We start from the raw sequence: 129,715 nt of genomic DNA, 5'->3' as shown, positions 1-129,715 counted from the left end.
ACTCTTTGCTCCGGGTGTGAAATCTCAAAAATAAATCTCAACCGAATCAAGCAGCTCTTTTTTGTAGGATGTGACGCGGGATGAACGATGGGGGACCAAAGACGCACGACGACGAAGACGGATCCAACGCATGACGACCCAATGCACTGGTTGCACACGAAGACAGGTTTCCCTCTCTGGTTTCTCACGACCTATCTGGTTTCTATCTACAACATCCAACTCAAAGCAGCTTTTTGGATTCGATTTCACTCCAACTCACTACAGGACTGCAAATGCATCCAATGCACGACGACCCAACCCACGGCGGGACCTCTTTTAGTTTCTCCCTCTCTCTAGTTTCGAACTAACAGCAAGCTTTCATTTTTCGGATTCTGCCTCTCTGCTTTCTATTTTTGGTTTTCCCTCCTTTCTTCTGCATTTTTTTTTAATATTATATGATGACATGGCAGACTACCACGTCAGCCGGTTCTATGGTAGGTGCTCAACCCGGTTATATCTAGAATTATTGTTTCAGCATACAGCAAATGGGTTTTGAGATTTCATTTCCCGAATTTTTTGTTTTTCGTTTCTTTTGTTTTGTATATCATTATGCCACGTCAATTGATTCCCGCCGTGTTCCCATCCCGTGTACCTGTAGAAGAACTGTTAAATGAAAACTTGCATGCACTTGGGAAGGACTGAAAACAGAAACCATAAGAGGACGAAGTAAGCTTACGGGAAAAGAAAAAAACCGTGGACCTGAGGAGAACGCCAAAACTCATCAAGCGAGAGGAAGGCGTACGGAGGAGCCAGGGGCTAGGCGGCGGTCGTGGGTGGTCAAGTGATGTGGAAGGTGAGCAGCTGAGTACTGATGATGGAGAGAGACAAGGTGAAAGAGAGAAGGAGCCGTGAGGGGAAATGAGGTTGTGGGTTTATCGAGAAGGTTAATGAACGACGGACCCGGGGTGGCAACGACAGGCGTTTTCTGGGCAGGTAATGACGACGCTGAGAGAGTTGGCACCATGGGTGGCTAGGTTATGGCTCGACATGGAGGGAGCAGGGGCTCTGTTTTGGTTGCTAAAAACAAGGGATGTTGGGTCGGTGGTGCACGGCTAGGTGGTCTTAGGAGATGGCTGATTAGAGGGAGGAGACGAATGGTGGCTCTAGTGGTTGGCGGTAGTGGCAGTCTTCACAGAGGAAGACCTATTCTTGGGCGTGCGCTGGTGCCTTCTGTCGTGCAGAGGGAAAACTCACTTGGGGTGGTTTCCGTTCGGCTGAACACACACGGGCTTGGTTTTTTTTTTTTTTATGGAGAGGACACGCAATTAGCTGGCTGGCGAGGTCTAAAGCTGTGGGTGTGGAGGCATGGGGTTGGGCAGTGGGAGTTGTCCCACGATGGTGCATGGCTGCGACGAAGGCTGGTAGGTTAAGGAGGAGGTGCTTCATTGAAGACTCAGGCTGTAGCATAGCTTACCTATATCTACTCTATTATAATAAGAGGCTATCTAATTGTGAATAGTAACTTTTATTTTTTTTTCATTTACTTTTCTTGTTTTTCCGTTAAGTCATGTTTTACCAAAAGGCCTTTAAAATCTTTAACTATTTAACGTGTAGCTCCCTTGTAAAATTTAATGAAGGATCTTGTTTTACCAAAAGGTCCTTAACCAAAAGGTCCTTAAGACCCTTGATCATTTGACGTGTAGCTCCTTTGTAAAATTTAATGAAGGATCATGTTTTACCAAAAGGCTCTTAATATTAAATTAATAATATTTTATTAATATATAAAGTGTAAATAGATAATCCAATATAGATGCAAAATAATGCTCATACTTTGCTGAAGTTTAATTTTTTTTTTAATCTTGATTTTTTATCTTTCTTTAACCTTGTATTTTCTTTTCCTAAACAAATAAGCTACTGACTTTTTTACTTTTTTTTTTTTATTTAAATCATTATGTCAGGTGTACCCTGAGACTAACGCACACGAGACCATTTCCTGGTATATAATATATATATATATATATATATATATATATATATAGTGATGGAAAAACCCTAGGGAGGGGAGACAGGCATGTGCATGGGAGTGGATAAATACATTAGAGATGTGCATGCTATGACTAACGGAAAAAGACATCTATAGGTGGGGAGTTTTTAAAATAAAAAATTGTCGTTGGGTCTCCTTGTTTAATAAAAAGGGGCATGGGCCTTGGGGTGATTGGGTAGAACCCATTTAAAAAATTTGGATCCAAAACTGGTAGTGAATAATAAAAATAAATAAATGGGTTATTCTCTAAGTTTTGGGTCTCGAACCAAACTCTTCAATATTTTAACTTGTTTCTTGAAAAAAATTTACCGGCCCATAAAAATATTCGACAAATCAACTGGCTTTCTATTCATATAAATCCAATAATTTTAGAAAACGACTTGATGCTGGTCCCGGGTGTTACAGCTTAAGTTAAGTTTAGTTTGAGAAGACATTGTAAATGGTGGAAAGATATTGATGCAAAAATATATATGGTAGAATCAAATTAATACAGATTTCAATTGAAGTTTTAGAAACAGTTTTGAAAGCTCCAAGTACTGTTAAAGTCAACGATTCTGCTTCAAGATTGAAAATAAATGTGATTTTGCTGATCTCTTTTGAACCTTAATCTCAGGTTATGTTATGGATTTCGTGAGAAAGTGTAGTATCAAGTGCTTCAGGCCAAGCATGCATGCATTCAGCTTTATTAAATGGAGTTATGCAGAGGAGGCTACAAGATCTTAAGGAGAACTGGACAAGTCCTTTGAAATTTTCATGCCATACAAGCATGTTAGCCTACCATGGACAGAAGTTACATTGACACAAAAGATTTGTGAAACGTACAAAATCACGCATCCAAAACCTGCTTGGAAAACTTGATTAAAATTGGAGAAAAACAAAACAAAAGGTTCACTTGTGTTCGACTACTAAACCTTTAGCTAAAATTTGCAAGCTTTATAATTCTTGGAAATAATGTGAAGTTGATCGCATTATTTGAAGAATTATTTGTTATTTTTTGATATAACAATAGTCCAAAAGTTGAGATAGTTTCCAAAAACCTACAAATGTCACATGATTTATGCTTTTTTACTTCACTCAAAACAGGCCAAGATGTTGGGCACTTTGCATTGCATGAGATTGGTATAGAAAGCATTAAACGATGTCGTTTTCTATCCAAACTTGTAACTTACTGAATATTGTTGTTTCCTCAAGTATGATCTCATTAATTCCCCTAATTTTATCTTATTTATCATTTAGGTCCTAAAAAGGTTGCTTAAGTTGATCACCATACATTTAATTGTTCTATTTTTTATTCTGTTTAATATGATTGTGGGTTGTTTGAACATAATATTGTTTTAATTAATAATTATAACAAATTAAATATTGAGGAAAGAAAATGAGGTGTTGCATATCAGGAAGAAGAGAAACTGTATACTAATTAATATTTATTGCTATTACATTTCAAAATATATATATATACCATATGGTTAAGGCAAAATAGTGATCAGTGTGTAAGGCTTATTATGATTTTTTCAAAGTCATTGACTCAATGGAAACAAGATTCAACGAACTTGATAAAGATGCAGTTCCTTTCCTTTTTAAACTTTTAATACCAATACATGCAACAGATCAATTTGATATGTCATTTCATCGTAATTAAAAATTTTCTGAATGTTTCTGAATGCCAATTTAATTCATGCAATTTACAAATCACTAAGCAAAAAATTATTGTATAAAATCATGCAAAGGAAGTGAGGAGGCAGAGAAATAATAGGCCAACAAATAACAAACATTGTCTATCTTCTACTTTTCATCATCATCTGCTGACATTTAGTTGTTCTAATTCCATATTATGCTTAAATGCACTCTTCATATGGGGTATAGAACAATAAGAAAAGGAGCAAAAAATAAATAAAAATTAAGTTATATCCCCCAAGGCAAGGCCCCTTCTACGATGACACTATGCAGTGGAAGCCCTCATGGATGTTGCGTAAGAAGTCACTTGTGGAATCAACCAGACACGCTGTGGGCACAGGCCAAGGCGCCATGCTACACACAAGAGTATCTCCTGCAGTTAGCTGTTTCCTATCCTTAGCATAGAATGATGCCCATGCATGGCTTCTTCTGTTGAAAGGAACTTGCACCTGTAGCGTCACATGCTCAGGTAATATCAGAGGCTGGAAGGACAAGGAATGTGGATAGATTGGTGTGAATAGGATACTAGGGACTTGCAATTGTTGAGATGCTTCAAGTGTCAAGAATCAAGAATAGTATGATCATTTTCTTTGTTTGATTGTATCTATATGGTATGCATATGTTGCTTCCCCTCATAAGAGGAAAGCAAAAATATTTCCTGTGTGAAAGTTGTGCAAATAGTATTGTTCATCAGCAGGTACAGCTAAAACAAAGCTACACAAGTTGCAATAATCATCTATAATATTACAATTTCGGCCGTTTAATTTGTGTTTGGTAGTCTATAAAATCATAGTGAAGGTTATGGTATTTTGATTGGCACCTCTTCCTCGTCAGTTTATTTCTCCCAAACAATCCGCATTCATTTGGGGTAGAGGTATTTTTGATAATGTGGCTCTTGCACAGGAGCTAGTTCAAGGTATAAATCAGAAGGTAAGTGGAAGAAATGTTATGCTGAAAATCGATATAGCCAAGGCTTATGATCAGATAAATTGGAAATTTTTAATAAAGGTGTTGAAAAGATTGGGTTTTTTCGGAAAAATGGAGGAATTTGATTTTTAATTATATTTCTTCTCCATTTTATTCAATGATGTTGAATGGTTGTACTAGGGGATTTTTTAAGTCTTCGCACTACAAAAAGAAATTAAGCATTGCCATAGTTCGATAAGCGCCAGCAACTATCCAAAAAAAGGCCTCTACTTAATTAGTGGCAGTTTTTTGCTAGCGTGATCGTCCAATAGTAGTGGGTGGTTGCTATTTTCCCATATCGGCGTTTTTTCAAACGTCGGCATTTGAAAATCTCATTAGCGGTGTTTGTATACAATTTACGGACATTTCTTTAAATGCCACCAGCTTTCCTAAATTAACGGTGTTAATCGAAATGCCACCATTAGTTCGTTACCATCCCATTGCATAAAATAGCGGCGTTACAATAAACGCTGGTGTGAGTATGTTGCTGGCACATCATATAAATTGGCGACATTTATTTAAACGCCACTAATAGTACGTTGGTGACACATTGTTTAACTTAACGGCATTTCTCTAAACGCTGCTACTAATACAAATAGTGGCGTTACAATAAATGTCACTGCTAGTATGTAGCCCATGCATCATATAAATTGATGGCATTTATTTAAACGCCACTAATAGTACGTTAGCGACACATTGAATACATTAACGGCATTTAGCTAAATGCTGCTGCTAGTACGTTGTCGGCTCATCATATAAATTGGTGGCATTTATTTAAACACCACCAATAATATGTTGGCGACACATTGAACATATTAATGACATTTATCTAACGCCGCCACTAATTAAAATAGCAGTGTTACCATAAACGTTGTTGCTATTACATTGCCAGCGCATCATATAAATTTGACAGCATTTATTTAAATGCCAATAATAGTACGTTGGCGACACATTGAATAAATTAACGGCATTTATCTAAATGCCGCCACGAGTACATTGCCACCACAATCCATAAATTAATGGTGTAATGTAAACGCCACCACTAGTTCGTTGCCAGCACATTTTTTAAATTAACGGCAATAATATAAACGTCTCCACGAATATGTTGTTGGCACATTGCATTAATTAATGGCATTTAGAATGCACCAATAATATGATATACCACAATAAAAAAATATATATAATATATAAATTAATAATAAATCTGATATAATGGGTCATTATTCATATAATAAAAAAAAATTACAAGTCAAATCACATGAAAGTGATTTAATAACAACTATATATAAAATCATTACATGTGAAGAAACCTTGAACATTTCAACTCGATCAGAAAACCATTTTGAAACTTTGTTACATATGAGATTAGCCAAATAGAGTTAGTACGGCTTTCCACAATTCATTCCCCAAATGCCTCTCGTAAAATTAAGTCTACTTCATCTCTTCCTTTCAAAAATAATGTAGAAGTGCTTCTAGTACCATAACGTCCCTATGCATGAGCGAGAGACATCATAAATTTTGTCAAATAATAGATGGAGTGATAAATTCTGAGCTTAGGATTACAGAATTGTGACCCATCAAGATCAGTAACATACGTTAAAGGAAATGAAGTGGCAATTGGATCAATAAAAATCTATCCTGAGAGTTTCGTACTTGTGATTTATCAATTGCTATTATATAGACGGAATGTAACATACCTTCTTACCTTTTGCCATGGAGAGTCTAACATTGCAAAGTGGGAAAAAAAGAACTAAACTTGAAATCAGGATTTTTTATCCTCCAATGCATGATCCCCAAATAGTTACCTATTGGACACGTTAAAGGAAGATGTATGGGGTGGCAAGTTATATAAAATATATAAGAAGTAATAAAGCAAGAGAAATAATGCAGAAAACGTGTTTGATAAAATGCTTAACCGAAAGATTTTTTTTTCTAAGTGCCTTTTCACAGCACTTCCTTACATTTTACAGTGAATGACAGTCAATATATAAAGCGTAAACCATAACAGATTCCTTCTCTAGTGTCACATCACCTTTTCTGTTACAATTGGAATTCTCTTGAATATTCTCTAAGTTTCTAGAACTTTTTTTTGATTTTGGGCAGATGATACAGCTGTCTTAAAAAGAAGAAATAAGCATTATTGAAGCAGTACTACATAGCTTGAAACAGAGCAACACATCAATGTTGTGCCAGAAAGTTAGACCCAGATGAATGGCAGTTGAAGACTGTTAAATATCAACCCAATGTGTGAATATGAATGTGAAATTGTCTTGTAAAGCTGCCCCATAAATTAAGCTTGTCCTCAAACATTTATGGTGTCTCCAAAATATCAAAAATATCTCCCAACAAGTGTCTCAAATTGTCAATAGTGGTGGCTGTAGATTAGTTTGTCCCCTGAGCTTTCTCCTATAAAAGGAGATCAGTTGTAAACGAAATGAGTGTGTGGAAATCCAAAGAATGCAGTGTAGAGATAGTTTTTGTTAGAGTTTGTATATTTTGAAGAAATTTTGAAATATATTGTTTCCGTTACAGTGGACATAGGCAAGTTGCCGAACCATTTACATATTGTCTCTATCTTGTGTTTGAGTGTGTTTCTAGATGGTTTTTTGTACAACAATTGGTATCAGAGCTTCGGTTTTGTGCTATCCAGAAAATTTAAGTTGATCCAAATCAACTTTTGATCACACCAGGAGGTTCGTCTTGAGAAGACGAACACGCTGCCGCAAACGGAATCAAAAACGGAGGCCGGAGAAGCTTACACGTGCTCCTAGAAGGTCGGAATGTGCGATTCACGCGCCAACGGTCGTCCAGAGGTTGAAGACGAGTGCATCACACGCGCCCACGCGCCCCCACTCGCGCCAGAGGTTGAAGACGAGTGAATCACACGCGCCCACGCGCCTCCACTCGCGCCAGAGGTTGAAGACGCGTGAGTTACACTCTCTCACGCGCCCCCACACGCTCCAGAGGAAGACGACGCGTGAGTTACACGCTCCCCACGCGCCCCCACTCTCGCCACGCGCTCCACCTGCTGTTCCGGTTCGATCTGGACCGTTCAAAAATTCAGATCTGTTTTTGGCTTGTTTTAAGCCATTCGGAGTCCGATTTCAACGATCCAATAGTGGTTTCCAACTATTTGGATCATTCCGGACTCATCTGTACGGTTGAAATTTTGAAATTCATTTTACAGAAGTAAGTAATTTTTCAGATGGAATCAGAAGGAGAAATTACAGGTGATAGGAACTCTGGAAATGCTAGTAGCTCTGGACGTAGATCCATGGTGTCAAATGCCAAATTTGAAGTTGAGAAGTTCGATGGAACTAATAACTTTGGTATGTGGCAATGTGAAGTCATGGACGTTTTGATCCAACAAGAGTTGGATATTACGCTAGAGGATAAATCGGAGGACATGACGGAAAGGGATTGGGACAAGCTTAACCGACAAGCTTGTGGTACAATCCGTTTGTGCCTTGCCAAAGATCAAAAGTATTTTGTCATGAGAGAGACAAAAGCAAGTGAACTTTGGCGGAAATTGGAAGAAAAATACTTGACAAAAAGTATTGAGAGTCGCTTATACTTGAAGAAGAAGCTCTTCAGGTTCCAATTTCGAGAAGGTATGTCTATGTCAGATCATTTCAATAGTTTCAATCATATACTTGCTGATTTGCAAAACTTGGATGTAGAAATCCAAGATGAAGACAAGGCTTTACTTTTATTAAATTCCTTGCCTGATACATATGAGCATTTGATTACAACACTTTTGTATGGGAAGGAAAAGATTAGTTTTAACGATGTATCTAGTGTTTTGATAAATAATGAGTACCGTAGAAAAGATAAGGAGGTACAGCTAAATACATCAAATGAAGCCTTTATAGCAAGAGGGAGACCAAAGTCGAAGTATCCAGGAAAGAAGAAGGATTCTCAATCGAGAACACGGGCCACATCACGTGATTCATCAGTCGGAAAAGGACTCGCCAAAGATGAATGTGCCTTCTGTCACAAAAAGGGGCATTGGAAGAAGGATTGTCCCAAGCTAAAGGGGCAACAGAAGATCCAACCCTCCACAGCCAATGTCGCCAACAGAGATGAAGATGCAGATCTTGCCTTGACAGGTCTATCATTCATTTGTCATTCTGATGAATGGATAATGGATTCTGGGTGTACCTATCACATGTGTCCCAATCGGGACTGGTTTACTGACTTCACAAAGAGTGATGGAGCAGTACTTATGGGCAACAATAATGCTTGTAAGACTCAGGGAATAGGTAGCATCCGCCTGAAGCTGCATGATGGAACTGTCAGGACATTAACAGAAGTTCGATACGTTCCAGACTTGCGGAAGAATCTTATCTCACTTGGAACTCTGGATTCAAAGGGATTCAGAATCACCATAGAAGATGGAATTCTCAAGGTGGTAATGGGAATTCAGGTGACTATGAAGGGCTTAAAGCGAGGAAATCTGTATTTCTTGCAAGGAAGTACTGTTAGTGGAAGAGCTTCCACAGTCTGTGAGAAGCTAGATGAGACTGATGATGACACCACCAGACTTTGGCACATACGTATGGGACACGCCGGAGAAAAAGCTTTGCAAACACTTGTAAAGCAAGGTTTACTCAAAGGTGCCAAGACTGGAAAATTGTCTTTCTGTGAAAACTGTGTATTAGGGAAGCAGACGCGGATCAAGTTCGGAACCGCAATTCATAGTACACAGGGGATACTTGACTATGTGCACTCCGATGTTTGGGGACCTACCAAAAATGCATCTTTGGGAGGTAAACATTGGTTTGTAACATTTGTTGATGATTATTCTCGTCGTGTATGGGTGTACACGATGAAGCATAAAGATGAAGTGTTGAAGATCTTCCTTGATTGGAAGAAAATGATCGAGACTCAAACCGGGAGGAAGATCAAAAGGCTTAGATCTGATAATGGAGGTGAATACACTCTAGACCCCTTCATGGAAGTATGCCGAAAAGAGGGAATTGTAAGACACTTCACTGTACGAGGAACACCGCAACAAAACGGTGTGGCAGAACGAATGAATCGTACTTTACTAGAGAAAGTACGGTGCATGTTACTGGATGCTGGATTCAGTAAACAATTTTGGGCTGAAGCTGTGACGTATGCATGCCACCTCATCAACCGATTACCCGCAGCTGCCAATGGCGGGAAGACACCCATTGAAATGTGGAAAGGTACACATGCTACTGATTATGACTCTTTACATATTTTTGGATGCCCAGCTTACTATCATGCTAAAGAAAGTAAGCTTGATCCTAGAGCTAAGAAAGCAAAATTCTTAGACTTTAGTATTGGTGTAAAAGGGTATAGACTCTGGTGCATAAAGTCAAAGAAGGTAATAATCAGTAGAGATGTTACATTCAACGAGTCTGAGATGCTCAAGTCACATGAGCATAAAGACTCCCATGAAGGCAGCCATGATAGCGAAGTATCTTGTGAGTCGCAGAAGGTGAAGTTTATTACGCCAAAAGAATCAGGAGTCGCTAATGGAGAGCATGGACAACTTGAAGTTGATAGCCCAGTCACTATATCTCCAAGCCAACCTGAATCGATTGCAACAAACAGGCCGAGAAGAGAGACACGTTTACCAGCACGTTTTGCAGACTTTGTGACGTATGCACTGCCAGCTGAAGGAGATCAAATCCCAACCACTTACAAAGAATCCATACAGTCTAGTGAACAGGCTGAATGGAAAAGTGCAATGAGCGAGGAGATGCAGTCTCTTCATAAGAACCAGACATGGGAGCTTGTGCCGCTTCCAAATGGAAAGAAGTCAATTGGTTGCAAGTGGGTTTTTAATCAGAAAGATGATCAAGCTGCTAAAAGTGGTGTGCGATTCAAAGCTAGATTGGTAGCCAAGGGCTACGCTCAGATAGAGGGAATTGACTATAGTGAAGTATTCTCTCCTGTTGTAAAACACTCATCCATTCGGATATTGCTAGCTTTGGTTGCACAACATGATCTTGAGTTAGCCCAGCTTGACGTAAAGACAGCTTTCTTACATGGTGATCTGGAAGAGGAGATTTATATGTCCCAACCAGAAGGTTTTAAAGAAGCTGGTAAAGAAAAATGGGTTTGCAAACTGAAGAAATCTCTCTATGGGTTGAAGCAGTCACCTCGGCAGTGGTACAAACGCTTCGACCACTTCATGATTGACTTGAAATACACTCGTTGCCAATACGATCACTGTGTGTATTTCAAACAACTTGCAAATGGATCTTTCATATATTTGCTTTTATATGTAGATGACATGTTGATTGCATGTAAAAGCAATGTGGAGATAGATCGATTGAAAACTCAATTGAGTCAAGAATTTGAAATGAAAGATCTAGGAGAAGCACGAAGAATATTGGAGATGGAGATTAATAGAGATAGGGTGAAAAGCACAGTTCACCTCACTCAGAAGCAGTATCTTGAGAGAGTACTACAACGTTTCAACATGAACTTGAAGACGAAACCTGTAAGTACTCCAATGGCCCCATATTTCAAACTTAGTGCATTGCAGTCTCCTAAAAGTGATGAAGAGCGGGACTATATGAAGAATGTCCCGTATGCAAGTGTTGTAGGAAGCTTAATGTATGCCATGGTGTGTACACGACCTGATATCTCTCAGGCCGTCAGTTTAGTTAGCCGATATATGCATAATCCTGGAAAGACACATTGGCATGCGGCTAAATGGATTCTACGGTACATTCTAGGGACCGTAGATCTTGGTTTAAAGTTTGAGAAGAATGAAGATAGTCTAGTAACTGGATATGTTGACTCAGACTATGCTGGTGATCTTGACAAACGACGATCGACAACTGGATATGTGTTCACTATGGCTGGAGGACCAGTTAGTTGGCGATCTATCTTGCAGTCTACAATTGCACTATCCTCAACAGAGGCTGAATACATGGCTGTAACAGAAGCCGTGAAAGAAGCCATTTGGTTACAAGGACTGGTAACAGATTTGGGCTTTAAACAGCAAGAGGTTACCGTTTACTGTGACAGTCAGAGTGCAATTCATCTGGCCAAGAACCAAGTGTATCATTCTCGAACAAAGCATATAGATGTCCGCTTTCACTTCATACGTGAGATATTAGATGAAGGGGACATTCTACTTCAGAAGATTGGCACTGAAGACAATCCAGCAGATATGTTGACGAAAGTCGTCACAGGGATCAAATTCCAACACTGTTTGGAATTAATCAATATCTCACACTGCTGAGCACCTTCAGGTGCATTGGTGCCTTAGGGCGCATTTGATAGCGGAAATCTCTCATGGCAGATATAATGAGTATTTTAACGAGGGGGTGAAATCATTTGAAGGAAGCATCAGTTTGCAGCAGCTTTAAATATGACACACATGGGTGGAGGGGGTGATTGTTAAATATCAACCCAATGTGTGAATATGAATGTGAAATTGTCTTGTAAAGCTGCCCCATAAATTAAGCTTGTCCTCAAGCATTTATGGTGTCTCCAAAATATCAGAAATATCTCCCAACAAGTGTCTCAAATTGTCAATAGTGGTGGCTGTAGATTAGTTTGTCCCCTGAGCTTTCTCCTATAAAAGGAGATCAGTTGTAAACGAAATGAGTGTGTGGAAATCCAAAGAATGCAGTGTAGAGATAGTTTTTGTTAGAGTTTGTATATTTTGAAGAAATTTTGAAATATATTGTTTCCGTTACAGTGGACGTAGGCAAGTTGCCGAACCACTTACATATTGTCTCTATCTTGTGTTTGAGTGTGTTTCTGGATGGTTTTTTGTACAACAAAGACTCACCGGTCAAACATGCTCATAACAAGATTTCCCACCCAGCCAGAAGAAAAGAACCATTCTAAGCAAAAACCCAGGTCTGTCTTGTTTCTCGGACAAAATTTTCAGGCACTTTATCTTTCAAGACTCTCTGCACAACTGAAGTTGCTCATCATGACTAGGCACCCTAACAAAAACCACGCAACCACCGCAGTTGACATTGCCAAAGCTCGATCTCTGATTCCACTGATCACCACAAATTTTATCATTTCTATGAATAATGAGATGTTTTTAAGTGAATAAAGCATAATATTCCACAAATCAATCTGCCTTGTTTAAAACACTCTGCTCCATTCTCAAAATTGTTCCTTTCCAAAATTTTATGTGATTGTTTTCAGTGTAAGGAAATGGGTGACATGTATTTAAGAAATGAAAATGTCTTATACACTTCAAATGAAACAAATCTTCTAGTTTTCTGACAACTACTCTTGCTGTATGTTTTTCCTTAGCCTAAAATGGTCTCTCTTCTTATTTTTTCTGCGAGAGAGCATACAGTCACTCTATTGGGATTAATCTATGCAATAAGGAAAGAGAAGAACATAGAAGAAACACACATGAGAAGAAGAGAAGTAGGAAACTCGCATGAGAAGAACATAGAAGAAACTCACGACCTTCAAAGGGATGTGCCTGTTTGACTATCCAGGCCCTTCGAATCCATCAGGCTTGCCGGATTTGAGCAACTAGAAAGTAAGATTCATTGATTGGAGGAATCATGATTAGGCCCTTCGAATCCATCAGCCTTCCGAGTGTAGGAATCATGATTAGTCACTTGTTGTATGCGGATGATCTCTTGATTTTTGTTAATGGTGGCAAGGCATCTTTTCGAAAGTTGATGGAAGTGCTGCACAAATATGAACATATGTTTGGTCAGCTGGTGAGTCCTAAAACATCTTCCTTGTTTTTCTCTAAACATGTCTTGGTGGATAGAAAACAGGTTTTAAAACTTTTGTCTGGCTTTGAGGAAGGTGTTTGGTCGTGTACGTATTTGGGATTCCTTTGCATGTGGGGGCGAATGAGAGTACGGATGTTTGATCTGTTACTGTAAGAAATTCAGGAAAAATTAGCAGGTTGGAACAGCAAATTGCTTTCTTTAGGAGGTAAATTTTTCTGATCTAACATGTTCTGAACAGTATACCCTCCATATGCTTTCAATGTTGAATTTGTCAAAAGGGGTTATGTCACAGATTAAAAAAAATTTCTCCAATTTTTTATGGGGTTCTTCAATGGAAAATAAAAAGAGGAAGTGGATTTCTTGGAGGAATATTTGTTTACCGATGGAGGAATGTGGACTTGGAATAAGGAATCTTGTGGAGGTTCAAAATTCTTTGCTTATGAAGTTCGCCTGGAAATTAATTAAGGGAGGTTCGCTGTGGTTGGATTTTTTTTTCAGCCAAATATGTGCGTAATTCACACATTTCTTCAGTTATGTCCTTGGGGAAAGGAACTCGATTTTGGAAAGGGGTCATGCGATTAATGCCAACTGTGTTATGTAATTCGAGATGGAAGATTCAGAATGGGGAGGTAAATTTTTGGTATGACAACTGGTTGGGAGATGGGCCATTGGCAGAGGAGCATTCGGTGGTTGGGGATGGGAGTTTGAAGCTGCGTGAGGTGATGGATGACAATGGGTGGAAGTTGGTGTTATTAAGATCTCTTGTTGAAGAATCTGTGGTGGGTACAATTTTACAGGCGGGGGTGGGTTTAAGGGAGGGGGACGATGTGTGTGTTTGGGAGCATTCCGTGGATGGGAAATTCACAATGAAATCGACTTGGAATTTAATTCGGGATTGTTTGCCCATGTTGGAAGTGGCTATGGCAGGAGTATGTGCCTGCAAAAATGTCTTTCATGTGTTGGAGGGCTAGAAGGAAAGCCTTGCATGTGGATGTTGTGATTCAATAGCTTGGAATTCCAATTGCTTCAAAATGTTGCTGTTGCGTTGAGGCTAAAGTGGAAACATTAAATCATGTGCTTTGGGAAGGGGAGGCAGCGACTAGAACCTGGCGGTATTTTGTGGAAATTTGTGGGGTGCAAGTGCCAAGAGTTCAGAACTGGGAAGGAGTAATGAATTTCTGGTGGGGTCATGCGAATAGTTCCTCTCAGGTAGGCTAGATTTGAGGGATCATACCAATTATTATTTCGTGGGCTCTTTGGAGATTTCAATGTACAGCTCGGATGGAAAATATACACTATAATTGGAGGAGTATTATTTGGGCTATGAAAGTGGCGTTGATAAAGGCTACTAGCAGGTTGCGGCATTTCAGAAAAATGGGAACTAAGGATGTACGAGTGATGCATGAATTAAATTGCCCCATTGTTCCACTCCGTGTAATAGTGCCGAGAATGATAAAATGGCAGGCACTGTGTAACATCCCGCCCATTCCTTCTTACGTACGTTTATTCCTTCTTAAATATGCTTCTCTCTTTCTGACGTACGTCCCGTCTTCCTGACGTAAGCAAACTTCGAGGGCAAAAATTATGTGAGTTGTCTGCCCCTTCTATCTAGTGACTGCGAGACTCGTCATGCGTGCCGAACCACAATGGCATGTTTGAAAAGATATCATGTGACTTATAGGGCACGCCCAATGTTTTAAATGTGCTGGAAATATTTATAAGGAGTATTTCCAGTGTTATTGAATTAAGTTTGATTTTAAATACGACAATTATAATATTCTTGAAGAACTCCAAAAATATTATAATCGTCGGAAATCATTTTAAAATCATTAATAAAATGATTTCAACTATTTTATGATATTATGAGATTTAAATTCTGTTGAAAGCTTTAATTAATTAAATGATTTCATTCTCTTAAATATATTAAATAAGACTTCATCATTTTATTAATGATGAAGGAATATTATTTTATAAACTAAAGTTAGTTTAAAATAATATTCTACCTTAATTCCTCTAAGTGCTTTTAATTAAATTAATGTTTTATGCATTTTAAATCAGGGTTTTAATCCCTTACCGTTAGATAGTTTTGTAGATCCCAAGACGAAGGGACTGGATTAAAACCCAGTGCCCCCCTCTTTCCCCTCACTTTTCCCCAATCCTCTCTCTCTCTCCTCCCTCTCCCTTAAGCGTACGTCGTACACAGTTCTCTTGCCGAATCCTCCACTCCTCAGCCCGGCGTCACCGTGCGTCAGCAGACCTCACCACCACCACCACCAGCTCCTCCTCCCTCCAGCGAGCCTCCCCACACCGGTCACCCTCACTCACGCTCTCTCTTCCTCCCCCTCGGTAGTGCACAACCCGAATGGGCTTCACGTTGCTGCGCCGCCTTGCACCGTCCAATGGCGCCACCACCTCCATGGCAGCTTCTCCTCCCACCGGCCATCACCCTCCAGCGAGCTTGGCCCCTCCATGCAGCCACCTTCTCCACTTGCAAGTACACAACCTCCATCATGCACGTGTTCACTATGCACGCTCCTAGCGCCACCATGTGCGGCCACCTTGGCCACCGGACACCACCACGGGCACCTCCTAGCCTCCCCCTTCCTCCTTCAAGTGACCTGAGGCCCATAGCCCCCCGCCACCGCACGGGCTTCTCCCCTCTCCAACGCACAGGTTTCTCACCCTCCACCATCGTACGCCGTCACCCACAACGTGTGACCACCATCTCCAGCCTCCTCATGCCACCACCGAACCATCCTGACCACCCTTGGCCCCGATCTGCCACCCATGCATGCACACTCTCTCTCACGGGCTTCTCTCCATCACACACACGACCATCCCTCCCTCCACCATCGTGGACCGTCGTACCACCACCACCAAGCCTTCATGGCTCCACCAGCATCCCCTTAGTCCAACCCTAAGCCGGAACCACCATTTTATGTGGTGGGTAGCCACTACACTTGATGGACAGCCACTATGCGTGGCTGACCACCACTATACACGGCCAAATCCGCTGTGTTACGCTCCTTGCCACCATCACGAGGCCACTACGAGCCCTTCCAAGACTACACCTAGCTATCCAAACAATCACCATAAGCGGTATAGCCACCCCGTACCTTCCTTCCAACGTCTTCGACGGTGACGGTTAACGAGCAATGCACGGGTTATCCCGTCGATAGTATAACCCTCTATCCCTTGTTATTTATGTTCTTTGTTGATTAGGTTGTGGACTGTGCTATTAGTATTATGGGGTTCGTTGTGTTGTATGGAGATGTGTTGTCCTGTGTAGCGAAGTGTTGGCCTTATCTGTGTAGTGCGCTGTGAAGTGTTGGGCATATCTGTGTAATGTGCTGTGAAGTGTTGGGCGGGCATATCTGTGTAGTGTGCTGTGAAGTGTTGTGGACTGTGTTGTGTAATGTGGTTGTGAGTATGTGTTGTATTGGTGATGTGGAGTGTGTGGAATGGGGAGAGTACATGCTGAGTGTACTATGTGTGGCGTAGCATGTGTGAAAGGAGTACACTTGGAGTGTACTCCATATGGTGGAGTGATGCACCATATGGCGGGTTACCATAATGGTGATGTGGCGTGGTGTGTATGAGGGGAGTACATGCGAAATGAACTCTAGGTGGTGGATTGATGCACCATATGGCGTGTACGCCATAGTGGTGATGGGTCGTAGCATGTGTGAAGGAAGTAGAGTGTACTCCATGAGATGCAGCTATACACCGTGTGGTGTGTTGCAGAGATAAGGATGGTTGAGTGGTTGATGGGCGTAGGGCATGGTGAGTAGTGTCAGGAACTGTGAAACAGTGTCCCAAAGTAGTTATGGTGGGCCTGTAGTCTAAGGTGACGAGTGTCACCATACTTGACTTATGGTTGGGAGTATGGGTGAAGTAGCAGAACAAGTATCAGAGTAGTGCAGCAAAAGCATGACTGGGCAACGTCACGAAGTGACATGGTTACCAGCAGTCATGCTTATGATGGGTGAGGAGTTAGCGTATGAATGGCGTAACGGGAACGTGACGAGATGTCACGATGGTTGGGAGTATGTGAGGAACCGTACTCACGATGAGTTAGGAGTTGATGTGGCAGGATGTTGGGTGACACGACAAGGTCACGGTATAGCTTGGGAGTAGTCTCGAGCTATATGATGTGACATAAGGCGTAGTTGTGAATGGAGTCATGTCATGTCAAGTCAAGTGTTGGGATGAGCTATAAAAGGGATGGGTAGCATGAAGAGTCATGCTAGCCGAGTTAAGAGAAGGTTGGTATCGGAGTATGACCCTTGTCCCTACAAGCAGGTGATCAACATGTTATATGTTGATCTTAGGTGATAAGGGGTAAGGTACATGTGTAACATGGTGAGACACATGTGTCAGACAGATTCACCATATGTAATGGGTAATCTGTTCTGAGCATAGTTGCACGATGCTTAAGCCTCAGAGTTGGCTTGGAGCCGCATGGCTTGTATGGATGAGAATGAGGATTAGTATGGGCTAAGGTGCATGAAGATAGTGACGGGTGTACTGTCTAAGGATGGGATGCGTGACTTAATCGGTCTGAGTCATGCGTCGGAATGTGGTCAGTAAGAAGAGTAAGACAAAGGTCCTAGTGTCTTAACCCTAAGGTGAATCATGGGTTCACTTTAGTGGATGAGCACTCGAGACAAGATCTTGAGTTGGCAGATGTGGTGACCGTAATGCGTCCCCGAAGGTCTTGTCATAGTAAGGGACATGGAAGAGCACGGGATAGAAAGAGAGTGTTCCAACTGAAGAATGGTTCTATTTTTAAGTTTAAGTTGCTTATGCATTATATATGCAAGTAGCATGAAGTCCAAGTAAGTATTACATTCATACTCTTATAGAGTTTTCTAAAATAAAAGAAAACGAAGACGAAAAGTCTTTCCTTTAAGACGCTTTACGAAAAGAAACGAAAGATGCTTTATGAAAGAAAATGCTAAGTGTTGAAATGTGTAAGTATGTACAGCCCCTCCTTGGCAACCCCGGTTTACGCACCCAAAGTATTAATTATACGCATGTGAATGGATGACTATACGGTGTACCTATTGTCCGTATTTTCTAAGAAAATCAACGAACTGATATTTTATGATCCCAAAACTATGCTTTTCTCACGAAACATGAAAGAATGAATGAAAAACAAAGAAAGACATGAAAATTGATGATTTCATATATCATACGAACAGACGCTTTTATGGATGCTATGAGGTGATGCTCATGGATACCATGAAAGACAACGTTTAAGGTAATGCTTATGGATGCCATGAAAGACGAAGTTTAAGCCCATGTTCTAAACGATGTTTTTCAAGAAAATGAATGTTTTCTCATGAAAGGGCATGTTAAATGAAAGATAAGAAAATAGTGAAAGCTCCAGCTCTTTCGAGTTGGCATGAATGAAATGAAAGCATGAAATGTTTGAAAATACATAACGGCCATATGAATGAATGAAAAGGGGTACCCAATGAATGAATGGGCATATTGCAATGCCGGGCAGTAGTACTGGTTGTGCACCTAGTACTGCACCCTAACGGAATGGGATTTCAACCTGCAGCCACGGGCGAATCCATTGGCCATATGGCCGCTAACCCTAACACGCGGGGCGTAACAGTGTGTACTGGCCTATGAAAGTGATAAGAAAGAATGTATGTATGCATGAGTGCACTAATGAAAGCACAAACTCTTGAAGAAATGAAGGCACTAACGAGAGACACGTTTTACGAAAAGAAAGACTATTAAAGAAAAATCCCATCTAGTGACGTTTTCAAACGAATGCATATATGCATGCACGTAATAGTATGTATGAATGATAAATGCAAGAATGAAAACCTATGTTGTTATATTTTAACTGTATGAAGTAATGCTTACGAGTCTTCGACTCATTTTAGTTTTTATGTATGCCCCCCCAGGAACTGAACGGTCAGGATGGGCAACGGCCCATGGGGAAGAGCACGGAAGTCTAGGTATGAGTTTTAAATGTACGAGAGGTCTTTTATTGTAAAAATTAATGTTTTCCGCTGTAATCCTAAGCACTTTTTATTTTATAAACATAGAGTCTTGCACCCTGGATATGCAAGTAAAAAGTTTTAAATAAAATGGTAATTCTCGTTGTCCTTTCTAAAATATTTTATAAAAAGTCTCACCACAAGGACGGGTGTTACACACCGGATGTGGGAAGGTTAACGCTGAACGTGGATGGTGGGTCTTGTGGCAATCCGGGGATGTCAGGTGGTGGAGGTGTTATTCGGGATGCACAAGGAGAAGTATTGTTAGGATTTGCTCACTTTTATGGCCAAGCGACAAACATGATTGTCGAGTGTCGTGCATTACTTGATGGGTTATAGCTATGTCGTATGCTTGGTTTGAGGGATTTTTTGGTGGAGTCCGATTCTTCGGTAGTGGTTGGATGACTTAATTCGGGTATCCATAAATATTGGTATTTATGAGATTTCTGGGAGGAAGTAAAAATGCTTGTTCATTTGCTTAAGGTTCGATTTCGGCATATTTTTAGAGAAGCTAATATGATTGCGGATTTTCTAGCTAAAAAAGGAACAAAAGGAAGGACTATAGATTTCATGGGTGAAGATCATGTCAAAGGAAAATTTCGGGGTATAGTGCGCTTAGATAAATTGGGGATTCCATATATTCAAACTTGATGTAAAGTTTATTTTCATCCATGTTGTGTTCATGGTTGTTCCTCTGCCTTAGTGAGGGTTTTTCTAATAAGAGGCAGAGAACTCGTCTTTTGGTTTTTTTTTTTAAAAAAAACTATAAATTACAATGGAAAAAGCATTATGTGTGCACTACTAGCAGTCAAAATTTAAACTATTTTGCTAGGCAAGAGGCTTTTTTCAATTAGTAAACAACTAAGCGAGAGACATTTCACATCCAATCAGTATAGGCTTTCCACTTGCATGATCACACGTTCTAATTCATTCAATAGTCAATACAGCTAAAAACATAGTCAAGGCATTCTCTGTAATTTTCAGAGTCTGAAGAAAGTTAAGGACCAACTTCCAGAGCCAACAATTATGTGAAAGACATCATAAAAAGGTGTGGGTGGCTGAGGCCATTGTATTATGAAGTGGTGTCATTAAATTATCAACTTCTTAGAGAAACAAATGCCTTTAAACAAGGAGGAGGATATTGTATAATTATCAAAACAGATTTAGACATTTTTATCCATAAAAAAAAATAAGAAAGTCATATATATAGGGTAAGATTGTGGGTGGACAGGAACCCCTTGTTATCCCCAAGCAGAAATAAGGCAGCAATAGGCATGGTTCAACTTCACAGGGATGGGATCTTTAGACCTGGCCATGCCAAGCGCTATTCCCACTTCTATGAAGACATCAATGAACTATTCTAACAGTCACTCAAAGAGTGCTAGCAGAGTTGAGAAAAGAGGTGTAAAGGTGAGCAAATAGATACACCAGTGGCAAAAGCCTGCGAGCAAATAGATGGATCAGTGGCAAATGCCACTGCTTTGACATGTTAAATTAGTGGCAGAACCACAGCTTTTGGGGCCATCTAATGCAGCATTAAAAGGGTCATTGGGCGAAAGTCAAGAGTCCCCTCCTTTAGGCAAGCAAAGGGAAGACAGGCCTTGAGGATGAAATTAAGGTTCTTTTCAATTGTAAAACCCTACCAAAAGGTTTACATCATCCTATTAACAGCCGATGCAGTCTTTATAATCAGATAGTCAGCCATAAAAACTGTTTTGATGAATACTATTCTTCCAACTTGCCGTTTGAACACTCTTCTTTTGGCCTCTGGAATGACACTTTGGAGTCAAATGTGTCTTCCCAGGTAAATCGATATTCAGATATGAACACAAAGGCAATCTGAAATCATCCCTTAAAAAAAAAAAAAGACAATGATTTAGAGTGGTTCAAGACTGATTTTTAGCACCAAAGGACGTGGGATTTGGGGGGTGCTCAGTAGCTAATTTTTATCTTGATCCCCTTTCATGTTTAAGGAAATAATTAAGGATGTCCCATAAACTGATTGGCAAAACCGATACGCTTTAGGACTTTGGAGTAAGAAAAATCATCCCACTTTTACATCTCCAGACTTTCCCTTCCTTCCACCCACCCCACATTGCATGGAAACCTTTATGAGCAAGGGCCTTTCTTTTACTTGGTACATTTATTTTATTAAAATAGTTCTTTATTAAAGTAATTATTTGAGATTTAGGATGTGATGAGATTTGATCACATTATTTGAAGAATTATTGGTTATTTTCCGATATAAAAATAGTCCAAAATTAGTTGAGCCAGTTTTGAAAAACCTGCAAATGTCACATGATTTATAAATTTATGTCTCATTAAGTATTAATTTATGTCTCCATTCAACTGCATGAAGCAAGTACTCTGCGTATTGGAACTTCTTGCTGTAAGCGTCTCTGACTCTCGTTCTCCTAATTACTCGGCTCATCACATGTCCTCTGCCTGCATCAATGCCAACAAAACACAGGCCCCAAACTTAAATATCATTCATCACCACAGCCACACAAAAAACTGGAGCATCTCCATTCAACTGCATGCAGCAAGTACTCTGCCTATTGGAACCTCTTGCATTAAGCCTCTCTCTCTCTCTCCTAATTATCAATTTCGACATTTACACCTAAACAAATATAGCAACTAGTTACTTCTATACCACTTTTAACTCATCATTTTACATAAAGTTGCAAAGTTATATGACTTTTAGTTACAGTAGCAACTATCCCATGGTCATATTTGGATCTTCACTGGACAAAGGCTAAAGTAATAATTTAATCAATAAACATATGTTTTCTATATTTGGCTCTTCAATTATATTTATTTGTTAATTAATTATATTTGGGTCTTCACTGTACAAAGCCCAAAGCAATAGTTTGTCTTTATCAATCATATGTTAATTATAATTTGATTATAATTAACATATGATTGATAGAATTGCAAAATATGGAAAAAAATTAATTAAAAACAAAATATTATGATTAAATTAGTAATATTTTATTATTATTTTGACTAATAAATGAATAATCCAATGTGAATTTCGTTTGAATGGAATATGCAAAAGACAAAATATGACATATTATCCAAATTATGACTTTGCTTTTATTTTCATCCACGTTGTATTCATGGTTGTTCCTTTGCCCTAATGAGGGTTTTTATAATAAGAGGCAGAGACCTCGTCTTTTACAATGAAAAAACCATTATGTGTGCACTACTAGCAGTCAAACTTTAAACTATTTTGCTAGGCAAGAGGCTTTTTTCAATCGGTAAACAACTAAGCAAGAGACATTTCACATCCAATCAGTATAGGCTTTCCACTTGCATGATCACAAGTTCTAATTCATCCATTACAGCTAAAAACAGAGTCAAGGCATTCTCTGTAATTTTCAGAGTCTCGAAAAATATTAAGGACCAACTTCTAGAGCCAACAATAAAAATTTGCAAGCTTTAGGCCCCTCTCTCCTGATTACTCTACTCACATGTCCTCTGCATCAAATCCAACAAAATACTTAAATGTCATTCATCACCACAACCACACCAAAAATTGGAGCTTCTCCATTCAACTGCATGAAGCAAGTACTCTGCCTATTGGAGCTTCTTGCTGTAAGCCTCTCTCTCCAAATTACTCTGCTCACATGTCCTCTGCATCAATGATTCAATGCCAACAAACACAGGCCCCACACTTAAATATCATTCATCACCACAGCCACACAAAAAACTGGAGCATCTCCATTCTACCGCATGCAGCAAAGTACTCTCGGTATTGGAACTTCTTGCTGTAAGCCTCTCTCTCTCTCTCTCCTAATTACTCTGCTCACATGTCCTCTGCATCCATGCCAACAAAACACAGGCCCCACACTTAAATATCATTCATCACCACAGCCACTCAAAAAACTGGAGCATCTCCATTCAACTGCATGCAGCAAGTACTCTGGGTGTTGGAACTTCTTGCATTACCTCTCTCTCTCTCTCTCTCTCTCTCTCCTAATTACTCTGCTCACATGTCCTCGATCTGCATCAATGCCAACAAAACATGGATGAAAATAAATCGGGCTAAATGGTTTTTTTCCACCGAAGGGTGCCAAAAAAATCTTTATCAACAATGAAAGGGCACTGGATAACTTGTGTTAGACGTGTGGATGGAATTGTCCTTGGAAAGTAGATGACAAGTCATAGTTTCAGAAGCAGTACTGTGCAGGTCCGTTACTTTCCTGCATGGTTAGAATCTTCTTTTTACACACTCTCTCTCTCTCTCTCTAGTAGGCACTTTCCTTGCAGGTCCATCACATGTAAGGCTTTTATTCAATGTCGGTCCCGTCTTGTCCTCTGTATTCAAACTCAAAGCAAACATATCTTCCTTCTATCCCTTTAGTAGTGAGATGATCTCAATATATAAAATATCTACATGATCTCAATAAAATAGCGAGGAAAATAACGTATATGAATTGCTAAAACACGCACTTCCTTTTCAGAGTTGATTAACATTGATCACTCTTTCTCTCTACTTAATTTTCTTGCTAAGGGTTTTTATCATCATTCTTCTTAAGAAAAAGTTACGCAAAATGAAAGAGAGGGTGCTGGCAGTACTGTAGGTCCATCAATAATTTCTTTAACGCGTCAAGAAAGCTTACAACATGCAGAGCATCAAGACTACGACACTTCAAAGAAATTGCTGGTTGAATTGGTCTCTGGCGCCAACACGGCCTCCATCATACTTTGTATTAAACTAATTTCTTTAACGCGTTCTTCAACAGTAGTGTAGGTCCATCACAATTTCTTTAACGCGTCAGTACTCTCCAATTGGAACTTTCCCATGCAAGGCCTTATAAAATGTTGCTCCCGCCTTGTCCTCTGTACACATTCAAAGCAAACATATCTTCCTTCTATCCCTTAGTGATTCCTCAAGAGCCGTTTTTACCATTCCTTCACCAACCATCAACAAATGGCTGAAGGCAGTCTCTTCGACATTGCTGCACGAATCATTGAGAGCTTGGGATCCCTGGCTCTCAAAGAGATCGGACTGCTTTGGGGTGTAACAGATGAGCTCAAGAAGCTCAAGAACACCGTTTCGACAATCCAAGCCGTGCTTCTTGATGCTGAGGAGCAACGGGCAGTGAACAACCATCAAGTTATTGAATGGCTTGAAAGGCTTAAGGATGTCGTTTATGATGCAGACGACTTGCTGGATGGTTTCTCCACTGAATGTCTGTTGCGAGAGATGATGACTCGGGATAAGATGGCAAAAAAGGTACGAATCTTCTTCTCCAAATCAAACCCGCTTGTCTATGATCTGAAAATGGGCCATAGGATTAAAACGATTAGACAGAAGTTAGATGCCATCGCAAATGATAGGAAATTCCACTTGGAGGAACGCCCTGTGGAGATAGGAGTCAGGGCTAGGAAGAGGGATGATACTCATTCCTATGTACCCGAGGCAGAAGTTATTGGTAGAGAAGATGACAAGAAGGAGATCATAAAAAGACTTCTTTCTGATTCCAATGTTAAAGAGAATGTAGGAATCCTTCCGATTACTGGCATCGGAGGATTAGGAAAGACCACACTAGCTCAATTCATCTTCAATGACCAGACGATCCAAAAATATTTTCAGTTAAAAATGTGGGTTTGTGTATCTGATATCTTTGATGTTCAAAAACTTGTAGAAAAAATCTTAGAATCTGTAACAAACCAGAAACAAGAAGTTGCTTCAATGGAGGCATTGGCCTCTCGTATTCGGAAAGAAATTGAAGGAAAGAAGTACTTACTAGTGTTGGATGATGTGTGGAACGAGGAAAGTGAGAAATGGGATAAATTGAAAAATTTGTTGATGGTTGGTGGAAGAGGCAGTAGAATATTAGTAACCACACGCAATGATAGGGTGGCAAATCTTACACGCACAGACACAGTGGAACCATATCACTTAAGAGGTTTAAATGAAGATGACTCATGGTTCTTATTTAAGCAAGTGGCATTTAGGAATGGAGAAGAGCCGAGGAATTCAAGAATCTTGGCAATTGGAAATGAGATTGTAGAAAAGTGTTGTGGTGTCCCGCTTGCCATAAGAACAATTGGAAGGACGTTGCTGTGCTTGGAAAATTCTGAAGCAGGTGGGTGTCTTTTGAAAACAATAAACTGCCAAAAATAAAAGAAAATGAAATCATACCAACTCTTAAGCTGAGTTATGATCAACTTCCATCACATTTGAAACAATGTTTTGCTTATTGTAGTATATTTCCCAAGGATTACGTGATGGAAAAATCAAAATTGATAAATCTCTGGATAGCACAGGGGTTTATCATGCTATCCAATCAAAATGGTCAATGTCTTGAAGATGTTGGTCATGAGTATTTCATGGATTTACTTTGGAGATCGTTCTTTCAAGAAGCAAAAATGGATGATCTGGGCAACGTGATCTCGTGTAAAATGCACGACCTCATGCATGATCTCGCAATGTCAAGGGCAGGACCATTGATCACCAGATTAGAATCTAAGGAGAAGATCATTATTGATCAGAAAACTCGGCACGTAGCAGTCGTCGACAATATAGATATTTCCTTTGTAAATCCAACTTCCTCGTCTAAAGTCAGTAGGATTCGAACACTTCTTTCGGTTGGTGAATGGAAGGATTTGCAAGAGTCAAGCACTTCATGTGAAGCAATCTTTTCAAGTTTGAAGTTCTTGCGAGTGCTGGATTTACATGAAAGACCGCTTGATGTAGTACCGAGTTTCATATGTAAGTTGAAGCATTTAAGAGATCTTGATCTTTCTGGGAATGATAAAATCGAGAAGCTGCCCGATTCCATAATTAGGTTGCAAAATTTGCATACACTAGGAATCTCTGGTTGCAAAGGGATTAAAGAATTGCCTAGAGGAATTACGAAATTAGTCAACCTCAGACATCTTTACAATGATGGATGTGAGAATTTGACTTGTATGCCACGTGGATTGGGGGAATTGAAAAATCTCCAGACATTATCTAAGTTTGTTGTCCACTCTGATTCGACTCCAAATGATAGTGGCCAGTTAAGCGAGCTAAATAGACTAACTAGCTTAAGAGGAGCATTAGAGATTTCGGGTTTGAGAAGTCGGGAGGAAGACGTCGCAAATCTAAAGGAAAGAGGACATCTTCAGGTTTTGACTTTACATTGGGAAAGAGAAAATGTTATTAATGCATTGGAACGCTTTGAACCTCACCCAAATCTTAAAAAGCTAAACATATATGAATATGGGGGTGTGAGGTTTCCAATGTGGCTTTTGTCACTCACAAATCTTGTTCACTTGAGTTTACGTGGTTGTAATAATTTGAAATATTTGCCACCATTGAGTGGACTACCCTTTCTTAAGAGAATTTCTCTGTTTTTCCTTTTTGAAATAGAGTACGTATCAGATTGTAGTGACAACAATGAGTTATCTTTATCTTCTTTTTCTTTATCAGAATTCTTTCCATCTCTTGAGAGTATTTTCCTCGGTCACTGTCCTAATCTGAAGGGTTGGTGGAGGAGTGATTCTTATAATGTGGATGTCAATACTACTACTGATCATCAAAATTCCTTTGAAACTCCATCATCAATGACGAGGAGAAATGCTTTACTATTTCCTCGTCTTTCAAATTTACACATCTTTTGTTGCCCTCTGTTGACTTCATTGCCAATGTTTCCACATCTTGAAGAAGGGTTATACCTAATGAAAGCTAGGTGGAAGGCAGTGCAACAAACAATAAGTACGAATGCCTCCTCCTCCGCTTCCTCTACACCCATTGCCTTTTCATCTCCTCCTCTCTCCAAATTGAAGAATATATCCTTAGATCAACTTGAGGATTTAGAAACACTTCCAGTGGATGGGTTGCAAAACCTCATATCTCTCCAGCGTTTGAGGATAGCTGAATGCCCTAAATTAAAGTCTCTCTCCCAAGGTATACAATATCTCACTGCAATTCAAATCCTGAAGCTTATTGATTGTCCCATGCTTGATCTAGGCAACGATGAGCACGGTATGCAATGGAAAGGGCTTAAAAGCCTCATCTCTTTGGAGTTTGACAGTATTCCAAAATTGGTGTCTCTCCCATTGGGGCTTCAACATGTTACCACTCTACAACATCTCCGAATCTCAAATTGTTCAAGCTTGATGACTATACCAGAGTGGATCTGCAATTGGGCATCACTTGAGCAGTTCACAATTTCTACATGTCCTGGTTTAACGTCACTGCCTGAAGCAATGAGTAGGCTAACCTCTTTGAAAGTGTTGACAATTGATGATTGCCCCATCTTATTACAAAGATGCAAACAAGACGGAGGTGAGGATTGGCCCAAGATTGCTCACATCCCAAAGCTGGAGTACTTTGATCCTCAACTGCAATACGACTAATTTAGGTATTTTTCCACCAATTTTATCTTTATTGCCGTATCCACCTTCTTCACCTTCAACTTATAAAATTCTATTTGCAGAAAGGTCTTTGAGTAAAGAAGAAACAGGGGAGAGGGATTGAGAGTTTGTAAAACAAATCTAATGCACTGCGTCTTCTACAAGTAAATAAGTTAGTTATGATTACCTCGCTTTCTTTATTGCTTTTTTCTTCCCTATTCAAATAAGAAATATCACCATATTCATGATTCTTCACATCCAGGAGAATAGTAAGGAGGAGGAACAAGAGCAAAGGGAAGAAATATAGGAGGCCGCAAGGTTGAGGCTGTGTAATTTCACGACAACAATTTGAGCAGGGCCTGCATGTTTCTTAGCATCGAAAGTGATGGTAATTTGATTTTTGCTGAACTTGGGATGATACTGATCATTCTTTCGTACCTGAGGCAGAAGTTATTGGTAGGAAGGATGACAAGAAGAAGATCATAGATATACTTCTTTCTGATTCCAATGTTAAAGAGAATGTAGGAATCCTTCCGATTATATACCACACTAGCTCAATTCATTTTCAATGACCAGACGATCCAAACATATCTTTGATGTTCAAAAAATTGTAGAAAAAATCTTAGAATCTGTAACAAACCAGAAACAAGAAGTTGCTAAACTCCTTTCCAAGCACAGCAACGTCCATCCAATTGTTCTACAGACTTTTCTAGAATCTCCTTTCCAATTGCATTTTTCATGCCATACATACATGATACATGTTAACTTGGCCAGCAGTTACATTGACACCAAATATTTGTGAAGCGTACAAAATCACACATCCAAAACCTGCTTGGAAAAGTTTATTTCAATTGGAGAAATACAAAACAAAAGGGCAAGCCCGTGAAACTCTAAATGCATGGTTCACTTGTGTTCGACTGCTAAACCTTTAGCTAAAATTTGCAAGCTTTATGGGAGGTTTGGATAAGAAGTTGAGATGAGATAAAATTTGAAAGTTGAATAAAATATTGTTAGAATATTATTTTTGTTTTAAAATTTAAAAAAAAAAATTGAATTATTTATTATATTTTGTATAGAAGTTTGGAAAAGTCGTAATGATTAGATGAGTTGGAATGAGATTTGATCACATTATTTGAAGAATTATTGGTTATTTTCGATATAAAAATAGTCCAAAATTAGTTGAGCCGGTTTCAAATAACCTGCAAATGTCATATGATTTATGCTTTTTACTTCACACAAAACAGGCCAAGATGGAGGAGCTGTACTGTGAACTTGATGGAGAGATTGTATAATTCCAATCCCAGATTGAGCAAATTTATTGAAAGATAATCCTTGACATATGCAAATTTTGCTGATCTTCCCAATTCATAGTTTTTATGTTGTTTTGTGTGGAAATCTTTAGATATAAACATCCACATGCAAAGCCACTACCACTATTATAAATAAGAGTGGTTTAAGGTCAAGTTGCCTTCTACTGCATCTGCATCATGTATGAAATAGTATAAAAGAGGGCTTACATGTGATAGTTTCCATACAGGGCATTTTTTCAGTGCCATCAGTGATATCCTTCCCCTATGTTTCCTTTCCTAATAATTCTGAGTAATAAGGATTTTATACTCCATTAATTTTGCTGCAAATTGTAAGCCAAATTCATGCGTACTGGGGTGGCGCGCTATGCTTGGTAAGAGACTTATATGTATACATAATTAAATTTGTCTTGATCTCAAATTTTGAGTTCAACAGGCCTAGAATTACTTATCAAATGAGACATTGGGGACTTAATGTGAATGGCCGAACTCACTGGAAAATACAATGGAGTTTAAAGATTTTTTCCGAACATCACATCTCAAAACCAAGACAGTGTTTCCAAAGAAAAGACTATGAAATGTGCATGCACTATAAATTCAGAGAGAGAGAGTAGACCTATTAATTAATTCTAGGCTCGATATCAGAAAACTTAAGGAGTATGGGAGCCATAAGAGCATTGCTATCTTTTGGTTTGAGTAAAACAACCATGGGAAAAGCAAATGAGAAACCCAGGAAACCAGCTCTATTGCTCAGCACAGATATCTCTACATTACCATCTGCGCCCATATGTTGTAGGCTACATGACAACAGAAGTGGCAGAAAAATAGATGCAATCAAAAGTTTATTCCTCATTGTATAGACTGAAGCCAGATAAGACAGGACAGGAAATAACTGAACTACACACTCGATCAGCCTTCAAACAGAAGAAAACTGCACATTTCCGTTTATTAATTGGAAAGTTTATGAGACAACCAACATTAATATAGGAAACAATTTAAGAAATTCTCTGTATTGTCTTCAATTTCTGTCTCATTTTTCAGTAAAATCGTCGAGTAGTCCTAGCATAGGGAGCCATGCTTTTAACCTGCCTTACTTAATTAGTGGCAAACGGAGCTTGAGTGAATCATCCAAAACTTGAGTTAGCTAAGTGGGGTTGACAATTCAATACGCTGTTGCTGCACTTAGTGTTACTGCTTATGTCCATCATCTATATTCTAGGCTTTCATTTTGTTTTCTTTCTTTTCTGATCCCAGATATTGTTGTTTCACATTCTAAATAGAAAAATATTATTCATCGAGCGTTCTTTCAATTACTTTGCTCTCCAAGCACACCACCCCCTTCCATACCCTCTCTGGGGGGCCCTGCACTGTTAAGTATGGTCATGATTCATGTCTGTATTGCTGGATTCAATACATGAAATGAGCTGAATAATGCCTGGTGGCAATTGCATGTACATGATGTACCTACTAGCCCAAGACAAAAATGCCATGATGTAGAGCATCTCTCTCTCTCTCTCTTTGGAAATATAGATCTCCATTGTAAATTTTGGTACAATGATTTGCTGGCCATTTTTGTGAATTCTCTCTCTCTCTCTCTCTCTCACGCGTGCGCACGCACGCACACAACCTCCCTTCTTCTATCTCCATTCTCCAGCCTGGGAATCAGAATATATATGCATGTTTTCTAGAGACATTTGTTTCATATGGGCAAAGAAAGTGCCAAAACTGAAGAGGTAGTAGACCTTGCTAGGCCATGTACTTACTGAGCCTTTGGAATTAGAAATTCGTGGACTTAGAAACGTAATCCAATTAAATACATAATAGAATCCAATAATCCAAATCATCGATTCATGGAAACAAAGTTGAGAACTTCTAGTGAGAAAGATAGAATTAAGTCAATGAAGGCTAGAGTGTAATATTTTTTGTCACAAAACCAAATATGTAATGCAATATAGCTTTGGATTGCCACGGACCATGCCATGAATTATCAGAGACCCCAACTTTTTCCTTTTGCTTTCTATGGGGATTTACCATAGCCCTTTGATCATTTTAGACTGAACCCACTTACTGGAATTGGGACATCATCTGAACATTGTTTCAGATGCCACTTTTCCCATTTCAATTTTCATGATTCACTGAAAATTATAAGAGTATGTGGGTGTTGGTCGCATTCACAGGAAATGGGTTGAATCAAAACAGAAATTTAATATCTTTGAGCATTTAAAAAATACATAAATTTAATAATATTCACTTATTTAACTATTAAGAAAAGAAATTTAAAAAAAAATGGGTTCAAAAAGCATTTCCCTTGGGGAATATACTACTAGATCCACAAGAAGAGTTACAAAAAAACCTACCTTACAAACTATCGCTTGATGAAATACTATATTGTAAAATTCATCAAACTCTAAAGCAAATTTGACGTTATCATATCAAACTTGTCCATTGGTAAAAATAGTTCTTTTTAATTGTGTGTATAAATCTAACACTAATCGGATGCATTTACCCATCTAATTAGGTCATTCACTTTTTAGCACACTTCAATCCCCTAGAGTCGGTAGCTTTGGTCGTAGCTGCCTCAAATGATTGTAATCCCATAAGAAAAAGTTTTCTTGGAAGCAAATTTGCATACCAAACCATGCACCGATGCTGATATGTAAGGCATTCATTTAATGAAACGGTTCAAATTGAAAGTGAACTGATTTTCGTGAGACAAGAGACCTTCTTCTTTTAAAATTTTTCTTCTTTTGTTTTTATTTTCAATAAAAAAAGCTATGCCAGCGTCGGTACGCGGTTTGGTGTACCTAACCGCTTGTACCTAACAAGGCTCAATTCATAATGTTCCATTTTGTGAGGGGATGGCCCACACAGCTTTTGGGGCCATCTAATGCAGCATTAAAAGGGTCATTGGGCGAAAGTCAAGAGTCCCCTCCTTTAGGCAAGCAAAGGGAAGACAGGCCTTGAGGATGAAATTAAGGTTCTTTTCAATTGTAAAACCCTACCAAAAGGTTTACATCATCCTATTAACAGCCGATGCAGTCTTTATAATCAGATAGTCAGCCATAAAAACTGTTTTGATGAATACTATTCTTCCAACTTGCCGTTTGAACACTCTTCTTTTGGCCTCTGGAATGACACTTTGGAGTCAAATGTGTCTTCCCAGGTAAATCGATATTCAGATATGAACACAAAGGCAATCTGAAATCATCCCTTAAAAAAAAAAAAAGACAATGATTTAGAGTGGTTCAAGACTGATTTTTAGCACCAAAGGACGTGGGATTTGGGGGGTGCTCAGTAGCTAATTTTTATCTTGATCCCCTTTCATGTTTAAGGAAATAATTAAGGATGTCCCATAAACTGATTGGCAAAACCGATACGCTTTAGGACTTTGGAGTAAGAAAAATCATCCCACTTTTACATCTCCAGACTTTCCCTTCCTTCCACCCACCCCACATTGCATGGAAACCTTTATGAGCAAGGGCCTTTCTTTTACTTGGTACATTTATTTTATTAAAATAGTTCTTTATTAAAGTAATTATTTGAGATTTAGGATGTGATGAGATTTGATCACATTATTTGAAGAATTATTGGTTATTTTCCGATATAAAAATAGTCCAAAATTAGTTGAGCCAGTTTTGAAAAACCTGCAAATGTCACATGATTTATAAATTTATGTCTCATTAAGTATTAATTTATGTCTCCATTCAACTGCATGAAGCAAGTACTCTGCGTATTGGAACTTCTTGCTGTAAGCGTCTCTGACTCTCGTTCTCCTAATTACTCGGCTCATCACATGTCCTCTGCCTGCATCAATGCCAACAAAACACAGGCCCCAAACTTAAATATCATTCATCACCACAGCCACACAAAAAACTGGAGCATCTCCATTCAACTGCATGCAGCAAGTACTCTGCCTATTGGAACCTCTTGCATTAAGCCTCTCTCTCTCTCTCTCCTAATTATCAATTTCGACATTTACACCTAAACAAATATAGCAACTAGTTACTTCTATACCACTTTTAACTCATCATTTTACATAAAGTTGCAAAGTTATATGACTTTTAGTTACAGTAGCAACTATCCCATGGTCATATTTGGATCTTCACTGGACAAAGGCTAAAGTAATAATTTAATCAATAAACATATGTTTTCTATATTTGGCTCTTCAATTATATTTATTTGTTAATTAATTATATTTGGGTCTTCACTGTACAAAGCCCAAAGCAATAGTTTGTCTTTATCAATCATATGTTAATTATAATTTGATTATAATTAACATATGATTGATAGAATTGCAAAATATGGAAAAAAATTAATTAAAAACAAAATATTATGATTAAATTAGTAATATTTTATTATTATTTTGACTAATAAATGAATAATCCAATGTGAATTTCGTTTGAATGGAATATGCAAAAGACAAAATATGACATATTATCCAAATTATGACTTTGCTTTTATTTTCATCCACGTTGTATTCATGGTTGTTCCTTTGCCCTAATGAGGGTTTTTATAATAAGAGGCAGAGACCTCGTCTTTTACAATGAAAAAACCATTATGTGTGCACTACTAGCAGTCAAACTTTAAACTATTTTGCTAGGCAAGAGGCTTTTTTCAATCGGTAAACAACTAAGCAAGAGACATTTCACATCCAATCAGTATAGGCTTTCCACTTGCATGATCACAAGTTCTAATTCATCCATTACAGCTAAAAACAGAGTCAAGGCATTCTCTGTAATTTTCAGAGTCTCGAAAAATATTAAGGACCAACTTCTAGAGCCAACAATAAAAATTTGCAAGCTTTAGGCCCCTCTCTCCTGATTACTCTACTCACATGTCCTCTGCATCAAATCCAACAAAATACTTAAATGTCATTCATCACCACAACCACACCAAAAATTGGAGCTTCTCCATTCAACTGCATGAAGCAAGTACTCTGCCTATTGGAGCTTCTTGCTGTAAGCCTCTCTCTCCAAATTACTCTGCTCACATGTCCTCTGCATCAATGATTCAATGCCAACAAACACAGGCCCCACACTTAAATATCATTCATCACCACAGCCACACAAAAAACTGGAGCATCTCCATTCTACCGCATGCAGCAAAGTACTCTCGGTATTGGAACTTCTTGCTGTAAGCCTCTCTCTCTCTCTCTCCTAATTACTCTGCTCACATGTCCTCTGCATCCATGCCAACAAAACACAGGCCCCACACTTAAATATCATTCATCACCACAGCCACTCAAAAAACTGGAGCATCTCCATTCAACTGCATGCAGCAAGTACTCTGGGTGTTGGAACTTCTTGCATTACCTCTCTCTCTCTCTCTCTCTCTCTCTCCTAATTACTCTGCTCACATGTCCTCGATCTGCATCAATGCCAACAAAACATGGATGAAAATAAATCGGGCTAAATGGTTTTTTTCCACCGAAGGGTGCCAAAAAAATCTTTATCAACAATGAAAGGGCACTGGATAACTTGTGTTAGACGTGTGGATGGAATTGTCCTTGGAAAGTAGATGACAAGTCATAGTTTCAGAAGCAGTACTGTGCAGGTCCGTTACTTTCCTGCATGGTTAGAATCTTCTTTTTACACACTCTCTCTCTCTCTCTCTAGTAGGCACTTTCCTTGCAGGTCCATCACATGTAAGGCTTTTATTCAATGTCGGTCCCGTCTTGTCCTCTGTATTCAAACTCAAAGCAAACATATCTTCCTTCTATCCCTTTAGTAGTGAGATGATCTCAATATATAAAATATCTACATGATCTCAATAAAATAGCGAGGAAAATAACGTATATGAATTGCTAAAACACGCACTTCCTTTTCAGAGTTGATTAACATTGATCACTCTTTCTCTCTACTTAATTTTCTTGCTAAGGGTTTTTATCATCATTCTTCTTAAGAAAATGTTACGCAAAATGAAAGAGAGGGTGCTGGCAGTACTGTAGGTCCATCAATAATTTCTTTAACGCGTCAAGAAAGCTTACAACATGCAGAGCATCAAGACTACGACACTTCAAAGAAATTGCTGGTTGAATTGGTCTCTGGCGCCAACACGGCCTCCATCATACTTTGTATTAAACTAATTTCTTTAACGCGTTCTTCAACAGTAGTGTAGGTCCATCACAATTTCTTTAACGCGTCAGTACTCTCCAATTGGAACTTTCCCATGCAAGGCCTTATAAAATGTTGCTCCCGCCTTGTCCTCTGTACACATTCAAAGCAAACATATCTTCCTTCTATCCCTTAGTGATTCCTCAAGAGCCGTTTTTACCATTCCTTCACCAACCATCAACAAATGGCTGAAGGCAGTCTCTTCGACATTGCTGCACGAATCATTGAGAGCTTGGGATCCCTGGCTCTCAAAGAGATCGGACTGCTTTGGGGTGTAACAGATGAGCTCAAGAAGCTCAAGAACACCGTTTCGACAATCCAAGCCGTGCTTCTTGATGCTGAGGAGCAACGGGCAGTGAACAACCATCAAGTTATTGAATGGCTTGAAAGGCTTAAGGATGTCGTTTATGATGCAGACGACTTGCTGGATGGTTTCTCCACTGAATGTCTGTTGCGAGAGATGATGACTCGGGATAAGATGGCAAAAAAGGTACGAATCTTCTTCTCCAAATCAAACCCGCTTGTCTATGATCTGAAAATGGGCCATAGGATTAAAACGATTAGACAGAAGTTAGATGCCATCGCAAATGATAGGAAATTCCACTTGGAGGAACGCCCTGTGGAGATAGGAGTCAGGGCTAGGAAGAGGGATGATACTCATTCCTATGTACCCGAGGCAGAAGTTATTGGTAGAGAAGATGACAAGAAGGAGATCATAAAAAGACTTCTTTCTGATTCCAATGTTAAAGAGAATGTAGGAATCCTTCCGATTACTGGCATCGGAGGATTAGGAAAGACCACACTAGCTCAATTCATCTTCAATGACCAGACGATCCAAAAATATTTTCAGTTAAAAATGTGGGTTTGTGTATCTGATATCTTTGATGTTCAAAAACTTGTAGAAAAAATCTTAGAATCTGTAACAAACCAGAAACAAGAAGTTGCTTCAATGGAGGCATTGGCCTCTCGTATTCGGAAAGAAATTGAAGGAAAGAAGTACTTACTAGTGTTGGATGATGTGTGGAACGAGGAAAGTGAGAAATGGGATAAATTGAAAAATTTGTTGATGGTTGGTGGAAGAGGCAGTAGAATATTAGTAACCACACGCAATGATAGGGTGGCAAATCTTACACGCACAGACACAGTGGAACCATATCACTTAAGAGGTTTAAATGAAGATGACTCATGGTTCTTATTTAAGCAAGTGGCATTTAGGAATGGAGAAGAGCCGAGGAATTCAAGAATCTTGGCAATTGGAAATGAGATTGTAGAAAAGTGTTGTGGTGTCCCGCTTGCCATAAGAACAATTGGAAGGACGTTGCTGTGCTTGGAAAATTCTGAAGCAGGGTGGGTGTCTTTTGAAAACAATAAACTGCCAAAAATAAAAGAAAATGAAATCATACCAACTCTTAAGCTGAGTTATGATCAACTTCCATCACATTTGAAACAATGTTTTGCTTATTGTAGTATATTTCCCAAGGATTACGTGATGGAAAAATCAAAATTGATAAATCTCTGGATAGCACAGGGGTTTATCATGCTATCCAATCAAAATGGTCAATGTCTTGAAGATGTTGGTCATGAGTATTTCATGGATTTACTTTGGAGATCGTTCTTTCAAGAAGCAAAAATGGATGATCTGGGCAACGTGATCTCGTGTAAAATGCACGACCTCATGCATGATCTCGCAATGTCAAGGGCAGGACCATTGATCACCAGATTAGAATCTAAGGAGAAGATCATTATTGATCAGAAAACTCGGCACGTAGCAGTCGTCGACAATATAGATATTTCCTTTGTAAATCCAACTTCCTCGTCTAAAGTCAGTAGGATTCGAACACTTCTTTCGGTTGGTGAATGGAAGGATTTGCAAGAGTCAAGCACTTCATGTGAAGCAATCTTTTCAAGTTTGAAGTTCTTGCGAGTGCTGGATTTACATGAAAGACCGCTTGATGTAGTACCGAGTTTCATATGTAAGTTGAAGCATTTAAGAGATCTTGATCTTTCTGGGAATGATAAAATCGAGAAGCTGCCCGATTCCATAATTAGGTTGCAAAATTTGCATACACTAGGAATCTCTGGTTGCAAAGGGATTAAAGAATTGCCTAGAGGAATTACGAAATTAGTCAACCTCAGACATCTTTACAATGATGGATGTGAGAATTTGACTTGTATGCCACGTGGATTGGGGGAATTGAAAAATCTCCAGACATTATCTAAGTTTGTTGTCCACTCTGATTCGACTCCAAATGATAGTGGCCAGTTAAGCGAGCTAAATAGACTAACTAGCTTAAGAGGAGCATTAGAGATTTCGGGTTTGAGAAGTCGGGAGGAAGACGTCGCAAATCTAAAGGAAAGAGGACATCTTCAGGTTTTGACTTTACATTGGGAAAGAGAAAATGTTATTAATGCATTGGAACGCTTTGAACCTCACCCAAATCTTAAAAAGCTAAACATATATGAATATGGGGGTGTGAGGTTTCCAATGTGGCTTTTGTCACTCACAAATCTTGTTCACTTGAGTTTACGTGGTTGTAATAATTTGAAATATTTGCCACCATTGAGTGGACTACCCTTTCTTAAGAGAATTTCTCTGTTTTTCCTTTTTGAAATAGAGTACGTATCAGATTGTAGTGACAACAATGAGTTATCTTTATCTTCTTTTTCTTTATCAGAATTCTTTCCATCTCTTGAGAGTATTTTCCTCGGTCACTGTCCTAATCTGAAGGGTTGGTGGAGGAGTGATTCTTATAATGTGGATGTCAATACTACTACTGATCATCAAAATTCCTTTGAAACTCCATCATCAATGACGAGGAGAAATGCTTTACTATTTCCTCGTCTTTCAAATTTACACATCTTTTGTTGCCCTCTGTTGACTTCATTGCCAATGTTTCCACATCTTGAAGAAGGGTTATACCTAATGAAAGCTAGGTGGAAGGCAGTGCAACAAACAATAAGTACGAATGCCTCCTCCTCCGCTTCCTCTACACCCATTGCCTTTTCATCTCCTCCTCTCTCCAAATTGAAGAATATATCCTTAGATCAACTTGAGGATTTAGAAACACTTCCAGTGGATGGGTTGCAAAACCTCATATCTCTCCAGCGTTTGAGGATAGCAGAATGCCCTAAATTAAAGTCTCTCTCCCAAGGTGTACAATATCTCACTGCAATTCAAATCCTGAAGCTTATTGATTGTCCCATGCTTAATCTAGGCAACGATGTGCACGGTATGCAATGGAAAGGGCTTAAAAGCCTCATCTCTTTGGAGTTTGACAGTATTCCAAAATTGGTATCTCTCCCATTGGGGCTTCAACATGTTACCACTCTACAACATCTCCGAATCTCAAATTGTTCAAGCTTGATGACTATACCAGAGTGGATCTGCAATTGGGCATCACTTGAGCAGTTCACAATTTCTACATGCCCTGGTTTAACGTCACTGCCTGAAGCAATGAGTAGGCTAACCTCTTTGAAAATGTTGAAAATTCATGATTGCCCCATCTTATTCCAAAGATGCGAACAAGACACAGGTGAGGATTGGCCCAAGATTGCTCACATCCCAGAGCGAGATTTATCCTGATCCTCAACTGGAATACGTTCATCCTTGATAAAATACGTTCATCCAGGTATTTTTCTACCAATTTTATCTTTATCGCCGCATTCACCGTCTTCACCTTCAACTTATAAAATTCTATTTGCATAAACGACTTTGAGGAAAGAAGAAATAGGATAGAGGAATTGAGAGTTTGTTAACAAATCTAATGCACTGCGACTTCTGCAGAATGATTACCCATGAATGAACAAGCCGGCAAACCACGCAATGATGTTCTTATATAGGTTGTAACAATCTGGTTCTGTTGAGTATAATATTCAATAGAATCACAAAAAAAAACATGAGGAGCTTCACAGGGATTGTTGGAGGTCCATCGGGTGTTGAACATGTACAATGGTGGCCTAGCATTTCTCATCCATGGCCTCAATGTCTCGAGTGGTCTCCATAAAATGCCTCAAGGGAGTATGTTTTCATATATGTAATCCGAGTAAACCCATGAAATTGAGAAAGACCAATTGCTTGGCCTGTGGTAGCAAATGGTTTGTTGAAGAAGAAGTGATTGGTCCACTTTTGCAGCCTTCATGTGGTGGTTTATTGATTCAGAACGGTTCATGAAGGGGAAGATTGGGTTTATGGTGTCAATGTGGTGGAGGGAGAGGAAAGGAGACTGTAGATGAGCTGATAGAAGACCTAATATGTCATTGTGTAGATCAATCTGCCGTCACAAATATCCACAAGGCTTAGTTTGCAATGGAAAACCATATTTAGGAGTATTTGTTTCATTGCCATATTTGGAATGGCTTTTGTATGTCATATAACTGTATAGAATGGTCTAATTCTACCATGGTATCGAAAAGATAAATGTCGTATTTTATCTTAAATATACCATCCCCAATTACAATGACTTTTTGGCATATCGTAAGTGGTTGTCATTTAAGTAATTAATACACAAAACCAATCAAAATGTGTCACATCAACAAGTGTGACTGATAAAAGATTTAAATGCACGTGACTTTTGGTCTGAAAGAATAGCAAGTACTGATGCAAAATCACATATAGTAGCAAACTGAAGTAGAGAAGCTTGCAAAATCACATATAGTAGCAAACTGAAGAAGAGAAGCTTTATGCAATTACCTGATGAAACCCTTTTCTCTCGAGTTGAAGAAACTCCTAAATCAGCCAAACAAGAGTGTAACATAAATCACTGACATACATCTGAGGATATCTCACAACACAATCGTCTAACTTGGTTGCCAATGCTTGCACTAAAGGGTAACTCAAAGCATACCCGGCACCACCAAATGCCATTTCAAACGAGAAATAAAGTTAGACACACTCTGAATTTGACCCAATATAGTAGTATTTAGAATGGTTGTACTTGGCTAGAACCTTAACTAAGTTATCCACAAACAGGACAGTATCATCTTCTGCCATTACATACCGTCTCACATCTTCATCTCCCGGTCTAAATGTCTCCAGTATTGTGCGTACTATTCGAACTTGAACCGGCCTCACAATTTTCGGGTATACTTTCAGTTTATTGATGTTTTCATTGATACAAAAAGGAGGAGAAGTTGAAGGCCTTGGTTGGAACTCCAGTGTGGGTGCTCTGTCTTGGAAAAGATATCTCCGGGTGATTTTGTCGCCACCAAGCTTCAATGTATGGTTTCCTGTACTTACATGTGTTCATGGAACCAACTATACCAAACACAATGTGGCTGGCGTTGGTAGGAGAATTGGTGATAATGGGAGTTGAGGAAGGACATTTCTGCTTTATGGTTGATAAGAGATCGGAAGGTTGGTAATTCAGAGGGCTAAACAAGAAAGTATAGAGAGAGAAAAAAAAAACACTAGACCTGAAATAGCCAGACTTGCATAGGGTTCCAAGAGATAAAGGGCTGAGAGTTTGTTGAATGGTGCTCAAGTTAAGAGAAGTTTGAGAAGACATTCTAAATGGTGGAAAGATATGGATGCGAAAATATGGTAGAATCAAATTAATAAAAGATAGGTTTCAATTGAAGGTTTAGAAACAGTTTTGAAAGCTTCAAGTACTTTTAAAAGTCAATGATTCTGTTTCAAGATTGAAAATAAATGTGATTTTGCTTACTTTTGAACCTTATTCTCAGGTTATGTTATGGATTTCGGGAGAAAGTGTAGTATCAAGTGCTTCAGGGCAAGCATGCATGCATTCAGCTTTTTTAAATGGAGTTATGCATAGGAGGCTGCAGGATCTTAAGGAGAACTGGACAAGTCCTTGAAATTTTCATGCCATAGCCATACATACATGTCAGCTGCTTGGAAAAGTTTATTTCAATTGGAGAAATACAAAACAACAGGTTCACTTTTGTTCGACTGTTGAACCTTTGGCCAAGATTTGCAAGCTTTATCATTCTTGGAAATAAAGGGAAGTTGAGCCAGTTTCCAAAAACCTGCAAATGTCACATGATTTATGCTTTTTACTTCATACAAAACAGGTCAAGATGTTGAGCACTTTGCGTTGCATGAGATTGGTATAGAAAACATTAATCGATGTCATTTTCTATCCCAACTTGTAACGTACGGAGTATTTTCTTTAGTTTCCTCAAGTATCTCATTAATCCCTTAATTTTATCCTATTTATCATTTAGATCCTCAAAAGGTTGCTCAAGTATTTTATCCTTTTTATCATTTAGATCCTGAAAAGGTTGCTCAAGTTGATAAATTTCTGCCTCATTAAGTATGAACAATCATTGAATGGGAGTTGATCACCTTACAAATTGTTCTATTTTTTATTCTGTTTAATCTGATTGTGGGTTGTATAAAAATTACCAATTTAATTCCTACAATTTACAAATTACTAAGCAAAAAATTATTGTATAAAAATCACGCAAATGAAGTGAGAAGGCAGAGAAATAATAGGCCAGAGATATTCATTTAGTAAACAGGTAACCCTACAAATTTGTCTGTCTTTGACAATTAAAACGTTGATCTTATAACAAACATTGTCAATCTTCTATTTTTCATCATCATCTGCTGACATTCAGCTGTTCTAATTCCATATTATGCAAAAATGCACTCTTCATATGGGGAATAGAACAATAAGAAAAGGAGCAAAAAAAATTAAGTTATATCCCACAAGGCCCCTTCTACGATGACACTAGGCAGTGTGTCTCAGAAAATAAGTAAATACCATCTACAATTTCTTTCTTTCATCTGTAATAAACTAATGGTGAGAAAGGAAATTATGAATCTCGAGGACCATCAAAAGACCGAGTCTTTCTTAGATTCCAGTGGAGGTCCTTATGGATGCTGTGTAAGAAGTCACTTGTGGAATCAACCAGACGCTGTGGGCACAGGCCAAGGTGCCATGCTGCACACAAGGCATCTCCTGCGGTTAGCTGTTTCCTATCCTTACCACCGAATGATGCCCATGCATGGCTTCTGCTATTGAAAGGAACTTGCACCCGCTGCGTCACATGCTCGAGTAATATCAGAGGCCGGAAGGACAAGGAATGTGGACATATTGGTGTGAATAGGATAGAGGCCGGAAGGACAAGGAATGTGGACATATTGGTGTGAATAGGATACCAGGGACCTGCAATTGTTGAGATGCTTCAAGAATCAAGAATCAAGAATCAAGAATCAAGAATCATGAATCATGAATAGGATGTTAAAACTTAACTTTATGATCTCATGGAATGACTTCCAATCCTAGCTAATGAAAGACAGGATCGTCTTACAGAATTTCTCTGCAAAACACAAACCTGGGCAAATCTAAATGAGTAACTTTCAACTTAAGAATGCACCCAACAAAATAACTCCGCCAAAACATGAGAACCATTTAATGTTTGGGGCAGGCATGACTCTAGGAAAACCCTAATTTTTCACTCCCCTTAGCCTCCGTACCTAACATTTATAAACTTATATCTTAAGCTCACACAGTAACCCTATCCTGTAATCAAGCCAAAACTAGAAAATTGTGGTCAACCGGGTAATGGTGAATCACGTTATCGCTTTTTTATTATTTTATTATTTATATATTTATTCTTTGCACTTCTACATGTCAAACACACACTTCCAACTTAATATTCTTATGGGCTTTCTAAATCAGTAAAAGGGACAAGCTAGGAGATTATACCGTATTACATGTTGGTTTTAGATTACTAGCAGCCAGGTACATGCAATGCACGCACATCAGAATGTCAATGCCAACAGAGAATTTCTGCAACTCAATGTTCAAAAGTTATGTGCAGAGGGAAGGTGTTCATCTGCTGTACCCTCAGTTCTCTTTCCTGTTCGTTATATATAATAGAATAATTTTTTTAATTGGCATCAGTCCGGGAATCATAATTAAAATGTTCAAAATAAAATTTCACATAAACTGTAAAAATAATATGCTACAATTAGTACAATTTAAAAATCTTATATATTCTCTGTACAACATCTTATACATCCCACAAAGACCACGTAAAACAGATTTAATAAAAACAAAAATTCCAACTACAACCATCCAATAAAGGGGCAATATTGTAATTATCAATCAAAATATTTCTTAAAACTATGGAAGTTTATGGGAACAACTAAAATCATACTAGAAACAAGACAACGTCGCGCAATTGGAGAGTAACGGAGGACCTACCGAGAGAAGTTTCGAGCGGCAAACAGCGGCTGGGCACGGCGGGTGGATATGCTGGCGAGCGGGGCACGGAGAGAGAGAGAGAGAGAGAGAGAGAGAGAGAGAGATGAGTGAGAAAGAGAGAATGGAGAGTGAGAGATGCACAACAGAGAAACAGAGAGGGAGATTACCGTGAGGCAGCGAGGCATGAGGTGGACAGAAGTCTTCGCTGGCAATTTCTGTGGGGCCGCAACGTGAAGGAGCTCTCGGTGGGGAGTGGTTGTAGTGGCTCAAGGTAGGAGGAAACACATCCTATGTTTCGGGAGTGAGGAACAGAGGCTTGCGGGATGGCTATCGGTGGCTACACTGGTGGGTTCACGGCTGAGTCACGATGGTGGTGTATGATAGCGTTGAGGAGGAGCATGCAGCGACTTGACCTCCTTGGGAGGCTGCGTTTTCCATGAGATGGTTGGGTAAAACCGTGAAGGTGCAGGTTGGCTTTTGGCCATGCGCGGGCGAGTCTCTTACTGTGCGATCCGCGTGCTCAGAGTCTCACGTGGTGCTACCCGTGGTGATTATCTTCCTCTGCTGGCCGTGGGTGGTGCACTGCAGAAGTGCATGGTGGGGAGCGGAGGACGGAGATGAGAGGGCTAGGGGTATGGTGCTGAGTATGCTGACGGAAGGAGAACCACGATGTAGAAGCTGTGGGGGCTGCACGATGGTGGTTTCTGTGATCAAAGTAGTGGTATATCTAGCAGCTGCTGAAAACCCTAGTAGGAAGATCACGTACGTGCATGAGATATGGAAGTGAAAACTGCTTCCTAGTTGCGACGGCTTGGGCTTACTGGTCCACTCCATGTATATGGGCTCATGGGTAAGGTACGATAAATGGGCTGGGACCCAAAAGAAACTAAAAGACACTTAAACAGGCCCAGTCCGAAAAATAGAAAAGTCCAACAAAAGAAAAAATGCACAATAAAAATAAATAAGAACCAATTAAAAAACATTGCAACTCAAAATTAATAAAATAAAATAATTAAAGTCCAATAATAAAATTATTCATTAAAGCAAATAGCAATTTAAATGCAAGCACTAATTAATATCAAGAAAGCACATCAAAATAAATTTCACAACTTAAGAATTATAAAATAAATTCAACGAAAAATTCAATAAATTTTAAAACAAGAAAAATAATATTTAAATTAATTAAAATAATCCTTCACTAAAAAAAATACACTAAAAATACGGGATATTACAGTCATACTACAGATATCAACTGAAGAGATATTATATAATAATGTCATTCATAAAAATAAACGAAAACCATTACACCGCTGCTGGCTTTTTCCCCTCTCCTCGTATTAGTTAGATTCATTTTTCTTTTTGGGTTTGGCTTCATGTTGCTAGTACAATCATTTTCTTTATGAAAAATCACATTTAGAGCATTTGTGCTTGGATTGTAAAACATTTTCCCAGAGCAAGTACACATACTATCACATAATTAACATGCTTTCAATGCTAATTAAACAGCTGCCAGATATCTGTATGTTTCAAGCATCTCGAACATCACAATTATTACGGTGAAAGCATAATAACTACACTCAAGGCAAATTCAATGTAGCCTTCAATTATAAGATATTCTAACTCGAATATCTTTCTGGATAATAAGCATGAATTACCCTATAAAACAAACCCAAAGAAATAAATTTCCTTGTAACATTGCATGCCTAAATTATATAACACTGATCTTATTGTAAGATATGGAGGCAACAAATATGGATGGCCCATTGATCCTCCAGCCGCCAACGAATATGCAGTACTGCTAGAGGTTGTAGATAAAATTAAACCATCCCCTTGGACAGAAGTGACAAATGGGAGTCGTCACAATAGCATTCCAAATTTGTAAGGTATGATCATGATATTCCACGATCAATTGTAACCTCTTTCAAAACAAGTATTGGTTCTTCACTATCATTCTCATTTTTAGCCACATCCCTAATAACATGACACTGCAAACGGTGTCGTAATGTGATACTAATTGGACCCCGAAAAACAGAGTCAAGGCATTCTCTGTAATTTTCAGAGTCTGAAGAATATTAAGGACCAACTTGCAGTCAGATAGGAGAAAGCCAACAATTATGTGAAAGATGTCATAAAAAGGTGTGGGTTGTATAAAGTGGTGTCATTAAATTATCAAATTGTTAGAGAAACAAACGCCTTTAAACAAGGAGGAGGATACGGAAAGGGGTTATAAAGCCAAGAGACCCTAAAGAAAATGGGACGATGGGAGGAACTGGTCCTTTGAACATGGATGCTGCCTAAAAATCAGTTGATAATAATTGCCAAGTACAGTCAGAAAGCAAAAGAATCTGAAAGAAATAGATATCATTGTGTAGCATGAAATTCAGTTGATGCAGATTCCAGGGTTTGACTTCATTTCCAAGAATAAACCCACTCTTACACTGAATTAGACAAGCATTATGCATATTACCTTAGAGATAATTAATGAAAAAATGATCATATTTAGAAAAGCTTACTTGCAATGATTGTAAAATCTGGAAAACCAAAAAGTAAAGAAAATCAGGAAAAACCAAAAAATGCAGTATTCTCTTCAGAGTTGACAAGTATACTTCTATGAATCTTAAGCACCCCTAGAGATTTTAAATACAAGATTATAGAAAAATCCCATGCAGCAAACGCAATTATAACTAGAAGGAAATAATATCATACAGGAAAATTAATTGGATACTATATAATTTTCAAGTGACATTCATATGTTGCACAATTATCAAAACAGATTTGACTTTTATATCCACGAAAATTTTCCACTTAATTATCAGTGGTGGTCAAAACCACAAGCATAGGATAAACCATCCACTTAATTTGGGGGCTAAAACTTGTTATTAGGCCCCTTTATTGGAACATAAGCTATATTAAACATTGACTTTCACAGATATATATATATATAAGAACATATAAACTTACACAGATATACAAACATGCGGATGGGTGCATTTATGTATGTATGATAATAATCAGTGTGCGCGTGTGTGTGTATTGTATTGCGCTTAAAGTTGGGTACACCATCAACAGATGTGACAATTATGACAATAATCAGAAGAGCTGTGCGAAAAGGTTTTAATTATCTATGGTATGCAAGGTTTTTCTATACATTGCAACAAGGAATAAACAAAGTTCCATGTTTTATAACAGCTGGTCCAAAGAAATGTTCCCTGCTCACCATCTTTCCATGTTTGTACAAAACTGAAGTAAGAAGTTCAACTCGCACACGTGGCTCAACATATATGTCCAATTTTTTCTGTTCCCTCAACCATCTGGGAAAGAAGAAAAATAATATAATTTGAATCGAGATGTTTTTTAGAAAGGCAGATCTAAAATTAGACACCAAAATGATACAATAAAGTCTTTTAGCTTATCGAGAGAGAGAGAGAGAGAGAGAGATAGCAACAGAAAGACCGATGACATAACCCACCGGTCAGCATGTCAGTTATATGTTAAATTATTTTCAGTGTGCTTGATGTTGATCACGTCATTAAATTATTTTCAGTGTGTGCTTGATGTTAATCACATCATTAGCTCGTTTGACTAAGAGGTCTTTAGTTACAATCGTGAAACTCCCATTCGGTGATTTCTTCTGTTCTGCACGTACAAGGACCAATTCATAATTACTGGGCAGGCTTGTGCATGGGTTTGTGTTTGATACACTTGCTGATAGCTCAAGCTTTTCGAATTTAAGGCTCCTAACACAAATTTATGCTAGTTAGATGCATTCAAATGGTCAACAAAGGATTAACAAAAGAAATTACATAACTGAAAGTTTATATGGATGGAAGCCAATCTGATTGACATTTGTTCCAAAAACACATTTAGCTTATTAACATGGAGCACATTTAGAAAAATTCTACAACATCACTGAGTTGTGATTGCTGCCAAAGAATATATGGAGTTTTTAAATAACCATGTCTAAATATGTTTCTGGAGAGAGAGTGGGGCACAACATCCTCATTGCTATCTAATTTTCAGTCAGTCCCTTTAAGAGCTTATGTAATGCGTAGAATCTTACCCAGTTCTTTCCTCTTCTTTTTCTTAATATATGAATAGTACAACAAGTCTCCCCGAAGTTCATTAAATTACCTTTTTAGTAACAATTTTAGAGATTAAAGAGCAGAACGCATACAGTAGCAGTTACAAAACAGAACTTGTAGCAGTTGTGAGATGAGGGTATCTGGTTTTTTTCTTTTTTAATGGCACCGGGTGTCCGAGAACAAAGTCCCGACTAATCCTGGAGGTGCACGGGCCCTTGGCAATGAGTTTTCCGCAAGTGCACTTCAAGTAATTCAAGGGTATCTCGTTTAATATAAACTCAAATCCTAAACTAGTATAATGCCTGCAGGCATTTTACAAAGCTCAAATCTGATTGCTCTACCACTACATTTACCTATTAAAAAAATATTGCATAAAGAAATTGCAGAAAAAATAGCCCTTAGAAAAAAATATATATGAGATCATAGTATTGTATTCACACCTTACCATTTCTGCACATAGAACTTGGACAGAAATTGAATTCGGTTTGGTCAAAATAAGCACGGTTTGTGGGTGTGATTCCCACCTCAAAGAGATCTGAAAGAAAAATGAGGTTTCAATTAGAAAAAGATGAACGACCCCAAAATTCTGTTCATATTAGTATGTTCATTTATACCAATTACTGGAAGCCAACACACCCCATGAGGCTTTGATCAGACAATAGATGACAGACTAAAAATTGTGTTACAACCCCCCCCCCCCCCCAAAAAAAAAAAAAAAAATCAGTCCCATATATCACGCTAGGTATCCTCCATATTTTTTTTTATAGGTAAGTATCCTCCATATTTTTAAGGTAAGACAAATCAATCTATAAAATATTGTTAACTTGAGTGTACAATTTTTATAAATTTACTAATTGCTTGATACAAAAATAGGTATATAATGAAACTCATGCTATAATAAGAATGGGTGGGGTCGAGGCTTTACTTTTCCTAATGGTGGGGACAGGAACCCCTTGTTATCCCCAAGCAGAAATAAAGCAGTTATAGGCATGGTTCAACTTCACAGGGAAGGGATCTTTAGACCCAGCCCTGCCACGCGCTATTCCCACTTCTATGAACTATTATAACAGTCACTCAAAGAGTGCCATGCAGAGTTGAGAAAAGGGTGTAAAGGTGAGCAAATAGATACATCAGTGGCAAAAGCCGCTGCTTTGACATGTCAAATTAGTGGCAGAACCACAGCCTCTTACATAGAGAACCACAGCCTCTTACATAGAGAATAGTTGTGTACCTGCTTACTGCTTCGTTCTGCAATTGTTATATTCCCTCTTTCAAAAGGGACAATGTCATGTTTGTACTGATCACTTTGTTGGCCTTTGCAGCACCATGAAAGTTTAAATGAAGCCTGTCTCAGAAACATAATTATATTATAGTTCAATACTGAGATTGGAGGCGTTAGTTGTGCTGCAATATTGTTGATTACAATAAAATCATTTTTACATTTATATGACCATGGAATAAGGGAGAGAAAATGAATAACCAAATTAACTCTAATAAATAAGAACAAAAACATAAATATTATTACCACCATGAAAAAGTATATTAGGTTAAACATTCTCCAGAGAGTCCACAGAGCTTAAGGCACATTGAGAAATAGTAATAAATAATAACTGGACTAACTGATATCAGAATAAAATTATGCATTCCAAAACAAACGGTATATTATAAAAAGCCAGGACTCATTAGCTGGGGGAGTACTGAGAAACTACCTTTTTTACCATCTTAGAATCAAAATCAGTTTCCCCATCTCGAAGAACTTCATGCGAGCAAAGTCCATTCCTGCAGCACTTTTCAAATTGCTCATTTGCTTCACTGCACCACACTGGTTGGTTGACCAAGTTCCCCATTCTTGCATCATCAACATCACTATCATGCTCTGTACCACAAGCCAGAAAATTCCTTGAATAAGGAGAGAGGTTATAAATTTAACCAAAATGTGATGAAAAAATCAGTACATCAAAAAGTATCCAGTGAACTAGACACAGAGAAAGAGAGGGAAAATTCTACTTTTTTTTATAAGTAAGAAGTAATTGTATTGATAAAGATAAGCATAGCCCAAGTACATTGGAGGTATACATCCAAGTTTTCACTAATTGTTTAGGTACATTAGAAGAATCAAGATGCCAAAGGCCTAAAAAATTCTCTTCAGCACAAAAGAGAATTCAACTTTCTCTAAGCAGGATAAGTTCTCCAAATGAAACAGAACAAGAAAGGAGCATTTCCAGAAAATCTTAATGAAGGATAATAATGTGTGGGAAAAAGGAGAAAAAAAAACTCTCCTCAACAACTCTGGATAAGAAAGATCATTTGGCAAAACAAGAAACATTTGGAAGATATAACTCGGATATGATAAAGATACATATAGGCATATGATAGCCTAAATTACATAGGAAGAATAAATGGAAAGCCAAAACTTAATACGATACAAGGAAAGAAATTTGGAACTGGAATGATGTCTGGTGCATTAAAGATGATAGCCTGAGTCGGAGAAAGGGATGGAAAAATAAGCTATATATGGACATTATGTTTGGGATGATTTTATTGAGTCCAAGGGGCAAAGTTTATTGTCTATAAGTGAGTCTAAATGGAATAGTCTAATTTACGGTTCTAAATCAGAAATGTATTTACTTTCTTCTGTCCCATTAAGGCTTGCAAGTACATTTATAACAATTGCATTAGTTTGGATAATTCGATTACATAAAAAGAAGGCAAAAATAAGAAAAATATATGCAGCATAAACAGACCAGAAAGCAACATTTCAGAGATGAAAAGAAAATTAACCATATTATATCAACAAATATGATGTCAAAGTTTTCATTTTCCTTCGAGTTCTCTCAAAATTTTTCTTGAACTGGGGTGGGAAGTTCTTTAATTATCTTTTATCCCATTGCAAGATCGCTAATGCTTTGTGGAGTGAAAAATTCGAGTTGGTTCCGCTTGTGCTTTGTGGAGTGCGCCATATATCCCTAAATTGATAGATATATGAATAACATATTTTGTTTGCTTGAATTATAAACATTAGTATTATATATAAGCAGCCTATTATAATACTACTATACTAGTTCTCACCCCCCCCCCAAGCCTTTCTATTTGACATATATTACAATGGAGTTAATTAAGCATGTTACAGGAATTAGAATGTCCAAAGTGAATCTGTCTGTTGCCAATGTGGCACTAGTTCATCGGTCTACGGTGAAGATAAATGGTAAAGCTAAAAGCATAGAGAGATGATTTTGAATTAAAAGGGAACATTAGCAGGTTAAGGCAATATGCAACCAGAAAAGATTTCATAATAATAAAATAGATAGTAAAGAAATTTGAAGACCAAAGATTTCCCTTTGTCATCTTAGATCAATGATGACAACAATAAAAATAAAAACGAGTTAAATTAACAGGATGATCAAGAATTTTCTTTCATTGGATGAGTACTAAGTTAAGCAATTTTGAAACGTATCTGTTTAATACAGCGAGTGTAAGGCTTGAAAATTATATGGTGCCAAAATTTTCAAACCTGAAGACACATAATGCCCATTACAAGGAAGATGAATACACAAAAAATAAAGGATAGGATAAGTGGTATATCCTAAGATGAGAGGCTGAGGCTTTTACAAGGAAGCATGAATTTTGCAATGAACATCGACGCTCCAAGAACGCTCCAAGAATGGCTTTCTTCTTGAAAGTTTTTTCTTGCTACGCTTGACGCAAGTAATGGCTGCTGCTGCTATCAACGGAGGTCGGCGTCCCTTCGTGGATCTAGTATCGGTTGTTCCTCAGCCTCTTCCAGAAATGTCTGTGGCCTTTCGTCTGCCGAAATCTAAGGATGGAGAAATTTTTTTCCAGTTTTCTAAGGAGGAAGTCCAACGATCTGCCGAGCCTTTTCGGTACTCGATTGTGTTGAAGTTTTTGAGAAACCGACCATCCTTGGATGCCATTCGGGCCTTCATTCATAAGCGATGGAATCTTGATGGAATTCCAGTCGTCTCCAATATGAGGCATCCTCGGAATGTTTTTATCAGAATGGTTTCGGAAGAAGATTGCAATAAGGCTCTGTCTCGTGAAGTCAATGATATAGATGGGGTTCCTTACCGTCCATTCCACTGGACTCCAGAATTTAAAGAAGAAGAAGAACCCTCGATTGTTCCGGTGTGGATTGTACTTCCAGGTTTGCCTCCTAACTACTATCATGAATCCTTCCTTAAAATTCTTACAGCCCCTATTGGTAGATTTATTAGAAGTGATAACTCTACTCGTTGTGTTACTCGGACTGATGGTGCTCGTATCTATGTCGAAATGGATGTTGCTAAGAAACCGTTACCTTCTTTTTGGATTGGAATGCCTGGTTTGGGAACTAGCAGAAAGCAAGAAATTATTTATGAAACGTTGCCAGCGTTCTGTTCTAAATGTCAAATACAGGGGCATAACTTAAAGACTTGCCGTGCTGGGAAAAAGAGTGCAGGAAGTAATGTGTGGGTTCGGCAACAAGAACCGATTGTGGAGGAGCCGACGGACAAGATTAATAATCCAGTTATTGAAGATACAGAAGTTGAGACAAAAAAAGCAACTGAGGAGAATCGGGTGTTAGTTGATCAAGAGGACAATCTTGATCATGAGGAGTTGGAACCGGCAAAGGATCAAGAGGATAATCTTGAGATTCCGGAACTTGCGGAAGAGATGAACCCAAGAAGTATTGAAGGAAAATTGGATTGCTCGAACCGATTAAGGGAAACAGAGTTGGAAACAGACATGAGGGAGGGGGAAGTAATTCATAGTTCTGCAGAAAAAGAGGTTAATGATGGTCCTGAGGAAGAGGTATTTCTGGAAGATGGTTCGATGTCTGATCCGGAACCTGAGAAATGTGCGGAAGTTTTTTTGTAGGAGAAGGAATATCACTCGGCTGCAGAAGATGAAATTGTTAAGCGAAAATATCAAAAGCGGCAGTTTGAGAAGATCCGGAGTTCCAGGCGGGTGATCACTAGAACAGAAAAGTTTATTCAATGATTGGTTCAATATTAGTTTGGAATGTAAGAGGTTTAGGTACTTCTAAGAGACGTTTACAAAAACTGCTGTCTAAATATAAGCCAAAGTTGGTAGTGTTGCTGGAACCTTTTCAGAGTGTGGATAAAATCCATAGTTTCATGCGGTTATTGAAGTTTGATGAGGTGATATCAAATGAGAATGATGGTGGTAAAATCTGGGTGTTTTAGAAAAATGAAGTGGATGTGCAGGTGGTCCGCATGAGTTCGCAGTTTGTGTCATTACGTATTACCGAAGGAGATTGTCATTTCTTGGGTAATTTTATTTATGCAAAGTGTAATAGGCTTGAGAGACAGCTGCTTTGGGAGGAGTTGAGTTCGGATAGAATGGGTGTGGAGCCGTGCTTGTTTGCTGGTGATTTCAATGTAATTCGGTCGGATATAGAAAGGTGTGGTGGGCGTCCGCGGAATAGAGTTGCAATTGATGAGTTTAATAGATGGATTCATCAGGGTGGGCTGATGGAAATGAATTCACAAGGAGGTAAGTTTACATGGTGTAATGGTCAGCAAGGTTTATCTAGAGCTTGGGCAAAGTTGGATCGAGTTTTACTTGATGCAAATTTTCTGTCTCTTTTCCCGACTGCTCATTGTTTGTATCTTCCTAGGACAACGTCGGACCATTGTCCTATGTTTATAGAATTTTTAAGTGATCCTTTCTCTTATGGTCCCCCTCCATTTCGATTTCAGCAAATGTGGGTTGAGCATCCGGATTTTATGAATTTTGTTCAAAATGTTTGGTCTGAATCGGTCATAGGTTCGGGGCTTTTTAAATTAGCTAGCAAACTTAAAAAGCTTAAGGTGGCATTGCGTGTATGGAACAAGAGTGTATTTGGGAGAACTAATCATCAGATCGCTATTCTTGAAGATACGGTTGAGAGTCTGGAAAATTTGTTGCAGAGAGATTGGGATGATGATATTGAAAGGGAGTTCGTGAGGTGTTCTAATGAGTTGTCTTCTTGGAGGCTTAGGGAGGATATTAGATTGGCGCAGATGGCTAAAATTAAGTGGAGAATGGATGGTGATAGGAACACAAAATTCTTTCATGTTTGGTTATCTAATAAAAGGCATAGGAAAATTCATAAGTTGAGAACTTCGAATGGGATGGAGTTTAATTCTCCGGAAGAAATTCATCTTGGTGCTGTTGATTATTTTTCTGAGTTTCTTCAAAGATCTAATCCGGTTAGGGAGGTGCCTGATTTAACTAATTTAATTTCGTCGGTTATTAATGACGAGGATTATGTCCGGCTTTGTGGGATCCCTTCGTTGGTTGAAGTGAAAGAGGCTCTATCAACTATTCCTATTAATAGTTCCCTGGGTCCAGATGGTTTTGGCGTGGGTTTTTTTATGAGTTGCTGGGAGGTGGTTAAAGTTGACGTTTTAGAAGCTATTTCTGAATTTTTTCTATCAAAACGCCTTCCGAGATTTTATTCGGCTTCTTTTATTGTGCTTATCCAGAAGGTAGATGTGCCTTCGGGGTTTGATAAATTTAGGCCAATTAGCCTTTGTTCAGTTTTCTATAAAATTTGTTCGAAAATTATTGTGAATCGTATGACAGGTTTTCTTCCCAAAATGATTTCTCTAGAGCAAGGAGCGTTTATACCTGGGCGGAGTATTTTTGAGAATATCAGTCTTACCCAGGAAATGGTTCACTCTCTAAAGAGGATGACACATGGTGGTAATATAATGATTAAAGTTGATATGGCTAAAGCATATGATCGGGTGGAGTGGCATTTTTTGATTGAGGTATTGAGGTGTTTTGGCTTTCCTTCTTCCTTTTGTGATCTTATTCGTGCTTGTATTTCGAATGTGTGGTATTCTGTGATGCTTAATGGTACGACGAAAGGTTTCTTTCAAGGGAGGCGGGGTTTGCGCCAAGGGGATCCCCTTTCGCCTTACCTTTTTATTATTCTTCAAGAAGTGCTTTCTAGACTTTTGAAACAAAGCTTTGATGGGAATAAGATTGGAAAATTTTTCCAAGCTAGAGGTACTCCTCATATTTCTCACCTTATGTACGCTGATGATATTGTTATTTTTCTGAATGGGGGAAAGAAATCGGTTAAGGAACTGTTGTTGGTTTTTGAAAAATATGAAAATTGGTCAGGTCAGCAACTTAGTAAAGAAAAGACGGCTATATTTTATTCTCCTAAAATTTCGTTAGTAAGAAAGAGAGCTCTTAAAAGGCTGACAGGGTTCTCTGAAGTCTTGTTTCCTTTTAAATATCTTGGGGTTCCGATTGTATTAGGGCGTCTTAAGCATGAGCATCTAGAGGAGATGATTAATAAAGTCTGGAATAAAATCAGTGGTTGGAAAATGAAATTATTATCAGCGGGTGGGCGTTTAATTTTACTTCGTCATGTACTGTCTAGTATGGCTTTATATATATTTGCAGTATTACAGGTTCCTCAATCTATTATTAAAGAATTAAACCGAATGTTGAGCACATTTTTTTGGGAAGAGATTAATGGTAAAAGGAAAAAAAAGTGGGTGGCATGAGAGAGTATTTGTAAGCCAATAGAGGAGGGTGGTCTTGGTTTGTGGAATTTGGGAGATATTCAAAGAGCTTTGCACATGAGGTTTGCATGGAATCTTTTGAAAGGAGAATCTCTGTGAGCTAGTTTCTTTAAGGGAAAATATGTGGAAAATTCGAGTTGGTGTCTTATTGATATGAGAAAATGTACGAGGTTTTGGAAAATGATTGTCAAAAGTATTCCGAGTGTTTTTAATAATGCTAAGTGGAGAGTTAGAGATGGTAATATTTTATTTTGGTATGACAAATGGAGAGATGAGGGTCCTCTAATTGATGAGTTCCAGATAGTGGGTAATCCGATGTTGAAAGTTAAAGAGTGCAAGTTGTCCAATAGTTGGGATGTGAAGTTTTTGAGTACGTTGGTTGGTCAGGATAATGTGGAGAATATTGTTGAGGCTTTGGCTGGGTGTAAGGGAGGATCTGATGTATTGATCTGGATGAAGAATGACAGTGGGAATTTTTCGACCAAATCCGCTTGGGATTACATTCGAGTTCAAGGATCTAGTATGGAGTGGCATCCTTGGGTGTGGCATAAGTTACTTCCACTTAAAGTTTCGGTTTTAATGTGGAAGGTGTGGTTCATGGCATTAAGTGTTGATGATCGTCTTCGGCGCATTGGGATCCAGATAGTTTCTCGCTGTGATTGTTGTGATGAAGGTAATTATGAAGATCAAGATCATGTGTTACTTACAGGTGAATTTGCATTGACCTTATGGCATTTTTATGGATCTATTTTTGGTATTCCTATTGGTCGTACTTGGAGGGAGACGGTACAAATTTGGTTTCGAAGGGCATCTTCTGATTCTCAACTGGGAATAATAGTGGGGATTTTACCGTCTATTATTACTTGGCATCTTTGGATTAGACGTTGTGCTGCTCGTATGGAGGGAAGGTTCCAATCTATTTTTTCGGTTCGGCTTTCTATTAGTAGATGGATGGGAGTAGTAGTTCGAGATATGAAAAAGGTTAGTAATTGTTCCAGACATGATTCACAGGTATTACAGTCATTGAATATTCCTGTTTTGGTTCCTATTAGAAAGCATTTAAAGCTAGTGGCTTGGCAAAAGCCAGCTCATGGGTGGTTTAAATTGAATACAGATGGGAGTAGTCTTGGTAATCCAGGTTGTTCAGGGGTGGGCGGTATCATTAGGAATGATCGTGGTCTTATGGTTTATGCTTTTAATTCTTATATTGGTATCGGAACAAGTAATAGAGCGGAGTTGTTAGCTGTTCTTCAGGGACTCAAAGCCTGTAAGGATTTGGGGATTAATTTTGTGGAAATTGAATTAGATTTGCAAGTGGTGATTTCGTGGTGGAATAGGAGAAGGTGTGGTGTGTGGTATTTAGAAGATTTTTGGGAAGATACGTTGGCTCTCATGGATTCTATGGTGTGTGTTGTTCGTCTTGTTTATAGAGAGGGAAATAAAGTTGCGGATTGGTTGGCTCGGAGTGGTGCGTCGGGTCTTAATTCTGAGTGGAGATTTGTTAGGGAGGTGCCTAGGGTGCTTCGTGGTTTAATCCGTTTGGATATTTTGGGATTGCCTTCATTGCGTTGTCGTTAGTGTCGTGTTCTTGCAGAATGGTTGTCCGTTTTAGTAGGTTTGTAATTTTGTTTATAATTTTGACATCTGGTAGTATTGTTTGTAATACTAGGTGTCGGTCTGTAACCACGGTATTCCTCCGCCACAAGTGAGGGTTATTAATAAAATTTGAGAAGGGGTCACTCATGGACAGGTGACTTCGGCTCTTCTATAAAAAAAAAATAAAGGATAGGATAAGTGATAGATGTAATTCCAATAAGATAAAGGTGGCATGAATTATTAAATGGAGCCAACCATGCTGACGGTACATTGATGACTGACATCTATGATACTGTAGAGAAGTGATACAGTATTCATGAACTATCTACAAGCAAAGGAAATAGTTTATAATGAATTTTCTGTGGAACAGTAGTGGCAAGATGGAAATGTGAACAAAAAAAAAAAACTTCACTTATAGAAAAAAAGGATGGAAAATTGAACAAAAGAACGGCCTGGCCTTGAATAGCACTAAATCATGGATAAGGACTGCAGTAGCCATCTCCAGATAATTTAGGACAAAGGCTTCTTCTTTAATTTGAGTATGACTAGCAATTCGTAATTTTAAAGACATTTTCTTTACATATTAAAAACAACACAAGAATATGTAATTAAATGCTGCTATTGCTCAACATTAGAAAACCTTTGCACTCCATTTGCAGATTTCGTGCTCTCTCCAGTTCATATTTACGCTTCCATTCAGCTGCCTCAGCTTGAGCAGAAGCCTTTCCTTCAGCAATAATCTGCCTGATTATTTTGATTGTTGCTATCTTAAACGATTGCCACACAAAATTACTCCTGTACAGGTCCAACAGGGTTGCATGCAAGCCACATCATCAACAGGCAGATTTGAACCCCCTGCACTAGCAGAGAGCTTCCACTGTGTACAGGCATAAATATTAATTACCCTAGTGCTTCTGGATAAGGACGTGATCCGCCTTTCAACAAATTTTGCATGAAGTTGTCACTGTTAAGACTGAACAGTGCTTCTGATGTAAGTCAATCCAATCCTTCTCTTTGTATTTTTAGAATTCTCATCGGATAAATTATATATCAAGATACAAATTAAGATAACGCGATTTTTCAAAATATTTGTGCGAAAAAAAAAAAAAACCAACAACCACCAAAATTGTGTGAACTATCGATCCTAAAGTATATTTCACCCTCAACCCGGAATTCAACACACGAAATCCGTACTTCCACAAACTGAATCCATCCCACATTCAAAAACTAGGCAACACAAAATCTTAAAAATTACAGCTTGCACAAACTGAACGCACTTTTGACCATCAAACTTTTTTCCCACTGCTTCATTATCACAAAGAGGCAAGGAATATACTACCAACCCAGCAACCCACAGTCAGAGGAGCTCCATGTTCAACAAGTACTGAAAAAATCTAAATGCCAAGAACACAATAAATCCAAGCTTTAGTACACACCATAGAAGAATAGACACAATCAACATCTGAGAATCCAAAAGAAGAAGCACAGATAATATACAGAAAAAGAGAGAGTTTTGGTTACAGTGGAGTCGAACTTGCTGGGAGACATGGCTGGCGAATGTGTCCAACACCTAAAGAGAAAATTAGATTCCCTTTCTTTCAGACCTCACGAGAACTGTGTGATCTCGAGCAAATTAGCCATTTAAAGGGGGAAATGGGGTTGGAGAAAGACAAAAGGATATTGAAGGTTCGGACCCACAAGCAACCGCGTGGCGCAGTCAAGGTCAAGGTGTATAGGTGTTTGTGGAGAAGACAACTACAGCAAGCTTTTATAACATGGTGCGTACAGGTCAAAGCATCCAACCACCCAAAGCAAAACTCAAGAAGTCAGTCAGGTTTGTTGGACTTTGGCCCCCCTTGGGCTTGGGTGTAATGGTCTACTCAAGTTCTTCTTTTGGACCAGAAGCATGGAAGTTCGGATTCAGCCGTTATTAATTTACTGATCGTCAGGTATTACTGAACTGTACACTGTAACACCTCTACCTCTGCCTGGAGATTGAAGATCCCCTTACCTTACCAATGTTCTGAACTTCTGATGATACTTTGCGTGTCGATTGTCGAATGCGCTCTAGAGTACTGGCGATTATGCATGTGCATGTGCTTCTATATATTTGTATAATATGAATTTAAATATAGTCCATTATGCATATGCATGTGCTTCTATATATTTATATAATACGAATTTAATTATAGTCCATCTAAAATTTTACATAATTATGAACATTATTTTTATGAATTTAAAGATGCGCGGTTCATTCTTCAAATTTTATTTTATTATTTTTTCTCTCTCTTCCCCCTCTCTCTCTCTCTCCCCACCAACAAATAGAATTTTAAGAAAAAAATTCTAGTGGGTACTAAATGATAAAATTTGCAGTGTGTTAATTGCAATATAGGAAAAATATAAATAATAATATTTTTTTATTATTTAGCTCAAAGATGCATAATGTAATGTGGAAGTTTTTCTTGATATGTAACATCAACCTCCAAAAAATATAATTTTACATATGCATATAGAGAAACTAATGCTAAAAGTTGTAATGTGGTCTATTTGTAAATATTACACTTCCTTCTTTGTCATTGGGTACTGTTGATATAAAAATAAAAAATTATATTCTTAAATCCAATCATTTTAAATCTTATAAATTAATTTTTATCACATTAATAATATGCATTATATACTTTCCACACGACTTGTAAATAAAAATTTTGTCATTTTACAATTTAAATAATATTAAAAATTATTTATTTAAACAATTGCTTTAGGACAACTACATATGTGTTTATATTAGGAAAGAATAAACTCACAATTATAATTTATAAACAACCTCTAAAATAGTTCAACAATTATAAGGGAAAAGGATTGTGTAACAACTCAACAAAAGCTGTTAAGTCTATAATACTATAAACAAACAAATAAATGTTATAACTGAAGTTGTTAGAATTATTATAAAGGCTATTAACTTCTTCCTTCCAAATGATATAGATTCTCATTCATTAAGTGAAATTATTTATTAGAATTTCTCTCTACTTAGACAATATAAGATCTCACATGCATGCCAAGTCCTAGTTCATATTTCATCATCCTTTCATATATTACAACAGCATTTTTGTTCTATTCCCGCCATGCTGTACTAATGTGTGGCGTATAGTGTGTGGAGATGATGAGTATAATTTTTCATAACATAAACATAAAAAAGAGAAGTCCACCCACCCCTCCTCCTTAGAATATTTTTGCAAAAATCAAAAGGAAAATTTCAATTATTCTCTTTTAATTATATTCCATTGACTTGAAAATTATCAAAAATTTCCTAAAGGTATAATTTCCTGTATTTGATAAGATTTGATTATTTGAAATATAGGTGATCATGAGTTTAGTTGAACGGGTAAATAGTCTTTTGCCACTACAAATTTTTTTCCTTCTTGATTAAAGGCTAGTCTAGATAGCTGAGAATCTCTCACTATTATTCATTATTTTATTTTATTTTTATTTATTTTTTTACTGTTATTCAATATTTTATCATTACTTTTTCATTACTATTCATAGAATATCTGAGATCACCTCACAATCCAAACACAATCTAAGACTTTTAAATGCCCAAATAAAAAAAAAAAGTGAAGAAAAAAAATTCAAATAAAATATTTCTGCATGGGTAAATTAGTAGACAAACTTTTCATATTTTCCTGCAAATTTGAATCCAGAGTAACAATGTTGTAGCCACATGAGTTGCTAAACTTTCGTACTTAATTGTTTAATTTTGGGATGATTTTTTAAGGGGGAAAAACAAATTAAAACCAACAGCAACAAATTAAATCCCATTCAATGCATAAGCAGCACGAGAATACCAAACAGCAATTAAGTGCTTGTCTGTTTTCATAATTTTTCATAATTTATTTATTTCATTTTATCTAATCATTATAACTTTTTTAAATTTTTACATAAAATAAAATAAACAATTCAAATTTTAATAAAAAATAATATTAAAAAAATATATTCTAATAATATTTTTTTAACTTTTAACTTAAATATCAATTCATCTATAAAAACAAACGAGGTCAAGAATTTTTTAACATTTTTGAACACTTCTCAACTTTTCGAGTAACTTCATTCACAAAAATTATTCAAACAGTACCAAAGATTTTTCTATTTCAATTTTTCAGCCTTTCATATGACCATTGTCTAATCGTTAATCAAATATAAAAAAATACTACAATTTTTACAAATTTCAAAATAAAAAATATTTTTAAAATATTATATTCAAATAATTTTTCAACTTTATCTATCAATTTTCACAAATTATATTATAATACTTATTTAAAAAAAAGTATGTTTATACAATTTTTTCTCTCTTATTTTTCAAATTACCAAAATTCTTAATTATTTTCAAAACCCCAAGGGGTTGGACCAAGTGGTGAGGCCTTAGTTTTGGGATATCACTCTCTTTAAGATCTAAAGTTCAACATCTCATAGGTGTAAACAATCATTTACGGTCACACCTCTTAGTAAAAAGTTAGCGATTTAACCAGATTTATATAGGAAAACTTTCAAGAATGCGGTGCACAAGATTGAAGTTTACTTGGAATGAATCCGAAGAGCTTTACTTTAGAGAGATTTCCAGACATTAAAAAAAATTCTTAAATATTTTTAAACATTTTTTTTATAACCATAACCACTTGTCGTTGGTAGAGACCAATCTATAATTGCAAACATCGCCCTTTTTCTCCTCTTTGTTTGACCACAAAGATATGGTGGTTGGTTGATGGAAGTAAAATATTGATGTGAAATTGATACAAGTATGGGTCAAACATATTTGTACAATCAGGTTATTATTATTTTTATTTCCATCATAAATTATATGAAAATCCTTACTTACATCTCAACTATCACAATTTACAGCATCAATTTATATTTGACCATTATCTAATCTTTTCCGATTAGACTGTGATAGATGAAGTCGATTGTCAAAAGTGGTAATTTGAGGGATCCAAAATATAAAAAGAACATAAAAGAGATATTCTCATCTTACTACTTTTGTTTATATCCCCACGTCCAACTCGAAATAAATTTATAAATTAATATAATTTGATATAATATATTAAATTTATTTTATAATAAAAATAATTTTATAATTTAATGTATTATTACATCAAATTATATTAGTTTATAAATTTACTTTTTATAAAATTTGTTTGTGTATAAAATATTTCTCAACTAACAAATAAAGAAACTTGCATTAATTTAGTCCCTCGAGTGAAACATAAGTCACAATTTACTTCAGCCTTTTAGATCTATTAATTAAAATAGATTTAAAAAATAAGTGAAATGATATAATTTTAAGAACCATATCTCAAATGAAGAGACAGTTTATAAAAGAAGTGGTAGTTTGAGGCGTAAAGGGATAACTTAACACCTTAAAGGTCGTATTATTGAATGAGTTCTACTTTAGGAGAGTAGTGTAATTATTTTCGAGAGAAATGATAGTTTCTGCTAGTGAAATATCAATTATATATTCAACGATGAGTGTTACAGTATAAAGAGATTTTATAAAAATAAATATTAAAATAATTATATTAAAATAAAAATATTAAATCTACTTTACAATTAAAATAATTTTTTAATATAATATATCATATCAAGTTACTCCAGTTTATGAGTTCATTTTGTGAAATCTTTTTATAATTATAGCATTTCTCAATTTATCTTTTTTAATTTGCAACATAGATAACTATATTTCTCAATTTATTCCAATTATGAAAATTACAAAAATACATGAGAAATAATTGAAAATTTTAATATCTTATTATGGAAAGTAATGAAAAGACGGCAGATTATGAATAAAAATTATAATTTACTTGGTAAAGGAAAAAAGCTTGGAACAATCTCTATAAGAAATAACTAAAAAAAAAAACTAAATAGAGAGCTGAAAACGCCCAATAGGCCTGTCGGCCCAACTGCTAAACGACCCATAAAGACAAAAGCTACACAAAATCGAAAGCCCAACTGAGAGTACTCGGTCTGCGGTCTCACTTTCTCCTCCGCCGTTGATCTCCGACTCTATCCTCAGAAGCAAGCCACCAACGAAAAGGCGGAGAGAGACGGAGTGGAATACCCCTACTCACTCCAAAGCTTAAACCCACCCGCCATGGACTCCCTTCAAGCCACCTACAGAGAGGAAGATGACGAAGTGGACGAGTCCGTACATCCCACCACCAACGAACCGCCACCTGGTGATAATACTGCCGCTGAACCCCTAAACGACGTGAAACCGGAGCCCATGAGCTCCGACTCCGACGACCCACCTTCCTCTGACACCAAAAAATCCCCCAGATCCACCCACAACGGTGCCACCAACACCAACGAGAACGACAACGATACCACCACTACTAACACCATAAACAACAACAACGACGAGGACGAGGATGACGAAGAAGATGACGAGGAAGACCCTCCTCCCAAGAAGCAGAAACTTCTCTCATCTCTCACTACCCCGCCTCTAATCCCCGGTAAAGCTGCCCCAATGGAGGACGTCCCGAACCCTTCTACGACGACGACACCACCAACAACTGGGACGACCGTGAAGAAATATAAGAAGAAGAACAATAACGTGTGGGTTACAAAGTCAACTCGCAAAAGCAAGAAGAAGAATAAGTCGAATAACCACCACAACACCCCGGCCGAGGAAATCGTCCTCATTACCCCGATCCAGAAGTTCCCGGACAAGTCAGACGACACCCAGGACATGAAAATCTGCCTCTCGAAGATTTACAAGGCCGAGAAAGTCGAACTGAGCGACGACAGATTGAGCGCCGGGAGCACCAAAGGGTACAGGATGGTTAGAGCGACTAGAGGGGTCGTGGAGGGCGCGTGGTACTTCGAGATTAAAGTTGTGAGATTGGGAGCGTCGGGCCACACGCGCCTCGGGTGGTCCACTGAGAAAGGGGACCTCCAGGCGCCTGTTGGGTATGACGGGAACAGTTTCGGGTACAGAGACATTGATGGGAGCAAGGTGCACAAGACGTTGAGGGAGAAGTATGGGGAAGAGGGGTATAAGGAAGGTGATGTTATTGGGTTCTACATTAGTTTGCCGGAGGGAGGTTTGTGCCCGCCGAAGCCTCCGCATTTGGTTTTGTATAAGGGGCAGAGGTATTCATGCGCGCCGGATGCCAAGGAGGAGGCCCCAAAAGTGGTGCCTGGTAAGCGGTTCTTCGCCCTGTAACGTGTACTATATAAATTTCTGGAAAAACTATACTTGTAAGCCGGTGCGGAGGCCACGCTCTCCACAGCCGACATGATAATATTTGATTCGCAAGAAAGCCCTGTTTCTAGCTATTGTTGGTGAGCATTTATGTGCATTCAGAAAGATTTCTACTTCATTTTGATAATCTTTGTTGGCTGTTTCTTGGTTATGCTGTTGTCAAGTCGTGTTGATTGGCCATATCTGGGAGATCAAGGCTATAGCTTTGTCATTGATTGCCAAAATCTTCTATTCAAATGTATTGCATCATGCTAAGAACTGAATCAAGCTCGAGATCAAGCTAATAGCTAGGCAGCAAATAGAACATGGCATAATTTTAATCATGTTAAAGTTGGTCAAGAGAGCCTGTTCATGTGGCATGGGAAAAGGGTGGTCATGAGGCGTATATGGTAGTTTTGGCACTTGATTGTTTGATGTCAGAATTTCATTGAGTACTCTATTAAATGAAGCCTCAAACGCCAATCAATTGGAATTGGCTACATCAGTGTATATCTTCTGGTTCTTTCTAGGCATGCACTCGGCTGTATATATTCCGAGCTATCAAATATTGCCTTCATCTAAAGCATTCTGCACTAATGTTAAGGAATTTTGACAGTAAATATAAACTAAGAGGAAAAGGTAGGACATAACCTTGGAATTTTTTAGACTGAACTAATCTAATAGTTTTGGAATAACATAATTTTTTTTTATTGGCACCGTGTGTCCAAGAACAAAGTCTTCGAATCCCGGGACTGCATTGGCCCTCAGCGAGGAGTTTTCCGCAAGTGCACCTCGGGTAATTCAAAGTTCGATGGCCCCTAGAAATTATTTGCACTCAAGAGGATTTGAACTTTAAACCTGGAGGGATCATACCACCAAGACTAAGGCCTTTACCACTTGAGCCAACCCCTAGGGGTTGGAATAACATAATTCAGAACCGAATTGACCTTTTATCAGATATGAAATCAAAGAAAATACAGAAAAGTATTTCTGCCACGAATTTGAAGTCTGAGGATGCAATGTATACTTTGTTTGACAACAAATGTAAAAATCATTATAGCGATGGATTGCATCTAACCACGATTTAGCTATGTGGACAACGCCATGCATATTCTTTGTAGAGAGAGTTTATTTTTGGCTGTTTCTGTCCTTAAGTGCTGCTTGTTTCATACATATTTTAAGTACTGCCTTCCACTTCCTTTCCTTGTCCCTCTTAGTTTTTTATGCGTACCTTCTGCATGTTCTCAAAATGAGTGCTTGAATATATGGTGTTTATTATGGAGCTTTATTTATTTTGCTTTTTCATGGTGAAGATTTGCTAGAGCCTTGTAATATAGTTTCCTCCCGATTGATTTAAATATTTAGTTGTGTGATTAATTTTTGAGAGAGAAGCATGTCAGCTTTCATAGATGGTTTTCACATATCATGGAACACATATGTTCCGCTCATACTGGAAACACAGGGTCAGGTAAGCAGTTGACTGGAAATTGCTTTAATGACTGCTTTTGTGGTGGACTGATTGTGGCTGGAAATAATCCACAGGTTGACTGCCCCTACTTGTTGGTTTGCACTTGTTATTTTGCTATACTGAACAAAATCTACATGTTGATTGCCCATATGGTTCATTCAATCCTAGGCAAATTTCCTGTTCCCTTTTTCTTGCAAACCTGGAACCATAAGGCTTGCAGTAAGAATGAGTGGAGAAAAGAACTATGGTTTTCAACACGAGCCTCTCTCAGTAACTGAGAGAGCCCTCTATGCGCTACAAGAGTCCAAACATGCTGCAAACTTTCAAAATTCAAGTTTGGTTTTAATCTAATTAGGTTGTTAGAAATAAATAGTACTTAAACTTTCGGCATCAGAGGAAACTAGAGCTTTGCATTACTGTTGGGAATCTGGTGGCAAAGATGCTCAAGTCTAATCCAAGTAACTGGCTTTGGTCAGTGGCAATTGAAAAAACCCAACTTTAGTTGAGTGTGAGCACCTCTGGCTAAGAGACTTTTTCATATGCAAAATTGCTGCCTTCTTGACTGACTATTACATTAAATATTATTTCAAATTTGTTCAGCATTGTTTTAACTTTGTGACACAATAAGCATGTTTGATTTTTTTTTCTTTGTTAAACTGAGGATGTTAATATCTTAACTATATTTTATCATTGGAACAGTCTGTATTCACTTTGCATGAAAACATTGTCTCTTCTGTGCAGGAAGTGAGATATCTTTCTTCAAGAATGGGATCTGTCAAGGAGTTGCTTTCAAGGATCTATGTGATGGTCGCTACTACCCTACTGCTTCAATGTACACTCTTCCAAATCAGCCAAATTGTGTAGTCAACTTCAACTTTGGCCCTGATTTTGAATTCTTTCCGGCGGACTTTAATGAACGTCCTGTGCCTAGGCCCATGGTTGAAGTTCCTTATCATGGGTTTGAGAACCGAGTTGAAAATGGAGTGTCAACTGAGAAGAAACATTAGCCAGCAAGCGGCACGTTTCAACCTTAACACTTGCAGAGCTGGGAGTTGGATCTGAGTTTAACATTCTGTTGTAAATTATTTTCCGTTAAATTACGACTGAAAAAATTATTCAATGACATTGTAAACTCGACCTTTCAATGGAAGAGAGAAAACCTGCATGTGAAATATAGTAATGATATTGCTTGAGCCCAATGACATTTTGATAGTTTTATCGTAGTTCTAGTGGGAGATTCTGGTTTTTCATTGTTGTGATGCCGCACTGTAAAAGCATGTTATAATTAATATTATTGTTGTAGTTCCTTATGGACAGATTGGGTTGATTGCTCAGAGTTCTAAGTGGTGGAAATCCTTCTGTTTCACACATTATGCCGTATTAATGTTCAAATATTCCTTTTACTTATTTAAAATATTTCCCTTTTCTTCTCAGGAGTTATAATCGTTTTTGGTGTGCTGTGGTGGTGACATGATGGGCATCTCACTTCAAACAGCCAATAGAGAGTCGAAGAGATCCCGCTCACATCTTCTTGTTCTTGTACTTGCTGCCAACGCTGCTACAGGGAATTGACATTACTACATGTATGTGGGGATATTATAGGAAGTGCTGATTCACAAAAGGATTTCTTAAAAGTAAAATTTTTAAATTGATGTGCTTAGATGTGATACATTAGATCTTCTTTTAGAGGAGTTTTACAATCTAATGTAGTACAACAAATCACGTCAGTTTGTAAATGTTACTTTTATTGAAATCTCTTTGTGAACTAAATGTTTCTCCAAATGCATCATAGATATATATACATGTCCATATGTATTATACCTTAGGACATGTCCGGGGCCACAAGTGACATTAGAGATGGTGATATGGATTGTCCCTTGTCCAATGGAAATACAATCATCTCCAGTTCAAATTTTGCTTTTAGCCTTTTCTAGTTTCTAGTTTGTATTTATGTGTTTTTTCTTGTATACTTCTTGTGTACTTGGTTATCTCTATTTACTTGATAATACAATTATCTTATTACTTATAAAAAAATTTGCTGTTGGATACAGTGAGTCAGTGACAAGACTGTACCTTCAGATATGCATGCCATCCGTGTTGGGCTGCTAGATGGAGCAATTATACTGAGGTTGTGGGCGGTGAAGTTTTGGCAGTTAATGACATGCGTGTGGAACAATTTGCTATTTAGGGAAGTGATGCCACGAAGTTCAGCGTGGACCACAGAATAATTTAACTGACTGCATTAAAAACACATGCAACATCATTCCAATGCAGGAGCTCAGGTCACTCATCATAGCTGAAAGAAATTGATGTAAGAGCTCAAATTCAAGATACATGGTTTCTTCCCTTATATGCTTGACTGCTGCTATGTGAACTTAATCCCCATTTCATCATCTTATTTACTTTTTGACAGAAAAGCCTATAATCAGAACAGTGTCAGATGCTGACTCTTAATACATCAGGTCGTTGAGACGTTGTGAAGACAATGAACGGAGAGGTTGGTGCCTCTTGGAAGGAAAAGGTGGTGTTTTCCTGAACGATTGACATGTTGTAGAGTTCGCGTCGTGTAAGGTGATCGAAGGCAGGGTGAAGCTTTCTCCTTGAACTTTAGGATGGTAAAGAAAAGGAATCTACAAAATATGAGAATGACTTCAACAGCTCTAAGTCTCATCACTTTGAATGATTCAGTGGAACGCCAAGCATGCTAGTGAGGACGACCTCGCCTTTTAGTTTTGAGCTTCCAGGTGTAAGAGAATGAAACTCAAGGCCTATCAGATCCTTCTTGTATGCTCCCTGCATTTTTCAGTTGAACATTGCGGAATTCAATGCCTACTATTTTTAATAAATGGTTATATTGTTATTATGTTCTTTGCCACTGATGTATTGTGCATATACGTGGAATTTATGCTGCATATCAGAGTGTAAAAATGTTGTTGGGTGAAAAAAGGTCGTTCATGTTCTGAATCATGATGTACTGCATATCATTATGTTTTTACATGTCCACAAACTGAGTTTTTTTGTTTTTTTTGTTTTTTTTAAAAAAAAAAATGTTTTCCTGCTTTACTATTTATTTGATGGATAATTGGATATTGTCTACTTTAGTATAATATTTTCGTTGTTACTTGCATTCTATCACTATCAAGGCAGTTTCTGTAAGGTAAGTCTGAAACATACAATTTCTAGTTAATTATCTGTCCGGCCCAAGCAATAGTTAATTACCTGTTGGGGGATAGCTAGAAAGAGTAATGCTAGGATCAAGCCTTTTGTCAGTACATCACTTTTGACAAATCGCTTGTACATTTGGAGTTTGTATATATTATTATTCATTCTCCTTAACTAAATTGCCAATCATCGATAAAAGCATGTATGTAGGGGATCATGATGATGACCGCTAGTTTCTTCTGGTCAATCGCCAATCTTCCAAGGGTTTTCTGGCTAAGTAATACTAGGGATAAGTTGCATAAGCCTTTTATAAAAATGGGAAAGTTATGGCTCTAGAAGTAATCCACATCACAGCTAGAAATGGGAAAGTAGAGCAAAAAATTAGACAGAATATACATTGCAATCCCATAGTGCCCATTGATCCTTTCTCTAAAGAGAAAATCTTCTCACCGGCCGATTTACTAGAAGCACACCCAAAACAAACCCAGTTCATCATTGCCAGTTCACAGTTTAATTTTACTCCCTCCCTTCCTCCCTCCCTCCCCGAGTTCTAGGATCTCGGCAGCACCAACATGGCTGTAGACTGTCTCGCCAATAGGATCTCGAGCTTCATTAGGCAGAGGAAGCCGATTTGAGTGAGAGAGGCAAATCTCAAGGGGGGAGAGGGAGGGAGACCTGATGGGTAAATGGGATTACGGGAGAATGGGAGATGATAGAAGAAAAAAATACTGACAAAGTGTGGTGTAGAGGCTACTGTATAGCAGTCCTCTTCTCTAAAACCTGTTGGTCAAAAAAAAAAAAAAAAGAATACGCATACGCATACATCCAACACAATGGGTTGTTGCCAGAACCAGAAGGACCCATAACAGCCATGATTCTCCCAGGCTTAGCATACCCACAGAGGCCATCAAGAAGTCTCCTGCTGTGTGCATTTCCAGAGTTTGGAACCACAGCGGTAAGATCCTTCCATGCCAAGGACATTCCCCTCATTTCGTTACTCTTCTGCCTCATCTCCATATACCAGTCTAATGAGCACCACCACCATCAAGTACAATATTGACCTCCTTCAGTTTCATACTACTTCGGCAACTCAACTTCTTTAGCTTCCCGTTGATATAGATAAGACTGTAATAGAGCAGGCAATGTAAAGATTCTTTATCTTGCAAAGTAAGACAGACTAGAATACAACAGGCAATATATATGAAAATTCTTTAGCTTGCGGTGGATGTAAGACTAGAACAGAGCATCCAATATAAAGAACAAGGTGGTCTACTACTATATATATATATATATATATATGGTTGATCAAATAGTGACCAATCACAAATTATAATTTAGTGCTACTGAATGAGTTATTAGAACAGTAACTTTCCACAAAAACCAATTACACTTTGAGTCTCTACATGTGAATTGGCATACTATTCAAAACATGTTAAATAGGAGTAATCTTAGCACCAAATGAGAGAAGCTTGCTTTTCCAACCCGCTAATTTCGTTTGAACTTTCACCAATAAAGAATTGAACATCCGAATTTTCAATCTCCCCACATACAATGGAATCCCCAAGTAAGTGCACGACCATACCCCTTCCTCAAACCTAGAAATTCTCTTCAAAACATTTTTCCTCTCATACGAATGCTAGAGGAGAAAAATATTGAAGACTTGTTCGGACTAATCAGCTGCCCAGACATAGTCTCATACCTGTGGATCACCTCCATAAGCCTTCACATAGATGCCTTTCACCCATTAGCAAAAATCAAAAGATCATCCGCATACAACAAATGAGTAATCATAGTTCCCTCACTTGCATTGAATCACTTGATCCTTCCCAACTGAAATTCATGATTCAACATCAACAACAGCACTTCCTCCGACAAATTAAATAAATAAGGTGATAAGGGGGTCACCTTGACGAAAGCCAAGAGAGGCCTTAAAAAATCCCCTTGTAAAACCATTTAACATGACCGAATAAAATGGAGAAGATATCGAATTAAAAATAAGATTTCTCCATTTATCCAAAAAACCCAGCCTACGTAACACCTCCAAAAGGAAACACCAATTCACCGTATCATAAGCCTTGGCCATGTCGATTTTTAACAAAACATTTCCTCCCCTTACCTTATGATTAATACCATGTACCAATTCCTGTGCAAGAGACATTGTCAAAAATACTTCTTCCCCAAATAAAAGTTGCCTGCTCAGAAGAAATAAGGCGATCAAGAATTAGAGCCAATTGAAAATCCATTATCTTCGCTATGATTTTATAAACAACAGAACAAAGGCTAATATGCCGTAACTGACCAAATCCCAAAGGCTCATCCACCTTAGGAATCGATACTAAATTTGCAGCACCAAAAAAAGTCGAAAATGGTTTCCCCTCAAAAAATTCTTTGGCCATTCCTAAGAGATCACGCTTAACAGCATCCCATGCCAATATAAAGAAACTAGCCGAGAAACCATCCGGGCCCGGGCTACTATCTGACATAATAGACCAAAGAGCTACTTTTACCTCTTCCATGGATGGCATAGCACATAAGGCCTCATTTTCCTGCACGGAATCCGACGGCAACATCAAAGAAAGTGTCGCCTCATCAAACTCCACACTGGATGTCGTAAGCAAGGCCTGGAAAAAGTTCACGGCACCCTCATGGACCTCCTCTGAAGAACCCAGCACCCGACCATCCTCAAGCACCATTCGCTCAACCTTCTTATTTATCTTCTTCACTCTCATCATCGCATGAAAAAAAGCAGTATTGGAATCCCCTTCCGCCAGCCACTTCACATGAGATTTTTGGCAACCCAACCCTTCCTCATGGTGAAGCCACTGCAAATGCTTTTGTTTGCACATTAATAAGTCACTTTCATTTTGTTGAGAATAAACAATACTCACAGCTTGTTCTAAACCGACAATCCGTTCTTCAAGCACCTTTAATTCCATATCCACTCTGTCGAAAACCTCCAGATTCCACTTTCGCAAGACCCTTTCCAAAGCCTTTAATTTCCGATTGATTCGCACCATATAACATCCATCAACAGAATCATTCCACACTTTCTGCACCAAAGAGAGAAAACCTTCATGAGTTCCCCACATACGTTGAAAGTGGAAAGGTCTTGCCATAGTACCCCTCTCCCTGAATAAAGAGACCAACATTGGACAATGATCCGAAGACTTTCTAGGAAGATATAAGACTCAGACATCTGCAAATAAATTTAGAAAATCCGTATCAACCAACATTCTATCCAATCTTGCCCATATACGTCTCCCCCCTAGCCTTCCATTACACCAAGACAATCGCTGCCCCTCACAAGGAAGATCAACTAAACCGCAATCATGAATACAATTATTAAATTCAACTTTTGCCCGGGATGCCTGCATTATACCACCAACATTCTCTGCATCACTCCTAGTAATGTTAAAAGGTCCAAGCATTTTCTTCGAAAACAACTTGCATACACAAAAGTCACTAGCACTCGGCAATTACCATGAACAAAGTAGCCACTAATTGCTTGATCCGACATTGAAACTATCTCGAAATCAAATCCCTCGTCTCAAAAAATCCAAAAATTTCCCCGAACCTCAACAATATTAAAATAATGAGGTAGCTTCATCCATCTTGCCTAACGACTACATTTGTTAGCACCCATAAATGGTTCTAAAAGAGCCACCACTGAAGGGCTACTTTTATTTAAAATATGCCGAAGTCTACTCTTCGACGAAAGAATTCTCCTAATATTCCACGTAAGTATGTGCATCATAATTAAAGAAATTTTTTGGAGCGAGTCCTTCACTCCAGAATCACAATGGACTTTGCTTTCCTAACCCCCCTCAATTTTTTAAAGGCACATTCATGTCCGGATCCGAATCAAAACATTTTGTAGCTAACTCGTTTAATTCTTCCTCTAGTTCCCCATCCGAAACCACTCGACCATTAACAAACAGCCCCTCATCCTCATCATCAAACCCTTCCACCCCTATATTTCCCCTCTCTGCCCTACAACCAAGTTCAAATTCCAGTGCTTCATCTTCAATTTCAATGAACTCCAAGGAGATCGTTTTACAGAAGGCACTTGGAACCAATGTTTTGAATACCGTACGGGATGGCGTACCAGTCAAAACACTGAAAAGAAATATTTCGGTACCGGTACCGTTTCGTGTACCGTTTCGGGATAGTCGATATATGAATAAATTATATATATAAATATATATAACAATTATATTCTAAAATAATAGTTTATATATGAATAAATTATATATAAATACATACATACATATAAATTATAAATAGTCTAATCTAAATTGGGGGTCAAAAAATAAACTTGTAGTTTGAAAAAACGAAAAAAAAAAAACACAGGCCGAAATATCGGCCGGTACCGGCTGAAATATAGGCCGGTATAGGCCGGTACAGACTGAAATTTAGGCCGAAACGGCCGAAACGGCCGGTACGGCCGGTATTTTGGCCGGTACGGTATATATCTAGTACCTGTACCGGCCGGACGGCCGAAACGAAAAATTTCGGCCGTACCGGCCGGTACAGTACGAAATTAAAAACATTGCTTGGAACTCCTTATCAGTATCTTCCTCAATGATACCAAACCAACTTTCTCTCCTTTCCTAAGAGCATTTCGGTTGAAACTGGTCTCCTGAACTATGAACACCATCCACCTTGATCTCTGAATCATCAGACCGAATATCTAGACGATCAACCTGACATTGATCATGCACCTCACCATTCAGTGCCACAAAAAAATACATCTCACAACCCCCTTATCATCTCATTTGTCCGGTTCTGAATACTCTCTAGAATAGCATCTCTTCGCGACTACCGTTGTGCCATCACAGCCATATCATGTTCAGGCAACGGAATCTTTTTACCACGAGACCCCACTGCCTTCCAAATCTGTTTCGGCTTCTCTATTTTCCCCTCATCAAAACTGCCAACCTGCTTATCCTTATTCTGTGTTCTTCCCCGACGTAGTCATTTATTCTCCAAATGACCATGCTTTCAACAATTGAAACAAAACAATGGCATCGTCTCAAAAAATACCTTCTGAAAATGACTCTTCTCCAGTCCCGGTGTACCCAACCAAAATAAATGCTTCAACGGCTTTGAGACATTCATTTCTACACAAATTCGTGCTGCTTCCGAACGAGACACACACGTCGTTGCATTGTTCATCTTCAAGAACCTACCGAAACCCCCTCCAATACTCCGTAAAATCGATTCATAAAAGTAATTTGGAGGCAATCCTGGTAATGAAGTCCAAACCAGAACCTAAGGAGAATCCTCTTCCTCAACGAAATTGGGTGTGTTACACGCCGCTATAGCAAGAAGAAGAACCAGACAGGGAAAGGCGAGTGACATGAGTTTGGAGTTAGGGTGTCGGTAGCAAGAGTATTCCAGAAGCTATCCTTTTAGATGGGCTGGCGTGGGCTGGAGCACGAGCAAGGGCTTGATGAAGCTATCCCTGCTTGCGTGGGCTTCGAATAAACCAAGGGCCCAGTCCTTAGGCCCAGTCCTTATTTACTTAGAGCATGTATTTCCTTTAGGTCTGTAACCCGAAACACATAGGGATAATCTGGTCTTTACACATTACTAGTATATCTCGCATAGCAACTGCCTGAGAGGGCATGCAGAATCTGTTATCCTATTTTGTTAGACAGTTCATCTATGGAGGAGCTCCCCTCGAAGAGAGTACTATCTTTTCTTATGGAATACATATGAAATTTACAGCAAATTGTTTGCATTCTATTATTTCCTATTTTGATCTATTACAAGTGGTATCCAGAGCCCCTTTCCTGCCCTGTTACAATGCCTGAAAGCACACGCATGAAAGATTTGCAAGAAGGTTTGGATGCTCAGCGGAAAGCTACGGAGCTGCACATCAAGAGCACAGATAGCCAATTCAGTAAATCGGAGGAGAAATGTTGGCCATGCGAAAACAAATGGAAACCATGATGACTCAGTTCTCCACGATAGCTGCAGATCTGCACATTGTGAAAACATCATTGTCAGGAGGTTCTTCTAGTCACCAAGAACACAATGACCATCACGAAAACAGAAACTCACTAGTATTTCACAATACGGACATCCAGCCAAGACCTATCCGTTTGGATTTTCCAGTATTTCACGGTGAGAACCCCCATGGATGGCTATTTAAGGTGAATCATTTTTTTACCTATCATAATACTCCTCAAAATAAACTGCGTTTAGTGTCTTTACACATGGAAGGGAAGGCCTTAGTTTGGTTCCAGGGCTTGGAACAATCTGGGGGGATAACTAGTTGGGATGCTTTTGTGAGGGCATTAATAATCAGATTTGGGCCAACCACTTATGATGATCCAATGGAACAGTTGGCTAAGTTGAGACAGAAGGGTAGAGTATAAGGCTGAGTTTGAAGCCTTATCCCACAGGCTGAATGGGTTATCTGAGAATTACAAGCTTAGTTGCTTTCTCAGTGGCCTTAGGGATGATATAAGGTTAACAGTCAAGATGTTCAATCCTAATAATTTACTCACAGCTTATGGACTTGCTAAGCTTCAAGAGGAAAAGTCTTCAATCCAAAAAAAAAAAATCCCATACCGCAACCCATCCTACACCATAGCCAATCAGACCCATGAACCAAATTCTCCTAAATTTTTCCAGCAGCCTCACGCCACAAATAGCCTACAAAACAATCCTAAAGCCATAGTCTCAGTCCATAAAATCAGCCAACATGAAATGAAAGAGCGTAGGGGTAAGGGCCTATGCTACTCTTGTGATTCAAAGTGGGCCTCAGGTCACAAATGTTCCAGTCCAAAGCTGTACTTAATTGAACAGATAGAAAAAAATTATGAAGTGGTTGACATGGATAGTAGCAAAGCAACAGACCAGCTAGACACACAACATAGTTCAGTTTCTGGTGAAGTCCCAGAAATTACTTTACACGCTATCATTGGGTCTTTGAACCCTAAGACCATGTGTGTGGTGGGTAGAATTGGCAATCAGCCAGTCACAATCCTAATCGATTCTAGAAGTACTCACAACTTCCTAGACCCTTCCATATTACCCAAACTCTCCCTCCATGTATCCACAGATGACAAAATTAAGGTGAAAATTACAAATGGAGATAAAATCCAAAGTGAGGGCTCACTGAAAGATGTGCCATTGGTTGTCCAAAACATGAAGTTTTCTATTGACATGTATTTGCTAGTGCTGGCAGGATGCGATGTTGTGCTTGGCATGCAATGGTTGCACGGGCTGGGGTCGATTTTATGGAACTTCCATAACCTCACCATGCAGTTCACTCACCAGAACTCATTGGTTGTATTGACGGGGCTACGAGGCAACACTTTAATGGAAGATGGAGCATTTAATAGGGCCACGGCTCTAGAAAAGAAAGGGGTACTGCTGCAGCTCATTGACCATGTTTCTCCATCCCAAGCACCAACCATCATTCCCAGACCTATACAGAACCTACTGGATCTATACCCTGACATTTTCTCCCTTCCCTCTGGCTTACCTCCAACCAGATCTCATGACCACAGTATCACATTACAGCCTGGTACTCAGCCCATTTCTGTGAGACCCTATCGCTACCCCTATTTTCAGAAAGATGAAATTGAAAAGATCATACAAGAGTTGCTACAATCAGGGGTTATAAGACCTAGTCAAAGCCCTTATTCTTCACCTGTTTTGTTAGTAAGGAAAGTAGATGGTACATGGTGTCTATGTGTTGATTATCGTGCCCTAAACCATGTTACCGTGAAGGATAAGTACCCAATTCCCGTGGTGGAAGAATTAATGGATGAATTACATGGGGCCAAAGTGTTTTCTAAACTCGACCTATGGCCAGGATATCATCAAATTAGAGTTAAACCTGAAGACATCCCTAAAACGGCATTCCGTACACACGAGGGGCATTACGAATTTATGGTCATGCCATTTGGCTTGACCAATGCACCATCTACCTTCCAAAGTTTGATGAACCAGGTTTTTAAGCCTCACTTATGGAAATTTATTTTGGTTTTTTTTTATGATATTTTGATCTACAGCATGGACGAGGAGGACCACTTACACCACCTACAGCTGACCTTTACTATACTAAGGGACAACTAGCTTTATGCAAAGCTCAACAAATGTGCCTTTGGCTGCCCAGAAATTGCATACTTTGGTCATTTAATTTCTGGCCAATGAGTACGGGCAGATCCGGAGAAAATAAAGGCTATGTTGAGCTGGCCACCACCCAAATCTCTTAAAGCCTTACGAGGTTTTCTAGGCCTCACAGGGTACTATCGTAGATTTGTGAGAGGCTATGGAGCTATAGCAGCACCACTAACCAGCTTGCTAAAGAAAGACAACTTTACTTGGGATGAAGAAGCACAAGCAGCGTTTGACAAGCTCAAAACAGTCATGACTGAACCCCCAGTCTTAGCATTGCCTAATTTTCAAAAACACTTTGTCATTAAGTGCGACGCATCGGGTGAGGCCATAGGGGCAGTACTTATGCAAGAGGGGAGACCTCTTGCATTTTTTAGTCAAGCTTTGAAAGGGCGAGCCCGACGACTCTCAACATATGAAAAAGAATTTCTGGCCTTAGTTTCTGCAGTTCAAAAATGGCGCCATTATCTCTTGGGCCAGCCATTTGTTATCAGAACGGTTCACCAAAGTTTGAAGTTTTTGCTTGATCAGAGAGTGGGGACAGTTATGCAACAGAAATGGATTGCTAAACTGATGGGGTACGACTTCGTGGTAGAATACAAACAAGGTAAGGAGAACCTGGTGGTTTTGGCTCTTATTTCTGTCCCCAATTGGGATTGGATGACTGAAATAAAGAGTTTATATGCTAGTGATGACAGAATCCGTATTCTATGGGAGAAGCACCAAAGAGGACAACTACAGGCTCCTTATACAGTGAAGAATGACATATTGTTATATAAGGGCAGGGTTTATATCCCTGCCAGTCCTCCTTTCATACATAAGTTGCTGGATCTGTTGCATGGAAGTCCTTTAGGGGGTCACTTGGGCTTTGACAAAACCCTATACCTGGTTAAAAAGGATTTTTATTGGATTGGCCAGAAATCGGATGTGAGAAATTTTTTAAAAGCTTGTGACATTTGCCAAATGGTAAAAGTGGACAACACACTTCCCAATGGGCTCCTACAACCTCTTCCAATACCCTCAACACCATGAGCTGACATTACCATGGATTTCGTTGAAGGATTTCCCAACTCAGGTGGTTTCAACGCCCTATGGGTAGTCGTTGACAGGTTCACAAAATACTCACATTTCATACCCATTTCACACCCATACACTGCCAAGACTATTGCCCACCTCTTCCTCAAACACATTCTTTAACTTCATGGGATGCCCAATTCTATCACCTCAGACCGGGATCCAACCTTCACTAGCAGGTTTTGGCAAGAACTCCTATCCTTATAAGGGGTTACGTTGGCCTTTAGCACGGCTTACCATCCACAAACCGAAGCTGTTAACAAGTGGGTAGAAAACTATCTAAGATCCTATGTCTTGGATTGACCTAAGGAATGGTCTAAATGGGTGGCTTTGGCAGAATGGTGTTATAACTCGAGCCAACATGCATCGAGTAAACTAACACCCTTCCAGGCTCTGTATGGTTTCACACCTCCTAGACTAACAAGTTATACGACAGGAACAACGAGGTTACAAGAAGTGGAAAATACCTTGCGAGAAAGAGATCAACTTTGGGCACTACTGAAACACAAAACCTACTCAAATCACAAGAGCGTATGAAACGGTATGCTGATAAGGACAGAAAGGAACAAGAATTTCAAGTTGGAGATTGGGTTTACCTAAAACTCCAACCATACCGGCAGTCCTTACTTCGTCACCAACAAAATTTGAAACTTTCACCACGTTTCTATGGTCCCTTTCAGGTAACACAGAAGATCGACGAGGTGGCTTACCGTATTCAACTTCCCCCTTCAGCTCGGCTCCATGATGTTTTTCACGTCTCCCAACTAAAAAAGAAACTCGGTTCCCAGGTCAGTATCATCCCCACCATCCCACCCACTGATAAAAATGGCATCTTGAAACCAGAACCAGAAGAAATACTTAACAGAAGATTGAGGAAAGTCCGAAACTTACCCGTCGTTAAGCTCCTTGTCCGCTGGAATGGTCAATCACACGAGGAGGCTTCGTGGGAACGTTATACGCAACTCTGCACTGATTACCCACACCTTGTGGGCAAGGTGTTTTGATGGGGAGGAGATTTGTTACACACCGCTATAGCAAGGAGAAGAACCAGACAGGGAAAGGCGAGTGACAGGAGTTTGGAGTTAGGGTGTCGACAGCAAGAGTATTCCAGAAGCTATCCTTTTAGTTGAGATGGGCTGGAGCGGGCTGGAGCACGAGCAAGGGCTTGATGAAGCTATCCCTGCTTGCGTGGGCTTCGAATAAACCAAGGGCCCAGTCCTTAGGCCCAGTCCTTATTTACTTAGAGCATGTATTTCCTTTAGGTCTGTAACCCGAAACACATAGGGATAATCTGGTCTTTACACATTACTAGTATATCTCGCATAGCAACTGCCTGAGAGGGCATGCAGAATCTGTTATCCTATTTTGTTAGACAGTTCATCTACGGAGGAGCTCCCCTCGAAGAGAGCACTATCTTTTCTTATGGAATACATATGAAATTTACAGCAAATTGTTTGCATTCTATTATTTCCTATTTTGATCTATTACAGGGTGTGTAACACCCCGTATTTTTAGTGTATTTTTTTTTCAATGAAGGAATTATTTTTTTCATTGATTCAAAATTTATTCTCTTGTTTTAAAAAAAAAAAAAATTATTTTTGAAGTGCTTCATTGATTCAAAATTTATTCTCTTGTTTTAAAAAAAAAAATTATTTTTGAAGTGCTTTCTTTAAATTAATTATTGTTATGTGTTTAAATTTATTCTCGAATTAAATTAACTTGTTGTTGGGTTTAATTATTTATTTTCATTTTAATCACTGCGTTTGAATTATTTTATTTTACTTGCTGTTTTAAAACCGTTTCCGATGGATTATTTTTATGACCCAAAATGTGAGGATTGGACCTCATTTCTTTTCCTACATTTTCTCTTTTATCTTTTCTTTTCTTCCTTTTTCTTTTTCTTTTTCTTCTTTTCTTTCTTTTCTTTTTCTTTTCTTCTCCCTTGGTCTCGTTCCCGCGCGCCGCAAACCCCCCTCCCCCTCTCCGTCCGTTTCTCTTCTCCCCCAGCCCGCCGCCATGCACCGGCGGTGACCGACACCACTTGGCCCACTGTCCTCCCCAGCCGCCGGCGACCACCCCCATGTAGTCTCAGCCCCAGCCGTGCCGCCGTTAGCTCCCACGCGCACCACCAAGCCGCGGCACTCCTTGCGCCGCCGTCGCACCACCTCCGGCCACCATCTCTTCACCACATCATCCTCGACCTCCTAGCAACTCAATGGACCCAACCCCACATCCGATCTGTCACCGGTGAAGCCACACCATCAATATTTCCGTTTTGGATATTTTAGACTTCGACCGCCCTCTGCGCCGCCACCCACGGCCAACCACCACCACCACCACCACTAGCTTCACCGACATCTCTAAGACTTACCCTATCAATCTCGGGTCTTTGTTTACACCCGTTCAAAAGTAGATTTTTGAGACCCACGGCCATAGTGCATTTGGCACTGTTTTGTTGCTGCGTTGCCGCTTCTAGCACCTCCGTGATCTTTCAAAAATTATATTATAGCATTGTAAGTATTTTTCCCAAAAAACTTTTGAGATTTAAATGTATTTATGCGCTAATTCATATTTACTGTGAATTTATTGGTTGTGTTGGACTGAGTCCGAGGAGTAAGGGGATCAGTTGGATTGGATGATGGAGTTTGAATTAGATTGGTTTAAACTATGAAATTTGTTGGTTGTTTCGGATTTAATATTGGTGTTTTGAGTTTGACGTTGGTCATGGTGAATATTGGTAATTTTAGGAAGTGATGATATATTTTTGGATTATTGGTTTAGTGTTTTGGAAATGTTTAGAGGAGTTTGTTGGGGCCTTTTAACATCTAGAAGTGTTGAGATATTTTTTCTTGTCGTGGAGTTGTGAACGGAGAGAGAGTAGTGTGTAGTGTCTTCTTGGTTAAATTGTTGACGATTGCTGAGTTAGTGATAATCGGAGTTGACATTGGTTTTGATGCTTGTATTGGACAATACTGAGATTGGTATAGAATATTTTGGGTCGAAGTGTGGGCTATCCAGATTGTTATGTGGTTGTTTGAGTTGGATTAAACTTGCTGAATTATGGTCTAGAAATTGGGTCTTAAGTTGTCTAAGATCAATTTTGTGTTGTTGGATTTTAATATTTAGTTTATATTATTTTTATGAATATATGACGAGACGGGTAGAGACCGTATTCAAGTCATAGATAATGCGCTGCAGGAGTCAAGTAAGCGGGGTTCCTATGCTAGGCTTTACACGAATTATTTGAGACTGAGGTTGATTTTCTGAAAACTTTGCATATTTTTGTAGTGAAATGAGAACTTGGGAAAAACAAAACCAACCTCGGTCGTTTATTTGCATACTCATGAAATCTGTACGAAAAAGAGAAAAATATGTTCTGACATGCATTGTGTAGACATGAGCTAAATTCTGTCATGTGGTTTCTGAAATCTGGAAAAAGAGCAATATTGAGAATATGAAAAGTTGTGCATTTATTTAAAAAGATGTTCTGGCTTTTGTGTTCAGCGTGTGTAAACTGTCTGATTCTGTTTTGGTACTCTGTATTATTTTGATATAACATCTGAAAACCTTTGGCATGGTGTACTGGTTTTCGTATCTGACTCTGTCTCTGCTTTACTCTGCTCTGCTCTGTTATGCTCTGCTCTGTTTGGGTTGGTACCAACTTCTCTGTCTCTGAGTGCACCCACTTTGGAAACAAAGTGGTTTTATTGTGGTCTTTCCTGTGTGCACACTCGGGGCTCCGAGAAGAATAAAAGAAAGATTTCACATTTGTCTCTGCCTGGTTTGGCCACCGGGGTTAGCACAACCCTACCAAGGGGTGAAACATGGTCTCTGCTCTGTTTGATGCTTTGTTTTGATCTGATGATGATACTCAGTTTATGTTATGCCAAAGCACTATGGGTTTTACTTGTCTTAAAACCATCGCTCGGTTACTTTTGAAAATATGTGTTGTTCTGCATGATAACTCTGGAAAATATTTTGTTCTGCATGCTCTACTTTGTAAATGCTCATGTTTGCACACTAGCATATGATTTCTGCCTACTAAGTTGTTGATAACTCACCCCCTATCATTATAATATTTTTCAGAAGATGTGGAGAGTTCAAATGAGGACCTGGATTAGATTGCTGAATGTGTTTAAGCTAAGGAGATGTTGTTAGAAGAATGACTTCTGATGTTCTTATTTTTAATGTCTTTGAGTTTTATTTATATCTTGGGTTTCAGTGAGATTTATGAAATTATTGGTTGGATTATTATGACTATCGGGAGAATTACGGACTCCTTAGTTTATTTTTAGCTGCAGTAATGACTTTGTGGAGTTTTCAATGTGGTTATTTAGAACATTTGATATTGAGTTTTGCTATTAAAGATTTGAGTTTTATTTTAGTTGTGTTAGAAAATAAGTTCTTAAGAGACAAGTAGTAAATCTCCAGATCAACCGGGTTTGGGGCGTTACAGGGTGTCCAATGAAACACCCTATACGACACACTTTGAATCTCCGAATTTCCCCGGGCCATTACACTAATCAAATCTTCCTCATTCGATATCCAGACAAGAACATTGCGAGGATTTTTCAATTGACGGCACCGATTTCAATCCCCATCTATTTTTTATATATCCACGAACATTATCAAGTGAAGGTCGTCGACGTAAAAATTTTATAACCACAAAAAACTGAAACGACTCCACCGATTGCTTTATCTCAGTTTTCAAAAATAGAAAAAACATTTCCCCATCATGAAACCGAGGATCCCTGAGAGGAATCATCACTTCAGGAAGAAATTGAGGCTTTGCAGCAACGATCTCTGCGAAACCCACTGCAGTCAATGTCCCAAAAATGCCTCCAGACGACGCCATCTTCTTCCCTTCGTCAATCCAATCCGAACCATCCCCCCCAACGCCCTTCCCTGCCGTCGGAGACGTAGGGTCGGCTAGCGCCATGCCAAAAAACCTAATCGCCTCTACCAATCTAGTCATTTACATACTTCTACTTTATCACACATATTCTTGACAGTGTGTGAGTTCAATGCATGAAAGGAACTTAAAAATGATTGAAGTTGAAGTTTTTGGGACAATTGTTGACAGAGGTCTATGCTGTTTGATTTCGACAATATCAATGCGAAGTAATTTTTTTCCCCTTACTTTGTTTGAGCTTCTAATAACTTTTTATAGGCACCATATATGTTTTCATTCAGTAAATCTTTGCAATAATAATTCAAACAGTTCATACTATAAAGACAGAAACAACAAGTATATATAGCCTTTTTGAGTTTATTCAGACGTCAAAATAATTACAAGTTGGGAATATAAAGCAACACAATAAGCTGCAATGCAGCCTCCCAATATTTATGCTGATATTTCTTATGTGAAGACTGAAACAGAGAGAATACCAAACAAACTCTATGCATAAAACTTAATAGAAACTGTAATGTTTTTCTTCATATATTTATAACTACAATGAACACTTGAAAAGACAGTTCACCGTAACATCTGTAGCTTGAAACTTGAAACTTGAAAGTCTACTTAATTTGGTGAATTAGGAGAATTGAGACCCTCTTGAGAAGACAGTGAACGGAGAGGTTGGTGCCTCTTGGAAGGGAAAGTTGGTATTTTCCTGAAAGAAGGCCTCTTATCGAGATGATGGAGGGCTCTCTTGGAATAAAACCCATGAAATAATGGTGAAGCTCCCTCCTTGAACTTGAGAATCATGAAGAAAAGTACCCTGTAAAATATAAGAAGCAGCACCAGAGCAGCTAAGTCCCACCACTTGGAATGATCTATGGGCATACGATACATTTGTGTGATAACATCCTTGCCCTTCAGTTTTGGGTCACCGGGTATCAAAGGATCGAATTCAAGCCCAAGCAAGTCGTTCTTGTAGGAGCCCTGTGTAAAATACATCAATATCGAGGGCAGAAAAAATTTATTTACAAACCAGTTTATGATACACTAAACACACCATTGATGCGAAAGCCTACAACATCACCACTGATGTGAAAGCCTACAAAATAAGCTAACGTAAAAGGTATTGTTGTATTGATTTTTTTTATAGCTGCAATGCGTCTCACAGTAAGAAGTGTGTAACACCAGCTTGTATGTAGCAGAATTCTTGAGAAAAAGCAGCTGTATATGATTTTGTAGCTCTCTAGCATAAGCACACAAGCAGAATCGTAAAACTATAAACATATACAAAACAAGGAAATAGAGAGAAGATAGTGGTGAGACATGTCTATTCGGTGGCGCAAGGTATATCAATTCCCTGAGATAAAGCATATCAGTTTCTGAATTGGTAGCGTAACCAAGTCTCTTATACAAACCCCTTAAGTTGGCGTGTGAAAGTCATAAACACCCAACTCGAAGGTTACTTATTAGTCTTTTAGAAGTTAGTTTAATGTCATATAAAGTGGGATGCAGTCAATTGTTGCTTTGGTTAGCCTAGAGCACTCTGACTGACTGACAGTTGTATGTCTCAGGAAAATCTCGGGAATTCTAAAAATTTTCTTTTGATCACTTTCTTGTTTGTGAAGGATTTCATCTAAGAAAACTCAGTAAACCTTTCTGAGAAGAATTTCTGAACTTATAAGAAACAATGATCTTCTTATTTGAAAGTCTGGATCCACAACACGTTTCTAGCTGAAAAACCATATAACTCATCTATATGGGAAGTATCGGGAAACAAACTTCTTTAAAAATTACAGCTTTTCCGTTTTGAGTTTGGTTTCTCTTCATTTCTCCTTATTTTATCAAAATAATTTCCCTCGAAATATTTCTGCAATATATATGTTTTTTGGGCCGTGACTAAGGAGTCCTAATTGAACCCAATATTTTCTCAACCCCATTAGACACCTTTATGACAGCATTAGCCTTGAGCAACAAATGCAAACTCTGTTTTATAGAGTAGTTACCTGTAGACCCCATGAGCCATAACTTAGATAGGAAACTGGATAGCGCCAAAATGGCTTCGGAAGATCAGACAGCAAGCGGAAGAAACCAGATGTCATCATGAAGATTCCCTGCATAAATAGCCAATGATGATGGTGAAAACAATGGCATGCTTGAACTTTAACTTGTTGATGGAAATGTGGGGAAAAAAAATAGCAGCTTTTCAAAAGCGTAAGTGTATGTTCTTACAATAACTCCTGCTCCTGTAACAATTCCCATGAGGAAATTCGGAACCAAAGAAGCTACAACCATCATGAGGCTCTCTATAACAGAAATGCAGAGATAGAGATTAAGAGAGTAGAAGACGTAATGAGAAAATCCTGGTCGAAACTTCACCATGTAGTAAGTAATAGTCCCAGTAGAAAGTGCAATCGCAACCAAGAAAGGGAATGAAGAAAGGAAGTTGGATAGAATAAACACTGCTACTCCATAATACCCGTTAAGCCTTTCCCGGTAAAAGACCTGTTTCAGTTAAAAAGCAAAAGAATGAGGCTAAAATGAGAGGGTGAAAACTAAGCCCTCAGAAGAAACTCTCTCTATATCAGTTTATGAAATGATTGTTTACCTTCATCTCTTCGATGAAGGATGGAAAGCCTCCGATCGACATAAATGTCATAAACCCTGTCACAAATCCACCACAGGCTCCTCTGGCCAAGATTGAGGTGTAGCTATTGCCAATATCATAGTAGACAGTACCAACACAAATAGATACAACTATATATATTATTATCCTCAACCAGTAGTATCCCACATCTCTGGACATGTTAACACTTGATCTCTTTGTCAATGTTAAAAGTTGCTTCCACCAACTTGTTTGACTTGCCATTTTTGTTTCAAGCGTAAGTCCTTCCTGCAAACATCATATTTGCTTTGAGCACATTGTTGAGATACATATCTGACATCACTCCATAAGAGCTGTTTTCCAATAGAAAAAGAAAGTTATATATCAAACGTATTAGTAAGAGTTCTCTTTAGCATGTTCCTGGTTGTTAATTATATAATATAAATAATTAAATCTACCTCTTCGCATAAGTTTAAGTTTTTGGGGCAAGTGGCGATTTAGGTATTGAAGTTACAACCAATTAAGTAAAAATGCTTACAGTGGCTGATATTTCTTGAATCCTAGTTCTTGCCCTTTTCGCATACTGTGATTTCCTGTATGTCTCAATAAGCATTGCTTTGATCTCTGACGTAGCCAGATTCATGAAGGGATCTGAGGAACTCGGTGCATCCTACAATAAAAGTCCATTAATAGAAACCATGAGTGCAAAAGTTACTAGTACAAACATGAAGTGTGCAATACAAAAAAAAAAAATATGGAAAAAAAGAAAAACAATTTGGAGACTGAAGGTTCTTCAAGGGTTTTATTCGAGTTTATATCTAGAAATTCACTCCTTCAACAAAAATCTTCGTTCCAGAATGTAAATGTGTTATTTTGAGCACAATCTTATGTCCAAGAAGAAGGATGTTTGCTGCTGTTCCAGTTTAGAGAGGTTTATATTTCAGGGCACCAATAGTGGGATGAGAATTTGGCAGTTAAAGGTTGGCAAGGCTTGACTTTGTAAGGCAATTGCTACTGCATCATCTCATTAAAATCAGCCCCAGCAATAGATAAAGAAGATTAAAATACCACATGATGCGTTTGGTTGAGACTGGTAAGTGAACGAAATCTTTGAGATCCTTTCAATGTGGCAGTTACAAGGTCAAAATCTGAATTGACACAACGTAGGAAGTGATCTGAAGGATTCCTTTTACTTGGACACGGAAACCCCGCCTCAGCAAAGAACTGAAAAAAGATAAATCAAGAAACCTATATTTAGATCAGAATAAAATAATCTGGAATTAAATTAAAAATGTCAACCAGTCTGAATTGGATGGTCCAACTCTGGAGAAAGATATACACATCTTGGGGTCTTACAATATTATTGCTATCTGTATTGAATTTTAGGACAGAGTGGACTACATATGTGCATTTAATGCTGTGTCTATCTTTCTCTAAATTGGATGGACGATCCAATTTGGTCAAGAAATTGAAGAAGAACTCCATTGGTATATCTCTTTTGGTTTAATCCTAACATCAAACTCTTGAATAGCAGACTCATGGTTATGAATAATTAGTACTATGATACCTCAACTGCCGTCTTTGCTTCCCCAAAATACACAGTTTCACCAGTTGACAGTAAGAAAAGGTCATCAAAGAGTGCAAAGACTTCACTGCTTGGCTGGTGAATGGAAGAGATAACTGTCTTTCCATCACGAGCAATTGTTCTGAGAGTTTGAACCACAAAGAAAGCTGAGGCACTGTCAAGGCCGCTAGTGGGTTCATCAAGAAACAATAAACGAGGTCGTGTGAGGATTTCAAGTGCAATGCTTAGCCTTTTCTTCTCCCCACCACTAATACCTCTCAAATGCCAATTTCCAATCATCCTATCTGCACAATCTTGGAGACCCATTTCCATGATTGTTCCTTCCACAATGCTATTCACTTCTTCTTTTGTCAATTTAGTTGGAAGCCTCAAATGTGCTGAGTAAGTTATGGTTTCCTTGACAGTGAGAGTTCCTAACATCACATCCTCTTGAGTCACATAAGCCTGAAAATTTGCAGTGTAAAGAAGACAATTAAAACAATCATCCAGATGGCTATTACATTCATTTTGCAGAAATTTAATTTGTGCATATATATTATATCTGGTTTTTATTTATCATTTAGATGTTGGGGTTAAAAAAAAAAAAGACATGGAATTTTCAAAAAATGTAAACTTTATGTTTCACATGATCATACTTACAACAGCACCATAGTCTAGTCTCCTCTTCTTCCCGTCGAAAAGAATATTTCCAGTCATGACAACATTTCTTGAGAGTCTACCTGTTTCAAGATCAATGATTCTTTTGAGTGAAAATATATATATATTTCCATTTGCCCTTTTCGCCAAACGAGAACAAAAACATTACATTATATATATATATATATATATATATATATATATATACACACACACACACACACACATACAAGCCCCACATACCATCCACACACCACACTTTTTTTATTTTTTTAAAAAGAATTTTGGTTTTCATCATCCATATACCACACATTTGTTAAGAGAAAGAAATTAAAAAAATAACAAAAATGATAGTGTGTGGTGTATGAGAAAAAAATAACAAAAATAGTAGTGTGTGGTGTATGAGACTTATGAATAGAATTTTTCATACATACATATATATATATATATATATATAATATGAATGCATACACACACATATATATATATATATATATATATATATATATATATAAAAGACATGCCATCATACTATATTTGGCTCATATATATTAACTTTAAGCATAGAAAATGACAGTTTTACACCAAAAAAATTCTAAAAAAAATATCTTTTCGATCCCTCCAAAAACCTTCTTATACATAAAACGGCCACCAGAAAGAACTTCCTCCCCTGCTCTCCAAAAAAGTCTAACGGTTCCGTTTGGATTGAGAGATGAGATGAGATGAGTTGAGATCTGCTTTATGAATAATAGTGAGATTTGTAAGTTAAAATTTATGAATAATAATAAATAGTAGTGAGATAATCTAAACCGCTCTAAAAAAAAAAAACTCTTAGGCCCTATTGATTTGAAATAACCCACCTAACTTTTTTTCTTTAAAAAAAGAAAAAGAAAAAGAAAAACTATGAAAACCAATAATCCCTCCACAAATTCTTAAGAATTTATGAACAATATTCTTAAGCTTAATCCTTATTTCATGCTAATTTGGTCATAGCCTCGTGATCAAAATCCTATACGATTTCTAGCCTTTGATTATGTAGTTTATATGAGATTAGATGAGATATTTTGTTAAAAGTTGAATAAAATATTGTTATAATATTATTTTTGTTTTTAGATTTGAAAAAATTGAATTTTTATTACATTTTGTGTATAGGTTTAAAAAAATTGTAATAATTATATGAGATGAGATAAGTTGAGATAATTTGATTTTATATAACCAAATGAGCTCTAATATTTACATTTCATTGATCTCAATTACTTTACTCAAAAGTAAATTGAATGAAGTTTTACTGCATAACATGATTGATCACTATTTACAGGAGGCAAAACATGATAAAATATCGGAAATTTAAAATTCAGATATCGGGAATTATACATTATATAATATCATTAGGATTGCAGCGAATATATAATATATATGATCTCATGCAGAGGATTCAAAACCAGAAGGATCTGCTCCTTCACAAAAGAACTGTGTTCCAACTGTCTTGTTACTTTTACATGATGATAGGAATAGCCTATATATATCCCTTCTGGGAAATTACATACCTTTTTAATTAATATTTTTCTATATATTTTCCCAACAATTGAGTTGGTGTCGTGCGCCTGCTTTACTGCTCATCAAATTTTAGGTGTTTCTGATTCAGAGGCATGCATGGCTGGCTGGCTATCCCAACAAGGAAACTTAGAAAACCCAGCAAATAAAGTAACTCCAATATTATAATATAACTCCCAAAACTAAACAAATTTATAAGCAGCTGGATTCACCATATATATAGAACATAATGAGCTAAAAGGACAGAGAAAGTCGAACTTTTCCAGGCCACAAAGTAGGAACAAAACCATATATATATATATATATAAATATATATACCAACCATGCAATTCCCAAATCAGGAAATTAAGGGTGCTCAGATGTCTCCTAGCTCGCCTCACTTAAAATTGACATCATGACTATGTCACTCTACATTTCTAGCGAATTGTTTGTGTCAATCATGTGCATATATACATATAAAAACAGAGAGAGAGAGAGAGAGAGAGAGAGAGAGAGAGAGAGAGAGACCTGCTAAAGCATCAAGGAGAGTGGATTTTCCAGAGCCAGAGGGACCCATGATAGCCATAATTCTACCAGGCTCAGCATAGCCACTAAGGCCATGAAGTAGCCTCTTGGTGGGTTTATTCTTCCCGAAGTTAGGGAGCACCACCGTCAGATCCTCCCACACCAAGTATGTCCCCCTAATCTTCTCATGTCCTGGTGATCCATTCCATATTACCTTCTCATCACCACCACCAGTAGTACTACTAGTAGCCCCGGCCTCTATCTCCATGGCGCGCACCAGCTGCTAGCTATAGCTTTATTAAGTGATCAGCTTGATTATTAGCTCTAGATCATGATCAAGGAGAACATGTACACACAAAATATAAGTAGTTATATTAATAAGAGAGAGCTGGAAGAGCATCATGTCCATATACAAGCTGGGCGTGCGATAGAGCAGCTAGCAACACTCACCAGACAACTACCTAGCTAGAATTGCTGCCATGAATGATCGATGTGCATACCAAAATAATGAAGAGAGAGAGAGAGAGAGCTTGCGTGTATGTTGGGGCATGTATATGTGCATGTGTGAGCGTTTTAATGGTCCAGGTTAGAGCCATATCAGATGGGTGGGAAGCGAAGGAAATTAATGTGCGGGGCCGTATGGCATATGGCCTGGGCAAAACTATATGCATATAATCAAATGCCACCTCTAAATTTCAATGGGCAGTAGTACTAATACAGGATCGAGTACTACTCATGTAGGTACGACGTTGCTTTCAGTTTTGCAGTTAGGTTTGCTTTTAAAGTCGACAGCTGCTTATAACGACTATATATATATATATATATATATATTATTGTCAGTGTGATCACTCGCGCGATATTGATCGTCTTAATCTGGACTTACACGCATGCATGCATTCTCATATTTCATGATCAGTTCAAGAATATTATTAATTTGCATACATATATATATATATATCATATATATCATATCGATATCACAAATATATATTAGCATGCATTGATTGTTTATCTTGCTATATATAATTAATGACTCTGATCTACTATATTGACAAAATCACCGGCCAAGATCTAATCCTAAACACACACACACACACCATGCACGTTATAAATCGCTAAACTGAGTTGGAAAGTTCATGTCTGTCTTCAAATGCCATATATGTAAGGTAAAAAAATTACAAAAACTCAATTAAAGCACAATCAAAATTTAAAAATAAACAAAAAATTGATTAAAAAATTAGAAAAAAATATATATTTAGGGTGATATATATAGCTAGCCTTGTAGCACTAATTTCATGAACATTAGCAATAATCCACATGTAACAGTACATGATGCCATGTTAATTAGATAAAAATTCATGAAACGTTTTTGCCAAGAAAGTGGCCTGTCTCCACGAGATAGACATGATATAATATATATAGTTCTCAAATTGTCTGATTAATTTGTATATATAGGTTGATGAATTCTAAATCATTCCTTATTAAGATCGATTGAATTCCAAATATTGGTACATTCTCAAAACGTTGATCAGTACGAAGTACCAAATTAGGCATGTGGACATAATGGTACAACCATATATATATAACCATGCTAGCTCCTAAACATGAATGGGGTGATCATGTGACAGAAGTACTACTGATTAGGTAATTCCATGCCCATTATATGCTCTGCTCCTATATATAGATCAGATAGATCATCATGTCTGTACACAGCTTGATATATATATATATATGAGAAATGAATATATATATGAGAAATGATACAGTCGTGAATGTGCAAACACTGTGCAATCACTTTAAAAAAGATAAATAAATACGTGACCAACATGAAAAAAAATTAATTTTTTAATAATGAATTTTTTTTTTTTAAAGCGACTGTACGACGCTTGCACACTTTATAACTGCATGTAACATTATTATATATATATATATATACACACTTTTGTGAGAAGGGAATTTGGATGAAAAGGTTTTGCATGCATTGAGTGTTAAATTGCATGGTCCCCCCTGAAGTGAGCGAGGTAGCTAGCTAGGATAGATGATAAAATAAAATAAAATAAAATAAATAAAAATATATATAAAAAAAGAAAGAAAGAGAGAAACCACATGCATGCACCTTTCTCATAGTTATTAAATTTATATTGACTCAACGATACCGACACTAATATTAATACTGGTGTGATCAAAATCTACTATATATATTAAAAAATATTTATGCTTTGATGGTTTTGTATCTTAATGGATTTAAAATTAAGTAGCGTATTAATGATACACCAACTTCTGATACAAATAAAACTCTTTAATAAGTATAGTAGTGAAATTTGTTAGGACTTAGCATGCAGCAGGTGTGTACGTACTGAAACTTCATGCTTCCTTTTGTTGTGGAAATGATGACGGAAAAAATAAAAGCAAATACAAACAAATCATACAATATAAAATTAACGTGGTTTGAAAATATGCATACATTCACAAAGCATATCGATAATTTTATTATATCGAGAAATCACAAAATACACTTTAGGATAAACTTTCACTATTCAGAAACCTCATAACCGCCTATACTATTAATCATTTTCGTATTTATAGCGCCACACGGCATAAATCTTAATTTTTACTTTTTTATGTTATTCACTTGAGTAGATTGTAGAGCGCACCTCAAGCTAACTCTTTGCCCGACAGTCATTCGAGCGACCTGTCGAGCGTGATTTGAGCGAACTCTCTGTCTAAGCTTTACTTGAGCTACTTGTTACACAAATATCAAGCAAACTTTCTGCCTAGCGCTTCATTTGATCGCAAACAATCCCAAAAATTAGGCCACATGCGTTACTCCCAAAACCCCATAGCCCAGGCCATGCATGGAGTGCAGGCCCAGGTCGATAGGCATCAAATCTGCCCATTATTGTCAAGTCGGGTCATCAAATATAGCCAACACACCAACAAATCAAGCTCCACAGAGCCAACACTTTTATCCTAATTTTAAGTCACAATTCAACACAGTCTTCGATGTAATCTATTTTAAAATGGATTACCTTAAGAAAATTAATAAGCCAGCCTCTTACAAATTAACAACCACACCATGCATATATATATAAGAAAATAATATGTACATGCATAAATAGTGCAAATTCCTTGTATATATATATATATATATATATATATATATTAAAGTTGGCAAATTTAGAATCCATATGAAAATTTTTATTTTTTAATGATAAGACTCATTTTATTTTAAAGATAGTACATAAGATGAAACTTACATTCTCTACGACTATATCTAGTATTACTCTCCAAAACCCTTATACTTCTTTATCAACCTCGACATCCATAATTTAATTATATACATACTCAACTACCCATGATCAACATCTCATTATTACACCCCGTCATCTTCGATAGTGATACATGCAACGTCTATCGTGATTAATGGTATTTAGGTTACGAAAGCTGCATCTAACTGTGTTTGGGGCCAAACCATGCTTACTAGTTTGAAAGTCTAAAGCGGATTATTCAAATTTATCAAAACATTATGAGCTGGAATTAGGACTAGAATTAAAAGATACATGAGACAATATATATATATATATATATATATATATATATATAGTACTACAATTTATTTGAAATATCTTATATATATAGTACTATTTATTACCATGAGCTATTTATTTTTTATTTACAAATCCGCGTGGGAAACAATCGTTTCCCACGAAGTCTACACTTTTTCTGACCATAGTCCCTCCCGAAAAAAAAAAAACGAAATTTGTTGTAGTGAGACCTTTTACACTTTTGATGCAATGCTCTGTACGTCAAAATTAACATGCTTTTCATTATGAGGATATTGTTAACAAATGTGCATCCCAAATATACACACTAGTGTAAACATATTTATTTTCTTTCTCTTTTAAATATTTTTTAAATGTATTTAACTATTAAGAAAAATAATACAAATTCAGTAATAGTCATTTCCTTAACCATTAAAAAAATTTAAAAGACATTTAATTAATAGGCACATTTGAGTTCATTCTATCATTTTCCTCCTTTAATCAAAAGATATAAATCAGGCCGTGGCCAAGAACATCATGACTTTCAATAATAGTTATCGTCAAGTAGTCTCCATATGCAACAGACTACGATGGTTCCAAGTTCCAACTAAAAACCCATCGATGGCAATGGATCGGGTGGCTGAGAATTGATCAGTCATTTCTATCAATACTACGATGCATTGTTTTTTTGTTCTTTATTAAGAAAAATAATTAAGCATAGGCATGATTTAGGGCGCCTAATTAAATTAGATCAGCTGTTATCTTGATCATGATTTTTATTCTTATAAGACAATAAGACTGTTCATTCGGGTTCTATTTTTTCTCGGCCCTGTCTAGAATTCGAAAAACTAGATTCCGGTTCTGGGTTCCAGGCCAAAACTTGGGTTGCAAAACTCGGGTACACCCGGTCCGGATTGGCCAGATTTACAACGGCCAATACCTGTGTTTTTTTTATTCTTTTTTTTTTTCGGCCTCTCTCTATCTTTAATATATTTTTCATCTTCAATACTAATGCTTCCAATTCTAAATAATCTTGTATTTAAATAATTAATTTATAAACTATTTAATCAACTGTGGCCTTCAAGTTCAACCACACAAACACTGATCAGGTTACGGGACAGCTAGCCATGCTCATTCAGCTCAAACTTTTTTTTTTTTTATCAGTAAAAGATAAATATTATATATATGAATGAAATAGGCATAGACCTTGTACATAAGAAGTATACAAAAGTACTCCTAATTACATTCTAAGAACGATAAAATAAAGACAAGAATTCCTGGATATTATCCCCATCTAATACAATAGTAGAAAACCAACACATTAAAGTATGGAGAAAAAAATTCTTTAACTCGGTCATTGAGCGTTCCTTATCTTCAAAGCAACGTGCGTTCCTTTCTAATCAAATACACCACATAATACACAACAGAATCATCTTCCATACTGCTACCACTTGATGACTAACCTTGCATATTTGGCCAACACCCCAACAAATCCACCACCCTCATAGGCATAACCCAAGCAACATCAACCCTTACAAAGATTTCATCCCACAACACCCTTGCAAACTCACAGTGTAATAATAGATGATCCACAGATTCTCCATTCTTTTTGCACATGTAACACCAATCCAACACTACACAACCTCTCTTTCTCAAATTTTCAGTGGTCAATATCTTCCCAAGAGCAGCACTCCAAACAAAAAAAGAAACTTTCGAAGGCACACGAGATCTCCAAATACTCTTCCAGGGAAACTGAATACTACCTCGTTGTGTTGTTAAGATATTGTAATACGCCTTCACTGTACATATCTTGTGGTTGTTAGTCCGCCACTTCAAACTATCTCGCTGCGCCGTAGGAATCTCCATTGAGTATAATAGGCTGAAAAATTCTAATACTATAGGTAATTCTCAATCATAGAAATCCCTAACAAAAAGAACATTCCATTGCTGCACACCATGAGAGTATACACGCACATCTGCCACTAAAGCTTCCCCATTAACTGCAATACGATGTAAGGCCGGAAAAACCCTTTCCAAAGCATAATCTCCACACCACACGTCCCGCCAAAATCTAATACAAATGCCCTCACCAGCCACAAAGCGTATTTGATTTACAAAATCTGGCCATCCCTTCCTTATGTACTTCCATAAACCCACACCATATCTCTCTCCCACTTCCTTAGAGCACCAACCACCCCAATCGGTCCCATATCTAGCATCAATAGTTTCCTTCCACACTGATCCTCTCTCCATATGATATCTCCATAACCATTTTCCCAATAATGCTTTATTAAAAATTCTCAAATTACAAACTCACAACCCCCCATTCACAACTGAGGCACATACGGTTTTCCATTTAATAAGATGAAATTTCTTTTCCTCCCCCATACCTCCCCATAAAAAAGTCCTGAAAAGTTTCTCCATTCTATTCACCACCCCTACAGGCATAGGAAACAAAGATAGAGCATATGTAGGGAGGTTAGTGAGTGTACTCTTAATAAGAGTGAGACGACTCCCTTTTGATAAATACACCCGTTTCCAACCAGCAAGCTTTTTCTCTATCTTCTCCACTACTCCATCCCAAATAGTTCTATTCTTAAAAGTTGCCCCCAACGGGAGACCCAGATATTTCATAGGGAGCGAGGACACCTTACAATTCAAGAGACTTGCCAAATCTAGGATATTAGAGACCTCACCCACAGGAACCATCTCAGACTTACCCAAGTTCACTTTTAACCCTGACACTGCTTCAAAGCAGAGTAGCAAAGCTCGTAAAGTTTAGATCTGGCTACTAGTCGCTTCACAAAATACTAACGTGTCATCTGCAAATAGAAGATGTGAAATGATAATGGAACCACCAGAACCATTGCCCACTTGAAATCCTGATAAGAAACCTCCCCCAACAACAGCCTGCATCATCCTACTTAAGGCCTCCATAACCATAACAAAAAGAAGAGGAGATAGAGGATCTCCCTGCCGCAATCCCCGCGAACTGTCAAAAAAACCAGCAGGTGTGCCATTAACTAGAACCGAGAATCGAGCGATTGAAACACAATGCCGCATCCATGCAATCCATCTATCCCCAAATCCAGTTCTCTCAAGCAAGTATAAGAGAAATTCCCAATTCACATGATCATATGCCTTATCCATGTCAAACTTGCACAGAACACCTGAACCTCCCTCCCGTAATCTGAAGTCCAAACACTCATTTGCAATGAGTACTAAATCAAGAATTTGTCTCCCACGAATGAAGGCATTCTGGGACTTGGAGATAATATGTTCCAACACCGGACTAAGCCGGTAAGCAAGCACCTTTGAAATGATCTTATATACGCTACTAACCAGACTTATAGGCCGAAAGTCTTCAATAGAATCTGCCCCATGTTTCTTGGGAATGAGAGCAATAAAGGTCGCATTCAGTGATTTTTCAAGCTTTTGGAAAGAATAGAATTCATTGAAAACCTACAAGACATCACCTTTTACTATGTCCCAGCAGGTTTGAAAGAAACCCATTGTAAACCCATCCGGACCCGGCGCTTTATCATTTGCCATACCTGAAATGACCTTATAAATCTGTTCTTCGCCAAAAGGTCCCTCCAACACATTTGCACTCTGAGGGTCAATAGCCTCAAAATGCAAAGCATCAAGCTTTGGCCTCCAAAGAACCGATTCTGAAAGCAGGGTCTCATAGTACTGAACTATATGATTTTCTAGCTCAGGTGGAGAAACTAGTACCTGGGTCCCTGAATTAAGAGACTCAATAGCATTGTTACGCCTATGTGAATTAGCCACTTTGTGGAAAAACTTTGTACACCTATCACCTTCTTTCAACCAAAGAGCCCTGGATTTTTGCCGCCAAGAAGTCTCCTCTGACAACAAAACCCTCTCCAAATTTGCCATAACCATGCCCTTTCTCAATGCCACATCTTCCGAATTATCTCCCAAGAACTCTTTCTCTTCTAAGTCTTGCAGTTCCTCCATCAGTGTACCCTTCTGACTGTCGATGTGACCAAACTCCTCCAAATTCCACTTCCTCAAATCTTGTTTTAAAGCCTTCAATTTGCCAGCAAGAATGTAACTAGGGGTACCAATAAACTGATACGAAGTCCACCAAGTACGCACCATCTCTACAAACCCATCCGCTGTAAGCCACATGTTTTCAAACTTGAAATATCTGTGCCCCCTGTGTATACCCCCGCAATCCAAAAGGATAGGAAAGTGATCTGAACTGACTCGAACTAGTCTTTTCTGCCTTACCTCCGGATATTTAGCTTCCCACGAGGGAGAAACCAAGAATCTATCCAATCTCGACCAAACCCGTCCATTTGACCAAGTATACTCACCTCCTGCCAAAGGAAGATCCATGAGATCAAGATAAAAAATGAACTCATTGAATTCCTCCATAGCCATCGAATGTCTACCCTGCCCTGATCGCTCACTAGGAAAACGAATAGTGTTAAAATCCCCCCCATGCACCAAGGCACATCCCATAAGTAATATAAACCCGCCAACTCCTCCCACATCCCTCTCTTAATCCTATCCACATTAGGACCATAAGAACCTGCAAATGCCCATTCCCATCCATCCACCACATTTTTAAATAGAGTCGCAACTGAAAATTCTCCAATACATTCCTCAATCATCTCAACCATTCTTTTATCCCACATTAGTAATACTCCACCTGAGGCTCCCATCGAGGCCAAATAAGTCCAACCCACATACGGGCACCCCCATAAACTTCTCACAATTTTTCTATCAATGTGTCGCAATTTTGTTTCTTGCAAACACACTACCTCCCCCTTCCACAACCTCAATAACGATTTAATACTAGCTCGTTTATTACGAACATTAAGCCCCCGAATATTCCATGATATAATCTTTGGCTCATAATAAAACTATGTTGCCCCTCCCTCTCGATCTATCCCTTCTACCACTCCCTTCTTTCACATCATAATTAACAGAGCACGTTAACTTTTTAAGTTCCCTATCACACCTTGAAGCTAACTTCACATGGCTATCCTCAAGAGCTACAAGGAGAGCTTTAAATTGTTCCTCATAGCCTCCAAACGAAATCCCAATGACTGCTTGAATCTCTTCTACTTTCTTGAAAACCCACTTTGACGAACCACACCCATATTTAGAACTAGGCAGGACTGTACACAAAGGAGTTAGGCTAGCCCCCTCCTCCTCTACAGGAGTAAAAACAGCCAGCTCCGAGCCACACACTAAATCTGGTTTCCCACTGGCAGCGACAACCAAATTTATCTGTACAGCCCCATCCCCCACCTTATTTTCTTCCACAGATACCAACTCCAATGCTAGTGGGTCTATCGTGATAGGCAAATTTGACTGCTCAGATCTCACCACGATGCCTTCCATCCCCCCACCCCTCGACTCAACGACGGTATTTCCCAAAAACACCCCATGACTCAGCGACGGTATCTCACCCAAAAATCCATCTTCTTCCATTAGGATTGACCTTGAAGCTGCAAGTAACCCTTCGACCACCACACACGGCTGGTTCTATGTACCCCCTGACGACAAACCCCCTTGCGACGACAGGGGATTAGCCCTCACGGTCTCCACCGAAACAACGTCTGCTGTGATCTCAGCATCTTCTGCGAACTCACCAGCTTCTGCGATCTCTCAATCTTCTGCGATCACGTCAAGCTCGACCGCAACCGGGGTATCTTTCTGTGTCGATGGGAAGAAGACCGACGTGGCGCTTATCGGCACCTGGGCCGATATCTCATGACTCGGCAACTGCACCGATGTTTCGGTCTCCCGCTGCTTAGGCAGCCACATTGTTTTTGGGCCTACAGTCTGGCCCAGAGCCAAACCCATATCCTTCGGGCCAGGTTTCTCCACAAACGGGCCTAACTCTGCCCCCCAAATCATGGCCCATTTCTATTTCTTTACTAACACCCGAAACCCAGTCCATACCCATTTTCAATTCTTCCTTGCCTTTAACGCACCGTTTTAGCCAAACTATTTCCTCTAATAAATTCTCCACTTTTTTCTCCATCTCCCTCAGCACCCTTAACATAGTTTCCTAATTTGGCCCCAACAGTACACTGCCATGCACGATCTCTACACCTCCCACGCCTGGCAACCCAGCGCCCACAGCTTTAGCCTGGCCCTTTTGAAGCGCTTGACTGTACGACTGCCCCCCAACTACTGTCCACGAAGGAGCACCACCACCACCCCTAAACCTCTCCGGGTTCCCTGCCTGAACCATACCCTCTCTGTTTCTCACACTCAAAACAGAGGAAGAAGAGCTTAGTTCCTGCAGAGAAATACCAAAGTTTCTCCACCCCTCCCCCTTCCTTCCTTCCGGCACCAATAACATACATCTCCTCTTATCATGCTCATATTCTGAAATGCATATAAATCAGCCATTGTTGTTCCATCCCCTCCTCAACATAAAAACATTATTACCCTTTCTACGAGTTCTCAGGAACTCTACAGGGCCCAAAGTAGCTGCACACTCCCTAACCATTCAACCCAACCATCCCATGGCTTCATGATCCAAAGAAATATATTTTACCCCACGACGGCTTCTCTCAGTAATTCTCCACCACTTGTCATTCTCCTTTCTGAACTCAAAAACTTTCTGATCAATAACCACCTCTCTACACAACCCCATCCTATCCAACCAGCACACTAACTCAATCTGGACTAAAACCCTAATCACCGCACTGTGTTATTGCCATTAACACAACACTATCACCAGCAAGCAGGAAAAAAGCAAAGGAAAAAAGAAATGTACGGAGAGAAAACTTTTAAGAGAGAGAAAACTCAGACATTTCTTTGTTTACTAGCTCAAACTTTAGCCATGAAAGGACCAACTTGTCGCTTGAATGAATTGAAAAGAAGAAAGAGCTCTGAACCCGCAAAGGTAAAAACGTTGAAAGGTGGACTACGTACGTTCACACTTTAACTTTACGGGTATACGTGGGTTCCGGACATGAACATACCTATAAGACAATAATTTTAGGACAATAAAAATGATTATTTTTTTAATTAGTTTTTAAATTTTATTTTTTTAAAGAAAAATTAATAGTTGATATGTCATTTTTTATTATTTAAGAAAATATAGAAATTAAAAATGTGGAATTAAATAAATTTGACTCAATTCGGTCAAATTAGGATTGCCAATTAAAGTTATATATGTTAATTAGTATTTCTGATAACTTTATATATGGTACCATTAACTAGCTAAAGTTAACATAAATATCTCTCCTTCTTTTTTCTTTTCTTTTTTCTTTTTATAGAAAACCCTCTTCGAATTTCATTATAATGCAATTAGAAGAACATTACATCATAGGTTCAAATTGAGTCAGACCAACTTTCCTAATCAATTATATATAGTACCAACACACAAAACATCCGCAAACTTCTTTGCTTTGGCGCCAATACACTTACACATGAAGTGAGTGAACAATTACATTTGGCTCCCTTCTTTCATGCATGCATGGCTGATTTCATACAGATGGATTGATTTAGACGTCTCATTCACCTCCACCAACAATGCTCCATCCGTTTTGCTACTCATCATCCTCACACACCACACACCACACGATACTTATTTTTATTTATTTTTATTTTATTCTTTCTAAACTAATTGAGTTCTTTTACTTATCATCCATACCCACATATTGATAAGAGAAAAATAATAAAATTATGTGTAGTGTGTAGTATGTGGAGATGATGAGTAGAATTTTTCTCCCTACACTCATAGATCTGTAGAACTTTTAAACACCTCAATTGTCGTTATGGAGTCACTTAATTTCTATAATAATGTCAGGTACGATCTCCATATGACATATTAGTCGTAGCTTTCTCAAAGTCTCCATATCCTCTACCTTCTCATGCATAATTTCAAAGAAAAATTCTACCCGTCATTTCTACACCACACACCAGATATAATTTTTTTATCTTTTTATTTTTCTCCTTAGCAAGTATGTGGTGTATGAATGATGAGTAGAAGAACTCAATTAGTTTAGCAGAAATAAAAATAATAATAAAAATAAGTGTGGTGTGTAATGTGGGAGATGATTATGAGTAGCAAAGTTCAATTTCAAATTCAAATTCAGATCATTTGCATATATGCTACCATTAAAACATTAAAACCTCTAATTTTATCTCAGCAAGATAATTCCCACTTCAAATATAGAGTAATTATCAAGTAATTTTTTAGAATTCAATTATAATACTCACATCTTCTATATCATAAGATGTCATGTTAAATTTATGCATTTACATTTAGTATATATAAAAGTAGCTGGAGATCAAGGCCTTAATTTATCATGTTATAATTCTTTATAAGTTTTCATGACTGTTCTTAATTTGGGCATGCATGCATATCCTCTACGTCTACCATGATCTTTAATTTAGGTCAATGCATGGATTGAGCAATTGATGAATTGAACATATTCCTTAATTTCTATGATCTGTACCATAATCCACAAAGCCATGCATATTTTAAGACTATGATCGAGAGGCCGGTGGCCACCAACAACGATTTTATGAATTAAGAAAAAACGATAAATTTATATATATATATATATATATATATATATCTCTTATAACTATTTTATATTCAATCCATACAAGTATTGAACCATTTCATTAAAAATAAATTTATATTTTAAAAATAACTCACCAATTAACATATAATCATAAAATAATTGTATATGGAGTTTGTGTTTATTATAATTACTTTTTTTAATATTATGATTTTCCCACAATGTTTCTTTACACATATTTTATATGAAAAAATATATTTACAATCGTAAATTGTGCAATTGTCGCATAATCGCTTTAAAAAAATGAATAAAATATGATATTCACATGAAAAAAATTAATATTTTAATAGTAAATCTCATTATTTTTAAAGCGATTATAAAATATTTATACATTTCATAATTATATGTAGAATTATTCATTTTACATTAAGTAATTTTTAAGCAATTTTTTTATTTTTTTACTAAAAAATAAAGAGTTAATTTACATCCAAAATTAACGTGCACTAGAAAAAGCCCAAACTGACAGTTACAAACTGAAAAACCATCTGTTGCGGGACCCACAAAGCATTGTTTATCTTAGAGCAAAACGACATCATTCTCTGTGGAAAAGAGAAGATAATGTTCCACTTCCCTCCCTCCTTCGGGAAACACCACCCCTTCCCCAAAAAACCAAACCATGACCGATTTGTTCTGTCCCGACTGCAAGCGGGCGACGGAGGTGGTGTTCGACCACTCCGCCGGCGATACTGTCTGCTCCGAGTGCGGCCTTGTTCTCGAGGCCCATTCCATCGACCAGACCTCCGAGTGGCGTACTTTCGCCAATGAGTCCGGTGACAACGATCCCGTCCGAGTCGGTGGCCCCTCAAACCCCTTGCTTGCTGACGGTGGCCTCTCCACCGTCATTTCCAGGCCCAATGGGGCTTCCGGAGACTTCTTGTCCTCCTCGCTCGGCCGCTGGCAGAACCGCGGGTCCAATCCGGATCGTTCGCTTATTCAGGCTTTCAAGGCCATTGCCACCATGTCCGACAGGTTTCTTCTTCTTCTTCTCTCTCTCTCTCTCTCTCTCTCTCTGGTTACGGTGGTTCCTTTTATGCTTAGTCGGAAAATGAGAGGAAGTTTTAGAATTGACGTTGGTTTCTTGTTTCTCGAATTTGAAACTTTTCATGCAACTTTTATATAATCATAGTCTCTCTCTCTCTCTCTAGGATGCTTTTTTTTTTTTTTTTACCTTTATTTTTCTGTGATTGTCTTCACTTTCGAATTCAACCATGCTTTGGGATTTTTAAAAGAACTAGACTGTATTTGTTTGGTTGAGAGGGAGTGAGGGGTGAAGGGGAAAAGGAGCGACGAGATTTGCTGATTACAAAGAAAATTCAACCGAGGCCTCTTAATTTTCCGTTTGATGGTGAGAGGTACTGGAGGCGCAAACTGGAAGGGCGTTGTTTTAGATTGTATGGGTTTTGCCAATAAACAAGTTTTTTAAAGCTCCTAAGAAACAAAGTTATGAGGTGGACATATCTGTGAGGATAAGTATAGACAACTTTTTTATTTGATTTTAAGTTAAGCCTGTGTGTGTCTGCGAGTGCTGGGTGAGAAAGTGGTGGAAAATTTGGTGGGTCCTTCGTGTTTTTGTCTTGTTTATTTGTAAGAAGGAAGCATTATGCTATTCAAGTAGGGCTCTTTATCTGTTTGGGCTGATTGAGTGGGAGTTTCCTATATATGGGTAGGAAAACATAATCCGATATTCATGATTTTTATAATTATTCCTATTCTGCTATCAACGGTGGTAGACTTTTTCTGTCTTCAGTCTTTGTAACCTAATATTCCCATTATTTCAGCAGAAAACAGATTCCTGCTTTCTGTTGAGAATATTTGCAAACTGCAATATAGTTGAAACTACTATTTCATTGCCAACTTTTGTCAATAAAATAGATTGTTAATGAAAAGACTTGTACGTAGACTCAGAGAGAGAAGAAAAAACTTGTGCAAAGGAAATGTGTGGTGTAGCTATGAGAGAAGTGAATTAAGTTTCTATAGAGCATAAGTAGCTGGTTTCTATTTCAGGCAACACATTCATTTTTCCTGAATGGTCTAAAAGCTCTGGAGTTCAAGTGTCACTTCTAGTGTTTTATGGCAATGTTTTGTCTGGATTACGAAGTGATGTTTGATTTTTAAGAATTACATAATCACATAAAAGAAAAGGAACAAATCAAATGTACTTTTCTCATCTCTATAAATGAGATACCAATAGTAGGTGATTGCTTTGAGATTGTTGAAAATCAAAGCTTTATATCTGACTGATGCAAGTCTTCACCCAAGAAAAGCTGATAGAATAATTCTCTATTTCAGGTTGGGACTTGTTGCTACCATAAAGGTATGATGGTTACAAAGGAGGATTGTTTTAACTTAATTCAATATGCTGAAAAGTGATCTAATATCTATGTTACTTTGTTTGGGTTTTATCATGAGTGGTTATGTCAAAAACTTGATATATCTTGTATTGTGCTTAACTGCTTCACACGTATAATGTTCGTATGATCCATTTGAGTGTATTTGGAGATGTTAGGACCCAATTGTTATGGGGCTATTGAAAGACAATCATTTCACTAGCTGTTGAATGGTTGAAAGAGTGTCTTTCAAGAGAAAGCATGTATATTATATGGCGTTGTACATATTCAGATTTCAGTCACAACCAACCAAGAGTGATTAAGATGGAATCTGAATTCCTAGTAGGATTTCAGTTCTAAACTGTCTTAATTGATGAAGGTCAGAAAACTGAATATTCATAAATGTTCAAACTTTCAGATTTAATTGTTAACAGAATCAAATAATACTTGGTTAAATGGTATGTCGGTAAAAACTAAATTGTAAATTTGTTTTCTGGTTAAGGACACTATCCTGTTTATGTAATTTTGTTCGTAGTCTGATTCTATCTATCAATTTTAATCACAGCAAAGGCAATTATTGGAAAACAGATGCTTGTACAGTTGGCAGTCACAGTTTTTGATGTGAAAATTAGCGCTGTAATTCTGTTGCAGATGTGCAATTGTATAAGATAGTATTGGGAACCTGTGCAAATGCACACGTATAGATATGGCATCAGTGTTACTGCATAGAGAGAGAATGTAACATAAGTGTAATCTGCAACTTACTTTTTTTTTTTTTTTGATAATTAATAAGAATTTTATTATCATGAATAGGCATAGCCCAAATACATAGGAAGTATACAAAGGAAATACCTACTATACTCTAGAAAACAGGAAAACTAAAACAGAAACAGATTCTGTACATTATCATCATTCCTTACAAAGATCTTAGCCCACGAACTTAAAGTATAAAAGAAAAAGTTTCGAAGATCTTCAAAATAGCACTCCTTGTCTTCAAAACATCTCTCATTTCTTTCCAGCCATAGACACCACATTAAACACAAAGGTATCATTCTCCACCTGGCAACAACATCTTTCCTCACCTCTCAACCACGCCAACAGGCAAGAAGCTCCACTACTTCCTTAGGCATCAGCCAAAATAAAGCTGTCCGACCACAAAGAGTTTGCCACCTCACAATATAAAAACAGATGATTTACAGATTCTCCATCCTTCTTGCACGTGACACACCAATCAGCTATACACAAACCAAGTTTTCTAAGATTATCCGTAGCCAATACTTTCCCTAGAGCAACCAGCCAACTGAAGAACACCACGTTAGTAGGTACCTTCACCCTCCAAATGCTTTTCCATGAAAATACACAGCCAGAATGACAATTAAGCACCTAATAATAAGAGCTGACTGAAAACCTGAAATTTCCTACATAGTCCCACAATAGCCTATCCTCTCTTCCCTGCATCACTTTTGAATTATAAATCCTTCCCAAAAAATCTGAAACAACATTAACTTTCCAGTTATTTAGATTTCTAATAAAGTCAACATTCCATAAAATATTATTATCCGTACATTGAAGATAATCTGCCAAAGCAACATTTTGATCCCTTGCCAGCCTGTAGAGAGATGGAAGATAATCTGCAACTTACAAGTTGCATATGATTCACCTTCCATATTTTTTGGGTGAATGGGTCATTCCATCAATAGCAATACAGTTCAATACATAGCATCGTTAGCAATACAAGGTCAAAAACAATGTACCAGAGAGTATAACAAACACTCCTAACATAAACTACAAATCTGCAAAGACTCTTTTGCTAAGTACAGAGAGTGTTGGTCGGAATCTCAGTTCCTGAGCTGCTAAGAAGCACCCCTTACTCACCTCTTAAAACCATTTTTAAAGGCTACCAAATTATTTAGATCCTACGAGATGATTTTCAAGATGCTTTGTTTGTGACTAGGTTGGCCTCCATATATCCTGCAATTCCTCCATATCCAGACATGATATACTACAGCTCCCAATGCAAGTTTGCATATTACAGCTCCCATACTTTTACCTTACAGATTCTTCAATCTCCAATCAGTTACTGGCTTGTCCCTCAAACACTTTCTCCTTACTTCTCTCCATAACCATTTTGTATAGAGATTATCTGTACCTCCAATGCAATTTCTACAAAATACATTGGGAACCCATGTATACCCCCATTGCATGAATCTATCTTGAGTAGAGAGTATTTTTTATTTTCCACCAAAATAGAAAAGTTTGCTTTGGAATTGCACATGAGATACAAACTAGTTTCCACCAAAGAATTCTGGCAATTTAAATTTAATAGCCTTCCCAAGTATCGGAAGTAATAAACTAGCAGAATTTGAAAGGAAGCCAACCAGGTTTTTCAAAATTACCTAGCTGAATAGAAGGAAGAAGACTTTGAATTATCACTATGTACTCTGATATACAGGCCTCCTACCCATTGTTTATCAACCGAACCACATGAAAGTTTAGCTTCCATATGGCTTTCTGAAACAATGACAGCCCTAGATCCAAATTTTTTTTATGAGGGACACTTAATGGATGCCACTAGTTATGCCAAAGATAAATAATTTCTCCATTCCCAACTGCATTATGTAGAAAAGCTCTATCATAATGGGCCAGAAGGATCTTTGTACATCCCCAAGAACAGTCTGAAAATACCTTAATGGGCCAGAAGGATCTTTCCTTAATGCAAAGCGACCCACCAAGAACCTGCCTAATTATAGATAGTCCAAATATGTTTTGCCTAATAGTCTTGTCTTTTTTTTAGGGACGAATAATCTTTCAGTATGTTATATTTTTAAAATGATACATCTCATATTTAGCATGCTAGATTGAATCTCTGTTCTCTCTAGTTTTGAAGTGTTTTGGTTCATTCTTACTTATAAAAAAAAATTAAAAAAAATGTTTTGGTTCATTCTTGATATATTGTGTAATTTTGATTTAGGATCGAGCAAATGAAATATATAAGAAAGTAGAAGATCAAAAACCTCTGAGAGGAAGGAATCAGGATGCCATTTTGGCTGCTTGCCTCTATATTGCATGCCGTCAAGAAGACAAGCCCCGCACTGTAAAAGGTGTGGATATAATCTCGAGAATTTTGTATCGGTAACTTATTTCTGTGTATGGGAGTCCCTGAATGTGTTTTCTGATCAGAAATTTGTTCCGTTGCTAATGGAGCCACAAAGAAGGAAATTGGCCGTGCAAAAGAGTATATTGTGAAGCAACTTGAAGTAGAGATGGGCCAATCCATGGAAATGGGAACCATACATGCTGGGGACTTTCTGGTGAGTTTGTCAAGTTACACGCTGTAGAGGAGTGCTAAGCACCCACCAATCAAGGGGTGTCACCTTAACCTGTGGGGTCTCCTCATGCTCCATGCAACATATACATGTATTTGGCCCTGCGCATAATGCTTGATGCCCACTGATTGTTGAGTGGAAGTCGCTGACTCGGCAAACGCTGCTAGCATTGTCCTCCTTCATGTCATAACCTACCAATGGTTTTATCTGTCACGTCTTTATTTTCTAAATATGTCTTAAGAATTTTCTAACAAAAGCATTGAAATCAATCCCATTTTTATATATACAGAGACGTTTTTGTTCCCATCTTGGCATGAATAATCAAGCAGTTAAGGCTGCTCAAGAAGCTGTACAGAAATCTGAAGAGCTTGATATAAGGTAGTTCTGATTTTTTTTCTCTGCTCTAGAATTTTGTAGATGTTAAAAGGCTTAAATTTATGTCTCTTAATAGTTCTTTTCTATCTAGATTTGCTCAATTCATATGTTAATGAAATGGAGCCTGTGTGCTGTGCCGAATTATTACACTAGTATTTAACAGATGGGAGGTTGCTTTTATACGAAGATAAATGTACTTGGTTATATAGACAAGGCTCCTATAACTGTATTGAAGACGTTATAGGTGGTAAGCTAGTCGGTGTTGCTTGGATATTGACTGATATTGGTAATGCAACTGAAAGTCTTAGAACCTGTCTTGTCTGAGTGTTCTCTCTACCACGTGCAATACCATAGTTTATGGTATTTTTTTTGTTTAGTTCACATGAATGCAGCTTCAAATCACATTTAATGGTCACCAAGTTTACTGAACAGTACTTTTAAAAGTCAATAAATAAACAAAATACCAGTTGATAGGAAGTCAAAATTCCTTAATAAAAAAAATCCTCGATTTATTTTTAATTGTGATACAAGATTTTAAACCAGTCCTAAACAAATTTGTAGCTGCACTAGACAGTATCGTGCGGGGTTATTTTTTACTTTCTCTGAAGTTAAAACGTTGGATTTGCAGGATTTCAGATATTCATTGAGATTTAAAACTTTTAAGTATAATAATAAGATGGCTTTTAGAAAGCATTAAGAAACCATAAACTATGGCCTTTTGGGTTCTTTTGCAGGAGAAGCCCAATATCTGTTGCAGCAGCTGTAATTTATATAATAACTCAGCTATCTGATGACAAGAAACTTCTGAAAGGTTAGAAAAGTAAATTAATATTACTCCTGGTATCTCCTAACTCGACAGAGGTTACAAACATTGAAGCACTGTGGGTGCAGACATATCGGTTGCTACAGGGGTTGCTGAAGGGACCATCAGAAATTCCTACAAGGACCTTTATCCCTATGCTACAAGACTAATACCGAGTTGGTATGCCAAGGAGGAAGACCTCCGAAACCTCTGCAGCCCATAGAATTTACCAACACCAGTTGCATGTTTTGCAGTTTTAGTTAGATGCTGCTGCTATTTTGGACGTGGAAGAACTTCTATGTTTTCCGGACATATTTCTGCTCCTTTTAGATTATCATCCCTCTAACTTGTATTTCCCAAGTATGTAGTCGCTGTCAAAGTAGTTGTCATCGAGCCAGAATGCTAATTTGCTTTTGTTAGCTGATGCCGTGAGATTACTTTCCTTTTTGTTTCGTTGGACTCTGTAGTGTTGGCTATGAAACACTTCGGTTGGGATGTGAAAGTAAGCCTTTTAACTTGGGGGAAGTGAAAAGCTCAAGAGCATGGCAAATTGGCAATTGTATGTAGTTCTCCTTTTCTTGTAAATTTGGGTTCTAGCAGACTGTTGTATCTAGTTCTTCCTTTGTTGTAGTTGATGCGACGATGAATGTCATTGTACAAAATTTAGAGCCACTGTAAACAGCTTCAAAAATTCATGTCAAACAATGGGATTGAATTGGAGATTCATGTTTGCTCGTTGAAATCTAATATCATGGAGTTGGGTGGCTTTACAGAGTGTTATTATCTCTTGTTTTTCCTGATTTGTTCCATCTTATTTCCTTCTCATGCCTTGAAAGTAATGGGAGAAAAAGAGGGGAAAGTTCAATGGCAGAATGGTGCTTTACTCATGTTCAAGCAGCTGATTGTGATTTTGTGAAGCAAGATGAATAATTTGAGAACAACTTTTTAAGCCCCCAATGAAGCAAGGCTTTAATCAGGAACTATAATCCTCATATACATATGACCCAATATGATATTGCATTACCTGAATTATCAAAATTGGTTTCCACTTGTGTGTGCTTGCTCCTCCTTGATATACTCTACCAGGTCCCAATATTTACATGGATGGATCTCTCTCTTGTGAAAGCAACGATGGCAAACAAATAAAAGCAAACAATTACACGACACAAAATTAACGTAGTTTGACAACGTGTTTATATCCACAGAGTTGCAAGAGATTTTATTCTAGAAGAGATTACAATTACACACCGTGAGTTACAAGAGTACCACTCTACTTATACGATCTCAGCTCTCACTCTCTAGTCTCTAGGGCTTTTTCAATCTCTCAATATGCTCTTACACATTTGCTTCTTTTGTTCACTCTGATTTGCTGAACATACTTACAAAAGAACAAACATTACATCTACATAGTGAAAACGGCACTGGAAATCCTAAATGGCAAAACTGGGTTCTTCACTTGAACGGGTGTCGAACGCGCCTCGAGCAAACAATCAATCTAGCATTGGCTCAAGCCCAGCATCACGCGAACCGTGAGCAAACAATTTGTCTTATTTTCGCTCGAGCCCATGGTCGAGTACACCTCGAGCAAAATCATGACCAGGTCGAGTGACAGTCGAGCGAACTTTCTATTTTTTCCTTTTCTACTCACAAATCAAGCTCCACATGCAACCAAACACTTTCAATCCCTCTGAGTCCCTTTCTAATATTACCATAATTGGCCTTTGCAAAGGCATTTGAGTTGCTTGTCCTAGCCCTGTTGTGGATTGGTATAGTTTTTTACCCTTTATTGTTTTCATTTGTATCCAAAACAGACAGACTAATTTCTGCTTATGTACGAAGAGAATTACGTTTATTTTTTAGGAAGATAATGCTTTTGTGAAGTAGGAATCCACCGGATTTGCATGCAATATTGGGTACAAAAGGTGATATGGCCTTTTAGTCTCTCTATATATGTAGTATAGTACCTCTGATTTTATTTATTTATAATGAAATAAAGAAACAAAAAGTGGTAGTGATTTCTTTGTTGAAGAAGTGTGATTTTTAGTATTTCCCTGACTTATGGCGGAGGAAAACTGTAAACAAATAATACCAGTCCAAACTCAAACGACAAGAAAGCAAAATACACGCCCAACAATAAACTAAGGCCTAATACTAGGCAAACCAAGATAATCCAATCGAAACAATCCTCTCACATGTAGGGGCAATTCATCAGAACCCACATATGTACAATTTAAACCCTCATCCTCCTGCCTTGTTAGAAAATCTGCCACTTTATTTCCCTCTCTATATTGATGAGAAACCGTGTAAAGAAAACCATGAATCGCTTGCAAGACCTCTTCCCAAAAATTCCATAAATACCATACTATACAAGACTTATTTCTAAGCCATTGTACCACCAAAGTTGAGTCACATTCAATTTCAACTTTCCGAATACCCAGCTCCCTACAAAGCAATAAACCACAAGTGAGTGTCCTGAGTTCAGCTTTATTATTAGTACCAAAGCCAAACTTTGCTAAAAAGGCCGCCAAAAATTTTCATCTGTCATCCCTCAAAACTCCTCCCCCTCCACAATTTCTTGGATTACCTCTACATGAACCATCCATATTCCATTTTACCCACCCTTCCCTAGGCCGTCTCCATGAAATGAGCTTTAGCCTCCTCACTTTTTTTTCACGCATGGGCACCTCCAACACCGAGAGCAGACAATGTTCAACACTAGACATTGATCCCAGCTTCGTCAGCTTACAAGAAATCTATTGTAACCAAAACTTCATCGAGAGCCAAATCGTATCCACTGAATCATACCTCCCCATCATCCTAGTTGCTCATCGCCACTGCCATAATCTCCAAGAAATTAAACTAGGCATTAACCCAATCAATAGCCCTCTCTACAACGACCTTTTAGCACATCAGAACCAGCAGCAAGCTCTCACCCACCAGCTGCCAACCTCCATACATTGAACTCCCAAAGCTTGTGCTGCCCTCCTCCGAACTGCATTAGCCACCTCCCCCATGCATAACACATGATCTCTATCCTCAATTTTGTCCACTAAGCAGCAACTGCAACGAGATGCTAATGGGATCCCCGTCGACTCCATACATTGAACTCCCAAAGCTCTGCCCTCCTCCGAACTGCATTAGCCACCTTGCATAACACATGATCTCTATCCTCAATTTTGTCCACTAAGGCAACTGCAACGAGATAATGGGATCCCCGTCGACTAAACTCTCTCATCCATTGGGAGGCAATTAAATCTTCCACATACAAATCGAAATTTTTTTTGGAAGCAAACTACACCAAATTCAGTCCAAGCCCTCCAACCGTGGCCGCTTGACATGGGTTATCTCCCATGCACTTGACGTCGAGAAGCACCCATCACTACAATGATGCCAAATCAGAAAATCTTTACCACAACGTCCCCCAGGAACCTCTGCAATAATGTCCTCCGTATTACTAGAACCCACCAAGTTCGCCAGCAAGTCCCTATCCCACTTGTCCTCCACCCAACAATCCTTTATTTCCAACCAAGGTTGTAACACATTAGGCACGGAAGCAACTAGAGGCCCACGATCGAACCAAAACGAGACGGCTCCCTCACCCACTCTTATAGACACATTCTCCATAACTTCAGGCATCACCATACAAATGGACTTCAAAACAAGAATCTGAACTTCTAACTTTGGCTTCCAAAAAATGCTTACCTCGCAAATATTTGGTTTTAAAATACCGAGTCCACAAGTTATCAATAGATAGAAGCCTCGAAGCAAACTTTATGTGTAATGCCCGTTGCATCTTAATAAAAAATCATTAACACCAATTTCCCTCTCCGACGTTGGTTTAGACAGCTTCAACCACGCCCTCCATTTCCACTTAGCATTTCCATGCTCCTCCCCCCAAAAAAAGGAAGCCAAAATGGAATTCAATTTTCTCAAAACAAGCTTCGGGATATTTAAAACAGCTAGCAAATGAGTTGCCATGCTAGAGAGGACATGCTTGAATAATTAACCTCACACCTCGATATAACAATTTAAATTTTCAGTCGGCGACTGTTCTGAAATTTATTAACCAATGGCTCCAACACCCTAGCAGTCAATCTCCCAACAATAAGTGGTGCACCCAAATACCAAGTTGGAAGCTTTCCTTTTACAAAACATGTGAGCCGAAGCAAAGATGCCCTTTTTGCTAAAGGAATTTTCTCTCCCCGTTGATAAGTTGCCCCGTCCATAAAGCATATTTCTCTAATGTTTTCAAGAGCATCTTCAAAGACTTCCTCTCCCCATTAGTAAAAATCAATAAATCAACTATTTTAAGAAAAATTTCAGCTACATCCTATCAATTTATTTTCTTTTCTACATAAATTAAGTAGATTTGGTACAGAAGATGTCATCCAGTTTACGAAAAGCCTTTTTTCCATAAAGAAAAATAATTTCTCCAATTAAAGGAGTGGGCATTCCTAGCTAGTCGTCTAGTCAGGGCTGCTCATAGTAGGTAACTTGTCCAATTTTCCTACCCAACTCTCTACAAAGTAGCAATTTTCAATTTTAGAGGTTTCAAGCTCTCCATGAGTCCATTAGAGCCTTAAATAAATAAAATTATTAACAAGCATATCGCTAAATTTGAATTTGACTAAGTTCACTTATTAAATAAGTCGTTCATATAGTCTTTAAGTTATTATTTTAATTTAGAACCCTTTTGAAAATCTTGGTCCAATTTGGAATAAGGAGTCAAGTTCTCTCAAGAAATCAAAAAAGAAATCAATTAAGAAATCTATGATTACAATAGCATGCACATAATATTATTTTTAACTTCACAATGATCAAAATATCTCATGATATGAAATCATGTACCTAGCTTATAATATGGTACATATTTAAATCCTTATGAATGACGTTATTAATGATTATATATATATATATATATATATATATATAAAGATACTAAAAATCAAAGTTGGTCCATAAAATTTTCTAGACAAAATCATAATATATCATATAATTAATTAATTTTTTCAAAATTAAGTAACTTGTACTGAACAAGTTCAAACTCGATCGTCTAAAATTAAACGAATCATTCGTAAAAGTAAAAGTAAATTAAACTTGATGATAAACTTGAGTTGATCATGAATTCGTGTTCGAATAAAACTTTATCGCCCACTAGTTGTTCGATCGATCGAACTCTATCCTTTTATACTGATCTACACGTACTCGTTCTAAAAGGAAGGGATCATAGAGAAAGTCAATTAGGTTGCTTAATGAATTATTTTTATTGCAATGAAAGAAACTTAAAGCTAAAATTAAGTTGCCTAGTCAAAAAGTAACTCATCTCAACTCATCATTATAATTTTTTCAAATTTTAATATAAAATATAATAAACAATTCAACTTTTTCAAATCTCAAAATAATAATAATATTAAAAAATAATATTTTAACAATATTTTATCATCTCAACTTAATTCAACTCAACTCACTTCAACATCCAAACACAACCTTAGAAAAATGAAATAGAAGATATTATTTTTAAATTTAATTCCCATAGGCCATTCAAAAAGGTTTTTATCCCGATCACCTCTATTATTATTCGCCTTTTTTAGTTTGAAACTCGCACTCAACTTTAAGACTATTCAATGCGTTGCTAAAGATTTTTCTTTTTCTCAATCCAAAACCTTTCTAGATATGTACGTATGTGTATATATATAAATATATATATATATATCGGAAAAAATTATTCTCATCAGCCACTATTCACCATTTCACACTAATTCACATCTTATAAAAAATACCCTCATATATATACGATGAAAAACATCCCGACACTTTATAAAAAAAATTATAGGTGTGGGATGTGAGAATGAATAGCGATTAATTATGCATGGTAAATCATCTCATATGTGGTTTCAAGAATATCTTCAATGGCAATCCAAGAGAGAGGTATATATAGTTCCCTCAAAGCTGTGTCAGCTTCCCACTTGGCCAAAGAAAAGTTTCAAACACTTGAGTAATCCTTGTCATTCCGAAAGAAATCAAAAAAGAAGGAAGATGTCTTTATATATTCCTATGAATCTAACCAGCTATTAGGGCATGTGTAGTTTTCCATTCCCCTACAATTTCTTTATTGATAACGCTATGTCATTATAAGATATATATATATATATATATATATACACACTACAAGAAGATTGTTATTTGCGATCGGTTATTTCCAGTTAAAATGAATTTTTTCGTCGCAAATAGTCATTTTTCTCACTAAAAAATGGTCACAAATATCCATTTTTTTCTTTGATTAAATGCGTATTTGTGCTCGGATATTTGTAATGAAAACGACTGTTTATTATAAAAATGAATTAATAAGCATGCATTTTTTTTTTATAATGAATTGGTGCTCACTTTTTACGCGAAATGGATGGATAGCACTTTCTTTGATCTAAGTGACCCTACACTTTTTTGTCCATAGACATGCATTTGATATGATCTGATGATGCTACAATGCAATGCCATATTGGGTCTTTGGCATTTTAGAGATTATTATAATACATTCAATCATCATCATGTGGTCCCTCTAATATTGTGAGCACCAACCCTACATGCATGCATGCATGCATGCAATATGCCTACATCAAGCAATAAAATTAAAAGAGTCCAAATTCCATGCAGAAAACTACCTGAAACGCCCATTAATTCTGATCCACGTGACATACGATTTAGTTCTTATTAATATCTGTAGTAGTATAACATGCATATGGTCATTTTGGTCAAAGACAAAAGGGCTTTGTTACTCGAATGCCAAGTTGGGAGATAACCACATCAACAGTACGACATGTAGCATCATTAATAGCCACAGGATTTGAAGAAAAACAGATACATGCATGAGTTGTTGTATCCATGATCTGATGATGATGATCTAGTTTGTTCGATTTGACACTTCAAGGTGGAAACTTTATTCCAGAATTTGATAACTCCCAATCATGATCTAGTTGATTAATGATTTGAATGCATGTTTAAAGCTCAATATTGGTCCTCATGACATGGCATCAAATTAGACACATGATAGGTTCGATCCGGTAGTAATTAATGCATGGGAAAGTGATTAATGGGTTAATTAATTTGATTGATTTTAAAAGTAGAAGGATATCGGAGGCCGGATTCAGATTCCGAAAATCATATAATAGTACTATATATTTCAATATATTGTTAGTCTAATTTGTATTTTAGGGTCAAAATACAATTTAATCCTTTTTATTAACAAAAAATAGTCCGTATCTTCAAACACAACAAAAATTGTATAAAATAAACCCACAAACTGATATGGTTTCATAGAATCCGTTAGATCTATTTTATGATAAAAATAACTTTACAATCTAGCATATCACATTAAGCCACATCAGTTTGTGAGTTTATTTTTATGTAATCATTTTGTGTCTAAACTATTTTCCTAATATAATATATACAGAACACATGAATATTCCCTTAATTATGTCTAAATCAATTAAAAAGAAAAAAAGAATCTTGAGAACCACATAAAAAATGAAGATTCTCTCAGCTAGCCGATCGATGTGGCTGACCCCAAGAAGATTCCAATGAGCTAGCTGCATTATTATCTTACGTGGGTCCTCATGTTTTGGCAACCTCTAAACTGAGATGGAAAGAACCCATTGATTGTATTAAAAAATTGACACCATCAAGGAACACTTGCTAACCAAATTGATTATTAGGCAGTAGCCACTCATATATGGTAGATGACAGATCTGCAATGCCACACACTGAATATTCTCCATTAATTTGAATAGATGAACATGCAAATACTTTTTTTATACACACAAAACACTTAAATACAAACCCATATATATAAATAACTCCCACTTGTGATGTCTCTTTCATTTACTAATGGATTTATTCAGAAAAATCAGTGCCATCTTACCTCAGCTGAGATCAATACTGCAGATTGTGAAGTCAATTATATCGATATATATAGGACGTGTTTAATTAGCCCACAGACTACTGTGTTAAGGTGCCAAGGACCCACACTCGACAGGTGGGGATGATTGTGTGCAATAACGTCCAATCATATATCAATACATTCAATGTTTGCTGATTGGACATGGTCATCTTGATTAGAAATTCATCTCATTGTATCATGAAGCCTGTGTTGATGGTCATATGTGGGTCATGGTGGTTGATGATCATATGCGGGCCATGTTTTCAATAGGAATTCACCTGCATGCAACACATGGAATAGTACTTAAGCTATTCATCTAGATGGACAGTGCAGGAATCAAGGATCAACTAGATAAATCAATAAATTATGGACATAAAGTCATTAGAATTAGGTGAGAAAAGAAGTACCAGATTACTACCAGTTCCAAGAAATAAGAAGCAAACACAACTCTAGATAGCAGAAAGGGTGTTCAGCCACCTTACCTAGAAGACTTTACTGCTTTGTTATAATATCAGGTTTGACAAATACAGGAGGCTTTGATGCAAAGTAGTTAGGAGCAGTTAATGTTTGAGTACCTGTATCTGCACTAACTACCCATCTTCAGCCTTCCCAGATGGACCCCAAAAGCTTCCTTTTCCTATATATTTCTGTCTCTTAGCCCTAGAATAGAAAGGCCATGAAGATTGAAGAGAGAGCTTTGTCCTTCCAAAAGGGATAGTTCTTTGAGCAATATGGTACAGCCTTTTTCTGCTATGGTCCATATGGGGCACCACAAACTTGGGATACAAACCAGCCAAACTTTTCCCTGATAAAATCTACATTTCTTTATTCTACCGAAGTGTTTCTGTTATGTCTGGCCCTCTCCGGGTTCTCCAGCGCCAGCATGTCCTTGTTCTATTCCATATTTTTCACGGTGGTCCTTCTGCCAGGGAGATGGTTTCTGTTGCTTGCTCATGATTCATGGTGCCCACATCATTTTGTTCAGCAAACCAATCGACAATTCCAGCAGAAAACGGATAGGTTCTGGGAGTATAACGAGCAGACCAACAGTTGGGTTGAAGTAGAATTACCGTATGATCTAATCTCTTGTCTAAATGATAACTGTACGAAAGTGGGCTCCCTTAGTCGAACAACAAAGAAAAGTGAGGATCACATGCAAAGAGAATATGATCCTGTAGAAAGAGAGAGTTTGAAAAAGAAGGATGGCCAGGGAGGAGTGGAGGACAGTCCTGATACGGTTCTGCCTCTGAGAAAGAGAATTTCATTGACTAAAATGTCTGATGAATCGATTTGGGTCACTGGTGAAAGTGGCTCCATCTATGAGAGGTTTTGGAATGGAGTGCAGTGGGTGATTGCTCCCCATGATTTACCAGTATTCGCAGGTCATGCAATCTCTGTTTTTATTGTCAATCAGACAATTCTTGCACTATCAGAAGCAGGAATTCTGTATCAGGTACTATAAAGTGAACAAGTTGTCTCAAAAGTTTTTTTCAGATAACATGCTATGGTATTGATTCATAATTCTTGAATCTTCACGGATAAACATCTGATTCTTTTTCATTGGCTATCCTTTTTTTTTTTTTTTTTCTTGGAAGGGAGGACGAGTGTATTTTCAAGTATACAGAATTGATTATATAATACTTAAAAGCAGAAATTTCCCCTTGCATGTGTGTTCTTCGAATTGAAAGGCATACCAGACTGATTATCAGTGATCATCTGACTTGCTAACTATTTTATATGGAAGTTTCCGATTGAAATAGGAAGGGAGGACTGAAAGTCAGAATTGATTATATAATACTTAAAAGCCCCCTTGATGTTAATTGAATCTAAAATCATCTGACTTGCTAAATTCTGGCACTTTGACTCGGACCTAAAAGACAGTCTGCTGGATGGAATAGCTAGAATCATTGTTTCTTGCACCAGTTGATTTACACTTTTTCATTTTCAGTTGCAGCTCAGCGAGAGTTCACAGCCAGTTTGGTTAGAGCTTATACCAAGACCGAATCAAAAAACAGGTACAGAAGAGGAGCAAAGTTCTGCCATGTTAATAAAGTCTGGTGCTGTGTCACATGATGGAGTGTAAGTACATCAATTTGTAGTTTCAAATTTACATCACATAATTCTGTTACTGCAAGAAACTTGTCTGACTCTACAAATAACTCTCGTCTTTGCTAATGCCTGGCAGTAGAGTTTATTTCTGCACAAGGAAGGGGGCATTGATAGAACTAAGTGAGGTTGAGCCTCCAAGGTAAGACTTAAAGTAGATATGACTAGAAGCCATTAGAACTAACATTAACACAGTAAAAATTTAAATTTCAGTGTCTATTTATAATGTAGATTCCGATGGGGAGACTCTAATTTCACTTGGACGTTTGTGCTATAAACGTTCAACAGATGGGTTTATCATGGCAGACCACCTGGTGCAAATGTTGCAGCAATAGCTGATGCTTCTGCTATCAGAATAGAAGTAGTTTATACCATAAGGTGTGATCTCTATCTCTATCTCACTCCCGTGTACCTGCTTTGCATACACAGATTATCAATATGACATTGAATTCAACAATCTCAATCCCGATCACATGTCCTTAACTAATTGAAGCATCATTGTAGCCAAGATCAATATTGTAACAGTCGCAGTATGAAAGTAGGCCAGCAAAAGACCACAAATGAAATTGTGAAGTTACCAATATTACAAAGAAGTGAAAAGAACAATGGCATCATCAGAGTGCTTTATTATCATATCGAGCTAAACATTTCGCTGTATAATGCAGTTCTATAGGAGATCTTTATGAATATGATAGAAGCTCAAAACCGTCATGGAAGAAGCATATATGGAGAGAAGGAACAGGACAAGATGCTTCTCTGATTCCATCAATGGGGTGCACTTTACATGGCCTGACTGGAGATCACTCTATATCTCTCTTTCTTTTAACCAAGGTACTTTTTCTGCAAGTATCTATAAAACAATGCATATATCTATAACAAATAGTGATGATCTAAATTAGAGTGTACAGAAAGTGAAAACTATTAGGATGATCTGAAGAATGGTTGAAGAAAAACAATTCGGGAATAAATCAACAATCGTTTCAGTAAAAGAAATTTTTTAACATTGGTGGAATCCTCAAAATTTTGAAGATACAAAATTTTTTGTAATTTGCTAAAGAACTTGGGATGCAATGGATTACTTCCACTGCACTACAAACAAAGAATCCTCTGTTTTAATAAAGCTGGAGAATCTTGTCTTCTAGTATCTTTTATATCTATCAAGCTTTTATTTATTTACATGCATGGATCTAACCTTACATCTTCTGAGATTGTTTTTTCATCTTACTTTTTCTTTTCAAATTTCATATTACATCATGAGATTTTGCATTTATATAGGGTGGTAGATTGATAGAGAGACGACTACACCAAAGGAAGTGGAAATGGGTAGTCCATGGAAGTCCAAAAGATGAGCATCTGACAGCTATCACACCAGTTCTGCAAGAAGAGCTAAATGAAAAATTATTCTCATTGTTTCTCGCCACATCTACTGGATTCATTTATGAATATCGAATACCAAAACAGTCAGGTAGGCCTTGTGAAGAAACTAATTATGCTAGTTCTATTAATTAATTTACCTTTAGAAGCAGTTCCTGATTTGAATCTTTCAGGTTCATGCATATTCTCTTGAAAGGGTTTGCTTACCACCTTTAGCATTCACTGAAAGTTATAATTCAAATTGCATATTTACACTTTCACACACTAAAACATTGAGAACAATAAGAAGTTCAAGAAAATTTCCTTCAAAAAACCACCAAATACTTTTGATCAAGAAACCGTTTTTTTACACAGAAGTAGTTAAACTTCTTCTGAAATAACTGGTAGGAAAAGCATATGCAGCCTTCCATTTTAGAAAATCTAAGATTGTCCATCTGAGATTGCGAGGAGGGAATACAGAAAAATTAGTCGTAAGGTAATTTGCATGCTATCTCGGTAGTTATAAGAGCCATAAACAAAGAAATAAAGGAATATGAGCATAAAAATGCCTAAAATCTCGAGTGTCCTTGAAGAGATATTCATAATTGAAGTTAGCTTTCGCACATGGATCAATATTTATGCACTTGTTCCTTGATGCAGAAATAATTTGAAGGGAGGAAAGAAACTAGAAACCAAGGAACTTATACGGGAAAATGATGAGTTGGAAGGCGCTAATTACACAGAATAATCAAAGCATAAAACGACAGGGGGTTGGAGTGTGAAAGAATCACAACTCAGTTTCATGAGATTTTTTAAATAAAAGGATTGACTCAGTTCTTACTGTGAAATAAACTTTGATGACCTCACTCACCTTAGAATTGACTGCTCAATCATTAGCATAATTCATCAAAACAAAAAGATTCAATTCCTACACTCAGTCATAGATATATTCAAAGCTTAGTAACTTTCAATCCTCATTATAGTAATCCTCTTTCCTTTTTAAGTCTTAAAATAAAGTTACAATACTTGTGCCAAAATTGAAAATTTGCGCCTGAGTTAAATTATATGCGACTTAACAGTGCATCTTCTACCTTCATTATTTCCTTCAAGCTTAGTATCCTTTAAGTGTTTTAATTCTCAAAGCCATTCACAAAACAATGACAAACAGTGATAAACATGAAGAATATCAGATCATATACCCTCCTAGTTGCACTTCATATAACAGGCTGCTAATCGTGTTAAAAACAAAAAGTTATTAAACAAGCCTCCTGTATGAGTTAGGCCCTTAAGATGCATATGAATTATTGTTTGCTAAAGGAGCACCCAATTGATTTTCTGGAAAACTCAAAGTATTCATCCTGATGTAAACTTCACATGAAAACAGGTATTGCTCAAGAGAACCAAATTCCAGATGCATGGGTGAGTCATATGCATCCCCCATACGCAAAAGCCGCAAGAGGTATTGCTGGACTACAATTTCATGTTGGCAGGATGGTATTTCCACTAGATGATGGAAGACTTGCAGAACTGCATCTACCAGGCTTAGGTGGTGAAAGTACAGGGCCAAATCAACAAGTTAATGTCCGAAGAAAAGCATCAACCAAATATATATGGTCATTAATAGACGCCCCAGAGAGTGAAGGATGGAATTCTGAGTATTGCACAGAAGAACGTGGACCCACAAATTGCATCCTTGGTTCAAAAGACGAGCTCAATGGTATAGGAACATTGCGATCAATGACAAGAAGGCGGAAGGGAAGCCAAGAACAAGCTTATATACCGCCAGGTGCCTCAGGTGGTGGCCGAATGATATCTACTGAAGAATCTAGTTCCCAAGATAATTGGATCACCACAAACTTTCGTCTAAGACTGATGCATGGAGGTAGATCATTTTTCCTAATAGCAGATGCTGGTTTGACCTTTGAGTATCTATATACTGAAAATGTATGGCTTTGGCTGAGACATGACCACACAACTGCTATCAAAGGTGCACTAGGAAACTACAATGGAAGTTTATATGTTGTTGACACATACGGAAGTTTGCTTATTAGGGAAAGAAGCAGCAATGAGCTGACATGGATAAATTGCACTGCATTGACGAAAGGAAGGCAAGTTACTGCAGGCCCTCCATGGGATGGAATGCCAGGTAAAGCTATGAGAGTTACAACAGAAGATGCACTCTTCTTTGTGAGCAAAACTGGAAGATTACTACAGTTCACAGTAAGTTACAAGAACCATATAGAATATAATTTAGTCCACTAGTGAAAATAAAATTGTACAATTACTGACAATGCTTCTCCCATTTTAGCATATCAGCTCTTTAGAACATTATAATAATCTAAGAATTACATAAATTTTCTTATTGTGCCATTAGGGCAAACAAGTTTTGGAAGTTGTATCCAGAGACATTAATGTAGCATAGTAAAAGTAATTGGAAAGCTGTTTCTTACTACTCTAAACATAGTGTTCCCAGCTGCATAAGCCTAAAACATTGACCATGACTCCCCAAATGATATCACAGAAGGAGACTGACTGATCATAACCCAATTTTTTCTGTAGGTTGCCCTGAGGAAGTTTAAATGGAAAGACTGCCGAAACCCTCCAAACAGTAAAATTGCAACTATAGTAGATCAGGAAATGTTCAGGGAAAATGTGGTGTTCGTATTAGGAAGGAATGGTCGGCTGTATCAGTACAACAAAGTGACTGAATTGTGGCATGAGCATTACCAGTCTCAGCATTTGGTTCTATCAAAATTGCCTGGAACTGCTATGAGGCCATCTTTACCTTCACTTACAGGCTCAATTTTCATGCTTTCAGAAGATGGTGGACTAGTTGAATATCACTGGAACACATTGGATGGGTGGAATTGGGTGGAACATGGAACTCCATATAAGGGAGTGACCTTGGTTGGCTCACCAGGCCCATGCTTTGATGGTAATAAACTGTTTTCGATTGGCTCAGATGGAAAAGTATATCTGAGATATATGGATGAAATGACATGGAAATGGAAGAGTTGTGGGTTTCCGTACATGGGAAATACAATTGTTGAAAATCAAAGACAAGACAAAGAAAGGGAGACGAAAGAAGAAATTTGTGTTGACAAAGATTTTGCAGCTAGCTTGCAGATGAATTCAGAACCCTTACATGATCTTAGTGAAAACTGTGACCCCAAGGTATGCCCAACTGCACTAATGGCTAGTATATCTTTAAGAAGCAATATAAACTGGGAGAATTCTAAACTTTTAAATATATATGCAGGTGGCCTCAACACGACCAATACCATTTTCTGAAGATTCCGTCATCTTTGAACTACGAGATGGCAGAGTAAGCAATCACTACATTAATCTGCTAATACTTAGCTCATGGTGAATCGAAGTGACATCAGACGTTCAGTTTAGTCCAATTCCTGCAGGAGGGGTTGTCAGTTCTGCACGTACATAGATATAACATCTTTTACATTATAATCATATGTCATGCACCTCTATGAGATTGAACAGGCGACCTTCTATCCCTCGTATACTGGGGCAGAGGATGTCAGCTGGTCCCAAAACAACTGGGACCCCTCAGGATCAACTTAGTGATTCAATTCAATCATTGAAATGTACCTAGTATCATACCCTTAGATCCTAAGCATCCATGTCTTCTCTAGCCACCTCAACCCACAACTATTGTTCTTGCTTTTTTTTTTTTTTTTACCTTACCACCTCAACCCGATTCAAGTCACTCCTCAATAATGATTCTCAGAAAAACAAAAGTCACTCCTCATTAATGGTGCATTTAAAATTCTTGAAATTGACATTTCTTTTCATTGCCATCCAGCTTAATTTGGTTACACTAAATTCTTTCGGAGATGCTATCTCCTTGCTTCTGAACATCCCACGAATTGAAGTAATATGCACTTCTCCGCTTCATGAATTATCTCTTCATTAAATATTGATACTCTTTTATGTACATTTCATGTTCCTTTTAAGTTGTTGTCAGCTTCCATATTTTCAACAGACTTTCTGCCTATGACGTCTCTCATAAAAACATTGAAACCACAACCTGAAAAAGATCGAATGAAATAAGAATATTGCTAACATTGCCATGATGTCATTGCAGCTTGCAGAATTGCAACGAACAGAAAGCACAGATTGGTTTTGGTCTCGGACAATTGGCACTCCAACAAGCGCCTGCATAGCAAATTACTGGACTGCTTTGGCATCATAAAGCAGAACCCACTCTTTTTTTTTGTTAATGAAGCACATAAAGGTACAAACAATAGATTTTTAGTGTCATTCAGTTAACATAGAAGAGAAGTTGCAAACAAGCAGTATACCTTTCTCTTAACTTTGACAAAGGAGGAGGTGTGGATTGAGGAAACTTATAGTCACTTGCTCTACTATGTAAAAAAGTAAAGAAATACAAGGATGTATGCCACTCATGAATAAATTGACAAGTAGAAAATGCACTTGTTAAATAAATAAATAAAGGCATTTTCATTGTACTTATCGTGAAAAAATACCGAGTGAAAAGGGCCCCAAATTCAAAACTCTGCATGTCCTTTATGTTTGACCAGATGCAAACTGGTTGTTGATTGTGAAATCATCATTTGTCTCAAAATTTAAGTTTATGGAAAGAGATAAATTTTATTATTTATTTTATATCTTAATACTCCCCCTCACATGTGGACTAGGCTCCTTCTTAATGAGTGGTCCAACACGTGAAATATTTAATTAATTGGAGTAGAGTGTAGAGTCAGGATTCGAACTCAGTACCCCTGCTCTGATACCATATAAAATCACCACTTGTCTCAAAAGTCTTAACATGAAGAAATTCATGAATCTAACTCATCTCATAAAACCGATTCTACAAAAAATAATTATTTGTTCTTTATAAACATGTCTAAGTCTTTATCCACAATCAATATAAAATTATTCCTCACCATAGATGTCTGCCCAACATTCAAGATTCATTCAAAACATCTCCAAAATAGTAGACGAACATATAAACGAATTTGAATGTTCCAGAAAAGCAGGAAATACTTAATTTTTCTGCAGTTTTTCATAAATTTTCCAAGATTAATTTTGAACTCCATACAAGTAATTAGTTTTAGATTCCATATTTTTCCCGTACTTGGAATTTTATTCTAAACGTAAATGGGTAGTAATTAAGGGATTCATATTGTTCGGAATTCAATTTCACAAAGACAAAAAAGTTAGCCATCTTATGAAGTAGATTATCAAGAAAAAGTACAGGAAACAGAAATTGTTCTTCGACATCAAGGCATATTTAGGTCGGTTTGAATACAAAAAGTGTTTCATCTTATCATTACAATTTTTTTAAATTCTCACATAAAATATAATAAACAATTTAATTTTTTCAAATCTTAAAGCAATAATAATATTAAAAAATAATATTCTTACAATATACTTGGGTGAAAAAATGACCAACCCCTCACCCTTTTTTTTTTTTTTTTGGGTTGTTTAAAATTGAATATCCAGATATTCCCTGAGGAAACAACAGCAGGAACAGCAAGGCAATTTTATAAAACACAGATCGCCAAAATTCGTAAATAAGGTAAACCATCACTTAAAATTCCATACAAGTGAGTAGAAACGTGAGAGGTACTCGATCGACAGATTAAAAAAAAAAAAAAAATCTAGTTAATCAAAGCAGCAACTGCAATCTTTCATTACTGATAACCAGCACAAACGTCGGGTCCCCGCCACATTAGATATTTCATGCGCCATCACAATGGAACAACACGTCACACTAGTATCTCCTCCTTGGACTCCTTGAGCGACGTTCTCGCTGTGGCCTGAAACAAAGATAGCGAGGTTAAAATCATTTGGCAAGAGATCTAAATGCCTTGCTTGAATTTGACTCAGAGACAGTAAGTAGGTAGGGTTGCAGGATGTCACCCACTCCCAGTTTCAAATGACTCAAAAATAGTCAAAAGAGTTGCAAGTATACAAGATATAAATCTCATGTAAAAGAAAACAAAACCATAATGCACTAAACCCCCATTCATTTTTCCACCATCTAAGTCAGTTGAGCAAACTGTGCGCTCCCTATCCCTCTTCAGGGGTATTTTACCAATAGGTTGTATAGGAATTGGACAATTACATTTGCTCAATACCTAGCTGAAAACTCTTCTGTTCTCTTAATTACTTCACAAGCAGAGCAACCTTTTTTATTCCAAATGAACTTTTAAAGCTTAGATCAAATTATGCATTGTCCAACCTAAAAATGATTTCTTTCATCACTAGAGAAAAGCAACGTGGAAATTCTAAGTTTATAGTGGCCTTCATCACTTGGATGGTAAATTAGGAAACAAAATAAAGAAAAGTTTATATATTAAATCAGAAATTCCAACTTCAGTCCACAAAAAATTCCTTCATTGACTAATAAGTGAGACTTGAGGAGAAATTTGCATTACCAGGAAGATAAGACGCTTAACATTTATCTTCTTTTTTATAACGCTAAACCCTCCACTTTCTCTATATAACCATAATGCAATAAACATATCCATTTGTTTTATCTTATTCTCCCAAAATCTCCTAGATGCATTTTAATTGTTACCAAATGGGCTCCCCTCCTTTAATTAAAATTCCGTGTATTGCTTTCCTTATATAAAAATAGAGCACTTAATTTCCCAAAAAAAAAAAAATCATAATTGTATGCATGCTAACCTTGTATTCTTTCTTTTCATTGCTCCATTAACCGAGGATCCACTACTGAAGGCCCAGTCAACGCTGAGAGTTTGTGTAAGAAATTCTGCACCGTTCATTGAGGATATCGCACTCTGTGCTTCCTCAAAGTTCTCATACTCAATCAGGGCATATCCCTTGTAAAAGGGAAAGGTTTCAAATTACCAGGATGATTAGAAATGTATAACAACCAGAGAGAAATAAAAACAACTATCATTCTTCTTCCCTACTTGAACAATCAGTAACTAGATCAGTCTTTGCCCTATATTCAGAGCCACCCAACTCAACTCAATTACCTTCATTATTAGTTTCCAAAAAATATTCAAGCGCTAGAAATAGTAGAATGACCCTACAACATTTATTAACTGTTGAAAAATGTATACTTATTAAACTGAGCCATATAAGAACATCTTATATACAATAGTTTCTGGCATTAGAAAGGAAGACCATATGGTAGGTAGTTAAGAGAATGCCTCCACAATCATAATAATGATCTTGTAAAGAATTTTCTTTAAACATTCATTAGGTATTGCAGATGGCTGTCATGCCGTATTATGATATTATTCACATTCAAAGGAGAACATTTAACATGTTTCAAAAAACTCAACCTACTTAATTTTCATTCTGACCTATAATCCTCTTTTGATTAGTACTTTGACCTATTATCATAAATAAAGTAAAGCTTCCTATGGTACAAAACGGTAGCAAACTTGCATGTCTTAGCATAAAAGAGTGGTAACCACTAACCATCATCATTGTCATTCATTAAAAATAAAAAATAAAAGTAACTTAAAGCTTACCTTGACAAACCCAGTGCGACGATCAAGATTTAAATGCAAATTCTTAATCTCCCCAAACTCACCAAAGGAATTTTGCAGATCATCCTCTTGTGCCTCTTCATGCACTCCACTGACCAAAATAATCCATCCTTCAATGGCTGCAAATATGAAGCAGGAAATTTTTATTTTCTTTTGTCAGAGAAGTGAAAAAAGATCTGTATTCAAGGACAAACTCCCTCATAACCATTACATTCCCTCAATTAAAGTGTTCTAAACTACAAAACTCTTTAAACGCAGCAAGTTAAGCCTGACTTTAAAAAAGAAAAAAGAAACACAAAATCAAAGTAGATCTAACTTGGTATTTATTCTTGTTAGAGATCTGTAAGGAGAATAAAAAGAAAAAAATTTTAGAGAAGCTCTAAAGGTTTTGTTCCTGCAATTGCAAGACTCTATGCTGACAAAAGAGCAGTGACTAATTGTTGATTCATATGAATCAAACAGTCGAGAAGAAAATTGTCCAGAAGGGAAAAACATATCCAATCAGGTAGCAGAGTCGTAAATTATATCTAGATAAAACATAAAAATGGCCAGCCTCAAGAAAATCCTAAGCAAATCAAATGACAAAAGACAGAAGCATCAGCCAGCTTTGAACATCAACAAACTTGACTAGAGTATATGACGCAAATCTTACAAGGTACATATGATTGACCATGATCTCTCTTATCTTGACAATGATAAATTCTAAGTCGGCCATTCCCCACTACCATTTATGTCAAACATTTATCCATATTGAACGCTGACCAAGCTTAACTAGACCAAATATCAAACTCCTCAACTCTCAAACACTTGCAGGAAATGGAAAATTGGCAATAGTACAAGAAAATGCCATGTAAACCACAAGTCAGCTAATATACTAACGAACCAAAAGGCTATCAAGCCTGGTATACGATAATGTCCTAAATCGCATTAGATGTGACCCCTCAAAGATTACAAAATTTCAAAACTTTGAAACATCTCAGCCAAGATGGCATTCGTTCCAAATCAATTTCAGATCTATGCTCAAATCTAATGAAAGAATCACCCATAAGGATAGGACCGTTTATAGAAAAAGAGTTATCCCACTAGTCCTCAACGCATTATTCTTATTATCTCTCAAGGAACGAAGTTAGCATTTGTTTGTTTGGAGAAACCCAGGTCGAGGAAATATTTTCCACCAAAACAGCAAAATTCATGTGGTATCCAACCATTTCAACAGAAACACAAGGGTACGACACAAATTTCACAGGCAACCAATCATTTATCTTAAAATAATTTCAGGCGAAAACAAACACAACTTTGATCCCCAAACTCATTATATCCCAACGAATACTGCTAAAACCCTAGAATAACTAGGAAAGCATGAACACAATCAGAAATCGCAATTAAAAAAAAAGCTCAAACTGAAGAGGGTATGGAAGGGAACTAACATCGCTGGGGACCAGGGCCTTCGGGAGACCTGAGGGAGTCGAAGTTGGAGGCGGCGAGGCGGGTGGAGCGGTCGGGGACGTCGGGATGGTCGTCGCGAAAGCCACGGCCCTTGGTCTTCCTCGCAACGGCAGAAGAGGAGGCGCCGCCAGTGATGGCGGACTTGAGCTTGGGGAGTGGGGCCCTCGGCGAGGCAGGGGCGGCGTCTACGCCCCCGTCCTCGTCCATGAGGTCGTCGTCCTCCGGCTCGAAGTCCACGGCCTCCACCTCCGCTGCGCTCGCCATAAGGAAGAAGATTTATTTTCCCCTGCGCGTGTAGCTCTCTCTCTCTCTCGCTCACCCACTGGTAGGAAACGTTCAGAGGTGCGTCGGGTGGTTGATGATTGCGGAGTCGTGGGACCTGTGGAAAGCTCTGGTCTATGCCTTTATATGTTCTATCCCGATCTGATTTTATGTAGGATTTTTAAGGGGTTTAGGTCCTTTTGGTTTGGAATTGCGACCTTATTTCTTTCTTGAGAAATTCTATTTGTAACCGGCTAGGGGAACTGCGGGGAAACCGCGTCCCACGTGGCCAAATAGAAACGACGACGTTTCTTCTATTCTTCGTCTTCCCCTTCTTCCCCTTTTTTCTCATTTCAGAATCACAGTTACCAACCTCATAGTTCTCACTTCTCCATTTGGATAAACCCCAAAATCATTGAAAATTTTTGCAAAGAACTGCATGATTTTGACAAGAATATCATTACTTTACCACTGCCAATTGATCCATCAAAAGTAAACAACAAGCTTCTTCCAAAATCGCAAACCCAAAATCGCAGCTTTTCTTTTAGACCCAGACCAGACGCGATACTTATTCTAAAAGCGGAGGATAGGAGTTCTGAAATCTGACTTTCTTAATCGCAGACCCAACATTTCAGACCTATCCTCTGCTTTTATACGTTTATTTTCTACTCTCTTTTTGTAGTGCTGAACGGTTTTCGTTTCCATTTCTAGACTTTTTGAGCTCTGGTTCCTTC

General features: G+C 37.8%; 8 protein-coding genes and 1 pseudogene across 19 annotated transcripts; 5 read left to right on the top strand and 4 right to left on the bottom strand.

Annotated features, from left to right (window-relative positions):
* The first annotated feature begins 23,952 nt into the window (after window positions 1–23,952).
* On the top strand, window positions 23,953–30,605 carry LOC108999729 (putative disease resistance protein RGA3). 11 transcript variants are annotated; one of them, XR_004798321.1, is made up of 4 exons: window positions 23,960–24,633; window positions 26,818–27,751; window positions 27,827–27,907; window positions 28,006–28,420. XR_004798321.1 is itself a non-coding variant. In XM_035685404.1 (2 exons), the coding sequence occupies exons 1-2, from the start codon at window positions 24,328–24,330 to the stop codon at window positions 28,543–28,545; spliced, it is 906 nt and encodes a 301-aa protein (XP_035541297.1). In that variant the 5' UTR covers window positions 23,954–24,327; the 3' UTR covers window positions 28,546–28,735. The 11 variants fall into 11 exon arrangements, 6 of the variants coding, with proteins under 6 accessions (XP_035541296.1, XP_035541297.1, XP_035541295.1 ...); XR_004798322.1 differs by having other exon boundaries at window positions 23,964–24,633; window positions 27,358–27,751; window positions 27,827–27,915; XR_004798323.1 differs by having other exon boundaries at window positions 23,965–24,633; window positions 27,358–27,751.
* Window positions 30,606–34,660: 4,055 nt separating this feature from the next.
* Window positions 34,661–38,746, top strand: LOC108999812 (putative disease resistance protein RGA3). The gene has a single exon (XM_035685616.1). The coding sequence runs from the start codon at window positions 35,348–35,350 to the stop codon at window positions 38,744–38,746; it is 3,399 nt and encodes a 1,132-aa protein (XP_035541509.1). The 5' UTR covers window positions 34,661–35,347.
* Window positions 38,747–44,975: 6,229 nt separating this feature from the next.
* On the bottom strand, window positions 44,976–45,993 carry LOC118344446 (annotated as a pseudogene).
* A 486-nt stretch (window positions 45,994–46,479) lies between these two features.
* On the bottom strand, window positions 46,480–58,341 carry LOC108994659 (NAD(H) kinase 1-like). Its single transcript, XM_035685615.1, has 6 exons — window positions 57,464–58,341; window positions 57,200–57,354; window positions 49,129–49,295; window positions 48,651–48,764; window positions 47,860–47,954; window positions 46,480–46,648 (listed from the first exon to the last, which is right to left on the bottom strand). Exons 1-6 carry the CDS (start codon window positions 57,511–57,513, stop codon window positions 46,480–46,482), a joined length of 750 nt encoding a protein of 249 aa, XP_035541508.1. The 5' UTR covers window positions 57,514–58,341.
* Window positions 58,342–62,539: 4,198 nt separating this feature from the next.
* Window positions 62,540–66,462, top strand: LOC108994663 (protein TRAUCO-like). Of its 2 annotated transcripts, none has more exons than XR_004798325.1 (2): window positions 62,540–63,891; window positions 66,000–66,462. XR_004798325.1 is itself a non-coding variant. In XM_018969967.2 (2 exons), exons 1-2 carry the CDS (start codon window positions 62,699–62,701, stop codon window positions 66,263–66,265), a joined length of 1,317 nt encoding a protein of 438 aa, XP_018825512.1. In that variant the 5' UTR covers window positions 62,542–62,698; the 3' UTR covers window positions 66,266–66,462. The 2 variants fall into 2 exon arrangements, 1 of the variants encoding a protein (XP_018825512.1); XM_018969967.2 differs by having other exon boundaries at window positions 62,542–63,749.
* A 16,398-nt stretch (window positions 66,463–82,860) lies between these two features.
* On the bottom strand, window positions 82,861–89,984 carry LOC108994651 (ABC transporter G family member 15-like). The gene is made up of 10 exons (XM_018969946.2): window positions 89,862–89,984; window positions 89,415–89,735; window positions 87,357–87,436; window positions 86,700–87,161; window positions 86,201–86,356; window positions 85,671–85,802; window positions 85,136–85,420; window positions 84,760–85,032; window positions 84,534–84,641; window positions 82,861–83,514 (listed from the first exon to the last, which is right to left on the bottom strand). Exons 2-10 carry the CDS (start codon window positions 89,677–89,679, stop codon window positions 83,152–83,154), a joined length of 2,124 nt encoding a protein of 707 aa, XP_018825491.1. The 5' UTR covers window positions 89,680–89,735; window positions 89,862–89,984; the 3' UTR covers window positions 82,861–83,151.
* A 12,117-nt stretch (window positions 89,985–102,101) lies between these two features.
* Window positions 102,102–108,956, top strand: LOC108994662 (transcription initiation factor IIB). The gene is made up of 7 exons (XM_018969966.2): window positions 102,102–102,510; window positions 103,831–103,855; window positions 106,840–106,969; window positions 107,049–107,179; window positions 107,484–107,572; window positions 108,304–108,380; window positions 108,461–108,956. Exons 1-7 carry the CDS (start codon window positions 102,158–102,160, stop codon window positions 108,592–108,594), a joined length of 939 nt encoding a protein of 312 aa, XP_018825511.1. The 5' UTR covers window positions 102,102–102,157; the 3' UTR covers window positions 108,595–108,956.
* Window positions 108,957–116,979: 8,023 nt separating this feature from the next.
* On the top strand, window positions 116,980–124,314 carry LOC108994652. Its single transcript, XM_018969950.2, has 10 exons — window positions 116,980–117,757; window positions 118,253–118,383; window positions 118,490–118,552; window positions 118,699–118,788; window positions 119,076–119,241; window positions 119,686–119,875; window positions 121,148–121,983; window positions 122,323–122,937; window positions 123,023–123,088; window positions 123,866–124,314. Exons 1-10 carry the CDS (start codon window positions 117,188–117,190, stop codon window positions 123,971–123,973), a joined length of 2,835 nt encoding a protein of 944 aa, XP_018825495.1. The 5' UTR covers window positions 116,980–117,187; the 3' UTR covers window positions 123,974–124,314.
* A 945-nt stretch (window positions 124,315–125,259) lies between these two features.
* LOC108994661 (RNA-binding protein Y14-like) lies at window positions 125,260–129,162 on the bottom strand. Its single transcript, XM_018969964.2, has 4 exons — window positions 128,702–129,162; window positions 127,257–127,393; window positions 126,439–126,593; window positions 125,260–125,564 (listed from the first exon to the last, which is right to left on the bottom strand). Exons 1-4 carry the CDS (start codon window positions 128,982–128,984, stop codon window positions 125,519–125,521), a joined length of 621 nt encoding a protein of 206 aa, XP_018825509.1. The 5' UTR covers window positions 128,985–129,162; the 3' UTR covers window positions 125,260–125,518.
* Between the last annotated feature and the right edge of the window lie 553 nt (window positions 129,163–129,715).

The sequence above is a fragment of the Juglans regia genome, chromosome 14, assembly GCF_001411555.2.
Source record: "Juglans regia cultivar Chandler chromosome 14, Walnut 2.0, whole genome shotgun sequence".
Taxonomy (NCBI): domain Eukaryota; kingdom Viridiplantae; phylum Streptophyta; class Magnoliopsida; order Fagales; family Juglandaceae; genus Juglans; species Juglans regia.
This window is presented reverse-complemented; position numbering and strand designations above follow the sequence as displayed.

Bases quoted from the DNA above. Each gene is read 5' to 3' on its own strand.
- LOC108999729 (XM_035685402.1), top strand. From the start codon at position 25,632: ATGGAAAAATCAAAATTGATAAATCTCTGGATAGCACAGGGGTTTATC.
- LOC108999812 (XM_035685616.1), top strand. From the start codon at position 35,348: ATGGCTGAAGGCAGTCTCTTCGACATTGCTGCACGAATCATTGAGAGC.
- LOC108994659 (XM_035685615.1), bottom strand. From the start codon at position 57,513: ATGCAAAATTTGTTGAAAGGCGGATCACGTCCTTATCCAGAAGCACTA. The intron at 49,296-57,199 runs GTTTTCTAATGT...CTTGTGGTACAG, and splicing joins TCTGCAAATGGAGTGCAAAG to AGCATGATAGTGATGTTGAT. The intron at 48,765-49,128 runs GTAGTTTCTCAG...TTTCTGAGACAG, and splicing joins ATTCTAAGATGGTAAAAAAG to GCTTCATTTAAACTTTCATG.
- LOC108994663 (XM_018969967.2), top strand. From the start codon at position 62,699: ATGGACTCCCTTCAAGCCACCTACAGAGAGGAAGATGACGAAGTGGAC. The intron at 63,750-65,999 runs GTAAGCGGTTCT...TCTTCTGTGCAG, and splicing joins GGCCCCAAAAGTGGTGCCTG to GAAGTGAGATATCTTTCTTC.
- LOC108994651 (XM_018969946.2), bottom strand. From the start codon at position 89,679: ATGGAGATAGAGGCCGGGGCTACTAGTAGTACTACTGGTGGTGGTGAT. The intron at 87,437-89,414 runs GTCTCTCTCTCT...ATCTTGAAACAG, and splicing joins TCTCCTTGATGCTTTAGCAG to GTAGACTCTCAAGAAATGTT. The intron at 86,357-86,699 runs GTATCATAGTAC...ATCTTTTTTCAG, and splicing joins AAGCAAAGACGGCAGTTGAG to TTCTTTGCTGAGGCGGGGTT.
- LOC108994662 (XM_018969966.2), top strand. From the start codon at position 102,158: ATGACCGATTTGTTCTGTCCCGACTGCAAGCGGGCGACGGAGGTGGTG. The intron at 107,180-107,483 runs GTGAGTTTGTCA...TTATATATACAG, and splicing joins TACATGCTGGGGACTTTCTG to AGACGTTTTTGTTCCCATCT. The intron at 108,381-108,460 runs GTTAGAAAAGTA...CTGTGGGTGCAG, and splicing joins TGACAAGAAACTTCTGAAAG to ACATATCGGTTGCTACAGGG.
- LOC108994652 (XM_018969950.2), top strand. From the start codon at position 117,188: ATGTCCTTGTTCTATTCCATATTTTTCACGGTGGTCCTTCTGCCAGGG. The intron at 122,938-123,022 runs GTATGCCCAACT...ATATATATGCAG, and splicing joins GTGAAAACTGTGACCCCAAG to GTGGCCTCAACACGACCAAT. The intron at 123,089-123,865 runs GTAAGCAATCAC...ATGTCATTGCAG, and splicing joins TTGAACTACGAGATGGCAGA to CTTGCAGAATTGCAACGAAC.
- LOC108994661 (XM_018969964.2), bottom strand. From the start codon at position 128,984: ATGGCGAGCGCAGCGGAGGTGGAGGCCGTGGACTTCGAGCCGGAGGAC. The intron at 127,394-128,701 runs GTTAGTTCCCTT...TCATATTTGCAG, and splicing joins AGGCCCTGGTCCCCAGCGAT to CCATTGAAGGATGGATTATT. The intron at 126,594-127,256 runs GTAAGCTTTAAG...CCCTTTTACAAG, and splicing joins GTCGCACTGGGTTTGTCAAG to GGATATGCCCTGATTGAGTA.